This window comes from Symphalangus syndactylus, chromosome 12 (assembly GCF_028878055.3).
Source record: "Symphalangus syndactylus isolate Jambi chromosome 12, NHGRI_mSymSyn1-v2.1_pri, whole genome shotgun sequence".
NCBI classification, from domain to species: Eukaryota; Metazoa; Chordata; class Mammalia; order Primates; family Hylobatidae; genus Symphalangus; species Symphalangus syndactylus.
In genome coordinates this window covers 117117136-117261314 of record NC_072441.2, presented here as the reverse complement: position 1 = coordinate 117261314, position 144179 = coordinate 117117136, and positions in this window count along the sequence as shown.

Sequence of the window (144179 nt, the reverse complement as noted above, 5' to 3'; positions counted from 1 at the left end):
TCTGAAACACTCCTTCTGTAGAAACGGCAATTGGACATGCTAAGCGCTAAGAGGCCTACATTGGAAAAAAGAATATCTTCAAATAAAAACTACACAGATGCATTCTGTGAAACTTATTTCTGATCTGTAAATTCAGTTAACAGAGATAAAACATATTTTTGATTGAGCAGTTATGAAACACTCTTTTTGTAGAAAATGCAAGTGGAGATTCGGAGCGCTAAGAGGGTAATAGTGGAAAAAGTAATGTCTTCAAATATAAACTACACAGAATCATTCGGTGAAACTTCTTTCTGATCTGTGCATTCAGCTAACAGACTTAAACCATACTTTTGATTGAGCAGATCTGAACACTCTTTCTGTAGAAAATGCAACTGGACATTTGGAGTGCTAAGAGCGTAGTAGTGGAAAAAGTAATATATTCAAATATAAACTACACAGAAGCATTCTGTGAAACTTCTTTCTGATCTGAGCATTCAGCTAACAGAGTTAAACCATACTTTTGATTGAGCAGTTTTGAAACACTCTGTCTGTAGAAAATGCAACTGGACATTCGTAGCGCTAAGTGGGTAATAGTGGAAAAAAGAATATGTTCAAATATAAACTACACAGAAGCATTGTATGAAACTTCTTTCTGTTCTGTGCATTCAACTAACAGAGTTGAACCTTACTTTTGATTGAGCCGTTCAGAAACACTCTTTCTGTAGAAACTGCAATTGGACATTCTGAGCGCTAAGAGGCCTATATTGGGAAAAATAATATCTTCAAATAAAAACTACACAGAAGCATTGTGTGAAACTTATTTCTGATATATTCATTAAGCTAACAGAGTTAAACCATACTTGTGATTGCGCAGTTCTGAACACTCTTTCTGTAGAAAATGCAAGTGGACATTCGGAGCGCTAAGAGGGTTATAGTGGAAAAAGGAATATATACAAATATAAACTACACAGTAGCATTCTGTGAAAATTCTTTCTGTTCTGTGCATTGAACTAACAGAGTTGAACCTTACTTTTGATTGAGCCGTTCTGAAACACTCTTTCTGTAGAAACTGCAATTGGACATGCTAAGCGCTAAGAGGCCTACATTGGGGAAAAGAATATCTTCAAATAAAAACTACACAGATGCATTCTGTGAAACTTATTTCTGATCTGTAAATTCAGTTAACAGAGATAAAACATATTTTTGATTGAGCAGTTATGAAACACTCTTTTTGTAGAAAATGCAAGTGGAGATTCGGAGCGCTAAGAGGGTAATAGTGGAAAAAGGAATGTCTTCAAATATAAACTACACAGAATCATTCGGTGAAACTTCTTTCTGATCTGTGCATTCAGCTAACAGAGTTAAACCATACTTTTGATTGAGCAGATCTGAACACTCTTTCTGTAGAAAATGCAACTGGACATTTGGAGCGCTAAGAGCGCAGTAGTGAAAAAGGAATATATTCAAATATAAACTACACAGAAGCATTCTGTGAAACTTCTTTCTGATCTGAGCATTCAGCTAACAGAGTTAAACCATACTTTTGATTGAGCAGTTTTGAAACACTCTGTCTGTAGAAAATGCAACTGGACATTCGTAGCACTAAGTGGGTAATAGTGGAAAAAAGAATATGTTCAAATATAAACTACACAGAAGCATTGTATGAAACTTCTTTCTGTTCTGTGCATTCAACTAACAGAGTTGAACCTTTCTTTTGATTGAGCCGTTCGGAAACACTCTTTCTGTAGAAACTGCAATTGGACATTCTGAGCGCTAGGAGGCCTATATTGGGAAAAAGAATGTCTACAAATAAAAACTACACAGAAGAATTGTGTGAAACTTCTTTCTGTTCTGTTTGTTCAACTGAACTAGTTGAACCTTAGTTTTGATTGAGCCGTTCTGAAACACTCTTTCTGTAGAAAATGCAAGTGGAGATTCGGAGCGCTAATAGGGTAATAGTGGAAAAAGGAATGTCTGCAAATATAAACTACACAGAATCATTCTGTGAAACTTCTTTCTGATCTGTGCATTCAGCTAACAGAGTTAAACCATACTTTTGATTGAGCAGATCTGAAAACTCTTTCTGTAGAAAATGCAACTGGACATTTGGAGTGCTAAGAGAGTAGTAGTGGAAAAAGGAATATATTCAAATATAAACTACACAGAAGCATTCTGTGAAACTTCTTTCTGATCTGAACATTCAGCTAACAGAGTTAAACCATACTTTTGATTGAGCAGTTTTGAAAAACTCTGTCTGTAGAAAATGCAACTGGACATTCGTAGCGCTAAGTGGGTAAAAGTGGAAAAAAGTATATGTTCAAACATAAACTACACAGAAACATTGTATGAAACTTCTTTCTGTTCTGTGCATTCAACTAACAGAGTTGAACCTTACTTTTGATTGAGCCGTTCTGAAACACTCTTTCTGTAGAAACTGCAATTGGATATTCTGAGCGCTAGGAGGCCTATATTGGGAAAAAGAATTTCTACAAATAAAAACTACACAGAAGAATTGTGTGAAACTTCTTTCTGTTCTGTTTGTTCAACTAAAAGAGTTGAACCTTAGTTTTGATTGAGCCGTTCTGAAACACTCTTTCTGTAGAAAATGCAAGTGGAGATTCGGAGAGCTAAGAGGGTAATAGTGGAAAAAGGAATGTCTACAAATATAAACTACACAGAATCATTCTGTGAAACTTCTTTCTGTTCTGTGCATTCAGCTAACAGAGTTAAACCATACTTTTGATTGAGCAGATCTGAACACTCTATCTGTAGAAAATGCAACTGGACATTTGGAGCGCTAAGAGAGTAGTAGTGGAAAAAGGAATATATTCAAATATAAACTACACAGAAGCATTCTGTGAAACTTCTTTCTGATCTGAGCATTCAGCTAACGGAGTTAAACCATACTTTTGATTGAGCAGTTTTGAAACACTCTGTCTGTAGAAAATGCAACTGGACATTCGTAGCGCTAAGTGGGTAATAGTGGAAAAAAGAATATGTTCAAATATAAACTACACAGAAGCATTGAATGTAACTTCTTTCTGTTCTGTGCATTCAACTAACAGAGTTGAACCTTACTTTTGATTGAGCCTTTCTGAAACACTCTTTCTGTAGAAACTGCAATTGGACATTCTGAGCGCTAAGAGGCCTCTGTTGGGAAAAATTATATCTTCAAATAAAAACTACACAGAAGCATTGTGTGAAACTTATTTCTGATATGTTCATTAAGCTAACAGAGTTAAACCATACTTTTGATTGCGCAGTTCTGAACACTCTTTCTGTAGAAAATGCAAGTGGACATTCGGAGCGCTAAGAGGGTAATAGTGGAAAAAGGAATATATTCAAATATAAACTACACAGTAGCATTCTGTGAAAATTCTTTCTGTTCTGTGCATTCAACTAACAGAGTTGAACCTTACTTTTGATTGAGCCGTTCTGAAACACTCCTTCTGTAGAAACTGCAATTGGACATGCTAAGCGCTAAGAGGCCTACATTGGGAAATAGAATATCTTCAAATAAAAACTACACAGATGCATTCTGTGAAACTTATTTCTGATCTGTAAATTCAGTTAACAGAGATAAAACATATTTTTGATTGAGCAGTTATGAAACACTCTTTTTGTAGAAAATGCAAGTGGAGATTCGGAGCGCTAAGATGGTAATAGTGGAAAAAGGAATGTCTTCAAATATAAACTACACAGAATCATTCGGTGAAACTTCTTTCTGTTCTGTGCATTCAGCTAACAGAGTTAAACCATACTTTTGATTGAGCAGATCTGAACACTCTTTCTGTAGAAAATGCAACTGGACATTTGGATTGCTAAGAGCGTAGTAGTGGAAAAAGGAATATATTCAAATATAAACTACACAGAAGCATTCTGTGAAACTTCTTCCTGATCTGAGCATTCAGCTAACAGAGTTAAACCATACTTTTGATTGAGCAGTTTTGAAACACTCTGTCTGTAGAAAATGCAACTGGACATTCGTAGCGCTAAGTGGGTAATAGTGGAAAAAAGAATATGTTCAAATATAAACTACACAGAAGCATTGTATGAAACTTCTTTCTGTTCTGTGCATTCAACTAACAGAGTTGAACCTTACTTTTGATTGAGCCTTTCTGAAACACTCTTTCTGTAGAAACTGCAATTGGACATTCTGAGCGCTAAGAGGCCTCTATTGGGAAAAATAATATCTTCAAATAAAAACTGCACAGAAGCATTCTGTGAAACTTATTCCTGATATGTTCATTAAGCTAACAGAGTTAAACCATACTTTTGATTGCGCAGTTCTGAACACTCTTTCTGTAGAAAATGCAAGTGGACATTCGGAGCGCTAAGAGGGTAATAGTGGAAAAAGGAATATATTCAAATATAAACTACACAGTAGCATTCTGTGAAAATTCTTTCTGTTCTGTGCATTCAACTAACAGAGTTGAACCTTACTTTTGATTGAGCCGTTCTGAAACACTCTTTCTGTAGAAACTGCAATTGGACATGCTAAGCGCTAAAAGGCCTACATTGGGAAAAAGAATATCTTCAAATAAAAACTACACAGATGCATTCTGTGAAACTTATTTCTGATCTGTAAATTCAGTTAACAGAGATAAAACATATTTTTGATTGAGCAGTTATGAAACACTCTTTTTGTAGAAAATGCAAGTGGAGATTCGGAGCGCTAAGAATGTAATAGTGGAAAAAGGAATGTCTTCAAATATAAACTACACAGAATCATTCGGTGAAACTTCTTTCTGATCTGTGCATTCAGCTAACAGAGTTAAACCATACTTTTGATTGAGCAGATCTGAACACTCTTTCTGTAGAAAATGCAACTGGACATTTGGAGCGCTAAGAGCGTATTAGTGGAAAAAGGAATATATTCAAATATAAACTACACAGAAGCATTCTGTGAAACTTCTTTCTGATCTGAACATTCAGCTAACAGAGTTAAACCATACTTTTGATTGAGCAGTTTTGAAAAACTCTGTCTGTAGAAAATGCAACTGGACATTCGTAGCGCTAAGTGGGTAATAGTGGAAAAAAGAATATGTTCAAATATAAACTACACAGAAACATTGTATGAAACTTCTTTCTGTTCTGTGCATTCAACTAACAGAGTTGAACCTTACTTTTGATTGAGCCGTTCTGTAACACTCTTTCTGTAGAAACTGCAATTGGACATTCTGAGCGCTAGGAGGCCTATATTGGGAAAAAGAATTTCTACAAATAAAAACTACACAGAAGAATTGTGTGAAACTTCTTTCTGTTCTGTTTGTTCAACTAAAAGAGTTGAACCTTAGTTTTGATTGAGCCGTTCTGAAACACTCTTTCTGTAGAAAATGCAAGTGGAGATTCGGAGAGCTAAGAGGGTAATAGTGGAAAAAGGAATGTCTCCATATATAAACTACACAGAATCATTCTGTGAAACTTCTTTCTGTTCTGTGCATTCAGCTAACAGAGTTAAACCATACTTTTGATTGAGCAGATCTGAACACTCTTTCTGTAGAAAATGCAACTGGACATTTGGAGCGCTAAGAGAGTAGTAGTGGAAAAAGGAATATATTCAAATATAAACTACACAGAAGCATTCTGTGAAACTTTTTTCTGATCTGAGCATTCAGCTAACAGAGTTAAACCATACTTTTGATTGAGCAGTTTTGAAACACTCTGTCTGTAGAAAATGCAACTGGACATTCGTAGCGCTAAGTGGGTAATAGTGGAAAAAAGAATATGTTCAAATATAAACTACACAGAAGCATTGTATGTAACTTCTTTCTGTTCTGTGCATTCAACTAACAGAGTTGAACCTTACTTTTGATTGAGCCTTTCTGAAACACTCTTTCTGTAGAAACTGCAATTGGACATTCTGAGCGCTAAGAGGCCTCTGTTGGGAAAAATTATATCTTCAAATAAAAACTACACAGAAGCATTGTGTGAAACTTATTTCTGATATGTTCATTAAGCTAACAGAGTTAAACCATACTTTTGATTGCGCAGTTCTGAACACTCTTTCTGTAGAAAATGCAAGTGGACATTCGGAGCGCTAAGAGGTTAATAGTGGAAAAAGGAATATATTCAAATATAAACTACACAGTAGCATTCTGTAAAAATTCTTTCTGTTCTGTGCATTCAACTAACAGAGTTGAACCTTACTTTTGATTGAGCCGTTCTGAAACACTCCTTCTGTAGAAACTGCAATTGGACATGCTAAGCGCTAAGAGGCCTACATTGGAAAAAAGAATATCTTCAAATAAAAACTACACAGATGCATTCTGTGAAACTTATTTCTGATCTGTAAATTCAGTTAACAGAGATAAAACATATTTTTGATTGAGCAGTTATGAAACACTCTTTTTGTAGAAAATGCAAGTGGAGATTCGGAGCGCTAAGAGGGTAATAGTGGAAAAAGTAATGTCTTCAAATATAAACTACACAGAATCATTCGGTGAAACTTCTTACTGATCTGTGCATTCAGCTAACAGACTTAAACCATACTTTTGATTGAGCAGATCTGAACACTCTTTCTGTAGAAAATGCAACTGGACATTTGGAGTGCTAAGAGCGTAGTAGTGGAAAAAGGAATATATTCAAATATAAACTACACAGAAGCATTCTGTGAAACTTCTTTCTGATCTGAGCATTCAGCTAACAGAGTTAAACCATACTTTTCATTGAGCAGTTTTGAAACACTCTGTCTGTAGAAAATGCAACTGGACATTCGTAGCGCTAAGTGGGTAATAGTGGAAAAAAGAATATGTTCCAATATAAACTACACAGAAGCATTGTATGAAACTTCTTTCTGATCTGTGCATTCAACTAACAGAGTTGAACCTTACTTTTGATTGAGCCGTTCAGAAACACTCTTTCTGTAGAAACTGCAATTGGACATTCTGAGCGCTAAGAGGCCTATATTGGGAAAAATAATATCTTCAAATAAAAACTACACAGAAGCATTGTGTGAAACTTATTTCTGATATATTCATTAAGCTAACAGAGTTAAACCATACTTTTGATTGCGCAGTTCTGAACACTCTTTCTGTAGAAAATGCAAGTGGACATTCGGAGCACTAAGAGGGTAATAGTGGAAAAAGGAATGTCTCCAAATATAAACTACACAGAGTCATTCTGTGAAACTTCTTTCTGATCTGTGCATTCAGCTAACAGAGTTAAACCATACTTTTGATTGAGCAGATCTGAACACTCTTTCTGTAGAAAATGCAACTGGACATTTGGAGCGCTAAGAGAGTAGTAGTGGAAAAAGGAATATATTCAAATATAAACTACACAGAAGCATTCTCTGAAACTTCTTTCTGATCTGAGCATTCAGCTAACAGAGTTAAACCATACTTTTGATTGAGCAGTTTTGAAACACTCTGTCTGTAGAAAATGCAACTGGACATTCGTAGCGCTAAGTGGGTAATAGTGGAAAAAAGAATATGTTCAAATATAAACTACACAGAAGCATTGTATGAAACTTCTTTCTGTTCTGTGCATTCAACTAACAGAGTTGAACCTTACTTATGATTGAGCCTTTCTGAAACACTCTTTCTGTAGAAACTGCAATTGGACATTCTGAGCGCTAAGAGGCCTCTATTGGGAAAAATAATATCTTCAAATAAAAACTACACAGAAGCATTGTGTGAAACTTATTTCTGATATGTTCATTAAGCTAACAGAGTTAAACCATACTTTTGATTGCGCAGTTCTGAACACTCTTTATGTAGAAAATGCAAGTGGACATTCGGAGCGCTAAGAGGGTAATAGTGGAAAAAGGAATATATTCAAATATAAACTACACAGTAGCTTTCTGTGAAAATTCTTTCTGTTCTGTGCATTCAACTAACAGAGTTGAACCTTACTTTTGATTGAGCCGTTCTGAAACACTCTTTCTGTAGAAACTGCAATTGGACATGCTAAGCGCTAAGAGGCCTACATTGGGAAAAAAATATCTTCAAATAAAAACTACACAGATGCATTCTGTGAAACTTATTTCTGATCTGTAAATTCAGTTAACAGAGATAAAACATATTTTTGATTGAGCAGTTATGAAACACTCTTTTTGTAGAAAATGCAAGTGGAGATTCGGAGCGCTAAGAGGGTACTAGTGGAAAAAGGAATGTCTTCAAATATAAACTACACAGAATCATTCGGTGAAACTTCTTTCTGATCTGTGCATTCAGCTAAGAGAGTTAAACCACATTTTTGATTGAGCAGATCTGAACACTCTTTCTGTAGAAAATGCAACTAGACATTTGGAGCGCTAAGAGCGTAGTAGTGGAAAAAGGAATATATTCAAATATAAACTACACAGAAGCATTCTGTGAAACTTCTTTCTGATCTGAGCATTCAGCTAACAGAGTTAAACCATACTTTTGATTGAGCAGTTTTGAAACACTCTGTCTGTAGAAAATGCAACTGGACATTCGTAGCGCTAAGTGGGTAATAGTGGAAAAAAGAATATGTTCAAATATAAACTACACAGAAGCATTGTATGAAACTTCTTTCTGTTCTGTGCATTCAACTAACAGAGTTGAACCTTACTTTTGATTGAGCCGTTCTGAAACCCTCTTTCTGTAGAAACTGCAATTGGACATTCTGAGCGCTAGGAGGCCTATATTGGGAAAAAGAATGTCTACAAATAAAAACTACACAGAAGAATTGTGTGAAACTTCTTTCTGTTCTGTTTGTTCAACTAAAAGAGTTGAACCTTAGTTTTGATTGAGCCGTTCTGAAACACTCTTTCTGTAGAAAATGCAAGTGGAGATTCGGAGCGCTAAGAGGGTAATAGTGGAAAAAGGAATGTCTCCAAATATAAACTACACAGAATTATTCTGTGAAACTTCTTTCTGATCTGTGCATTCAGCTAACAGAGTTAAACCATACTTTTGATTGAGCAGATCTGAACACTCTTTCTGTAGAAAATGCAACTGGACATTTGGAGCGGTAAGAGCGTTGTAGTGGAAAAAGGAATATATTCAAATATAAACTACACAGAAGCATTCTGTGAAACTTCTTTCTGATCTGAGCATTCAGCTAACAGAGTTAAACCATACTTTTGATTGAGCAGTTTTGAAACACTCTGTCTGTAGAAAATGCAACTGGACATTCGTAGCGCTAAGTGGGTAATAGTGGAAAAAAGAATATGTTCAAATATAAACTACACAGAAGCATTGTATGATACTTCTTTCTGTTCTGTGCATTCAACTAACAGAGTTGAACCTTACTTTTGATTGAGCCGTTCTGAAACACTCTTTCTGTAGAAACTGCAATTGGACATTCTGAGCGCTAAGAGGCCTATATTGGGAAAAAGAATGTCTACAAATAAAAACTACACAGAAAAATTGTGTGAAACATCTTTCTGTTCTGTTTGTTCAACTAAAAGAGTTGAACCTTAGTTTTGATTGAGCCGTTCTGAAACACTCTTTCTGTAGAAAATGCAAGTGGAGATTCGGAGCGCTAAGAGGGTAATAGTGGAAAAAGGAATGTCTCCAAATATAAACTACACAGAGTCATTCTGTGAAACTTCTTTCTGATCTGTGCATTCAGCTAACAGAGTTAAACCATACTTTTGATTGAGCAGATCTGAACACTCTTTCTGTAGAAAATGCAACTGGACATTTGGAGCGCTAAGAGAGTAGTAGTGGAAAAAGGAATATATTCAAATATAAACTACACAGAAGCATTCTCTGAAACTTCTTTCTGATCTGAGCATTCAGCTAACAGAGTTAAACCATACTTTTGATTGAGCAGTTTTGAAACACTCTGTCTGTAGAAAATGCAACTGGACATTCGTAGCGCTAAGTGGGTAATAGTGGAAAAAAGAATATGTTCAAATATAAACTACACAGAAGCATTGTATGAAACTTCTTTCTGTTCTGTGCATTCAACTAACAGAGTTGAACCTTACTTATGATTGAGCCTTTCTGAAACACTCTTTCTGTAGAAACTGCAATTGGACATTCTGAGCGCTAAGAGGCCTCTATTGGGAAAAATAATATCTTCAAATAAAAACTACACAGAAGCATTGTGTGAAACTTATTTCTGATATGTTCATTAAGCTAACAGAGTTAAACCATACTTTTGATTGCGCAGTTCTGAACACTCTTTCTGTAGAAAATGCAAGTGGACATTCGGAGCGCTAAGAGGGTAATAGTGGAAAAAGGAATATATTCAAATATAAACTACACAGTAGCTTTCTGTGAAAATTCTTTCTGTTCTGTGCATTCAACTAACAGAGTTGAACCTTACTTTTGATTGAGCCGTTCTGAAACACTCTTTCTGTAGAAACTGCAATTGGACATGCTAAGCGCTAAGAGGCCTACATTGGGAAAAAAATATCTTCAAATAAAAACTACACAGATGCATTCTGTGAAACTTATTTCTGATCTGTAAATTCAGTTAACAGAGATAAAACATATTTTTGATTGAGCAGTTATGAAACACTCTTTTTGTAGAAAATGCAAGTGGAGATTCGGAGCGCTAAGAGGGTACTAGTGGAAAAAGGAATGTCTTCAAATATAAACTACACAGAATCATTCGGTGAAACTTCTTTCTGATCTGTGCATTCAGCTAACAGAGTTAAACCACATTTTTGATTGAGCAGATCTGAACACTCTTTCTGTAGAAAATGCAACTAAACATTTGGAGCGCTAAGAGCGTAGTAGTGGAAAAAGGAATATATTCAAATATAAACTACACAGAAGCATTCTGTGAAACTTCTTTCTGATCTGAGCATTCAGCTAACAGAGTTAAACCATACTTTTGATTGAGCAGTTTTGAAACACTCTGTCTGTAGAAAATGCAACTGGACATTCGTAGCGCTAAGTGGGTAATAGTGGAAAAAAGAATATGTTCAAATATAAACTACACAGAAGCATTGTATGAAACTTCTTTCTGTTCTGTGCATTCAACTAACAGAGTTGAACCTTACTTTTGATTGAGCCGTTCTGAAACACTCTTTCTGTAGAAACTGCAATTGGACATTCTGAGCGCTAGGAGGCCTATATTGGGAAAAAGAATGTCTACAAATAAAAACTACACAGAAGAATTGTGTGAAACTTCTTTCTGTTCTGTTTGTTCAACTAAAAGAGTTGAACCTTAGTTTTGATTGAGCCGTTCTGAAACACTCTTTCTGTAGAAAATGCAAGTGGAGATTCGGAGCGCTAAGAGGGTAATAGTGGAAAAAGGAATGTCTCCAAATATAAACTACACAGAATTATTCTGTGAAACTTCTTTCTGATCTGTGCATTCAGCTAACAGAGTTAAACCATACTTTTGATTGAGCAGATCTGAACACTCTTTCTGTAGAAAATGCAACTGGACATTTGGAGCGGTAAGAGCGTTGTAGTGGAAAAAGGAATATATTCAAATATAAACTACACAGAAGCATTCTGTGAAACTTCTTTCTGATCTGAGCATTCAGCTAACAGAGTTAAACCATACTTTTGATTGAGCAGTTTTGAAACACTCTGTCTGTAGAAAATGCAACTGGACATTCGTAGCGCTAAGTGGGTAATAGTGGAAAAAAGAATATGTTCAAATATAAACTACACAGAAGCATTGTATGATACTTCTTTCTGTTCTGTGCATTCAACTAACAGAGTTGAACCTTACTTTTGATTGAGCCGTTCTGAAACACTCTTTCTGTAGAAACTGCAATTGGACATTCTGAGCGCTAAGAGGCCTATATTGGGAAAAAGAATGTCTACAAATAAAAACTACACAGAAGAATTGTGTGAAACATCTTTCTGTTCTGTTTGTTCAACTAAAAGAGTTGAACCTTAGTTTTGATTGAGCCGTTCTGAAACACTCTTTCTGTAGAAAATGCAAGTGGAGATTCGGAGCGCTAAGAGGGTAATAGTGGAAAAAGGAATGTCTCCAAATATAAACTACACAGAGTCATTCTGTGAAACTTCTTTCTGATCTGTGCATTCAGCTAACAGAGTTAAACCATACTTTTGATTGAGCAGATCTGAACACTCTTTCTGTAGAAAATGCAACTGGACATTTGGAGCGCTAAGAGAGTAGTAGTGGAAAAAGGAATATATTCAAATATAAACTACACAGAAGCATTCTCTGAAACTTCTTTCTGATCTGAGCATTCAGCTAACAGAGTTAAACCATACTTTTGATTGAGCAGTTTTGAAACACTCTGTCTGTAGAAAATGCAACTGGACATTCGTAGCGCTAAGTGGGTAATAGTGGAAAAAAGAATATGTTCAAATATAAACTACACAGAAGCATTGTATGAAACTTCTTTCTGTTCTGTGCATTCAACTAACAGAGTTGAACCTTACTTATGATTGAGCCTTTCTGAAACACTCTTTCTGTAGAAACTGCAATTGGACATTCTGAGCGCTAAGAGGCCTCTATTGGGAAAAATAATATCTTCAAATAAAAACTACACAGAAGCATTGTGTGAAACTTATTTCTGATATGTTCATTAAGCTAACAGAGTTAAACCATACTTTTGATTGCGCAGTTCTGAACACTCTTTCTGTAGAAAATGCAAGTGGACATTCGGAGCGCTAAGAGGGTAATAGTGGAAAAAGGAATATATTCAAATATAAACTACACAGTAGCTTTCTGTGAAAATTCTTTCTGTTCTGTGCATTCAACTAACAGAGTTGAACCTTACTTTTGATTGAGCCGTTCTGAAACACTCTTTCTGTAGAAACTGCAATTGGACATGCTAAGCGCTAAGAGGCCTACATTGGGAAAAAAATATCTTCAAATAAAAACTACACAGATGCATTCTGTGAAACTTATTTCTGATCTGTAAATTCAGTTAACAGAGATAAAACATATTTTTGATTGAGCAGTTATGAAACACTCTTTTTGTAGAAAATGCAAGTGGAGATTCGGAGCGCTAAGAGGGTACTAGTGGAAAAAGGAATGTCTTCAAATATAAACTACACAGAATCATTCGGTGAAACTTCTTTCTGATCTGTGCATTCAGCTAACAGAGTTAAACCACATTTTTGATTGAGCAGATCTGAACACTCTTTCTGTAGAAAATGCAACTGGACATTTGGAGCGCTAAGAGCGTAGTAGTGGAAAAAGGAATATATTCAAATATAAACTACACAGAAGCATTCTGTGAAACTTCTTTCTGATCTGAGCATTCAGCTAACAGAGTTAAACCATACTTTTGATTGAGCAGTATTGAAACACTCTGTCTGTAGAAAATGCAACTGGACATTCGTAGTGCTAAGTGGGTAATAGTGGAAAAAGAATATGTTCAAATATAAACTACACAGAAGCATTGTATGAAACTTCTTTCTGTTCTGTGCATTCAACTAACAGAGTTGAACCTTACTTTTGATTGAGCCGTTCTGAAACACTCTTTCTGTAGAAACTGCAATTGGACATTCTGAGCACTAGGAGGCCTATATTGGGAAAAAGAATGTCTACAAATAAAAACTACACAGAAGAATTGTGTGAAACTTCTTTCTGTTCTGTTTGTTCAACTAAAAGAGTTGAACCTTAGTTTTGATTGAGCCGTTCTGAAACACTCTTTCTGTAGAAAATGCAAGTGGAGATTCGGAGCGCTAAGAGGGTAATAGTGGAAAAAGGAATGTCTCCAAATATAAACTACACAGAATCATTCTGTGAAACTTCTTTCTGATCTGTGCATTCAGCTAACAGAGTTAAACCATACTTTTGATTGAGCAGATCTGAACACTCTTTCTGTAGAAAATGCAACTGGACATTTGGAGCGGTAAGAGCGTAGTAGTGGAAAAAGGAATATATTCAAATATAAACTACACAGAAGCATTCTGTGAAACTTCTTTCTGATCTGAGCATTCAGCTAACAGAGTTAAACCATACTTTTGATTGAGCAGTTTTGAAACACTCTGTCTGTAGAAAATGCAACTGGACATTCGTAGCGCTAAGTGGGTAATAGTGGAAAAAAGAATATGTTCAAATATAAACTACACAGAAGCATTGTATGATACTTCTTTCTGTTCTGTGCATTCAACTAACAGAGTTGAACCTTACTTTTGATTGAGCCGTTCTGAAACACTCTTTCTGTAGAAACTGCAATTGGACATTGTGAGCGCTAAGAGGCCTATATTGGAAAAAAGAATGTCTACAAATAAAAACTACACAGAAGAATTGTGTGAAACATCTTTCTGTTCTGTTTGTTCAACTAAAAGAGTTGAACCTTAGTTTTGATTGAGCCGTTCTGAAACACTCTTTCTGTAGAAAATGCAAGTGGAGATTCGGAGCGCTAAGAGGGTAATAGTGGAAAAAGGAATGTCTCCAAATATAAACTACACAGAGTCATTCTGTGAAACTTCTTTCTGATCTGTGCATTCAGCTAACAGAGTTAAACCATACTTTTGATTGAGCAGATCTGAACACTCTTTCTGTAGAAAATGCAACTGGACATTTGGAGCGCTAAGAGAGTAGTAGTGGAAAAAGGAATATATTCAAATATAAACTACACAGAAGCATTCTCTGAAACCTCTTTCTGATCTGAGCATTCAGCTAACAGAGTTAAACCATACTTTTGATTGAGCAGTTTTGAAACACTCTGTCTGTAGAAAATGCAACTGGACATTCGTAGCGCTAAGTGGGTAATAGTGGAAAAAAGAATATGTTCAAATATAAACTACACAGAAGCATTGTATGATACATCTTTCTGTTCTGTGCATTCAACTAACAGAGTTGAACCTTACTTTTGATTGAGCCGTTCTGAAACACTCTTTCTGTAGAAACTGCAATTGGACATTCTGAGCGCTAAGAGGCCTATATTGGGAAAAAGAATGTCTACAAATAAAAACTACACAGAAGAATTGTGTGAAACATCTTTCTGTTTTGTTTGTTCAACTAAAAGAGTTGAACCTTAGTTTTGATTGAGCCGTTCTGAAACACTCTTTCTGTAGAAAATGCAAGTGGAGATTCGGAGCGCTAAGAGGGTAATAGTGGAAAAAGGAATGTCTCCAAATATAAACTACACAGAGTCATTCTGTGAAACATCTTTCTGATCTGTGCATTCAGCTAACAGAGTTAAACCATACTTTTGATTGAGCAGATCTGAACACTCTTTCTGTAGAAAATGCAACTGGACATTTGGAGCGCTAAGAGAGTAGTAGTGGAAAAAGGAATATATTCAAATATAAACTACACAGAAGCATTCTCTGAAACTTCTTTCTGATCTGAGCATTCAGCTAACAGAGTTAAACCATACTTTTGATTGAGCAGATTTGAAACACTCTGTCTGTAGAAAATGCAACTGGACATTCGTAGCGCTAAGTGGGTAATAGTGGAAAAAAGAATATGTTCAAATATAAACTACACAGAAGCATTGTATGAAACTTCTTTCTGTTCTGTGCATTCAACTAACAGAGTTGAACCTTACTTATGATTGAGCCTTTCTGAAACACTCTTTCTGTAGAAACTGCAATTGGACATTCTGAGCGCTAAGAGGCCTCTATTGGGAAAAATAATATCTTCAAATAAAAACTACACAGAAGCATTGTGTGAAACTTATTTCTGATATGTTCATTAAGCTAACAGAGTTAAACCATACTTTTGATTGCGCAGTTCTGAACACTCTTTCTGTAGAAAATGCAAGTGGACATTCGGAGCGCTAAGAGGGTAATAGTGGAAAAAGGAATATATTCAAATATAAACTACACAGTAGCTTTCTGTGAAAATTCTTTCTGTTCTGTGCATTCAACTAACAGAGTTGAACCTTACTTTTGATTGAGCCGTTCTGAAACACTCTTTCTGTAGAAACTGCAATTGGACATGCTAAGCGCTAAGAGGCCTACATGGGGAAAAAAATATCTTCAAATAAAAACTACACAGATGCATTCTGTGAAACTTATTTCTGATCTGTAAATTCAGTTAACAGAGATAAAACATATTTTTGATTGAGCAGTTATGAAACACTCTTTTTGTAGAAAATGCAAGTGGAGATTCGGAGCGCTAAGTGGGTACTAGTGGAAAAAGGAATGTCTTCAAATATAAACTACACAGAATCATTCGGTGAAACTTCTTTCTGATCTGTGCATTCAGCTAACAGAGTTAAACCACATTTTTGATTGAGCAGATCTGAACACTCTTTCTGTAGAAAATGCAACTAGACATTTGGAGCGCTAAGAGCGTAGTAGTGGAAAAAGGAATATATTCAAATATAAACTACACAGAAGCATTCTGTGAAACTTCTTTCTGATCTGAGCATTCAGCTAACAGAGTTAAACCATACTTTTGATTGAGCAGTTTTGAAACACTCTGTCTGTAGAAAATGCAACTGGACATTCGTAGCGCTAAGTGGGTAATAGTGGAAAAAAGAATATGTTCAAATATAAACTACACAGAAGCATTGTATGAAACTTCTTTCTGTTCTGTGCATTCAACTAACAGAGTTGAACCTTACTTTTGATTGAGCCGTTCTGAAACACTCTTTCTGTAGAAACTGCAATTGGACATTCTGAGCGCTAGGAGGCCTATATTGGGAAAAAGAATGTCTACAAATAAAAACTACACAGAAGAATTGTGTGAAATTTCTTTCTGTTCTGTTTGTTCAACTAAAAGAGTTGAACCTTAGTTTTGATTGAGCCGTTCTGAAACACTCTTTCTGTAGAAAATGCAAGTGGAGATTCGGAGCGTTAAGAAGGTAATAGTGGAAAAAGGAATGTCTCCAAATATAAACTACACAGAATCATTCTGTGAAACTTCTTTCTGATCTGTGCATTCAACTAACAGAGTTAAACCATACTTTTGATTGAGCAGATCTGAACACTCTTTCTGTAGAAAATGCAACTGGACATTTGGAGCGCTAAGAGAGTAGTAGTGGAAAAAGGAATATATTCAAATATAAACTACACAGAAGCATTCTGTGAAAATTCTTTCTGATCTGAGCATTCAGCTAACAGAGTTAAACCATACTTTTGATTGAGCAGTTTTGAAACACTCTGTCTGTAGAAAATGCAACTGGACATTCTTAGCGCTAAGAGGGTAATAGTGGAAAAAAGAATATGTTCAAATATAAACTACACAGAAGCATTGTATGAAACTTCTTTCTGTTCTGTGCATTCAACTAACAGAGTTGAACCTTGCTTTTGATTGAGCCGTTCTGAAACACTCTTTCTGTAGAAACTGCAATTGGACATTCTGAGCGCTAAGAGGCCTATATTGGGAAAAAGAATGTCTACAAATATAAACTACACAGAAGAATTGTGTGAAACTTCTTTCTGTTCTGTTTGTTCAACTAAAAGAGTTGAACCTTAGTTTTGATTGAGCCGTTCTGAAACACTCTTTCTGTAGAAACTGCAATTGGACATTCTGAGCGCTAAGAGGCCTATATTGGGAAAAATAATATCTTCAAATAAAAACTACACAGAAGCATTGTGTGAAACTTATTTCTGATATGTTCATTAAGCTAACAGAGTTAAACCATACTTTTGATTGCGCAGTTCTGAACACTCATTCTGTAGAAAATGCAAGTGGACATTCAGAGCGCTAAGAGGGTAATAGTGGAAAAAGGAATATATTCAAATATAAACTACACAGTAGCATTCTGTGAAAATTCTTTCTGTTCTGTGCATTCAACTAACAGAGTTGAACCTTACTTTTGATTGAGCCGTTCTGAAACACTCTTTCTGTAGAAACTGCAATTTTACATGCTAAGCGCTAAGAGGCCTACATTGGGAAAAAGAATATCTTCAAATAAAAACTACACAGATGCATTCTGTGAAACTTATTTCTGATCTGTAAATTCAGTTAGCAGCGATAAAACATATTTTTGATTGAGCAGTTATGAAACACTCTTTTTGTAGAAAATGCAAGTGGAGATTCGGAGCGCTAAGAGGGTACTAGTGGAAAAAGGATTGTCTTCAAATATAAACTACACAGAATCATTCGGTGAATCTTCTTTCTGATCTGTGCATTCAGCTAACAGAGTTAAACCATACTTTTGATTGAGCAGATCTGAACACTCTTTCTGTAGAAAATGCAACTGGACATTTGGAGCGCTAAGAGCGTAGTAGTGGAAAAAGGAATATATTCAAATATAAACTACACAGAAGCATTCTGTGAAACTACTTTCTGATCTGAGCATTCAGCTAACAGAGTTAAACCATACTTTTGATTGAGCAGTTTTGAAACACTCTGTCTGTAGAAAATGCAACTGGACATTCGTAGCGCTACGTGGGTAATAGTGGAAAAAAGAATATGTTCAAATATAAACTACACAGAAGCATTGTATGAAACTTCTTTCTGTTCTGTGAATTCAACTAACAGAGTTGAACCTTACTTTTGATTGAGCCGTTCTGAAACACTCTTTCTGTAGAAACTGCAATTGGACATTCTGAGCGCTAGGAGGCCTATATTGGAAAAAAGAATTTCTACAAATAAAAACTACACAGAAGAATTGTGTGAAACTTCTTTCTGTTCTGTTTGTTCAACTAAAAGAGTTGAACCTTAGTTTTGATTGATCCGTTCTGAAACACTCTTTCTGTAGAAAATGCAAGTGGAGATTCGGAGCGCTAAGAGGGTAATAGTGGAAAAAGGAATGTCTCCAAATATAAACTACACAGAATCATTCTGTGAAACTTCTTTCTGATCTGTGCATTCAGCTAACAGAGTTAAACCATACTTTTGATTGAGAAGATCTGAACACTCTTTCTGTAGAAAATGCAACTGGACATTTGGAGCGCTAAGAGAGTAGTAGTGGAAAAAGGAATATATTCAAATATAAACTACACAGAAGCATTCTGTGAAACTTCTTTCTGATCTGAGCATTCAGCTAACAGAGTTAAACCATACTTTTGATTGAGCAGTTTTGAAACACTCTGTCTGTAGAAAATGCAACTGGACATTCGTAGCGCTAAGTGGGTAATAGTGGAAAAAAGAATATGTTCAAATATAAACTACACAGAAGCATTGTATGTAACTTCTTTCTGTTCTGTGCATTCAACTAACAGAGTTGAAACTTACTTTTGATTGAGCCTTTCTGAAACACTCTTTCTGTAGAAACTGCATTTGGACATTCTGAGCGCTAAGAGGCCTCTATTGGGAAAAATAATATCTTCAAATAAAAACTACACAGAAGCATTGTGTGAAACTTATTTCTGATATGTTCATTAAGCTAACAGAGTTAAACCATACTTTTGATTGCGCAGCTCTGAACACTCTTTCTGTAGAAAATGCAAGTGGACATTCGGAGCGCTAAGAGGGTAATAGTGGAAAAAGGAATATATTCAAATATAAACTACACAGTAGCATTCTGTGAAAATTCTTTCTGTTCTGTGCATTCAACTAACAGAGTTGAACCTTACTTTTGATTGAGCCGTTCTGAAACACTCTTTCTGTAGAAACTGCAATTGGACATGCTAAGCGCTAAGAGGCCTACATTGGGAAAAAGAATATCTTCAAATAAATACTACACAGATGCATTCTGTGAAACTTATTTCTGATCTGTAAATTCAGTTAACAGAGATAAAACATATTTTTGATTTAGCCGTTCTGAAACACTCTTTCTGTAGAAAATGCAAGTGGAGATTCGGAGAGCTAAGAGGGTAATAGTGGAAAAAGGAATGTCTCCATATATAAACTACACAGAATCACTCTGTGAAACTTCTTTCTGTTCTGTGCATTCAGCTAACAGAGTTAAACCATACTTTTGATTGAGCAGATCTGAACACTCTTTCTGTAGAAAATGCAACTGGACATTTGGAGCGCTAAGAGAGTAGTAGTGGAAAAAGGAATATATTCAAATATAAACTACACAGAAGCATTCTGTGAAACTTTTTTCTGATCTGAGCATTCAGCTAACAGAGTTAAACCATACTTTTGATTGAGCAGTTTTGAAACACTCTGTCTGTAGAAAATGCAACTGGACATTCGTAGCGCTAAGTGGGTAATAGTGGAAAAAAGAATATGTTCAAATATAAACTACACAGAAGCATTGTATGTAACTTCTTTCTGTTCTGTGCATTCAACTAACAGAGTTGAACCTTACTTTTGATTGAGCCTTTCTGAAACACTCTTTCTGTAGAAACTGCAATTGGACATTCTGAGCGCTAAGAGGCCTCTGTTGGGAAAAATTATATCTTCAAATAAAAACTACACAGAAGCATTGTGTGAAACTTATTTCTGATATGTTCATTAAGCTAACAGAGTTAAAACATACTTTTGATTGCGCAGTTCTGAACACTCTTTCTGTAGAAAATGCAAGTGGACATTCGGAGCGCTAAGAGGGTAATAGTGGAAAAAGGAATATAATCAAATATAAACTACACAGTAGCATTCTGTGAAAATTCTTTCTGTTCTGTGCATTCAACTAACAGAGTTGAACCTTACTTTTGATTGAGCCGTTCTGAAACACTCCTTCTGTAGAAACTGCAATTGGACATGCTAAGCGCTAAGAGGCCTACATTGGGAAAAAGAATATCTTCAAATAAAAACTACACAGATGCATTCTGTGAAACTTATTTCTGATCTGTAAATTCAGTTAACAGAGATAAAACATATTTTTGATTGAGCAGTTATGAAACACTCTTTTTGTAGAAAATGCAAGTGGAGATTCGGAGCGCTAAGCGGGTAATAGTGGAAAAAGTAATGTCTTCACATATAAACTACACAGAATCATTCGGTGAAACTTCTTTCTGATCTGTGCATTCAGCTAACAGAGTTAAACCATACTTTTGATTGAGCAGATCTGAACACTCTTTCTGTAGAAAATGCAACTGGACATTTGGAGTGCTAAGAGCGTAGTAGTGGAAAAAGTAATATATTCAAATATAAACTACACAGAAGCATTCTGTGAAACTTCTTTCTGATCTGAGCATTCAGCTAACAGAGTTAAACCATACTTTTGATTGAGCAGTTTTGAAACACTCTGTCTGTAGAAAATGCAACTGGACATTCGTAGCGCTAAGTGGGTAATAGTGGAAAAAAGAATATGTTCAAATATAAACTACACAGAAGCATTGTATGAAACTTCTTTCTGTTCTGTGCATTCAACTAACAGAGTTGAACCTAACTTTTGATTGAGCCGTTCAGAAACACTCTTTCTGTAGAAACTGCAATTGGACATTCTGAGCGCTAAGTGGCCTATATTGGGAAAAATAATATCTTCAAATAAAAACTACACAGAAGCATTGTGTGAAACTTATTTCTGATATATTAATTAAGCTAACAGAGTTAAACCATACTTTTGATTGCGCAGTTCTGAACACTCTTTCTGTAGAAAATGCAAGTGGACATTCGGAGAGCTAAGAGGGTAATAGTGGAAAAAGGAATATATTCAAATATAAACTACACAGTAGCATTCTGTGAAAATTCTTTCTGTTCTGTGCATTGAACTAACAGAGTTCAACCTTACTTTTGATTGAGCCGTTCTGAAACACTCTTTCTGTAGAAACTGCAATTGGACATGCTAAGCGCTAAGAGGCCTACATTGGGGAAAAGAATATCTTCAAATAAAAACTACACAGATGCATTCTGTGAAACTTATTTCTGATCTGTAAATTCAGTTAACAGAGATAAAACATATTTTTGATTGAGCAGTTATGAAACACTCTTTTTGTAGAAAATGCAAGTGGAGATTCGGAGCGCTAAGAGGGTAATAGTGGAAAAAGGAATGTCTTCAAATATAAACTACACAGAATCATTCGGTGAAACTTCTTTCTGATCTGTGCATTCAGCTAACAGAGTTAAACCATACTTTTGATTGAGCAGATCTGAACACTCTTTCTGTAGAAAATGCAACTGGACATTTTGAGCGCTAAGAGCGTAGTAGTGGAAAAAGGAATATATTCAAATATAAACTACACAGAAGCATTCTGTGAAACTTCTTTCTGATCTGAGCATTCAGCTAACAGAGTTAAACCATACTTTTGATTGAGCAGTTTTGAAACACTCTGTCTGTAGAAAATGCAACTGGACATTCGTAGCACTAAGTGGGTAATAGTGGAAAAAAGAATATGTTCAAATATAAACTACACAGAAGCATTGTATGAAACTTCTTTCTGTTCTGTGCATTCAACTAACAGAGTTGAACCTTTCTTTTGATTGAGCCGTTCGGAAACACTCTTTCTGTAGAAACTGCAATTGGACATTCTGAGCGCTAGGAGGCCTATATTGGGAAAAAGAATGTCTACAAATAAAAACTACACAGAAGAATTGTGTGAAACTTCTTTCTGTTCTGTTTGTTCAACTAAACTAGTTGAACCTTAGTTTTGATTGAGCCGTTCTGAAACACTCTTTCTGTAGAAAATGCAAGTGGAGATTCGGAGCGCTAAGAGGGTAATAGTGGAAAAAGGAATGTCTCCAAATATAAACTACACAGAATCATTCTGTGAAACTTCTTTCTGATCTGTGCATTCAGCTAACAGAGTTAAACCATACTTTTGATTGAGCAGATCTGAAAACTCTTTCTGTAGAAAATGCAACTGGACATTTGGAGTGCTAAGAGAGTAGTAGTGGAAAAAGGAATATATTCAAATATAAACTACACAGAAGCATTCTGTGAAACTTCTTTCTGATCTGAGCATTCAGCTAACAGAGTTAAACCATACTTTTGATTGAGCAGTTTTGAAACACTCTGTCTGTAGAAAATGCAACTGGACATTCGTAGCGCTAAGTGGGTAATAGTGGAAAAAAGAATATGTTCAAATATAAACTACACAGAAGTATTGTATGAAACTCCTTTCTGTTCTGTGCATTCAACTAACAGAGTTGAACCATACTTTTGATTGAGCCTTTCTGAAACACTCTTTCTGTAGAAACTGCAATTGGACATTCTGAGCGCTAAGAGGCCTCTATTGGGAAAAATAATATCTTCAAATAAAAACTACACAGAAGCATTGTGTGAAACTTATTTCTGATATGTGCGTTAAGCTAACAGAGTTAAACCATACTTTTGATTGCGCAGTTCTGAACACTCTTTCTGTAGAAAATGCAAGTGGACATTCGGAGCGCTAAGAGGGTAATAGTGGAAAAAGGAATATATTCAAATATAAACTACACAGTAGCTTTCTTTGAAAATTCTTTCTGTTCTGTGCATTCAACTAACAGAGTTGAACCTTACTTTTGATTGAGCCGTTCTGAAACACTCTTTCTGTAGAAACTGCAATTGGACATGCTAAGCGCTAAGAGGCCTACATTGGGAAAAAGAATATCTTCAAATAAAAACTACACAGATGCATTCTGTGAAACTTATTTCTGATCTGTAAATTCAGTTAACAGAGATAAAACATATTTTTGATTGAGCAGTTACGAAACACTCTTTTTGTAGAAAATGCAAGTGGAGATTCGGAGCGCTAAGAGGGTACTAGTGGAAAAAGGAATGTCTTCAAATATAAACAACACAGAATCATTCGGTGAAACTTCTTTCTGATCTGTGCATTCAGCTAACAGAGTTAAACCACATTTTTGATTGAGCAGATCTGAACACTCTTTCTGTAGAAAATGCAACTGGACATTTGGAGCGCTAAGAGCGTAGTAGTGGAAAAAGGAATATATTCAAATATAAACTACACAGAAGCATTCTGTGAAACTTCTTTCTGATCTGAGCATTCAGCTAACAGAGTTAAACCATACTTTTGATTGAGCAGTTTTGAAACACTCTGTCTGTGGAAAATGCAACTGGACATTCGTAGCGCTAAGTGGGTAATAGTGGAAAAAAAATAAGTTCAAATATAAACTACACAGAAGCATTGTATGAAACTCCTTTCTGTTCTGTGCATTCAACTAACAGAGTTGAACCTTACTTTTGATTGAGCCGTTCTGAAACACTCTTTCTGTAGAAACTGCAATTGGACATTCTGAGCGCTAGGAGGCCTATATTGGGAAAAAGAATGTCTACAAATAAAAACTACACAGAAGAATTGTGTGAAACTTCTTTCTGTTCTGTTTGTTCAACTAAAAGAGTTGAACCTTAGTTTTGATTGAGCCGTTCTGAAACACTCTTTCTGTAGAAAATGCAAGTGGAGATTCGGAGCGCTAAGAGGGTAATAGTGGAAAAAGGAATGTCTCCAAATATAAACTACACAGAATCATTCTGTGAAACTTCTTTCTGATCTGTGCATTCAGCTAACAGAGTTAAAACATACATATGATTGAGCAGATCTGAATACTCTTTCTGTAGAAAATGCAACTGGACATTTGGAGCGCTAAGAGCGTAGTAGTGGAAAAAGGAATATATACAAATATAAACTACACAGAAGCATTCTGTGAAAATTCTTTCTGATCTGAGCATTCAGCTAACAGAGTTAAACCATACTTTTGATTGAGCAGTTTTCAAACACTCTGTCTGTAGAAAATGCAACTGGACATTCGTAGCGCTAAGTGGGTAATAGTGGAAAAAAGAATATGTTCAAATATAAACTACACAGAAGCATTGTATGAAACTTCTTTCTGTTCTGTGCATTCAACTAACAGAGTTGAACCTTACTTTTGATTGAGCCGTTCTGAAACACTCTTTCTGTAGAAACTGCAATTGGACATTCTGAGCGCTAAGAGGCCTATATTGGGAAAAAGAATGTCTACAAATAAAAACTACACAGAAGAATTGTGTGAAACTTCTTTCTGTTCTGTTTGTTCAACTAAAAGAGTTGAACCTTAGTTTTGATTGAGCCGTTCTGAAACACTCTTTCTGTAGAAAATGCAAGTGGAGATTCGGAGCGCAAAGAGGGTAATAGTGGAAAAAGTAATGTCTCCAAATATAAACTACACAGAATCATTCTGTGAAACTTCTTTCTGATCTGTGCATTCAGCTAACAGAGTTAAACCATACTTTTGATTGAGCAGATCTGAACACTCTTTCTGTAGAAAATGCAACTGGACATTTGGAGGGCTGAGAGAGTAGTAGTGGAAAAAGGAATATATTCAAATATAAACTACACAGAAGCATTCTGTGAAACTTCTTTCTGATCTGAGCATTCAGCTAACAGAATTAAACCATACTTTTGATTGAGCAGTTTTGAAACACTCTGTCTGTAGAAAATGTAACTGGACATTCGTAGCGCTAAGTCGGTAATAGTGGAAAAAAGAATATGTTCAAATATAAACTACACAGAAGCATTGTATTTAACTTCTTTCTGTTCTGTGCATTCAACTAACAGAGTTGAACCTTACTTTTGATTGAGCCTTTCTGAAACACTCTTTCTGTAGAAACTGCAATTGGACATTCTGAGCGCTAAGAGGCCTCTATTGGGAAAAATAATATCTTCAAATAAAAACTACACAGAAGCATTGTGTGAAACTTATTTCTGATATGTGCATTAAGCTAACAGAGTTAAACCATACTTTTGATTGCGCAGTTCTGAACACTCTTTCTGTAGAAAATGCAAGTGGACATTCGGAGCGCTAAGAGGGTAATAGTGGAAAAAGGAATATATTCAAATATAAACTACACAGTATCTTTCTGTGAAAATTCTTTCTGTTCTGTGCATTCAACTAACAGAGTTGAACCTTACTTTTGATTGAGCCGTTCTGAAACACTCTTTCTGTAGAAACTGCAATTGGACATGCTAAGCGCTAAGAGGCCTACATTGGGAAAAAGAATATCTTCAAATAAAAACTACACAGATGCATTCTGTGAAACTTATTTCTGATCTCTAAATTCAGTTAACAGAGATAAAACATATTTTTGATTGAGCAGTTATGAAACACTCTTTTTGTAGAAAATGCAAGTGGAGATTCGGAGCGCTAAGAGGGTACTAGTGGAAAAAGGAATGTCTTCAAACATAAACTACACAGAATCATTCGGTGAAAATTCTTTCTGATCTGTGCATTCAGCTAACAGAATTAAACCACATTTTTGATTGAGCAGATCTGAACACTCTTTCTGTAGAAAATGCAACTGGACATTTTGAGCGCTAAGAGCGTAGTAGTGGAAAAAGGAATATATTCAAATATAAACTACACAGAAGCATTCTGTGAAACTTCTTTCTGATCTGAGCATTCAGCTAACAGAGTTAAACCATACTTTTGATTGAGCAGTTTTGAAACACTCTGTCTGTGGAAAATGCAACTGGACATTCGTAGCGCTAAGTGGGTAATAGTGGAAAAAAGAATATGTTCAAATATAAACTACACAGAAGCATTGTATGAAACTTCTTTCTGTTCTGTGCATTCAACTAACAGAGTTGAACCTTACTTTTGATTGAGCCGTTCTGAAACACTCTTTCTGTAGAAACTGCAATTCGACATTCTGAGAGCTAAGAGGCCTATATTGGGAAAAAGAATGTCTACAAATAAAAACTACACAGAAGAATTGTGTGAAACACCTTTCTGTTCTGTTTGTTCAACTAAAAGAGTTGAACCTTAGTTTTGATTGAGCCTTTCTGAAACACTCTTTCTGTAGAAACTGCAATTGGACATTCTGAGCGCTAAGAGGCCTCTATTGGGAAAAATAATATCTTCAAATAAAAACTACACAGAAGCATTGTGTGAAACTTATTTCTGATATGTTCATTAAGCTAACAGAGTTAAACCATACTTTTGATTGCGCAGTTCTGAACACACTTTCTGTAGAAAATGCAAGTGGACATTCGGAGCGCTAAGAGGGTAATAGTGGAAAAAAGAATATGTTCAAATATAAACTACACAGAAGCATTGTATGATACTTCTTTCTGTTCTGTGCATTCAACTAACAGAGTTGAACCTTACTTTTGATTGAGCCGTTCTGAAACACTCTTTCTGTAGAAACTGCAATTGGACATTCTGAGCGCTAAGAGGCCTATATTGGGAAAAAGAATGTCTACAAATAAAAACTACACAGAAGAATTGTGTGAAACATCTTTCTGTTCTGTTTGTTCAACTAAAAGAGTTGAACCTTAGTTTTGATTGAGCCGTTCTGAAACACTCTTTCTGTAGAAAATGCAAGTGGAGATTCGGAGCGCTAAGAGGGTAATAGTGGAAAATCGAATGTCTCCAAATATAAACTACACAGAGTCATTCTGTGAAACTTCTTTCTGATCTGTGCATTCAGCTAACAGAGTTAAACCATACTTTTGATTGAGCAGATCTGAACACTCTTTCTGTAGAAAATGCAACTGGACATTTGGAGCGCTAAGAGAGTAGTAGTGGAAAAAGGAATATATTCAAATATAAACTACACAGAAGCATTCTCTGAAACTTCTTTCTGATCTGAGCATTCAGCTAACAGAGTTAAACCATACTTTTGATTGAGCAGTTTTGAAACACTCTGTCTTTACAAAATGCAACTGGACATTCGTAGCGCTAAGTGGGTAATAGTGGAAAAAAGAATATGTTCAAATATAAACTACACAGAAGCATTGTATGAAACTTCTTTCTGTTCTGTGCATTCAACTAACAGAGTTGAACCTTACTTTTGATTGAGCCGTTCTGAAACACTCTTTCTGTAGAAACTGCAATTGGACATTCTGAGCGCTAAGAGGCCTATATTGGGAAAAAGAATGTCTACAAATAAAAACTACACAGAAGAATTGTGTGAAACATCTTTCTGTTCTGTTTGTTCAACTAAAAGAGTTGAACCTTAGTTTTGATTGAGCCGTTCTGAAACACTCTTTCTGTTGAAAATGCAAGTGGAGATTCGGAGCGCTAAGAGGGTAATAGTGGAAAAAGGAATGTCTCCAAATATAAACTACACAGAGTCATTCTGTGAAACTTCTTTCTGATCTGTGCATTCAGCTAACAGAGTTAAACCGTACTTTTGATTGAGCAGATCTGAACACTCTTTCTGTAGAAAATGCAACTGGACATTTGGAGCGCTAAGAGAGTAGTAGTGGAAAAAGGAATATATTCAAATATAAACTACACAGAAGCATTCTCTGAAACTTCTTTCTGATCTGAGCATTCAGCTAACAGAGTTAAACCATACTTTTGATTGAGCAGTTTTGAAACACTCTGTCTGTAGAAAATGCAACTGGACATTCGTAGCGCTAAGTGGGTAATAGTGGAAAAAAGAATATGTTCAAATATAAACTACACAGAAGCATTGTATGAAACTTCTTTCTGTTCTGTGCATTCAACTAACAGAGTTGAACCTTACTTATGATTGAGCCTTTCTGAAACACTCTTTCTGTAGAAACTGCAATTGGACATTCTGAGCGCTAAGAGGCCTCTATTGGGAAAAATAATATCTTCAAATAAAAACTACACAGAAGCATTGTGTGAAACTTATTTCTGATATGTTCATTAAGCTAACAGAGTTAAACCATACTTTTGATTGCGCAGTTCTGAACACTCTTTCTGTAGAAAATGCAAGTGGACATTCGGAGCGCTAAGAGGGTAATAGTGGAAAAAGGAACATATTCAAGTATAAACTACACAGTAGCATTCTGTGAAAATTCTTTCTGTTCTGTGCATTCAACTAACAGAGTTGAACCTTACTTTTGATTGAGCCGTTCTGAAACACTCTGTCTGTAGAAACTGCAATTGGACATTCTGAGCGCTAAGAAGCCTATATTGGGAAAAAGAATGTCTACAAATAAAAACTACACAGAAGAATTGTGTGAAACTTCTTTCTGTTCTGTTTGTTCAACTAAAAGAGTTGAACCTTAGTTTCGATTGAGCCGTTCTGAAACACTCTTTCTGTAGAAAATGCAAGTGGAGATTCGGAGCGCTAAGAGGGTAATAGTGGAAAAAGGAATGTCTCCAAATATAAACTACACAGAATCATTCTGTGAAACTTCTTTCTGATCTGTGCATTCAGCTAACAGAGTTAAACCATACTTTTGATTGAGCAGATCTGAACACTCTTTCTGTAGAAAATGCAACTGGACATTTGGAGCGCTAAGAGAGTAGTAGTGGAAAAAGGAATATATTCAAATATAAACTACACAGAAGCATTCTGTGAAACTTCTTTCTGATCTGAGCATTCAGCTAACAGAGTTAAACCATACTTTTGATTGAGCAGTTTTGAAACACTCTGTCTGTAGAAAATGCAACTGGACATTCGTAGCGCTAAGTGGGTAATAGTGGAAAAAAGAATATGTTCAAATATAAACTACACAGAAGCATTGTATGAAACTTCTTTCTGTTCTGTGCATTCAACTAACAGAGTTGAACCTTACTTTTGATTGAGCCGTTCTGAAACACTCTTTCTGTAGAAACTGCAATTGGACATTCTGAGCGCTAAGAGGCCTATATTGGGAAAAAGAATGTCTACAAATAAAAACTACACAGAAGAATTGTGTGAAACATCTTTCTGTTCTGTTTGTTCAACTAAAAGAGTTGAACCTTAGTTTTGATTGAGCCGTTCTGAAACACTCTTTCTGTAGAAAATGCAAGTGGAGATTCGGAGCGCTAAGAGGGTAATAGTGGAAAAAGGAATGTCTCCAAATATAAACTACACAGAGTCATTCTGTGAAACTTCTTTCTGATCTGTGCATTCAGCTAACAGAGTTAAACCGTACTTTTGATTGAGCAGATCTGAACACTCTTTCTGTAGAAAATGCAACTGGACATTTGGAGCGCTAAGAGAGTAGTAGTGGAAAAAGGAATATATTCAAATATAAACTACACAGAAGCATTCTCTGAAACTTCTTTCTGATCTGAGCATTCAGCTAACAGAGTTAAACCATACTTTTGATTGAGCAGTTTTGAAACACTCTGTCTGTAGAAAATGCAACTGGACATTCGTAGCGCTAAGTGGGTAATAGTGGAAAAAAGAATATGTTCAAATATAAACTACACAGAAGCATTGTATGAAACTTCTTTCTGTTCTGTGCATTCAACTAACAGAGTTGAACCTTACTTATGATTGAGCCTTTCTGAAACACTCTTTCTGTAGAAACTGCAATTGGACATTCTGAGCGCTAAGAGGCCTCTATTGGGAAAAATAATATCTTCAAATAAAAACTACACAGAAGCATTGTGTGAAACTTATTTCTGATATGTTCATTAAGCTAACAGAGTTAAACCATACTTTTGATTGCGCAGTTCTGAACACTCTTTCTGTAGAAAATGCAAGTGGACATTCGGAGCGCTAAGAGGGTAATAGTGGAAAAAGGAACATATTCAAGTATAAACTACACAGTAGCATTCTGTGAAAATTCTTTCTGTTCTGTGCATTCAACTAACAGAGTTGAACCTTACTTTTGATTGAGCCGTTCTGAAACACTCTTTCTGTAGAAACTGCAATTGGACATTCTGAGCGCTAAGAAGCCTATATTGGGAAAAAGAATGTCTACAAATAAAAACTACACAGAAGAATTGTGTGAAACTTCTTTCTGTTCTGTTTGTTCAACTAAAAGAGTTGAACCTTAGTTTCGATTGAGCCGTTCTGAAACACTCTTTCTGTAGAAAATGCAAGTGGAGATTCGGAGCGCTAAGAGGGTAATAGTGGAAAAAGGAATGTCTCCAAATATAAACTACACAGAATCATTCTGTGAAACTTCTTTCTGATCTGTGCATTCAGCTAACAGAGTTAAACCATACTTTTGATTGAGCAGATCTGAACACTCTTTCTGTAGAAAATGCAACTGGACATTTGGAGCGCTAAGAGAGTAGTAGTGGAAAAAGGAATATATTCAAATATAAACTACACAGAAGCATTCTGTGAAACTTCTTTCTGATCTGAGCATTCAGCTAACAGAGTTAAACCATACTTTTGATTGAGCAGTTTTGAAACACTCTGTCTGTAGAAAATGCAACTGGACATTCGTAGCGCTAAGTGGGTAATAGTGGAAAAAAGAATATGTTCAAATATAAACTACACAGAAGCATTGTATGATACTTCTTTCTGTTCTGTGCATTCAACTAACAGAGTTGAACCTTACTTTTGATTGAGCCGTTCTGAAACACTCTTTCTGTAGAAACTGCAATTGGACATTCTGAGCGCTAGGAGGCCTATATTGGGAAAAAGAATGTCTACAAATAAAAACTACACAGAAGAATTGTGTGAAACTTCTTTCTGTTCTGTTTGTTCAACTAAAAGAGTTGAACCTTAGTTTTGATTGAGCCGTTCTGAAACACTCTTTCTGTAGAAAATGCAAGTGGAGATTCGGAGCGCTAAGAGGGTAATAGTGGAAAAAGGAATGTCTCCAAATATAAACTACACAGAATCATTCTGTGAAACTTCTTTCTGATCTGTGCATTCAGCTAACAGAGTTAAACCATACTTTTGATTGAGCAGATCTGAACACTCTTTCTGTAGAAAATGCAACTGGACATTTGGAGCGGTAAGAGCGTAGTAGTGGAAAAAGGAATATATTCAAATATAAACTACACAGAAGCATTCTGTGAAACTTCTTTCTGATCTGAGCATTCAGCTAACAGAGTTAAACCATACTTTTGATTGAGCAGTTTTGAAACACTCTGTCTGTAGAAAATGCAACTGGACATTCGTAGCGCTAAGTGGGTAATAGTGGAATAAAGAATATGTTCAAATATAAACTACACAGAAGCATTGTATGATACTTCTTTCTGTTCTGTGCATTCAACTAACAGAGTTGAACCTTACTTTTGATTGAGCCGTTCTGAAACACTCTTTCTGTAGAAACTGCAATTGGACATTCTGAGCGCTAAGAGGCCTATATTGGGAAAAAGAATGTCTACAAATAAAAACTACACAGAAGAATTGTGTGAAACATCTTTCTGTTCTGTTTGTTCAACTAAAAGAGTTGAACCTTAGTTTTGATTGAGCCGTTCTGAAACACTCTTTCTGTAGAAAATGCAAGTGGAGATTCGGAGCGCTAAGAGGGTAATAGTGGAAAAAGGAATGTCTCCAAATATAAACTACACAGAGTCATTCTGTGAAACTTCTTTCTGATCTGTGCATTCAGCTAACAGAGTTAAACCATACTTTTGATTGAGCAGATCTGAACACTCTTTCTGTAGAAAATGCAACTGGACATTTGGAGCGCTAAGAGAGTAGTAGTGGAAAAAGGAATATATTCAAATATAAACTACACAGAAGCATTCTCTGAAACTTCTTTCTGATCTGAGCATTCAGCTAACAGAGTTAAACCATACTTTTGATTGAGCAGTTTTGAAACACTCTGTCTGTAGAAAATGCAACTGGACATTCGTAGCGCTAAGTGGGTAATAGTGGAAAAAAGAATATGTTCAAATATAAACTACACAGAAGCATTGTATGAAACTTCTTTCTGTTCTGTGCATTCAACTAACAGAGTTGAACCTTACTTATGATTGTGCCTTTCTGAAACACTCTTTCTGTAGAAACTGCAATTGGACATTCTGAGCGCTAAGAGGCCTCTATTGGGAAAAATAATATCTTCAAATAAAAACTACACAGAAGCATTGTGTGAAACTTATTTCTGATATGTTCATTAAGCTAACAGAGTTAAACCATACTTTTGATTGCGCAGTTCTGAACACTCTTTCTGTAGAAAATGCAAGTGGACATTCGGAGCGCTAAGAGGGTAATAGTGGAAAAAGGAACATATTCAAGTATAAACTACACAGTAGCATTCTGTGAAAATTCTTTCTGTTCTGTGCATTCAACTAACAGAGTTGAACCTTACTTTTGATTGAGCCGTTCTGAAACACTCTTTCTGTAGAAACTGCAATTGGACATTCTGAGCGCTAAGAAGCCTATATTGGGAAAAAGAATGTCTACAAATAAAAACTACACAGAAGAATTGTGTGAAACTTCTTTCTGTTCTGTTTGTTCAACTAAAAGAGTTGAACCTTAGTTTCGATTGAGCCGTTCTGAAACACTCTTTCTGTAGAAAATGCAAGTGGAGATTCGGAGCGCTAAGAGGGTAATAGTGGAAAAAGGAATGTCTCCAAATATAAACTACACAGAATCATTCTGTGAAACTTCTTTCTGATCTGTGCATTCAGCTAACAGAGTTAAACCATACTTTTGATTGAGCAGATCTGAACACTCTTTCTGTAGAAAATGCAACTGGACATTTGGAGCGCTAAGAGAGTAGTAGTGGAAAAAGGAATATATTCAAATATAAACTACACAGAAGCATTCTGTGAAACTTCTTTCTGATCTGAGCATTCAGCTAACAGAGTTAAACCATACTTTTGATTGAGCAGTTTTGAAACACTCTGTCTGTAGAAAATGCAACTGGACATTCGTAGCGCTAAGTGGGTAATAGTGGAAAAAAGAATATGTTCAAATATAAACTACACAGAAGCATTGTATGATACTTCTTTCTGTTCTGTGCATTCAACTAACAGAGTTGAACCTTACTTTTGATTGAGCCGTTCTGAAACACTCTTTCTGTAGAAACTGCAATTGGACATTCTGAGCGCTAGGAGGCCTATATTGGGAAAAAGAATGTCTACAAATAAAAACTACACAGAAGAATTGTGTGAAACTTCTTTCTGTTCTGTTTGTTCAACTAAAAGAGTTGAACCTTAGTTTTGATTGAGCCGTTCTGAAACACTCTTTCTGTAGAAAATGCAAGTGGAGATTCGGAGCGCTAAGAGGGTAATAGTGGAAAAAGGAATGTCTCCAAATATAAACTACACAGAATCATTCTGTGAAACTTCTTTCTGATCTGTGCATTCAGCTAACAGAGTTAAACCATACTTTTGATTGAGCAGATCTGAACACTCTTTCTGTAGAAAATGCAACTGGACATTTGGAGCGGTAAGAGCGTAGTAGTGGAAAAAGGAATATATTCAAATATAAACTACACAGAAGCATTCTGTGAAACTTCTTTCTGATCTGAGCATTCAGCTAACAGAGTTAAACCATACTTTTGATTGAGCAGTTTTGAAACACTCTGTCTGTAGAAAATGCAACTGGACATTCGTAGCGCTAAGTGGGTAATAGTGGAATAAAGAATATGTTCAAATATAAACTACACAGAAGCATTGTATGATACTTCTTTCTGTTCTGTGCATTCAACTAACAGAGTTGAACCTTACTTTTGATTGAGCCGTTCTGAAACACTCTTTCTGTAGAAACTGCAATTGGACATTCTGAGCGCTAAGAGGCCTATATTGGGAAAAAGAATGTCTACAAATAAAAACTACACAGAAGAATTGTGTGAAACATCTTTCTGTTCTGTTTGTTCAACTAAAAGAGTTGAACCTTAGTTTTGATTGAGCCGTTCTGAAACACTCTTTCTGTAGAAAATGCAAGTGGAGATTCGGAGCGCTAAGAGGGTAATAGTGGAAAAAGGAATGTCTCCAAATATAAACTACACAGAGTCATTCTGTGAAACTTCTTTCTGATCTGTGCATTCAGCTAACAGAGTTAAACCATACTTTTGATTGAGCAGATCTGAACACTCTTTCTGTAGAAAATGCAACTGGACATTTGGAGCGCTAAGAGAGTAGTAGTGGAAAAAGGAATATATTCAAATATAAACTACACAGAAGCATTCTCTGAAACTTCTTTCTGATCTGAGCATTCAGCTAACAGAGTTAAACCATACTTTTGATTGAGCAGTTTTGAAACACTCTGTCTGTAGAAAATGCAACTGGACATTCGTAGCGCTAAGTGGGTAATAGTGGAAAAAAGAATATGTTCAAATATAAACTACACAGAAGCATTGTATGAAACTTCTTTCTGTTCTGTGCATTCAACTAACAGAGTTGAACCTTACTTATGATTGTGCCTTTCTGAAACACTCTTTCTGTAGAAACTGCAATTGGACATTCTGAGCGCTAAGAGGCCTCTATTGGGAAAAATAATATCTTCAAATAAAAACTACACAGAAGCATTGTGTGAAACTTATTTCTGATATGTTCATTAAGCTAACAGAGTTAAACCATACTTTTGATTGCGCAGTTCTGAACACTCTTTCTGTAGAAAATGCAAGTGGACATTCGGAGCGCTAAGAGGGTAATAGTGGAAAAAGGAATATATTCAAATATAAACTACACAGTAGCTTTCTGTGAAAATTCTTTCTGTTCTGTGCATTCAACTAACAGAGTTGAACCTTACTTTTGATTGAGCCGTTCTGAAACTCTCTTTCTGTAGAAACTGCAATTGGACATGCTAAGCGCTAAGAGGCCTACATTGGGAAAAAAATATCTTCAAATAAAAACTACACAGATGCATTCTGTGAAACTTATTTCTGATCTGTAAATTCAGTTAACAGAGATAAAACATATTTTTGATTGAGCAGTTATGAAACACTCTTTTTGTAGAAAATGCAAGTGGAGATTCGGAGCGCTAAGAGGGTACTAGTGGAAAAAGGAATGTCTTCAAATATAAACTACACAGAATCATTCGGTGAAACATTTTTCTGATCTGTGCATTCAGCTAACAGAGTTAAACCACATTTTTGATTGAGCAGATCTGAACACTCTTTCTGTAGAAAATGCAACTAGACATTTGGAGCGCTAAGAGCGTAGTAGTGGAAAAAGGAATATATTCAAATATAAACTACACAGAAGCATTCTGTGAAACTTCTTTCTGATCTGAGCATTCAGCTAACAGAGTTAAACCATACTTTTGATTGAGCAGTTTTGAAACACTCTGTCTGTAGAAAATGCAACTGGACATTCGTAGCGCTAAGTGGGTAATAGTGGAAAAAAGAATATGTTCAAATATAAACTACACAGAAGCATTGTATGAAACTACTTTCTGTTCTGTGCATTCAACTAACAGAGTTGAACCTTACTTTTGATTGAGCCGTTCTGAAACACTCTTTCTGTAGAAACTGCAATTGGACATTCTGAGCGCTAGGAGGCCTATATTGGGAAAAAGAATGTCTACAAATAAAAACTACACAGAAGAATTGTGTGAAACTTCTTTCTGTTCTGTTTGTTCAACTAAAAGAGTTGAACCTTAGTTTTGATTGAGCCGTTCTGAACACTCTTTCTGTAGAAAATGCAAGTGGACATTCGGAGCGCTAAGAGGGTAATAGTGGAAAAAGGAATATATTCAAATATAAACTACACAGTAGCATTCTGTGAAAATTCTTTCTGTTCTGTGCATTCAACTAACAGAGTTGAACCTTACTTTTGATTGAGCCGTTCTGAAACACTCTTTCTGTAGAAACTGCAATTGGACATGCTAAGCGCTAAGAGGCCTACATTGGGAAAAAACTATCTTCAAATAAAAACTACACAGATGCATTCTGTGAAACTTATTTCTGATCTGTAAATTCAATTAACAGAGATAAAACATATTTTTGATTGAGCAGTTATGAAACACTCTTTTTGTAGAAAATGCAAGTGGAGATTCGGAGCGCTAAGAGGGTAATAGTGGAAAAAGGAATGTCTTCAAATATAAACTACACAGAATCATTCGGTGAAACTTCTTTCTGATCTGTGCATTCAGCTAACAGAGTTAAACCATACTTTTGATTGAGCAGATCTGAACACTCTTTCTGTAGAAAATGCAACTGGACATTTGGAGCGCTAAGAGCGTAGTAGTGGAAAAAGGAATATATTCAAACATAAACTACACAGAAGCATTCTGTGAAACTTCTTTCTGATCTGAGCATTCAGCTAACAGAGTTAAACCATACTTTTGATTGAGCAGTTTTGAAACACTCTGTCTGTAGAAAATGCAACTGGACATTCGTAGCACTAAGTGGGTAAAAGTGGAAAAAATAATATGTTCAAATATAAACTACACAGAAGCATTGTATGAAACTTCTTTCTGTTCTGTGCATTCAACTAACAGAGTTGAACCTTACTTTTGATTGAGCCGTTCTGAATCACTCTTTCTGTAGAAACTGCAATTGGACATTCTGAGCGCTAAGAGGCCTATATTGGGAAAAAGTATGTCTACAAATAAAAACTACACAGAAGAATTGTGTGAAACTTCTTTCTGTTCTGTTTGTTCAACTAAAAGAGTTGAACCTTAGTTTTGATTGAGCCGTTCTGAAACACTCTTTCTGTAGAAAATGCAAGTGGAGATTCGGAGCGCTAAGAGGGTAATAGTGGAAAAAGGAATGTCTCCAAATATAAACTACACAGAATCATTCTGTGAAACTTCTTTCTGATCTGTGCATTCAGCTAACAGAGTTAAACCATACTTTTGATTGAGCAGATCTGAACACTCTTTCTGTAGAAAATGCAACTGGACATTTGGAGCGCTAAGAGCGTAGTAGTGGAAAAAGGAATATATTCAAATATAAACTACACAGAAGCATTCTGTGAAACTTCTTTCTGATCTGAGCATTCAGCTAACAGAGTTAAACCATACTTTTGATTGAGCAGTTTTGAAACACTCTGTCTGTAGAAAATGCAACTGGACATTCGTAGCGCTAAGTGGGTAATAGTGGAAAAAAGAATATGTTCAAATATAAACTACACAGAAGCATTGTATGAAACTTCTTTCTGTTCTGTGCATTCAACTAACAGAGTTGAACCTTACTTTTGATTGAGCCGTTCTGAAACACTCTTTCTGTAGAAACTGCAATTGGACATTCTGAGCGCTAAGAGGCCTATATTGGGAAAAATAATATCTTCAAATAAATACTACACAGAAGCATTGTGTGAAACTTATTTCTGATATGTTCATTAAGCTAACAGAGTTAAACCATACTTTTGATTGCGCAGTTCTGAACACTCTTTCTGTAGAAAATGCAAGTGGACATTCGGAGCGCTAAGAGGGTAATAGTGGAAAAAGGAACATATTCAAATATAAACTACACAGTAGCATTCTGTGAAAATTCTTTCTGTTCTGTGCATTCAACTAACAGAGTTGAACCTTACTTTTGATTGAGCCGTTCTGAAACACTCTTTCTGTAGAAACTGCAATTGGACATTCTGAGCGCTAAGAAGCCTATATTGGGAAAAAGAATGTCTACAAATAAAAACTACACAGAAGAATGGTGTGAAACTTCTTTCTGTTCTGTTTGTTCAACTAAAAGAGTTGAACCTTAGTTTCGATTGAGCCGTTCTGAAACACACTTTCTGTAGAAAATGCAAGTGGAGATTCGGAGCGCTAAGAGAGTAATAGTGGAAAAAGGAATGTCTCCAAATATAAACTACACAGAATCATTCTGTGAAACTTCTTTCTGATCTGTGCATTCAGCTAACAGAGTTAAACCATACTTTTGATTGAGCAGATCTGAACACTCTTTCTGTAGAAAATGCAACTGGACATTTGGAGCGCTAAGAGAGTAGTAGTGGAAAAAGGAATATATTCAAATATAAACTACACAGAAGCATTCTGTGAAACTTCTTTCTGATCTGAGCATTCAGCTAACAGAGTTAAACCATACTTTTGATTGAGCAGTTTTGAAACACTCTGTCTGTAGAAAATGCAACTGGACATTCGTAGCGCTAAGTGGGTAATAGTGGAAAAAAGAATATGTTCAAATATAAACTACACAGAAGCATTGTATGAAACTTCTTTCTGTTCTGTGCATTCAACTAACAGAGTTGAACCTTACTTATTATTGAGCCTTTCTGAAACACTCTTTCTGTAGAAACTGCAATTGGACATTCTGAGCGCTAAGAGGCCTCTATTGGGAAAAATAATATCTTCAAATAAAAACTACACAGAAGCATTGTGTGAAACTTATTTCTGATATGTTCATTAAGCTAACAGAGTTAAACCATACTTTTGATTGCGCAGTTCTGAACACTCTTTCTGTAGAAAATGCAAGTGGACATTCGGAGCGCTAAGAGGGTAATAGTGGAAAAAGGAATATATTCAAATATAAACTACACAGTAGCTTTCTGTGAAAATTCTTTCTGTTCTGTGCATTCAACTAACAGAGTTGAACCTTACCTTTGATTGAGCCGTTCTGAAACTCTCTTTCTGTAGAAACTGCAATTGGACATGCTAAGCGCTAAGAGGCCTACATTGGGAAAAAAATATCTTCAAATAAAAACTACACAGATGCATTCTGTGAAACTTATTTCTGATCTGTAAATTCAGTTAACAGAGATAAAACATATTTTTGATTGAGCAGTTATGAAACACTCTTTTTGTAGAAAATGCAAGTGGAGATTCGGAGCGCTAAGAGGGTACTAGTGGAAAAAGGAATGTCTTCAAATATAAACTACACAGAATCATTCGGTGAAACATTTTTCTGATCTGTGCATTCAGCTAACAGAGTTAAACCACATTTTTGATTGAGCAGATCTGAACACTCTTTCTGTAGAAAATGCAACTAGACATTTGGAGCGCTAAGAGCGTAGTAGTGGAAAAAGGAATATATTCAAATATAAACTACACAGAAGCATTCTGTGAAACTTCTTTCTGATCTGAGCATTCAGCTAACAGAGTTAAACCATACTTTTGATTGAGCAGTTTTGAAACACTCTGTCTGTAGAAAATGCAACTGGACATTCGTAGCGCTAAGTGGGTAATAGTGGAAAAAAGAATATGTTCAAATATAAACTACACAGAAGCATTGTATGAAACTACTTTCTGTTCTGTGCATTCAACTAACAGAGTTGAACCTTACTTTTGATTGAGCCGTTCTGAAACACTCTTTCTGTAGAAACTGCAATTGGACATTCTGAGCGCTAGGAGGCCTATATTGGGAAAAAGAATGTCTACAAATAAAAACTACACAGAAGAATTGTGTGAAACTTCTTTCTGTTCTGTTTGTTCAACTAAAAGAGTTGAACCTTAGTTTTGATTGAGCCGTTCTGAACACTCTTTCTGTAGAAAATGCAAGTGGACATTCGGAGCGCTAAGAGGGTAATAGTGGAAAAAGGAATATATTCAAATATAAACTACACAGTAGCATTCTGTGAAAATTCTTTCTGTTCTGTGCATTCAACTAACAGAGTTGAACCTTACTTTTGATTGAGCCGTTCTGAAACACTCTTTCTGTAGAAACTGCAATTGGACATGCTAAGCGCTAAGAGGCCTACATTGGGAAAAAAGTATCTTCAAATAAAAACTACACAGATGCATTCTGTGAAACTTATTTCTGATCTGTAAATTCAGTTAACAGAGATAAAACATATTTTTGATTGAGCAGTTATGAAACACTCTTTTTGTAGAAAATGCAAGTGGAGATTCGGAGCGCTAAGAGGGTAATAGTGGAAAAAGTAATGTCTTCAAATATAAACTACACAGAATCATTCGGTGAAACTTCTTTCTGATCTGTGCATTCAGCTAACAGAGTTAAACCATACTTTTGATTGAGCAGATCTGAACACTCTTTCTGTAGAAAATGCAACTGGACATTTGGAGCGCTAAGAGCGTAGTAGTGGAAAAAGGAATATATTCAAATATAAACTACACAGAAGCATTCTGTGAAACTTCTTTCTGATCTGAGCATTCAGCTAACAGAGTTAAACCATACTTTTGATTGAGCAGTTTTGAAACACTCTGTCTGTAGAAAATGCAACTGGACATTCGTAGCACTAAGTGGGTAAAAGTGGAAAAAATAATATGTTCAAATATAAACTACACAGAAGCATTGTATGAAACTTCTTTCTGTTCTGTGCATTCAACTAACAGAGTTGAACCTTACTTTTGATTGAGCCGTTCTGAATCACTCTTTCTGTAGAAACTGCAATTGGACATTCTGAGCGCTAAGAGGCCTATATTGGGAAAAAGTATGTCTACAAATAAAAACTACACAGAAGAATTGTGTGAAACTTCTTTCTGTTCTGTTTGTTCAACTAAAAGAGTTGAACCTTAGTTTTGATTGAGCCGTTCTGAAACACTCTTTCTGTAGAAAATGCAAGTGGAGATTCGGAGCGCTAAGAGGGTAATAGTGGAAAAAGGAATGTCTCCAAATATAAACTACACAGAATCATTCTGTGAAACTTCTTTCTGATCTGTGCATTCAGCTAACAGAGTTAAACCATACTTTTGATTGAGCAGATCTGAACACTCTTTCTGTAGAAAATGCAACTGGACATTTGGAGCGCTAAGAGCGTAGTAGTGGAAAAAGGAATATATTCAAATATAAACTACACAGAAGCATTCTGTGAAACTTCTTTCTGATCTGAGCATTCAGCTAACAGAGTTAAACCATACTTTTGATTGAGCAGTTTTGAAACACTCTGTCTGTAGAAAATGCAACTGGACATTCGTAGCGCTAAGTGGGTAATAGTGGAAAAAAGAATATGTTCAAATATAAACTACACAGAAGCATTGTATGAAACTTCTTTCTGTTCTGTGCATTCAACTAACAGAGTTGAACCTTACTTTTGATTGAGCCGTTCTGAAACACTCTTTCTGTAGAAACTGCAATTGGACATTCTGAGCGCTAAGAGGCCTATATTGGGAAAAATAATATCTTCAAATAAATACTACACAGAAGCATTGTGTGAGACTTATTTCTGATATGTTCATTAAGCTAACAGAGTTAAACCATACTTTTGATTGCGCAGTTCTGAACACTCTTTCTGTAGAAAATGCAAGTGGACATTCGGAGCGCTAAGAGGGTAATAGTGGAAAAAGGAACATATTCAAATATAAACTACACAGTAGCATTCTGTGAAAATTCTTTCTGTTCTGTGCATTCAACTAACAGAGTTGAACCTTACTTTTGATTGAGCCGTTCTGAAACACTCTTTCTGTAGAAACTGCAATTGGACATTCTGAGCGCTAAGAAGCCTATATTGGGAAAAAGAATGTCTACAAATAAAAACTACACAGAAGAATTGTGTGAAACTTCTTTCTGTTCTGTTTGTTCAACTAAAAGAGTTGAACCTTAGTTTCGATTGAGCCGTTCTGAAACACACTTTCTGTAGAAAATGCAAGTGGAGATTCGGAGCGCTAAGAGGGTAATAGTGGAAAAAGGAATGTCTCCAAATATAAACTACACAGAATCATTCTGTGAAACTTCTTTCTGATCTGTGCATTCAGCTAACAGAGTTAAACCATACTTTTGATTGAGCAGATCTGAACACTCTTTCTGTAGAAAATGCAACTGGACATTTGGAGCGCTAAGAGAGTAGTAGTGGAAAAAGGAATATATTCAAATATAAACTACACAGAAGCATTCTGTGAAACTTCTTTCTGATCTGAGCATTCAGCTAACAGAGTTAAACCATACTTTTGATTGAGCAGTTTTGAAACACTCTGTCTGTAGAAAATGCAACTGGACATTCGTAGCGCTAAGTGGGTAATAGTGGAAAAAAGAATATGTTCAAATATAAACTACACAGAAGCATTGTATGATACTTCTTTCTGTTCTGTGCATTCAACTAACAGAGTTGAACCTTACTTTTGATTGAGCCGTTCTGAAACACTCTTTCTGTAGAAACTGCAATTGGACATTCTGAGCGCTAAGAGGCCTATATTGGGAAAAAGAATGTCTACAAATAAAAACTACACAGAAGAATTGTGTGAAACATCTTTCTGTTCTGTTTGTTCAACTAAAAGAGTTGAACCTTAGTTTTGATTGAGCCGTTCTGAAACACTCTTTCTGTAGAAAATGCAAGTGGAGATTCGGAGCGCTAAGAGGGTAATAGTGGAAAAAGGAATGTCTCCAAATATAAACTACACAGAGTCATTCTGTGAAACTTCTTTCTGATCTGTGCATTCAGCTAACAGAGTTAAACCATACTTTTCATTGAGCAGATCTGAACACTCTTTCTGTAGAAAATGCAACTGGACATTTGGAGCGCTAAGAGAGTAGTAGTGGAAAAAGGAATATATTCAAATATAAACTACACAGAAGCATTCTCTGAAACCTCTTTCTGATCTGAGCATTCAGCTAACAGAGTTAAACCATACTTTTGATTGAGCAGTTTTGAAACACTCTGTCTGTAGAAAATGCAACTGGACATTCGTAGCGCTAAGTGGGTAATAGTGGAAAAAAGAATATGTTCAAATATAAACTACACAGAAGCATTGTATGATACTTCTTTCTGTTCTGTGCATTCAACTAACAGAGTTGAACCTTACTTTTGACTGAGCCGTTCTGAAACACTCTTTCTGTAGAAACTGCAATTGGACATTCTGAGCGCTAAGAGGCCTATATTGGGAAAAAGAATGTCTACAAATAAAAACTACACAGAAGAATTGTGTGAAACATCTTTCTGTTCTGTTTGTTCAACTAAAAGAGTTGAACCTTAGTTTTGATTGAGCCGTTCTGAAACACTCTTTCTGTAGAAAATGCAAGTGGAGATTCGGAGCGCTAAGAGGGTAATAGTGGAAAAAGGAATGTCTCCAAATATAAACTACACAGAGTCATTCTGTGAAACTTCTTTCTGATCTGTGCATTCAGCTAACAGAGTTAAACCATACTTTTGATTGAGCAGATCTGAACACTCTTTCTGTAGAAAATGCAACTGGACATTTGGAGCGCTAAGAGAGTAGTAGTGGAAAAAGGAATATATTCAAATATAAACTACACAGAAGCATTCTCTGAAACTTCTTTCTGATCTGAGCATTCAGCTAACAGAGTTAAACCATACTTTTGATTGAGCAGTTTTGAAACACTCTGTCTGTAGAAAATGCAACTGGACATTCGTAGCGCTAAGTGGGTAATAGTGGAAAAAAGAATATGTTCAAATATAAACTACACAGAAGCATTGTATGAAACTTCTTTCTGTTCTGTGCATTCAACTAACAGAGTTGAACCTTACTTTTGATTGAGCCGTTCTGAAACACTCTTTCTGTAGAAACTGCAATTGGACATTCTGAGCGCTAAGAGGCCTATATTGGGAAAAATAATATCTTCAAATAAATACTACACAGAAGCATTGTGTGAAACTTATTTCTGATATGTTCATTAAGCTAACAGAGTTAAACCATACTTTTGATTGCGCAGTTCTGAACACTCTTTCTGTAGAAAATGCAAGTGGACATTCGGAGCGCTAAGAGGGTAATAGTGGAAAAAGGAACATATTCAAGTATAAACTACACAGTAGCATTCTGTGAAAATACTTTCTGTTCTGTGCATTCAACTAACAGAGTTGAACCTTACTTTTGATTGAGCCGTTCTGAAACACTCTTTCTGTAGAAACTGCAATTGGACATTCTGAGCGCTAAGAAGCCTATATTGGGAAAAAGAATGTCTACAAATAAAAACTACACAGAAGAATTGTGTGAAACTTCTTTCTGTTCTGTTTGTTCAACTAAAAGAGTTGAACCTTAGTTTCGATTGAGCCGTTCTGAAACACTCTTTCTGTAGAAAATGCAAGTGGAGATTCGGAGCGCTAAGAGGGTAATAGTGGAAAAAGGAATGTCTCCAAATATAAACTACACAGAATCATTCTGTGAAACTTCTTTCTGATCTGTGCATTCAGCTAACAGAGTTAAACCATACTTTTGATTGAGCAGATCTGAACACTCTTTCTGTAGAAAATGCAACTGGACATTTGGAGCGCTAAGAGAGTAGTAGTGGAAAAAGGAATATATTCAAATATAAACTACACAGAAGCATTCTGTGAAACTTCTTTCTGATCTGAGCATTCAGCTAACAGAGTTAAACCATACTTTTGATTGAGCAGTTTTGAAACACTCTGTCTGTAGAAAATGCAACTGGACATTCGTAGCGCTAAGTGGGTAATAGTGGAAAAAAGAATATGTTCAAATATAAACTACACAGAAGCATTGTATGATACTTCTTTCTGTTCTGTGCATTCAACTAACAGAGTTGAACCTTACTTTTGATTGAGCCGTTCTGAAACACTCTTTCTGTAGAAACTGCAATTGGACATTCTGAGCGCTAAGAGGCCTATATTGGGAAAAAGAATGTCTACAAATAAAAACTACACAGAAGAATTGTGTGAAACATCTTTCTGTTCTGTTTGTTCAACTAAAAGAGTTGAACCTTAGTTTTGATTGAGCCGTTCTGAAACACTCTTTCTGTAGAAAATGCAAGTGGAGATTCGGAGCGCTAAGAGGGTAATAGTGGAAAAAGTAATGTCTCCAAATATAAACTACACAGGGTCATTCTGTGAAACTTCTTTCTGATCTGTGCATTCAGCTAACAGAGTTAAACCATACTTTTGATTGAGCAGATCTGAACACTCTTTCTGTAGAAAATGCAACTGGACATTTGGAGCGCTAAGAGAGTAGTAGTGGAAAAAGGAATATATTCAAATATAAACTACACAGAAGCATTCTCTGAAACTTCTTTCTGATCTGAGCATTCAGCTAACAGAGTTAAACCATACTTTTGATTGAGCAGTTTTGAAACACTCTGTCTGTAGAAAATGCAACTGGACATTCGTAGCGCTAAGTGGGTAATAGTGGAAAAAAGAATATGTTCAAATATAAACTACACAGAAGCATTGTATGAAACTACTTTCTGTTCTGTGCATTCAACTAACAGAGTTGAACCTTACTTATTATTGAGCCTTTCTGAAACACTCTTTCTGTAGAAACTGCAATTGGACATTCTGAGCGCTAAGAGGCCTCTATTGGGAAAAATAATATCTTCAAATAAAAACTACACAGAAGCATTGTGTGAAACTTATTTCTGATATGTTCATTAAGCTAACAGAGTTAAACCATACTTTTGATTGCGCAGTTCTGAACACTCTTTCTGTAGAAAATGCAAGTGGACATTCGGAGCGCTAAGAGGGTAATAGTGGAAAAAGGAATATATTCAAATATAAACTACACAGTAGCTTTCTGTGAAAATTCTTTCTGTTCTGTGCATTCAACTAACAGAGTTGAACCTTACTTTTGATTGAGCCGTTCTGAAACACTCTTTCTGTAGAAACTGCAATTGGACATGCTAAGCGCTAAGAGGCCTACATTGGGAAAAAAATATCTTCAAATAAAAACTACACAGATGCATTCTGTGAAACTTATTTCTGATCTGTAAATTCAGTTAACAGAGATAAAACATATTTTTTATTGAGCAGTTATGAAACACTCTTTTTGAAGAAAATGCAAGTGGAGATTCGGAGCGCTAAGAGGATACTAGTGGAAAAAGGAATGTCTTCAAATATAAACTACACAGAATCATTCGGTGAAACTTCTTTCTGATCTGTGCATTCAGCTAACAGAGTTAAACCACATTTTTGATTGAGCAGATCTGAACACTCTTTCTGTAGAAAATGCAACTGGACATTTGGAGCGCTAAGAGCGTAGTAGTGGAAAAAGGAATATATTCAAATATAAACTACACAGAAGCATTCTGTGAAACTTCTTTCTGATCTGAGCATTCAGCTAACAGAGTTAAACCATACTTTTGATTGAGCAGTTTTGAAACATTCTGTCTGTAGAAAATGCAACTGGACATTCGTAGCGCTAAGTGGGTAATAGTAGAAAAAAGTATATATTCAAATATAAACTACACAGAAGCATTGTATTAAACTTCTTTCTGTTCTGTGCATTCAACTAACAGAGTTGAACCTTACTTTTGATTGAGCCGTTCTGAAACACTCTTTCTGTAGAAACTGCAATTGGACATTCTGAGCGCTAGGAGGCCTATATTGGGAAAAAGAATGTCTACAAATAAAAACTACACAGAAGAATTGTGTGAAACTTCTTTCTGTTCTGTTTGTTCAACTAAAAGAGTTGAACCTTAGTTTTGATTGAGCCGTTCTGAAACACTCTTTCTGTAGAAAATGCAAGTGGAGATTCGGAGCGCTAAGAGGGTAATAGTGGAAAAAGGAATGTCTCCAAATATAAACTACACAGAATCATTCTGTGAAACTTCTTTCTGATCTGTGCATTCAGCTAACAGAGTTAAACCATACTTTTGATTGAGCAGATCTGAACACTCTTTCTGTAGAAAATGCAACTGGACATTTGGAGCGGTAAGAGCGTAGTAGTGGAAAAAGGAATATATTCAAATATAAACTACACAGAAGCATTCTGTGAAACTTCTTTCTGATCTGAGCATTCAGCTAACAGAGTTAAACCATACTTTTGATTGAGCAGTTTTGAAACACTCTGTCTGTAGAAAATGCAACTGGACATTCGTAGCGCTAAGTGGGTAATAGTGGAAAAAAGAATATGTTCAAATATAAACTACACAGAAGCATTGTATGATACTTCTTTCTGTTCTGTGCATTCAACTAACAGAGTTGAACCTTACTTTTGATTGAGCCGTTCTGAAACACTCTTTCTGTAGAAACTGCAATTGGACATTCTGAGCGCTAAGAGGCCTATATTGGGAAAAAGAATGTCTACAAATAAAAACTACACAGAAGAATTGTGTGAAACATCTTTCTGTTCTGTTTGTTCAACTAAAAGAGTTGAACCTTAGTTTTGATTGAGCCGTTCTGAAACACTCTTTCTGTAGAAAATGCAAGTGGAGATTCGGAGCGCTAAGAGGGTAATAGTGGAAAAAGGAATGTCTCCAAATATAAACTACACAGAGTCATTCTGTGAAACTTCTTTCTGATCTGTGCATTCAGCTAACAGAGTTAAACCATACTTTTGATTGAGCAGATCTGAACACTCTTTCTGTAGAAAATGCAACTGGACATTTGGAGCGCTAAGAGAGTAGTAGTGGAAAAAGGAATATATTCAAATATAAACTACACAGAAGCATTCTCTGAAACTTCTTTCTGATCTGAGCATTCAACTAACAGAGTTAAACCATACTTTTGATTGAGCAGTTTTGAAACACTCTGTCTGTAGAAAATGCAACTGGACATTCGTAGCGCTAAGTGGGTAATAGTGGAAAAAAGAATATGTTCAAATATAAACTACACAGAAGCATTGTATGAAACTTCTTTCTGTTCTGTGCATTCAACTAACAGAGTTGAACCTTACTTATGATTGTGCCTTTCTGAAACACTCTTTCTGTAGAAACTGCAATTGGACATTCTGAGCGCTAAGAGGCCTCTATTGGGAAAAATAATATCTTCAAATAAAAACTACACAGAAGCATTGTGTGAAACTTATTTCTGATATGTTCATTAAGCTAACAGAGTTAAACCATACTTTTGATTGCGCAGTTCTGAACACTCTTTCTGTAGAAAATGCAAGTGGACATTCGGAGCGCTAAGAGGGTAATAGTGGAAAAAGGAATATATTCAAATATAAACTACACAGTAGCTTTCTGTGAAAATTCTTTCTGTTCTGTGCATTCAACTAACAGAGTTGAACCTTACTTTTGATTGAGCCGTTCTGAAACACTCTTTCTGTAGAAACTGCAATTGGACATGCTAAGCGCTAAGAGGCCTACATTGGGAAAAAAATATCTTCAAATAAAAACTACACAGATGCATTCTGTGAAACTTATTTCTGATCTGTAAATTCAGTTAACAGAGATAAAACATATTTTTGATTGAGCAGTTATGAAACACTCTTTTTGTAGAAAATGCAAGTGGAGATTCGGAGCGCTAAGAGGGTACTAGTGGAAAAAGGAATGTCTTCAAATATAAACTACACAGAATCATTCGGTGAAACATTTTTCTGATCTGTGCATTCAGCTAACAGAGTTAAACCACATTTTTGATTGAGCAGATCTGAACACTCTTTCTGTAGAAAATGCAACTAGACATTTGGAGCGCTAAGAGCGTAGTAGTGGAAAAAGGAATATATTCAAATATAAACTACACAGAAGCATTCTGTGAAACTTCTTTCTGATCTGAGCATTCAGCTAACAGAGTTAAACCATACTTTTGATTGAGCAGTTTTGAAACACTCTGTCTGTAGAAAATGCAACTGGACATTCGTAGCGCTAAGTGGGTAATAGTGGAAAAAAGAATATGTTCAAATATAAACTACACAGAAGCATTGTATGAAACTACTTTCTGTTCTGTGCATTCAACTAACAGAGTTGAACCTTACTTTTGATTGAGCCGTTCTGAAACACTCTTTCTGTAGAAACTGCAATTGGACATTCTGAGCGCTAGGAGGCCTATATTGTGAAAAAGAATGTCTACAAATAAAAACTACACAGAAGAATTGTGTGAAACTTCTTTCTGTTCTGTTTGTTCAACTAAAAGAGTTGAACCTTAGTTTTGATTGAGCCGTTCTGAAACACTCTTTCTGTAGAAAATGCAAGTGGAGATTCGGAGCGCTAAGAGGGTAATAGTGGAAAAAGGAATGTCTCCAAATATAAACTACACAGAATCATTCTGTGAAACTTCTTTCTGATCTGTGCATTCAGCTAACAGAGTTAAACCATACTTTTGATTGAGCAGATCTGAACACTCTTTCTGTAGAAAATGCAACTGGACATTTGGAGCGGTAAGAGCGTAGTAGTGGAAAAAGGAATATATTCAAATATAAACTACACAGAAGCATTCTGTGAAACTTCTTTCTGATCTGAGCATTCAGCTAACAGAGTTAAACCATACTTTTGATTGAGCAGTTTTGAAACACTCTGTCTGTAGAAAATGCAACTGGACATTCGTAGCGCTAAGTGGGTAATAGTGGAAAAAAGAATATGTTCAAATATAATCTACACAGAAGCATTGTATGATACTTCTTTCTGTTCTGTGCATTCAAATAACAGAGTTGAACCTTACTTTTGATTGAGCCGTTCTGAAACACTCTTTCTGTAGAAACTGCAATTAGACATTCTGAGCGCTAAGAGGCCTATATTGGGAAAAAGAATGTCTACAAATAAAAACTACACAGAAGAATTGTGTGAAACATCTTTCTGTTCTGTTTGTTCAACTAAAAGATTTGAACCTTAGTTTTGATTGAGCCGTTCTGAAACACTCTTTCTGTAGAAAATGCAAGTGGAGATTCGGAGCGCTAAGAGGGTAATAGTGGAAAAAGGAATGTCTCCAAATATAAACTACACAGAGTCATTCTGTGAAACTTCTTTCTGATCTGTGCATTCAGCTAACAGAGTTAAACCATACTTTTGATTGAGCAGATCTGAACACTCTTTCTGTAGAAAATGCAACTGGACATTTGGAGCGCTAAGAGAGTAGTAGTGGAAAAAGGAATATATTCAAATATAAACTACACAGAAGCATTCTCTGAAACTTCTTTCTGATCTGAGCATTCAGCTAACAGAGTTAAACCATACTTTTGATTGAGCAGTTTTGAAACTCTCTGTCTGTAGAAAATGCAACTTGACATTCGTAGCGCTAAGTGGGTAATAGTGGAAAAAAGAATATGTTCAAATATAAACTACACAGAAGCATTGTATGAAACTTCTTTCTGTTCTGTGCATTCAACTAACAGAGTTGAACCTTACTTATGATTGAGCCTTTCTGAAACACTCTTTCTGTAGAAACTGCAATTGGACATTCTGAGCGCTAAGAGGCTTCTATTGGGAAAAATAATATCTTCAAATAAAAACTACACAGAAGCATTGTGTGAAACTTATTTCTGATATGTTCATTAAGCTAACAGAGTTAAACCATACTTTTGATTGCGCAGTTCTGAACACTCTTTCTGTAGAAAATGCAAGTGGACATTCGGAGCGCTAAGAGGGTAATAGTGGAAAAAGGAACATATTCAAATATAAACTACACAGTAGCATTCTGTGAAAATTCTTTCTGTTCTGTGCATTCAACTAACAGAGTTGAACCTTACTTTTGATTGAGCCGTTCTGAAACACTCTTTCTGTAGAAACTGCAATTGGACATTCTGAGCGCTAAGAAGCCTATATTGGGAAAAAGAATGTCTACAAATAAAAACTACACAGAAGAATTGTGTGAAACTTCTTTCTGTTCTGTTTGTTCAACTAAAAGAGTTGAACCTTAGTTTCGATTGAGCCGTTCTGAAACACTCTTTCTGTAGAAAATGCAAGTGGAGATTCGGAGCGCTAAGAGGGTAATAGTGGAAAAAGGAATGTCTCCAAATATAAACTACACAGAATCATTCTGTGAAACTTCTTTCTGATCTGTGCATTCAGCTAACAGAGTTAAACCATACTTTTGATTGAGCAGATCTGAACACTCTTTCTGTAGAAAATGCAACTGGACATTTGGAGCGCTAAGAGAGTAGTAGTGGAAAAAGGAATATATTCAAATATAAACTACACAGAAGCATTCTGTGAAACTTCTTTCTGATCTGAGCATTCAGCTAACAGAGTTAAACCATACTTTTGATTGAGCAGTTTTGAAACACTCTGTCTGTAGAAAATGCAACTGGACATTCGTAGCGCTAAGTGGGTAATAGTGGAAAAAAGAATATGTTCAAATATAAACTACACAGAAGCATTGTATGATACTTCTTTCTGTTCTGTGCATTCAACTAACAGAGTTGAACCTTACTTTTGATTGAGCCGTTCTGAAACACTCTTTCTGTAGAAACTGCAATTGGACATTCTGAGCGCTAAGAGGCCTATATTGGGAAAAAGAATGTCTACAAATAAAAACTACACAGAAGAATTGTGTGAAACATCTTTCTGTTCTGTTTGTTCAACTAAAAGAGTTGAACCTTAGTTTTGATTGAGCCGTTCTGAAACACTCTTTCTGTAGAAAATGCAAGTGGAGATTCGGAGCGCTAAGAGGGTAATAGTGGAAAAAGGAATGTCTCCAAATATAAACTACACAGAGTCATTCTGTGAAACTTCTTTCTGATCTGTGCATTCAGCTAACAGAGTTAAACCATACTTTTGATTGAGCAGATCTGAACACTCTTTCTGTAGAAAATGCAACTGGACATTTGGAGCGCTAAGAGAGTAGTAGTGGAAAAAGGAATATATTCAAATATAAACTACACAGAAGCATTCTCTGAAACCTCTTTCTGATCTGAGCATTCAGCTAACAGAGTTAAACCATACTTTTGATTGAGCAGTTTTGAAACACTCTGTCTGTAGAAAATGCAACTGGACATTCGTAGCGCTAAGTGGGTAATAGTGGAAAAAAGAATATGTTCAAATATAAACTACACAGAAGCATTGTATGATACTTCTTTCTGTTCTGTGCATTCAACTAACAGAGTTGAACCTTACTTTTGATTGAGCCGTTCTGAAACACTCTTTCTGTAGAAACTGCAATTGGACATTCTGAGCGCTAAGAGGCCTATATTGGGAAAAAGAATGTCTACAAATAAAAACTACACAGAAGAATTGTGTGAAACATCTTTCTGTTCTGTTTGTTCAACTAAAAGAGTTGAACCTTAGTTTTGATTGAGCCGTTCTGAAACACTCTTTCTGTAGAAAATGCAAGTGGAGATTCGGAGCGCTAAGAGGGTAATAGTGGAAAAAGGAATGTCTCCAAATATAAACTACACAGAGTCATTCTGTGAAACTTCTTTCTGATCTGTGCATTCAGCTAACAGAGTTAAACCATACTTTTGATTGAGCAGATCTGAACACTCTTTCTGTAGAAAATGCAACTGGACATTTGGAGCGCTAAGAGAGTAGTAGTGGAAAAAGGAATATATTCAAATATAAACTACACAGAAGCATTCTCTGAAACTTCTTTCTGATCTGAGCATTCAGCTAACAGAGTTAAACCATACTTTTGATTGAGCAGTTTTGAAACACTCTGTCTGTAGAAAATGCAACTGGACATTCGTAGCGCTAAGTGGGTAATAGTGGAAAAAAGAATATGTTCAAATATAAACTACACAGAAGCATTGTATGAAACTTCTTTCTGTTCTGTGCATTCAACTAACAGAGTTGAACCTTACTTTTGATTGAGCCGTTCTGAAACACTCTTTCTGTAGAAACTGCAATTGGACATTCTGAGCGCTAAGAGGCCTATATTGGGAAAAATAATATCTTCAAATAAATACTACACAGAAGCATTGTGTGAAACTTATTTCTGATATGTTCATTAAGCTAACAGAGTTAAACCATACTTTTGATTGCGCAGTTCTGAACACTCTTTCTGTAGAAAATGCAAGTGGACATTCGGAGCGCTAAGAGGGTAATAGTGGAAAAAGGAACATATTCAAGTATAAACTACACAGTAGCATTCTGTGAAAATTCTTTCTGTTCTGTGCATTCAACTAACAGAGTTGAACCTTACTTTTGATTGAGCCGTTCTGAAACACTCTTTCTGTAGAAACTGCAATTGGACATTCTGAGCGCTAAGAAGCCTATATTGGGAAAAAGAATGTCTACAAATAAAAACTACACAGAAGAATTGTGTGAAACTTCTTTCTGTTCTGTTTGTTCAACTAAAAGAGTTGAACCTTAGTTTCGATTGAGCCGTTCTGAAACACTCTTTCTGTAGAAAATGCAAGTGGAGATTCGGAGCGCTAAGAGGGTAATAGTGGAAAAAGGAATGTCTCCAAATATAAACTACACAGAATCATTCTGTGAAACTTTTTTCTGATCTGTGCATTCAGCTAACAGAGTTAAACCATACTTTTGATTGAGCAGATCTGAACACTCTTTCTGTAGAAAATGCAACTGGACATTTGGAGCGCTAAGAGAGTAGTAGTGGAAAAAGGAATATATTCAAATATAAACTACACAGAAGCATTCTGTGAAACTTCTTTCTGATCTGAGCATTCAGCTAACAGAGTTAAACCATACTTTTGATTGAGCAGTTTTGAAACACTCTGTCTGTAGAAAATGCAACTGGACATTCGTAGCGCTAAGTGGGTAATAGTGGAAAAAAGAATATGTTCAAATATAAACTACACAGAAGCATTGTATGATACTTCTTTCTGTTCTGTGCATTCAACTAACAGAGTTGAACCTTACTTTTGATTGAGCCGTTCTGAAACACTCTTTCTGTAGAAACTGCAATTGGACATTCTGAGCGCTAAGAGGCCTATATTGGGAAAAAGAATGTCTACAAATAAAAACTACACAGAAGAATTGTGTGAAACATCTTTCTGTTCTGTTTGTTCAACTAAAAGAGTTGAACCTTAGTTTTGATTGAGCCGTTCTGAAACACTCTTTCTGTAGAAAATGCAAGTGGAGATTCGGAGCGCTAAGAGGGAATAGTGGAAAAAGTAATGTCTCCAAATATAAACTACACAGAGTCATTCTGTGAAACTTCTTTCTGATCTGTGCATTCAGCTAACAGAGTTAAACCATACTTTTCATTGAGCAGATCTGAACACTCTTTCTGTAGAAAATGCAACTGGACATTTGGAGCGCTAAGAGAGTAGTAGTGGAAAAAGGAATATATTCAAATATAAACTACACAGAAGCATTCTCTGAAACATCTTTCTGATATGAGCATTCAGCTAACAGAGTTAAACCATACTTTTGATTGAGCAGTTTTGAAACACTCTGTCTGTAGAAAATGCAACTGGACATTCGTAGCGCTAAGTGGGTAATAGTGGAAAAAAGAATATGTTCAAATATAAACTACACAGAAGCATTGTATGATACTTCTTTCTGTTCTGTGCATTCAACTAACAGAGTTGAACCTTACTTTTGATTGAGCCGTTCTGAAACACTCTTTCTGTAGAAACTGCAATTGGACATTCTGAGCGCTAAGAGGCCTATATTGGGAAAAAGAATGTCTACAAATAAAAACTACACAGAAGAATTGTGTGAAACATCTTTCTGTTCTGTTTGTTCAACTAAAAGAGTTGAACCTTAGTTTTGATTGAGCCGTTCTGAAACACTCTTTCTGTAGAAAATGCAAGTGGAGATTCGGAGCGCTAAGAGGGTAATAGTGGAAAAAGGAATGTCTCCAAATATAAACTACACAGAGTCATTCTGTGAAACTTCTTTCTGATCTGTGCATTCAGCTAACAGAGTTAAACCATACTTTTGATTGAGCAGATCTGAACACTCTTTCTGTAGAAAATGCAACTGGACATTTGGAGCGCTAAGAGAGTAGTAGTGGAAAAAGGAATATATTCAAATATAAACTACACAGAAGCATTCTCTGAAACTTCTTTCTGATCTGAGCATTCAGCTAACAGAGTTAAACCATACTTTTGATTGAGCAGTTTTGAAACACTCTGTCTGTAGAAAATGCAACTGGACATTCGTAGCGCTAAGTGGGTAATAGTGGAAAAAAGAATATGTTCAAATATAAACTACACAGAAGCATTGTATGAAACTTCTTTCTGTTCTGTGCATTCAACTAACAGAATTGAACCTTACTTATGATTGAGCCTTTCTGAAACACTCTTTCTGTAGAAACTGCAATTGGACATTCTGAGCGCTAAGAGGCCTCTATTGGGAAAAATAATATCTTCAAATAAAAACTACACAGAAGCATTGTGTGAAACTTATTTCTGATATGTTCATTAAGCTAACAGAGTTAAACCATACTTTTGATTGCGCAGTTCTGAACACTCTTTCTGTAGAAAATGCAAGTGGACATTCGGAGCGTTAAGAGGGTAATAGTGGAAAAAGGAATATATTCAAATATAAACTACACAGTAGCTTTCTGTGAAAATTCTTTCTGTTCTGTGCATTCAACTAACAGAGTTGAACCTTACTTTTGATTGAGCCGTTCTGAAACACTCTTTCTGTAGAAACTGCAATTGGACATGCTAAGCGCTAAGAGGCCTACATTGGGAAAAAAATATCTTCAAATAAAAACTACACAGATGCATTCTGTGAAACTTATTTCTGATCTGTAAATTCAGTTAACAGAGATAAAACATATTTTTGATTGAGCAGTTATGAAACACTCTTTTTGTAGAAAATGCAAGTGGAGATTCGGAGCGCTAAGAGGGTACTAGTGGAAAAAGGAATGTCTTCAAATATAAACTACACAGAATCATTCGGTGAAACTTCTTTCTGATCTGTGCATTCAGCTAACAGAGTTAAACCACATTTTTGATTGAGCGGATCTGAACACTCTTTCTGTAGAAAATGCAACTAGACATTTGGAGCGCTAAGAGCGTAGTAGTGGAAAAAGGAATATATTCAAATATAAACTACACAGAAGCATTCTGTGAAACTTCTTTCTGATCTGAGCATTCAGCTAACAGAGTTAAACCATACTTTTGATTGAGCAGTTTTGAAACACTCTGTCTGTAGAAAATGCAACTGGATATTCGTAGCGCTAAGTGGGTAATAGTGGAAAAAAGAATATGTTCAAATATAAACTACACAGAAGCATTGTATGAAACTTCTTTCTGTTCTGTGCATTCAACTAACAGAGTTGAACCTTACTTTTGATTGAGCCGTTCTGAAACACTCTTTCTGTAGAAACTGCAATTGGACATTCTGAGAGCTAGGAGGCCTATATTGGGAAAAAGAATGTCTACAAATAAAAACTACACAGAAGAATTGTGTGAAACTTCTTTCTGTTCTGTTTGTTCAACTAAAAGAGTTGAACCTTAGTTTTGATTGAGCCGTTCTGAAACACTCTTTCTGTAGAAAATGCAAGTGGAGATTCGGAGCGCTAAGAGGGTAATAGTGGAAAAAGGAATGTCTCCAAATATAAACTACACAGAATCATTCTGTGAAACTTCTTTCTGATCTGTGCATTCAGCTAACAGAGTTAAACCATACTTTTGATTGAGCAGATCTGAACACTCTTTCTGTAGAAAATGCAACTGGACATTTGGAGCGGTAAGAGCGTAGTAGTGGAAAAAGGAATATATTCAAATATAAACTACACAGAAGCATTCTGTGAAACTTCTTTCTGATCTGAGCATTCAGCTAACAGAGTTAAACCATACTTTTGATTGAGCAGTTTTGAAACACTCTGTCTGTAGAAAATGCAACTGGACATTCGTAGCGCTAAGTGGGTAATAGTGGAAAAAAGAATATGTTCAAATATAAACTACACAGAAGCATTGTATGATACTTCTTTCTGTTCTGTGCATTCAACTAACAGAGTTGAACCTTACTTTTGATTGAGCCGTTCTGAAACACTCTTTCTGTAGAAACTGCAATTGGACATTCTGAGCGCTAAGAGGCCTATATTGGGAAAAAGAATGTCTACAAATAAAAACTAAACAGAAGAATTGTGTGAAACATCTTTCTGTTCTGTTTGTTCAACTAAAAGAGTTGAACCTTAGTTTTGATTGAGCCGTTCTGAAACACTCTTTCTGTAGAAAATGCAAGTGGAGATTCGGAGCGCTAAGAGGGTAATAGTGGAAAAAGGAATGTCTCCAAATATAAACTACACAGAGTCATTCTGTGAAACTTTTTTCTGATCTGTGCATTCAGCTAACAGAGTTAAACCATACTTTTGATTGAGCAGATCTGAACACTCTTTCTGTAGAAAATGCAACTGGACATTTGGAGCGCTAAGAGAGTAGTAGTGGAAAAAGGAATATATTCAAATATAAACTACACAGAAGCATTCTCTGAAACTTCTTTCTGATCTGAGCATTCAGCTAACAGAGTTAAACCATACTTTTGATTGAGCAGTTTTGAAACACTCTGTCTGTAGAAAATGCAACTGGACATTCGTAGCGCTAAGTGGGTAATAGTGGAAAAAAGAATATGTTCAAATATAAACTACACAGAAGCATTGTATGAAACTTCTTTCTGTTCTGTGCATTCAACTAACAGAGTTGAACCTTACTTATGATTGAGCCTTTCTGAAACACTCTTCTGCAGAAACTGCAATTGGACATTCTGAGCGCTAAGAGGCCTCTATTGGGAAAAATAATATCTTCAAATAAAAACTACACAGAAGCATTGTGTGAAACTTATTTCTGATATGTTCATTAAGCTAACAGAGTTAAACCATACTTTTGATTGCGCAGTTCTGAACACTCTTTCTGTACAAAATGCAAGTGGACATTCGGAGCGCTAAGACGGTAATAGTGGAAAAAGGAATATATTCAAATATAAACTACACAGTAGCTTTCTGTGAAAATTCTTTCTGTTCTGTGCATTCAACTAACAGAGTTGAACCTTACTTTTGATTGAGCCGTTCTGAAACTCTCTTTCTGTAGAAACTGCAATTGGACATGCTAAGCGCTAAGAGGCCTACATTGGGAAAAAAATATCTTCAAATAAAAACTACACAGATGCATTCTGTGAAACTTATTTCTGATCTGTAAATTCAGTTAACAGAGATAAAACATATTTTTGATTGAGCAGTTATGAAACACTCTTTTTGTAGAAAATGCAAGTGGAGATTCGGAGCGCTAAGAGGGTACTAGTGGAAAAAGGAATGTCTTCAAATATAAACTACACAGAATCATTCGGTGAAACTTCTTTCTGATCTGTGCATTCAGCTAACAGAGTTAAACCACATTTTTGATTGAGCAGATCTAAACACTCTTCCTGTAGAAAATGCAACTAGACATTTGGAGCGCTAAGAGGGTACTAGTGGAAAAAGGAATATATTCAAATATAAACTACACAGAAGCATTCTGTGAAACTTCTTTCTGATCTGAGCATTCAGCTAACAGAGTTAAACCATACTTTTGATTGAGCAGTTTTGAAACACTCTGTCTGTAGAAAATGCAACTGGACATTCGTAGCGCTAAGTGGGTAATAGTGGAAAAAAGAATATGTTCAAATATAAACTACACAGAAGCATTGTATGAAACTTCTTTCTGTTCTGTGCATTCAACTAACAGAGTTGAACCTTACTTATGATTGAGCCTTTCTGAAACACTCTTTCTGTAGAAACTGCAATTGGACATTCTGAGCGCTAAGAGGCCTCTATTGGGAAAAATAATATCTTCAAATAAAAACTACACAGAAGCATTGTGTGAAACTTACTTCTGATATGTTCATTAAGCTAACAGAGTTAAACCATACTTTTGATTGCGCAGTTCTGAACACTCTTTCTGTAGAAAATGCAAGTGGACATTCGGAGCGCTAAGAGGGTAATAGTGGAAAAAGGAATATATTCAAATATAAACTACACAGTAGCTTTCTGTGAAAATTCTTTCTGTTCTGTGCATTCAACTAACAGAGTTGAACCTTACTTTTGATTGAGCCGTTCTGAAACTCTCTTTCTGTAGAAACTGCAATTGGACATGCTAAGCGCTAAGAGGCCTACATTGGGAAAAAAATATCTTCAAATAAAAACTACACAGATGCATTCTGTGAAACTTATTTCTGATCTGTAATTCAGTTAACAGAGATAAAACATATTTTTGATTGAGCAGTTATGAAACACTCTTTTTGTAGAAAATGCAAGTGGAGATTCGGAGCGCTAAGAGGGTACTAGTGGAAAAAGGAATGTCTTCAAATATAAACTACACAGAATCATTCGGTGAAACTTCTTTCTGATCTGTGCATTCAGCTAACAGAGTTAAACCACATTTTTGATTGAGCAGATCTGAACACTCTTTCTGTAGATAATGCAACTGGACATTTGGAGCGCTAAGAGCGTAGTAGTGGAAAAAGGAATATATTCAAATATAAACTACACAGAAGCATTCTGTGAAACTTCTTTCTGATCTGAGCATTCAGCTAACAGAGTTAAACCATACTTTTGATTGAGCAGTTTTGAAACACTCTGTCTGTAGAAAATGCAACTGGACATTCGTAGAGCTAAGTGGGTAATAGTGGAAAAAAGAATATGTTCAAATATAAACTACACAGAAGCATTGTATGAAACTTCTTTCTGTTCTGTGCATTCAACTAACAGAGTTGAACCTTACTTTTGATTGAGCCGTTCTGAAACACTCTTTCTGTAGAAACTGCAATTGGACATTCTGAGCGCTAGGAGGCCTATATTGGGAAAAAGAATGTCTACAAAAAAAACTACACAGAAGAATTGTGTGAAACTTCTTTCTGTTCTGTTTGTTCAACTAAAAGAGTTGAACCTTAGTTTTGATTGAGCCGTTCTGAAACACTCTTTCTGTAGAAAATGCAAGTGGAGATTCGGAGCGCTAAGAGGGTAATAGTGGAAAAAGGAATGTCTCCAAATATAAACTACACAGAGTCATTCTGTGAAACTTCTTTCTGATCTGTGCATTCAGCTAACAGAGTTAAACCATACTTTTGATTGAGCAGATCTGAACACTCTTTCTGTAGAAAATGCAACTGGACATTTGGAGCGCTAAGAGAGTAGTAGTGGAAAAAGGAATATATTCAAATATAAACTACACAGAAGCATTCTCTGAAACTTCTTTCTGATCTGAGCATTCAGCTAACAGAGTTAAACCATACTTTTGATTGAGCAGTTTTGAAACACTCTGTCTGTAGAAAATGCAACTGGACATTCGTAGCGCTAAGTGGGTAATAGTGGAAAAAAGAATATGTTCAAATATAAACTACACAGAAGCATTGTATGATACTTCTTTCTGTTCTGTGCATTCAACTAACAGAGTTGAACCTTACTTTTGATTGAGCCGTTCTGAAACACTCTTTCTGTAGAAACTGCAATTGGACATTCTGAGCGCTAAGAGGCCTATATTGGGAAAATGAATGTCTACAAATAAAAACTACACAGAAGAATTGTGTGACACATCTTTCTGTTCTGTTTGTTCAACTAAAAGAGTTGAACCTTAGTTTTGATTGAGCCGTTCTGAAACACTCTTTCTGTAGAAAATGCAAGTGGAGATTCGGAGCGCTAAGAGGGTAATAGTGGAAAAAGGAATGTCTCCAAATATAAACTACACAGAGTCATTCTGTGAAACTTCTTTCTGATCTGTGCATTCAGCTAACAGAGTTAAACCATACTTTTGATTGAGCAGATCTGAACACTCTTTCTGTAGAAAATGCAACTGGACATTTGGAGCGCTAAGAGAGTAGTAGTGGAAAAAGGAATATATTCAAATATAAACTACACAGAAGCATTCTCTGAAACATCTTTCTGATATGAGCATTCAGCTAACAGAGTTAAACCATACTTTTGATTGAGCAGTTTTGAAACACTCTGTCTGTAGAAAATGCAACTGGACATTCGTAGCGCTAAGTGGGTAATAGTGGAAAAAAGAATATGTTCAAATATAAACTACACAGAAGCATTGTATGAAACTTCTTTCTGTTCTGTGCATTCAACTAACAGAGTTGAACCTTACTTATGATTGAGCCTTTTTGAAACACTCTTTCTGTAGAAACTGCAATTGGACATTCTGAGCGCTAAGAGGCCTCTATTGGGAAAAATAATATCTTCAAATAAAAACTACACAGAAGCATTGTGTGAAACTTATTTCTGATATGTTCATTAAGCTAACAGAGTTAAACCATACTTTTGATTGCGCAGTTCTGAACACTCTTTCTGTAGAAAATGCAAGTGGACATTCGGAGCGCTAAGAGGGTAATAGTGGAAAAAGGAATATATTCAAATATAAACTACACAGTAGCTTTCTGTGAAAATTCTTTCTGTTCTGTGCATTCAACTAACAGAGTTAAACCTTACTTTTGATTGAGCCGTTCTGAAACTCTCTTTCTGTAGAAACTGCAATTGGACATGCTAAGCGCTAAGAGGCCTACATTGGGAAAAAAATATCTTCAAATAAAAACTACACAGATGCATTCTGTGAAACTTATTTCTGATCTGTAATTCAGTTAACAGAGATAAAACATATTTTTGATTGAGCAGTTATGAAACACTCTTTTTGTAGAAAATGCAAGTGGAGATTCGGAGCGCTAAGAGGGTACTAGTGGAAAAAGGAATGTCTTCAAATATAAACTACACAGAATCATTCGGTGAAACTTCTTTCTGATCTGTGCATTCAGCTAACAGAGTTAAACCACATTTTTGATTGAGCAGATCTGAACACTCTTTCTGTAGAAAATGCAACTGGACATTTGGAGCGCTAAGAGCGTAGTAGTGGAAAAAGGAATATATTCAAATATAAACTACACAGAAGCATTCTGTGAAACTTCTTTCTGATCTGAGCATTCAGCTAACAGAGTTAAACCATACTTTTGATTGAGCAGTTTTGAAACACTCTGTCTGTAGAAAATGCAACTGGACATTCGTAGCGCTAAGTGGGTAATAGTGGAAAAAAGAATATGTTCAAATATAAACTACACAGAAGCATTGTATGAAACTTCTTTCTGTTCTGTGCATTCAACTAACAGAGTTGAACCTTACTTTTGATTGAGCCGTTCTGAAACACTCTTTCTGTAGAAACTGCAATTGGACATTCTGAGCGCTAGGAGGCCTATATTGGGAAAAAGAATGTCTACAAATAAAAACTACACAGAAGAATTGTGTGAAACTTCTTTCTGTTCTGTTTGTTCAACTAAAAGAGTTGAACCTTAGTTTTGATTGAGCCGTTCTGAAACACTCTTTCTGTAGAAAATGCAAGTGGAGATTCGGAGCGCTAAGAGGGTAATAGTGGAAAAAGGAATGTCTCCAAATATAAACTACACAGAGTCATTCTGTGAAACTTCTTTCTGATCTGTGCATTCAGCTAACAGAGTTAAACCATACTTTTGATTGAGCAGATCTGAACACTCTTTCTGTAGAAAATGCAACTGGACATTTGGAGCGCTAAGAGAGTAGTAGTGGAAAAAGGAATATATTCAAATATAAACTACACAGAAGCATTCTCTGAAACTTCTTTCTGATCTGAGCATTCAGCTAACAGAGTTAAACCATACTTTTGATTGAGCAGTTTTGAAACACTCTGTCTGTAGAAAATGCAACTGGACATTCGTAGCGCTAAGTGGGTAATAGTGGAAAAAAGAATATGTTCAAATATAAACTACACAGAAGCATTGTATGATACTTCTTTCTGTTCTGTGCATTCAACTAACAGAGTTGAACCTTACTTTTGATTGAGCCGTTCTGAAACACTCTTTCTGTAGAAACTGCAATTGGACATTCTGAGCGCTAAGAGGCCTATATTGGGAAAATGAATGTCTACAAATAAAAACTACACAGAAGAATTGTGTGAAACATCTTTCTGTTCTGTTTGTTCAACTAAAAGAGTTGAACCTTAGTTTTGATTGAGCCGTTCTGAAACACTCTTTCTGTAGAAAATGCAAGTGGAGATTCGGAGCGCTAAGAGGGTAATAGTGGAAAAAGGAATGTCTCCAAATATAAACTACACAGAGTCATTCTGTGAAACTTCTTTCTGATCTGTGCATTCAGCTAACAGAGTTAAAACATACTTTTGATTGAGCAGATCTGAACACTCTTTCTGTAGAAAATGCAACTGGACATTTGGAGCGCTAAGAGAGTAGTAGTGGAAAAAGGAATATATTCAAATATAAACTACACAGAAGCATTCTCTGAAACATCTTTCTGATATGAGCATTCAGCTAACAGAGTTAAACCATACTTTTGATTGAGCAGTTTTGAAACACTCTGTCTGTAGAAAATGCAACTGGACATTCGTAGCGCTAAGTGGGTAATAGTGGAAAAAAGAATATGTTCAAATATAAACTACACAGAAGCATTGTATGAAACTTCTTTCTGTTCTGTGCATTCAACTAACAGAGTTGAACCTTACTTATGATTGAGCCTTTCTGAAACACTCTTTCTGTAGAAACTGCAATTGGACATTCTGAGCGCTAAGAGGCCTCTATTGGGAAAAATAATATCTTCAAATAAAAACTACACAGAAGCATTGTGTGAAACTTATTTCTGATATGTTCATTAAGCTAACAGAGTTAAACCATACTTTTGATTGCGCAGTTCTGAACACTCTTTCTGTAGAAAATGCAAGTGGACATTCGGAGCGCTAAGAGGGTAATAGTGGAAAAAGGAATATATTCAAATATAAACTACACAGTATCTTTCTGTGAAAATTATTTCTGTTCTGTGCATTCAACTAACAGATTTGAACCTTACTTTTGATTGAGCCGTTCTGAAACACTCTTTCTGTAGAAACTGCAATTGGACATGCTAAGCGCTAAGAGGCCTACATTGGGAAAAAAATATCTTCAAATATAAACTACACAGATGCATTCTGTGAAACTTATTTCTGATCTGTAAATTCAGTTAACAGAGATAAAACATATTTTTGATTGAGCAGTTATGAAACACTCTTTTTGTAGAAAATGCAAGTGGAGATTCAGAGCGCTAAGAGGGTACTAGTGGAAAAAGGAATGTCTTCAAATATAAACTACACAGAATCATTCGGTGAAACTTCTTTCTGATCTGTGCATTCAGCTAACAGAGTTAAACCACATTTTTGATTGAGCAGATCTGAACACTCTTTCTGTAGAAAATGCAACTGGACATTTGGAGCGCTAAGAGGGTAGTAGTGGAAAAAGGAATATATTCAAATATAAACTACACAGAAGCATTCTGTGAAACTTCTTTCTGATCTGAGCATTCAGCTAACAGAGTTAAACCATACTTTTGATTGAGCAGTTTTGAAACACTCTGTCTGTAGAAAATGCAACTGGACATTCGTAGCGCTAAGTGGGTAATAGTGGAAAAAAGAATATGTTCAAATATAAACTACACAGAAGCATTGTATGAAACTTCTTTCTGTTCTGTGCATTCAACTAACAGAGTTGAACCTTACTTATGATTGAGCCTTTCTGAAACACTCTTTCTGTAGAAACTGCAATTGGACATTCTGAGCGCTAAGAGGCCTCTATTGGGAAAAATAATATCTTCAAATAAAAACTACACAGAAGCATTGTGTGAAACTTACTTCTGATATGTTCATTAAGCTAACAGAGTTAAACCATACTTTTGATTGCGCAGTTCTGAACACTCTTTCTGTAGAAAATGCAAGTGGACATTCGGAGCGCTAAGAGGGTAATAGTGGAAAAAGGAATATATTCAAATATAAACTACACAGTAGCTTTCTGTGAAAATTCTTTCTGTTCTGTGCATTCAACTAACAGAGTTGAACCTTACTTTTGATTGAGCCGTTCTGAAACTCTCTTTCTGTAGAAACTGCAATTGGACATGCTAAGCGCTAAGAGGCCTACATTGGGAAAAAAATATCTTCAAATAAAAACTACACAGATGCATTCTGTGAAACTTATTTCTGATCTGTAATTCAGTTAACAGAGATAAAACATATTTTTGATTGAGCAGTTATGAAACACTCTTTTTGTAGAAAATGCAAGTGGAGATTCGGAGCGCTAAGAGGGTACTAGTGGAAAAAGGAATGTCTTCAAATATAAACTACACAGAATCATTCGGTGAAACTTCTTTCTGATCTGTGCATTCAGCTAACAGAGTTAAACCACATTTTTGATTGAGCAGATCTGAACACTCTTTCTGTAGATAATGCAACTGGACATTTGGAGCGCTAAGAGCGTAGTAGTGGAAAAAGGAATATATTCAAATATAAACTACACAGAAGCATTCTGTGAAACTTCTTTCTGATCTGAGCATTCAGCTAACAGAGTTAAACCATACTTTTGATTGAGCAGTTTTGAAACACTCTGTCTGTAGAAAATGCAACTGGACATTCGTAGCGCTAAGTGGGTAATAGTGGAAAAAAGAATATGTTCAAATATAAACTACACAGAAGCATTGTATGAAACTTCTTTCTGTTCTGTGCATTCAACTAACAGAGTTGAACCTTACTTTTGATTGAGCCGTTCTGAAACACTCTTTCTGTAGAAACTGCAATTGGACATTCTGAGCGCTAGGAGGCCTATATTGGGAAAAAGAATGTCTACAAATAAAAACTACACAGAAGAATTGTGTGAAACTTCTTTCTGTTCTGTTTGTTCAACTAAAAGAGTTGAACCTTAGTTTTGATTGAGCCGTTCTGAAACACTCTTTCTGTAGAAAATGCAAGTGGAGATTCGGAGCGCTAAGAGGGTAATAGTGGAAAAAGGAATGTCTCCAAATATAAACTACACAGAGTCATTCTGTGAAACTTCTTTCTGATCTGTGCATTCAGCTAACAGAGTTAAACCATACTTTTGATTGAGCAGATCTGAACACTCTTTCTGTAGAAAATGCAACTGGACATTTGGAGCGCTAAGAGAGTAGTAGTGGAAAAAGGAATATATTCAAATATAAACTACACAGAAGCATTCTCTGAAACTTCTTTCTGATCTGAGCATTCAGCTAACAGAGTTAAACCATACTTTTGATTGAGCAGTTTTGAAACACTCTGTCTGTAGAAAATGCAACTGGACATTCGTAGCGCTAAGTGGGTAATAGTGGAAAAAAGAATATGTTCAAATATAAACTACACAGAAGCATTGTATGATACTTCTTTCTGTTCTGTGCATTCAACTAACAGAGTTGAACCTTACTTTTGATTGAGCCGTTCTGAAACACTCTTTCTGTAGAAACTGCAATTGGACATTCTGAGCGCTAAGAGGCCTATATTGGGAAAATGAATGTCTACAAATAAAAACTACACAGAAGAATTGTGTGAAACATCTTTCTGTTCTGTTTGTTCAACTAAAAGAGTTGAACCTTAGTTTTGATTGAGCCGTTCTGAAACACTCTTTCTGTAGAAAATGCAAGTGGAGATTCGGAGCGCTAAGAGGGTAATAGTGGAAAAAGGAATGTCTCCAAATATAAACTACACAGAGTCATTCTGTGAAACTTCTTTCTGATCTGTGCATTCAGCTAACAGAGTTAAACCATACTTTTGATTGAGCAGATCTGAACACTCTTTCTGTAGAAAATGCAACTGGACATTTGGAGCGCTAAGAGAGTAGTAGTGGAAAAAGGAATATATTCAAATATAAACTACACAGAAGCATTCTCTGAAACATCTTTCTGATATGAGCATTCAGCTAACAGAGTTAAACCATACTTTTGATTGAGCAGTTTTGAAACACTCTGTCTGTAGAAAATGCAACTGGACATTCGTAGCGCTAAGTGGGTAATAGTGGAAAAAAGAATATGTTCAAATATAAACTACACAGAAGCATTGTATGAAACTTCTTTCTGTTCTGTGCATTCAACTAACAGAGTTGAACCTTACTTATGATTGAGCCTTTTTGAAACACTCTTTCTGTAGAAACTGCAATTGGACATTCTGAGCGCTAAGAGGCCTCTATTGGGAAAAATAATATCTTCAAATAAAAACTACACAGAAGCATTGTGTGAAACTTATTTCTGATATGTTCATTAAGCTAACAGAGTTAAACCATACTTTTGATTGCGCAGTTCTGAACACTCTTTCTGTAGAAAATGCAAGTGGACATTCGGAGCGCTAAGAGGGTAATAGTGGAAAAAGGAATATATTCAAATATAAACTACACAGTAGCTTTCTGTGAAAATTCTTTCTGTTCTGTGCATTCAACTAACAGAGTTAAACCTTACTTTTGATTGAGCCGTTCTGAAACTCTCTTTCTGTAGAAACTGCAATTGGACATGCTAAGCGCTAAGAGGCCTACATTGGGAAAAAAATATCTTCAAATAAAAACTACACAGATGCATTCTGTGAAACTTATTTCTGATCTGTAATTCAGTTAACAGAGATAAAACATATTTTTGATTGAGCAGTTATGAAACACTCTTTTTGTAGAAAATGCAAGTGGAGATTCGGAGCGCTAAGAGGGTACTAGTGGAAAAAGGAATGTCTTCAAATATAAACTACACAGAATCATTCGGTGAAACTTCTTTCTGATCTGTGCATTCAGCTAACAGAGTTAAACCACATTTTTGATTGAGCAGATCTGAACACTCTTTCTGTAGAAAATGCAACTGGACATTTGGAGCGCTAAGAGCGTAGTAGTGGAAAAAGGAATATATTCAAATATAAACTACACAGAAGCATTCTGTGAAACTTCTTTCTGATCTGAGCATTCAGCTAACAGAGTTAAACCATACTTTTGATTGAGCAGTTTTGAAACACTCTGTCTGTAGAAAATGCAACTGGACATTCGTAGCGCTAAGTGGGTAATAGTGGAAAAAAGAATATGTTCAAATATAAACTACACAGAAGCATTGTATGAAACTTCTTTCTGTTCTGTGCATTCAACTAACAGAGTTGAACCTTACTTTTGATTGAGCCGTTCTGAAACACTCTTTCTGTAGAAACTGCAATTGGACATTCTGAGCGCTAGGAGGCCTATATTGGGAAAAAGAATGTCTACAAATAAAAACTACACAGAAGAATTGTGTGAAACTTCTTTCTGTTCTGTTTGTTCAACTAAAAGAGTTGAACCTTAGTTTTGATTGAGCCGTTCTGAAACACTCTTTCTGTAGAAAATGCAAGTGGAGATTCGGAGCGCTAAGAGGGTAATAGTGGAAAAAGGAATGTCTCCAAATATAAACTACACAGAGTCATTCTGTGAAACTTCTTTCTGATCTGTGCATTCAGCTAACAGAGTTAAACCATACTTTTGATTGAGCAGATCTGAACACTCTTTCTGTAGAAAATGCAACTGGACATTTGGAGCGCTAAGAGAGTAGTAGTGGAAAAAGGAATATATTCAAATATAAACTACACAGAAGCATTCTCTGAAACTTCTTTCTGATCTGAGCATTCAGCTAACAGAGTTAAACCATACTTTTGATTGAGCAGTTTTGAAACACTCTGTCTGTAGAAAATGCAACTGGACATTCGTAGCGCTAAGTGGGTAATAGTGGAAAAAAGAATATGTTCAAATATAAACTACACAGAAGCATTGTATGATACTTCTTTCTGTTCTGTGCATTCAACTAACAGAGTTGAACCTTACTTTTGATTGAGCCGTTCTGAAACACTCTTTCTGTAGAAACTGCAATTGGACATTCTGAGCGCTAAGAGGCCTATATTGGGAAAATGAATGTCTACAAATAAAAACTACACAGAAGAATTGTGTGAAACATCTTTCTGTTCTGTTTGTTCAACTAAAAGAGTTGAACCTTAGTTTTGATTGAGCCGTTCTGAAACACTCTTTCTGTAGAAAATGCAAGTGGAGATTCGGAGCGCTAAGAGGGTAATAGTGGAAAAAGGAATGTCTCCAAATATAAACTACACAGAGTCATTCTGTGAAACTTCTTTCTGATCTGTGCATTCAGCTAACAGAGTTAAAACATACTTTTGATTGAGCAGATCTGAACACTCTTTCTGTAGAAAATGCAACTGGACATTTGGAGCGCTAAGAGAGTAGTAGTGGAAAAAGGAATATATTCAAATATAAACTACACAGAAGCATTCTCTGAAACATCTTTCTGATATGAGCATTCAGCTAACAGAGTTAAACCATACTTTTGATTGAGCAGTTTTGAAACACTCTGTCTGTAGAAAATGCAACTGGACATTCGTAGCGCTAAGTGGGTAATAGTGGAAAAAAGAATATGTTCAAATATAAACTACACAGAAGCATTGTATGAAACTTCTTTCTGTTCTGTGCATTCAAATAACAGAGTTGAACCTTACTTATGATTGAGCCTTTCTGAAACACTCTTTCTGTAGAAACTGCAATTGGACATTCTGAGCGCTAAGAGGCCTCTATTGGGAAAAATAATATCTTCAAATAAAAACTACACAGAAGCATTGTGTGAAACTTATTTCTGATATGTTCATTAAGCTAACAGAGTTAAACCATACTTTTGATTGCGCAGTTCTGAACACTCTTTCTGTAGAAAATGCAAGTGGACATTCGGAGCGCTAAGAGGGTAATAGTGGAAAAAGGAATATATTCAAATATAAACTACACAGTATCTTTCTGTGAAAATTCTTTCTGTTCTGTGCATTCAACTAACAGATTTGAACCTTACTTTTGATTGAGCCGTTCTGAAACACTCTTTCTGTAGAAACTGCAATTGGACATGCTAAGCGCTAAGAGGCCTACATTGGGAAAAAAATATCTTCAAATAAAAACTACACAGATGCATTCTGTGAAACTTATTTCTGATCTGTAAATTCAGTTAACAGAGATAAAACATATTTTTGATTGAGCAGTTATGAAACACTCTTTTTGTAGAAAATGCAAGTGGAGATTCGGAGCGCTAAGAGGGTACTAGTGGAAAAAGGAATGTCTTCAAATATAAACTACACAGAATCATTCGGTGAAACTTCTTTCTGATCTGTGCATTCAGCTAACAGAGTTAAACCACATTTTTGATTGAGCAGATCTGAACACTCTTTCTGTAGAAAATGCAAATAGACATTTGGAGCGCTAAGAGCGTAGTAGTGGAAAAAGGAATATATTCAAATATAAACTACACAGAAGCATTCTGTGAAACTTCTTTCTGATCTGAGCATTCAGCTAACAGAGTTAAACCATACTTTTGATTGAGCAGTTTTGAAACACTCTGTCTGTAGAAAATGCAACTGGACATTCGTAGCGCTAAGTGGGTAATAGTGGAAAAAAGAATATGTTCAAATATAAACTACACAGAAGCATTGTATGAAACTTCTTTCTGTTCTGTGCATTCAACTAACAGAGTTGAACCTTACTTTTGATTGAGCCGTTCTGAAACACTCTTTCTGTAGAAACTGCAATTGGACATTCTGAGCGCTAGGAGGCCTATATTGGGAAAAAGAATGTCTACAAATAAAAACTACACAGAAGAATTGTGTGAAACTTCTTTCTGTTCTGTTTGTTCAACTAAAAGAGTTGAAACTTAGTTTTGATTGAGCCGTTCTGAAACACTCTTTCTGTAGAAAATGCAAGTGGAGATTCGGAGCGCTAAGAGGGTAATAGTGGAAAAAGGAATGTCTCCAAATATAAACTACACAGAATCATTCTGTGAAACTTCTTTCTGATCTGTGCATTCAGCTAACAGAGTTAAACCATACTTTTGATTGAGCAGATCTGAACACTCTTTCTGTAGAAAATGCAACTGGACATTTGGAGCGGTAAGAGCGTAGTAGAGGAAAAAGGAATATATTCAAATATAAACTACACAGAAGCATTCTGTGAAACTTCTTTCTGATCTGAGCATTCAGCTAACAGAGTTAAACCATACTTTTGATTGAGCGGTTTTGAAACACTCTGTCTGTAGAAAATGCAACTGGACATTCGTAGCGCTAAGTGGGTAATAGTGGAAAAAAGAATATGTTCAAATATAAACTACACAGAAGCATTGTATGATACTTCTTTCTGTTCTGTGCATTCAACTAACAGAGTTGAACCTTACTTTTGATTGAGCCGTTCTGAAACACTCTTTCTGTAGAAACTGCAATTAGACATTCTGAGCGCTAAGAGGCCCATATTGGGAAAAAGAATGTCTACAAATAAAAACTACACAGAAGAATTGTGTGAAACATCTTTCTGTTCTGTTTGTTCAACTAAAAGAGTTGAACCTTAGTTTTGATTGAGCCGTTCTGAAACACTCTTTCTGTAGAAAATGCAAGTGGAGATTCGGAGCGCTAAGAGGGTAATAGTGGAAAAAGGAATGTCTCCAAATATAAACTACACAGAGTCATTCTGTGAAACTTCTTTCTGATCTGTGCATTCAGCTAACAGAGTTAAACCATACTTTTGATTGAGCAGATCTGAACACTCTTTCTGTAGAAAATGCAACTGGACATTTGGAGCGCTAAGAGAGTAGTAGTGGAAAAAGGAATATATTCAAATATAAACTACACAGAAGCATTCTCTGAAACTTCTTTCTGATCTGAGCATTCAGCTAACAGAGTTAAACCATACTTTTGATTGAGCAGTTTTGAAACACTCTGTCTGTAGAAAATGCAACTGGACATTCGTAGCGCTAAGTGGGTAATAGTGGAAAAAAGAATATGTTCAAATATAAACTACACAGAAGCATTGTATGAAACTTCTTTCTGTTCTGTGCATTCAACTAACAGAGTTGAACCTTACTTATGATTGAGCCTTTCTGAAACACTCTTTCTGTAGAAACTGCAATTGGACATTCTGAGCGCTAAGAGGCCTCTATTGGGAAAAATAATATCTTCAAATAAAAACTACACAGAAGCATTGTGTGAAACTTATTTCTGATATGTTCATTAAGCTAACAGAGTTAAACCATACTTTTGATTGCGCAGTTCTGAACACTCTTTCTGTAGAAAATGCAAGTGGACATTCGGAGCGCTAAGAGGGTAATAGTGGAAAAAGGAATATATTCAAATATAAACTACACAGTAGCTTTCTGTGAAAATTCTTTCTGTTCTGTGCATTCAACTAACAGAGTTGAACCTTACTTTTGATTGAGCCGTTCTGAAACACTCTTTCTGTAGAAACTGCAATTGGACATGCTAAGCGCTAAGAGGCCTACATTGGGAAAAAAATATCTTCAAATAAAAACTACACAGATGCATTCTGTGAAACTTTTTTCTGATCTGTAAATTCAGTTAACAGAGATAAAACATATTTTTGATTGAGCAGTTATGAAACACTCTTTTTTTAGAAAATGCAAGTGGAGATTCGGAGCGCTAAGAGGGTACTAGTGGAAAAAGGAGTGTCTTCAAATATAAACTACACAGAATCATTCGGTGAAACTTCTTTCTGATCTGTGCATTCAGCTAACAGAGTTAAACCACATTTTTGATTGAGCAGATCTGAACACTCTTTCTGTAGAAAATGCAACTGGACATTTGGAGCGCTAAGTGCGTAGTAGTGGAAAAAGGAATATATTCAAATATAAACTACACAGAAGCATTCTGTGAAACTTCTTTCTGATCTGAGCATTCAGCTAACAGAGTTAAACCATACTTTTGATTGAGCAGTTTTGAAACACTCTGTCTGTAGAAAATGCAACTGGACATTCGTAGCGCTAAGTGGGTAATAGTGGAAAAAAGAATATGTTCAAATATAAACTACACAGAAGCATTGTATGAAACTTCTTTCTGTTCTGTGCATTCAACTAACAGAGTTGAACCTTACTTTTGATTGAGCCGTTCTGAAACACTCTTTCTGTAGAAACTGCAATTGGACATTCTGAGCGCTAGGAGGCCTATATTGGGAAAAAGAATGTCTACAAATAAAAACTACACAGAAGAATTGTGTGAAACTTCTTTCTGTTCTGTGTGTTCAACTAAAAGAGTTGAACCTTAGTTTTGATTGAGCCGTTCTGAAACACTCTTTCTGTAGAAAATGCAAGTGGAGATTCGGAGCGCTAAGAGGGTAATAGTGGAAAAAGGAATGTCTCCAAATATAAACTACACAGAGTCATTCTGTGAAACTTCTTTCTGATCTGTGCATTCAGCTAACAGAGTTAAACCATACTTTTGATTGAGCAGATCTGAACACTCTTTCTGTGGAAAATGCAACTGGACATTTGGAGCGCTAAGAGAGTAGTAGTGGAAAAAGGAATATATTCAAATATAAACTACACAGAAGCATTCTCTGAAACTTCTTTCTGATCTGAGCATTCAGCTAACAGAGTTAAACCATACTTTTGATTGAGCAGTTTTGAAACACTCTGTCTGTAGAAAATGCAACTGGACATTCGTAGTGCTAAGTGGGTAATAGTGGAAAAAAGAATATGTTCAAATATAAACTACACAGAAGCATTGTATGATACTTCTTTCTGTTCTGTGCATTCAACTAACATAGTTGAACCTTACTTTTGATTGAGCCGTTCTGAAACACTCTTTCTGTAGAAACTGCAATTGGACATTCTGAGCGCTAAGAGGCCTATATTGGGAAAAAGAATGTCTACAAATAAAAACTACACAGAAGAATTGTGTGAAACATCTTTCTGTTCTGTTTGTTCAACTAAAAGAGTTGAACCTTAGTTTTGATTGAGCCGTTCTGAAACACTCTTTCTGTAGAAAATGCAAGTGGAGATTCGGTGCGCTAAGAGGGTAATAGTGGAAAAAGGAATGTCTCCAAATATAAACTACACAGAGTCATTCTGTGAAACTTCTTTCTGATCTGTGCATTCAGCTAACAGAGTTAAACCATACTTTTGATTGAGCAGATCTGAACACTCTTTCTGTAGAAAATGCAACTGGACAATTGGAGCGCTAAGAGAGTAGTAGTGGAAAAAGGAATATATTCAAATATAAACTACACAGAAGCATGCTCTGAAACTTCTTTCTGATCTGAGCATTCAGCTAACAGAGTTAAACCATATTTTTGATTGAGCAGTTTTGAAACACTCTGTCTGTAGAAAATGCAACTGGACATTCGTAGCGCTAAGTGGGTAATAGTGGAAAAAAGAATATGTTCAAATATAAACTACACAGAAGCATTGTATGAAACTTCTTTCTGTTCTGTGCATTCAACTAACAGAGTTGAACCTTACTTATGATTGAGCCTTTCTGAAACACTCTTTCTGTAGAAACTGCAATTGGACATTCTGAGCGCTAAGAGGCCTATATTGGGAAAATGAATGTCTACAAATAAAAACTACACAGAAGAATTGTGTGAAACAACTTTCTGTTCTGTTTGTTCAACTAAAAGAGTTGAACCTTAGTTTTGATTGAGTCGTTCTGAAACACTCTTTCTGTAGAAAATGCAAGTGGAGATTCGGAGCGCTAAGAGGGTAATAGTGGAAAAAGGAATGTCTCCAAATATAAACTACACAGAATCATTCTGTGAAACTTCTTTCTGATCTGTGCATTCAGCTAACAGTGTTAAACCATACTTTTGATTGAGCAGATCTGAACACTCTTTCTGTAGAAAATGCAACTGGACATTTGTAGCGCTAAGAGAGTAGTAGTGGAAAAAGGGATATATTCAAATATAAACTACACAGAAGCATTCTGTGAAACTTCTTTCTGATCTGAGCATTCAGCTAACAGAGTTAAACCATACTTTTGATTGAGCAGTTTTGAAACACTCTGTCTGTAGAAAATGCAACTGGACATTCGTAGCGCTAAGTGGGTAATAGTGGAAAAAAGAATATGTTCAAATATAAACTACACAGAAGCATTGTATGAAACTTCTTTCTGTTCTGTGCATTCAACTAACAGAGTTGAACCTTACTTTTGATTGAGCCTTTCTGAAACACTCTTTCTGTAGAAACTGCAATTGGACATTCTGAGCGCTAAGAGGCATCTATTGGGAAAAATAATATCTTCAAGTAAAAACTACACAGAAGTATTGTGTGAAACTTATTTCTGATATGTTCATTAAGCTAACAGAGTTAAACCATACTTTTGATTGCGCAGTTCTGAACACTCTTTCTGTAGAAAATGCAAGTGGACATTCGGAGCGCTAAGAGGGTAATAGTGGAAAAAGGAATATATTCAAATATAAACTACACAGTAGCATTCTGTGAAAATTCTTTCTGTTCTGTGCATTCAACTAACACAGTTGAACCTTACTTTTGATTGAGCCGTTCTGAAACACTCTTTCTGTAGAAACTGCAATTGGACATGCTAAGCGCTAAGAGGCCTACATTGGGAAAAAGAATATCTTCAAATAAAAACTACACAGATGCATTCTGTGAAACTTATTTCTGATCTGTAAATTCACTTAACAGAGATAAAACATATTTTTGAGTGAGCAGTTATGAAACACTCTTTTTGCAGAAAATGCAAGTGGAGATTCGGAGCGCTAAGGGGGTAATAGTGGAAAAAGGAATGTCTTCAAATATAAACTACACAGAATCATTCGGTGAAACTTCTTTCTGATCTGTGCATTCAGCTAACAGAGTTAAACCATACTTTTGATTGAGCAGATCTGAACACTCTTTCTGTAGAAAATGCAACTGGACATTTGGAGCGCTAAGAGCGTAGTAGTGGAAAAAGGAATATATTCAAATATAAACTACACAGAAGCATTCTGTGAAACTTCTTTCTGATCTGAGCATTCAGCTAACAGAGTTAAACCATACTTTTGATTGAGCAGTTTTGAAACACTCTGTCTGTAGAAAATGCAACTGGACATTCGTAGCGCTCAGTGGGTAATAGTGGACAAAAGAATATGTTCAAATATAAACTACACAGAAGCATGGTATGAAACTTCTTTCTGTTCTGTGCATTCAACTAACAGAGTTGAACCTTACTTTTGATTGAGCCGTTCTGAAACACTCTTTCTGTAGAAACTGCAATTGGACATTCTGAGCGCTAAGAGGCCTATATTGGGAAAAAGAATGTCTACAAATAAAAACTACACAGAAGAATTGTGTGAAACTTCTTTCTGTTCCGTTTGTTCAACTAAAAGAGTTGAACCTTAGTTTTGATTGAGCCGTTCTGAAACACTCTTTCTGTAGAAAATGCAAGTGGAGATTTGGAGCGCTAAGAGGGTAATAGTGGAAAAAGGAATGTCTCCAAATATAAACTACACAGAATCATTCTGTGAAACTTCATTCTGATCTGTGCATTCAGCTAACAGAGTTAAACCATACTTTTGATTGAGCAGATCTGAACACTCTTTCTGTAGAAAATGCAACTGGACATTTGGAGCGCTAAGAGAGTAGTAGTGGAAAAAGGAATATATTCAAATATAAACTACACAGAAGCATTCTGTGAAACTTCTTTCTGATCTGAGCATTCAGCTAACAGAGTTAAACCATACTTTTGATTGAGCAGTTTTGAAACACTCTGTCTGTAGAAAATGCAACTGGACATTCGTAGCGCTACGTGGGTAATATTGGAAAAAAGAATATGTTCAAATATAAACTACAGAGAATCATTGTATGAAACTTCTTTCTGTTCTGTGCATTCAACTAACAGAGTTGAACCTTACTTTTGATTGAGCCTTTCTGAAACACTCTTTCTGTAGAAACTGCAATTGGACATTCTGAGCGCTAAGAGGCCTATATTGGGAAAAATAATATCTTCAAATAAAAACTACACAGAAGCATTGTGTGAAACTTATTTCTGATATGTTCATTAAGCTAACAGAGTTAAACCATACTTTTGATTGCGCAGTTCTGAACACTCTTTCTGTAGAAAATGCAAGTGGACATTCGGAGCGCTAAGAGGGTAATAGTGGAAAAAGGAATATATACAAATATAAACTACACAGTAGCATTCTGTGAAAATTCTTTCTGTTCTGTGCATTCAACTAACAGAGTTGAACCTTACTTTTGATTGAGCCGTTCTGAAACACTCTTTCTGTAGAAACTGCAATTGGACATGCTAAGTGCTAAGAGGCCTACATTGGGAAAAAGAATATCTTCAAATAAAAACTACACAGATGCATTCTGTGAAACTTATTTCTGATCTGTAAATTCAGTTAACAGAGATAAAACATATTTTTGATTGAGCAGTTATGAAACACTCTTTTTGTAGAAAATGCAAGTGGAGATTCGGAGCGCTAAGAGGGTAATAGTGGAAAAAGTAATGTCTTCAAATATAAACTACACAGAATCATTCGGTGAAACTTCTTTCTGATCTGTGCATTCAGCTAACAGGGTTAAACCATACTTTTGATTGAGCAGATCTGAACACTCTTTCTGTAGAACATGCAACTGGACATTTGGAGCGCTAAGAGCGTAGTAGTGGAAAAAGGAATATATTCAAATATAAACTACACAGAAGCATTCTGTGAAACTTCATTCTGATCTGAGCATTCAGCTAACAGAGTTAAACCATACTTTTGATTGAGCAGTTTTGAAACACTCTTTCTGTAGAAACTGCAATTGGACATTCTGAGCGCTAAGAGGCCTATATTGGGAAAAAGAATGTCTACAAATAAAAACTACACAGAAGAATTGTGTGAAACTTCTTTCTGTACTGTTTGTTCAACTAAAAGAATTGAACCTTAGTTTTGATTGAGCCGTTCTGAAACACTATTTCTGTAGAAAATGCAAGTGGAGATTCGGAGCGCTAAGAGGGTAATAGTGGAAAAGGAATGTCTCCAAATAAAAACTACACAGAATCATTCTGTGAAACATCTTTCTGATCTGTGCATTCAGCTAACAGAGTTAAACCATACTTTTGATTGAGCAGATCTGAACACTCTTTCTGTAGAAAATGCAACTGGACATTTGGAGGGCTAAGAGCGTAGTAGTGGAAAAAGGAATATATTCAAATATAAACTACACAGAAGCATTCTGTGAAACTTCTTTCTGATCTGAGCATTCAGCTAACAGAGTTAAACCATACATTTGATTGAGCAGTTTTGAAACACTCTGTCTGTAGAAAATGCAACTGGACATTCGTAGCGCTAAGTGTGTAATACGGGAAAAAAGAATATGTTCAAATATAAACTACACAGAAGCATTGTATGAAACTTCTTTCTGTTCTGTGCATTCAACTAACAGAGTTGAACCTTACTTTTGATTGAGCCTTTCTGAAACACTCTTTCTGTAGAAACTGCAATTGGACATTCTGAGCGCTAAGAGGCCTCTATTGGGAAAAATAATATCTTCAAATAAAAACTACATAGAAGCATTGTGTGAAACTTATTTCTGATATGTTCATTAAGCTAACAGAGTTAAACCATACTTTTGATTGCGCAGTTCTGAACACTCTTTCTGTAGAAAATTCAAGTGGACATTCGGAGCGCTAAGAGGGTAATAGTGGAAAAAGGAATATATTCAAATATAAACTACACAGTAGCATTCTGTGAAAATTCTTTCTGTTCTGTGCATTCAACTAACAGATTTGAACCTTACTTTTGATTGAGCCGTTCTGAAACACTCTTTCTGTTGAAACTGCAATTGGACATGCTAAGCGCTAAGAGGCCTACATTGGGAAAAAGAATATCTTCAAATAAAAACTACACAGATGCATTCTGTGGAACATATTTCTGATCTGTAAATTCAGTTAACAGAGATAAAACATATTTTTGATTGAGCAGTTATGAAACACACTTTTTGTAGAAAATGCAAGTGGAGTTTCGGAGCGCTAAGAGGGTAATAGTGGAAAAAGGAATGTCTTCAAATATAAACTACACAGAATCATTCGGTGAAACTTCTTTCTGATCTGTGCATTCAGCTAACAGAGTTAAACCATACTTTTGATTGAGCAGATCTGAACACTCTTTCTGTAGAAAATGCAACTGGACATTTGGAGCGCTAAGAGCGTAGTAGTGGAAAAAGGAATATATTCAAATATAAACTACACAGAAGCATTCTGTGAAACTTCTTTCTGATCTCAGCATTCAGCTAACAGAGTTAAACCATACTTTTGATTGAGCAGTTTTGAAACACTCTGTCTGTAGAAAATGCAACTGGACATTCGTAGCGCTAAGTGGGTAATAGTGGAAAAAAGAATATGTTCAAATATAAACTACACAGAAGCATTGTATGAAACTTCTTTCTGTTCTGTGCATTCAACTAACAGAGTTGAACCTGACTTTTGATTGAGCCTTTCTGAAACACTCTTTCTGTAGAAACTGCAATTGGACATTCTGAGCGCTAAGAGGCCTCTATTGGGAAAAATAATATCTTCAAATAAAAACTACACAGAAGCATTGTGTGAAACTTATTTCTGATATGTTCATTAAGCTAACAGAGTTAAACCATACTTTTGATTGCGCAGTTCTGAACACTGTTTCTGTAGAAAATGCAAGTGGACATTCGGAGCGCTAAGAGGGTAATAGTGGAAAAAGGAATATATTCAAATATAAACTACACAGTAGCATTCTGTGAAAATACTTTCTGTTCTGTGCATTCAACTAACAGAGTTGAACCTTACTTTTGATTGAGCCGTTCTGAAACACTCTTTCTGTAGAAACTGCAATTGGACATGCTAAGCGCTAAGAGGCCTACATTGGGAAAAAGAATATCTTCAAATAAAAACTACACAGATGCATTCTGTGAAACTTATTTCTGATCTGTAAATTCAGTTAACAGAGATAAAACATATTTTTGATTGAGCAGTTATGAAACACTCTTTTTGTAGAAAATGCAAGTGGAGATTCGGAGCGCTAAGAGGGTAATAGTGGAAACAGGAATGTCTTCAAATATAAACTACACAGAATCATTCGGTGAAACTTCTTTCTGATCTGTGCATTCAGCTAACAGAGTTAAACCATACTTTTGATTGAGCAGATCTGAACACTCTTTCTGTAGAAAATGCAACTGGACATTTGGAGCGCTAAGAGCGTAGTAGTGGAAAAAGGAATATATTCAAATATAAACTACACAGAAGCATTGTATGAAACTTCTTTCTGTTCTGTGCATTCAACTAACAGAGTTGAACCTTACTTTTGATTGAGCCGTTCTGAAACACTCTTTCTGTAGAAACTGCAATTGGACATTCTGAGCGCTAAGAGGCCTATATTGGGAAAAAGAATGTCTACAAATAAAAACTACACAGAAGAATTGTGTGAAACTACTTTCTGTTCTGTTTGTTCAACTAAAAGAGTTGAACCTTAGTTTTGATTGAGCCGTTCTGAAACACTCTTTCTGTAGAAAATGCAAGTGGAGATTCGGAGCGCTAAGAGGGTAATAGTGGAAAAAGGAATGTCTCCAAATATAAACTACACAGAATCATTCTGTGAAACTTCTTTCTGATCTGTGCATTCAGCTAACAGAGTTAAACCATACTTTTGATTGAGCAGATCTGAACACTCTTTCTGTAGAAAATGCAACTGGACATTTGGAGCGCTAAGAGAGTAGTAGTGGAAAAAGGAATATATTCAAATATAAACTACACAGAAGCATTCTGTGAAACTTCTTTCTGATCTGAGCATTCAGCTAACAGAGTTAAACCATACTTTTGATTGAGCAGTTTTGAAACACTCTGTCTGTAGAAAATGCAACTGGACATTCGTAGCGCTAAGTGGGTAATAGTGGAAAAAAGAATATGTTCAAATATAAACTACACAGAAGCATTGTATGAAACTTCTTTCTGTTCTGTGCATTCAACTAAGAGAGTTGAACCTTACTTTTGATTGAGCCTTTCTGAAACACTCTTTCTGTAGAAACTGCAATTGGACATTCTGAGCGCTAAGAGGCCTATATTGGGAAAAATAATATCTTCAAATAAAAACTTCACAGAAGCATTGTGGAAACTTTTTACTGATATGTTCATTAAGCTAACAGAGTTAAACCATACTTTTGATTGCGCAGTTCTGAACACTCTTTCTGTAGAAAATGCAAGTGCACATTCGGAGCGCTAAGAGGGTAATAGTGGAAAAAGGAATATATTCAAATATAAACTACACAGTAGCATTCTGTGAAAATTCTTTCTGTTCTGTGCATTCAACTAACAGAGTTGAACCTTACTTTTGATTGAGCCGTTCTGAAACACTCTTTCTGTAGAAACTGCAATTTTACATGCTAAGCGCTAAGAGGCCTATATTGGGAAAAAGAATATCTTCAAATAAAAACTACACAGATGCATTCTGTGAAACTTATTTCTGATCTGTAAATTCAGTTAACAGAGATAAAACATATTTTTGATTGAGCAGTTATGAAACACTCTTTTTGTAGAAAATGCAAGTGGAGATTCGGAGCGCTAAGAGGGTAATAGTGGAAAAAGGAATGTCTTCAAATATAAACTACACAGAATCATTCGGTGAAATTTCTTTCTGATCTGTGCATTCAGCTAACAGAGTTAAACCATACTTTTGATTGAGCAGATCTGAACACTCTTTCTGTAGAAAATGCAACTGGACATTTGGAGCGCTAAGAACGTAGTAGTGGAAAAAGGAATATATTCAAATATAAACTACACAGAAGCATTCTGTGAAACTTCTTTCTGATCTGAGCATTCAGCTAACAGAGTTAAACCATACTTTTGATTGAGCAGTTTTGAAACACTCTGTCTGTAGAAAATGCAACTGGACATTCGTAGCACTAAGTGGGTAATAGTGGAAAAAAGAATATGTTCAAATATAAACTACACAGAAGCATTGTATGAAACTTCTTTCTGTTCTGTGCATTCAACTAACAGAGTTGAACCTTACTTTTGATTGAGCCGTTCTGAAACACTCTTTCTGTAGAAACTGCAATTGGACATGCTAAGCGCTAAGAGGCCTACATTGGGAAAAAGAATATCTTCAAATAAAAACTACACAGATGCATTCTGTGAAACTTATTTCTGATCTGTAAATTCAGTTAACAGAGATAAAACATATTTTTGATTGAGCAGTTATGAAACACTCTTTTTGTAGAAAATGCAAGTGGAGATTCGGAGCGCTAAGTGGGTAATACTGGAAAAACGAATATGTTCAAATATAAACTACACAGAAGCATTGTATGAAACTTCTTTCTGTTCTGTGAATTCAACTAACAGAGTTGAACCTTACTTTTGATTGAGCCGTTCTGAAACACTCTTTCTGTAGAAACTGCAATTGGACATTCTGAGCGCTAAGAGGCCTATATTGGGAAAAAGAATGTCTACAAATAAAAACTACACAGAAGAATTGTGTGAAACTTCTTTCTGTTCTGTTTGTTCAACTAAAAGAGTTGAACCTTAGTTTTGATTGAGCCGTTCTGAAACACTCTTTCTGTAGAAAATGCAAGTGGAGATTCGGAGCGCTAAGAGGGTAATAGTGGAAAAAAGAATGTCTCCAAATATAAACTACACAGAATCATTCTGTGAAACTTCTTTCTGATCTGTGCATTCAGCTAACAGAGTAAAACCATACTTTTGATTGAGCAGATCTGAACACTCTTTCTGTAGAAAATGCAACTGGACATTTGGAGCGCTAAGAGAGTAGTAGTGGAAAAAGGAATATATTCAAATATAAACTACACAGAAGCATTCTGTGAAACTTCTTTCTGATCTGAGCATTCAGCTAACAGAGTTAAACCATACCTTTGATTGAGCAGTTTTGAAACACTCTGTCTGTAGAAAATGCAACTGGACATTCGTAGCGCTAAGTGGGTAATATTGGAAAAAAGAATATGTTCAAATATAAACTACAGAGAATCATTGTATGAAACTACTTTCTGTTCTGTGCATTCAACTAACAGTGTTGAACCTTACTTTTGATTGAGCCTTTCTGAAACACTCTTTCTGTAGAAACTGCAATTGGACATTCTGAGCGCTAAGAGGCCTATATTGGGAAAAATAATATCTTCAAATAAAAACTACACAGAAGCATTGTGTGAAACTTATTTCTGATATGTTCATTAAGCTAACAGAGTTAAACCATACTTTTGATTGCGCAGTTCTGAACACTCTTTCTGTAGAAAATGCAAGTGGACATTCGGAGCGCTAAGAGGGTAATAGTGGAAAAAGGAATATATTCAAATATAAACTACACAGTAGCATTCTGTGAAAATACTTTCTGTTCTGTGCATTCAACTAACAGAGTTGAACCTTACTTTTGATTGAGCCGTTCTGAAACACTCTTTCTGTAGAAACTGCAATTGGACATGCTAAGCGCTAAGAGGCCTACATTGGGAAAAAGAATATCTTCAAATAAAAACTACACAGATGCATTCTGTGGAACTTATTTCTGATCTGTAAATTCAGTTAACAGAGATAAAACATATTTTTGATTGAGCAGTTATGAAACACTCTTTTTGTAGAAAATGCAAGTGGAGATTCGGAGCGCTAAGAGGGTAATAGTGGAAAAAGGAATGTCTTCAAATATAAACTACACAGAATCATTCGGTGAAACTTCTTTCTGATCTGTGCATTCAGCTAACATAGTTAAACCATACTTTTGATTGAGCAGATCTGAACACTCTTTCTGTAGAAAATGCAACTGTACATTTGGAGCGCTAAGAGCGTAGTAGTGGAAAAAGTAATATATTCAAATATAAACTACACAGAAGCATTCTGTGAAACTTCTTTCTGATCTGAGCATTCAGCTAACAGAGTTAAACCATACTTTTGATTGAGCAGTTTTGAAACACTCTGTCTGTAGAAAATGCAACTGGACATTCGTAGCGCTAAGTGGGTAATAGTGGAAAAAAGAATATGTTCAAATATAAACTACACAGAAACATTGTATGAAACTTCTTTCTGTTCTGTGCATTCAACTAACAGAGTTGAACCTTACTTTTGATTGAGCCTTTCTGAAACACTCTTTCTGTAGAAACTGCAATTGGACATTCTGAGCGCTAAGAGGCCTGTATTGGGAAAAATAATATCTTCAAATAAAAACTACACAGAAGCATTTTGTGAAACTTATTTCTGATATGTTCATTAAGCTAACAGATTTAAACCATACTTTTGATTGCGCAGTTCTGAACACTCTTTCTGTAGAAAATTCAAGTGGACATTCGGAGCGCTAAGAGGGTAATAGTGGAAAAAGGAATATATTCAAATATAAACTACACAGTAGCATTCTGTGAAAATTCTTTCTGTTCTGTGCATTCAACTAACAGAGTTGAACCTTACTTTTGATTGAGCCGTTCTGAAACACTCTTTCTGTAGAAACTTCAATTGGACATGCTAAGCGCTAAGAGGCCTACATTGGGAAAAAGAATATCTTCAAATAAAAACTACACAGATGCATTCTGTGGAACTTATTTCTGATCTGTAAATTCAGTTAACAGAGATAAAACATATTTTTGATTGAGCAGTTATGAAACACTCTTTTTGTAGAAAATGCAAGTGGAGATTCGGAGCGCTAAGAGGGTAATAGTGGAAAAAGGAATGTCTTCAAATATAAACTACACAGAATCATTCGGTGAAACTTCTTTCTGATCTGTGCATTCAGCTAACAGAGTTAAACCATACTTTTGATTGAGCAGATCTGAACACTCTTTCTGTAGAAAATGCAACTGGACATTTGGAGCGCTAAGAGCGTAGTAGTGGAAAAAGGAATATATTCAAATATAAACTACACAGAAGCATTCTGTGAAACTTCTTTCTGATCTGAGCATTCAGCTAACAGAGTTAAACCATACTTTTGATTGAGCAGTTTTGAAACACTCTGTCTGTAGAAAATGCAACTGGACATTCGTAGCGTTAAGTGGGTAATAGTGGAAAAAAGAATATGTTCAAATATAAACTACACAGAAACATTGTATGAAACTTCTTTCTGTTCTGTGCATTCAACTAACAGAGTTGAACCTTACTTTTGATTGAGCCGTTCTGAAACACTGTTTCTGTAGAAACTGCAATTGGACATTCTGAGCGCTAAGAGGCCTATATTGGGAAAAAGAATGTCTACAAATAAAAACTACACAGAAGAATTGTGTGAAACTTCTTTCTGTTCTGTTTGTTCAACTAAAAGAGTTGAACCTTAGTTTTGATTGAGCCGTTCTGAAACACTCTTTCTGTAGAAAATGCAAGTGGAGATTCGGAGCGCTAAGAGGGTAATAGTGGAAAAAGGAATTTCTCCAAATATAAACTACACAGAATCATTCTGTGAAACTTCTTTCTGATCTGTGCATTCAGCTAACAGAGTTAAACCATACTTTTGATTGAGCAGATCTGAACACTCTTTCTGTAGAAAATGCAACTGGACATTTGGAGCGCTAAGAGAGTAGTAGTGGAAAAAGGAATATATTCAAATATAAACTACACAGAAGCATTCGGTGAAACTTCTTTCTGATCTGAGCATTCAGCTAACAGAGTTAAACCATACTTTTGATTGAGCAGTTTTGAAACACTCTGTCTGTAGAAAATGCAACTGGACGTTCGTAGCGCTAAGTGGGTAATAGTGGAAAAAAGAATATGTTCAAATATAAACTACACAGAAGCATTGTATGAAACTTCTTTCTGTTCTGTGCATTCAAATAACAGAGTTGAACCTGACTTTTGATTGAGCCTTTCTGAAACACTCTTTCTGTAGAAACTGCAATTGGACATTCTGAGCGCTAAGAGGCCTCTATTGGGAAAAATAATATCTTCAAATAAAAACTACACAGACGCATTGTGTGAAACTTATTTCTGAAATGTTCATTAAGCTAACAGAGGTAAACCATACTTTTGATTGCGCAGTTCTGAACACTCTTTCTGTAGAAAATGCAAGTGGACATTCGGAGCGCTAAGAGGGTAATAGTGGAAAAAGGAATATATTCAAATATAAACTACACAGTAGCATTCTCTGAAAATTCTTTCTCTTCTGTGCATTCAACTAACAGAGTTGAACCTTACTTTTGATTGAGCCGTTCTGAAACACTCTTTCTGTAGAAACTGCAATTGGACATGCTAAGCGCTAAGAGGCCTACATTGGGAAAAAGAATATCTTCAAATAAAAACTACACAGATGCATTCTGTGAAACTTATTTCAGATCTGTAAATTCAGTTAACAGAGATAAACCATATTTTTGATTGAGCAGTTATGAAACACTCTTTTTGTAGAAAATGCAAGTGGAGATTCGGAGCGCTAAGAGGGTAATAGTGGAAAAAGGAATGTCTTCAAATATAAACTACACAGAATCATTCGGTGAAACTTCTTTCTGATCTGTGCATTCAGCTAACAGAGTTAAACCATACTTTTGATTGAGCAGATCTGAACACTCTTTCTGTAGAAAATGCAACTGGACATTTGGAGCGCTAATAGCGTAGTAGTGGAAAAAGGAATATATTCAAATATAAACTACACAGAAGCATTCTGTGAAACTTCTTTCTGATCTGAGCATTCAGCTAACAGAGTTAAACCATACTTTTGATTGAGCAGTTTTGAAACACTCTGTCTGTAGAAAATGCAACTGGACATTCCTAGCGCTAAGTGGGTAATAGTGGAAAAAAGAATATGTTCAAATATAAACTACACAGAAGCATTGTATGAAACTTCTTTCTGTTCTGTGCATTCAACTAACAGAGTTGAACCTTACTTTTGATTGAGCCTTTCTGAAACACTCTTTCTGTAGAAACTGCAATTGGACATTCTGAGCGCTAAGAGGCCTCTATTGGGAAAAATAATATCTTCAAATAAAAACTACACAGAAGCATTGTGTGAAACTTATTTCTGATATGTTCATTAAGCTAACAGAGTTAAACCATACTTTTGATTGCGCAGTTCTGAACACTCTTTCTGTAGAAAATGCAAGTGGACATTCGGAGCGCTAAGAGGGTAATAGTGGAAAAAGGAATATATTCAAATATAAACTACACAGTAGCATTCTGTGAAAATTCTTTCTGTTCTGTGCATTCAACTAACAGAGTTGAACCTTACTTTTGATTGAGCCGTTCTGAAACACTCTTTCTGTAGAAACTGCAATTGGACATGCTAAGCGCTAAGAGGCCTACATTGGGAAAAAGAATATCTTCAAATAAAAACTACACAGATGCATTCTGTGAAACTTATTTCTGATCTGTAAATTCAGTTAACAGAGATAAACCATATTTTTGATTGAGCAGTTATGAAACACTCTTTTTGTAGAAAATGCAAGTGGAGATTCGGAGCGCTAAGAGGGTAATAGTGGAAAAAGGAATTTCTTCAAATATAAACTACACAGAATCATTCGGTGAAACTTCTTTCTGATCTGTGCATTCAGCTAACAGAGTTAAACCATACTTTTGATTGAGCAGATCTGAACACTCTTTCTGTAGAAAATGCAACTGGACATTTGGAGCGCTAAGAGAGTAGTAGTGGAAAAAGGAATATATTCAAATATAAACTACACAGAAGCATTCTGTGAAACTTCTTTCTGATCTGAGCATTCAGCTAACAGAGTTAAACCATACTTTTGATTGAGCAGTTTTGAAACACTCTGTCTGTAGAAAATGCAACTGGACATTCGTAGCGCTAAGTCGGTAATAGTGGAAAATAGAATATGTTCAAATATAAACTACACAGAAGCATTGTATGAAACTTCTTTCTGTTCTGTGCATTCAACTAACAGACTTGAACCTTACTTTTGATTGAGCCGTTCTGAAACACTCTTTCTGTAGAAACTGCAATTGGACATTCTGAGCGCTAAGAGGCCTATAATGGGAAAAAGAATGTCTACAAATAAAAACTACAAAGAAGAATTGTGTGAAACTTCTTTCTGTTCTGTTTGTTCAACTAAAAGAGTTGAACCTTAGATTTGATTGAGCCGTTCTGAAACACTCTTTCTGTAGAAAATGCAAGTGGAGATTCGGAGCGCTAAGAGGGTAATATTGGAAAAAGGATTGTCTCCAAATATAAACTACACAGAATCATTCTGTGAAACTTCTTTCTGATCTGTGCATTCAGCTAACAGAGTTAAACCATACTTTTGATTGAGCAGATCTGAACACTCTTTCTGTAGAAAATGCAACTGGACATTTGGAGCGCTAAGAGAGTAGTAGTGGAAAAAGGAATATATTCAAATATAAACTACACAGAAGCATTCTGTGAAACTTCTTTCTGATCTGAGCATTCAGCTAACAGAGTTAAACCATACTTTTGATTGAGCGGTTTTGAAACACTCTGTCTGTAGAAAATGCAACTGGACATTCGTAGCGCTAAGTGGGTAATAGTGGAAAAAAGAATATGTTCAAATATAAACTACACAGAAGCATTGTATGAAACTTCTTTCTGTTCTGTGCATTCAACTAACAGAGTTGAACCTGACTTTTGATTGAGCCTTTCTGAAACACTCTTTCTGTAGAAACTGCAATTGGACATTCTGAGCGCTAAGAGGCCTATATTGGGAAAAATAATATCTTCAAATAAAAACTACACAGAAGCATTGTGTGAAACTTATTACTGATATGTTCATTAAGCTAACAGAGTTAAACCATACTTTTGATTGCGCAGTTCTGAACACTCTTTCTGTAGAAAATGCAAGTGGACATTCGGAGCGCTAAGAGGGTAATAGTGGAAAAAGGAATATATTCAAATATAAACTACACAGTAGCTTTCTGTGAAAATTCTTTCTGTTCTGTGCATTCAACTAACAGAGTTGAACCTTACTTTTGATTTAGCCGTTCTGAAACACTCTTTCTGTAGAAACTGCAATTGGACATTCTGAGCGCTAAGAGGCCTATATTGGGAAAAAGAATGTCTAAAAATAAAAACTACACAGAAGAATTGTGTGAAACTTCTTTCTGTTCTGTTTGTTCAACTAAAAGAGTTGAACCTTAGTTTTGATTGAGCCGTTCTGAAACACTCTTTCTGTAGAAAATGCAAGTGGAGATTCGGAGCGCTAAGAGGGTAATAGTGGAAAAAGGTATTTCTCCAAATATAAACTACACAGAATCATTCTGTGAAACTTATTTCTGATCTGTGCATTCAGCTAACAGAGTTAAACCATACTATTGATTGAGCAGATCTGAACAGTCTTTCTGTAGAAAATGCAACTGGACATTTATAGCGCTAAGAGAGTAGTAGTGGAAAAAGGAATATATTCAAATATAAACTACACAGAAGCATTCTGTGAAACTTCTTTCTGATCTGAGCATTCAGCTAACAGAGTTAAACCATACTTTTGATTGAGCAGTTTTGAAACACTCTGTCTGTAGAAAATGCAACTGGACATTCGTAGCGCTAAGTGGGTAATAGTGGAAAAAAGAATATGTTCAAATATAAACTACACAGAAGCATTGTATGAAACTTCTTTCTGTTCTGTGCATTCAACTAACAGAGTTGAACCTGTCTTTTGATTGAGCCTTTCTGAAACACTCTTTCTGTAGAAACTGCAATTGGACATTCTGAGCGCTAAGAGGCCTCTATTGGGAAAAATAATATCTTCAAATAAAAACTACACAGAAGCATTGTGTGAAACTTATTCCTGATATGTTCATTAAGCTAACAGAGTTAAACCATACTTTTGATTGCGCAGTTCTGAACACTCTTTCTGTAGAAAATGCAAGTGGACATTCGGAGCGCTAAGAGGTTAATAGTGGAAAAAGGAATATATTCAAATATAAACTACACAGTAGCATTCTGTGAAAATTCTTTCTGTTCTGTGCATTCAACTAACAGAGTTGAACCTTACTTTTGATTGAGCCGTTCTGAAACACTCTTTCTGTAGAAACTGCAATTGGACATGCTAAGCGCTAAGAGGCCTACATTGGGAAAAAGAATATCTTCAAATAAAAACTACACAGATGCATTCTGTGAAACTGATTTCTGATCTGTAAATTCAGTTAACAGAGATAAAACATATTTTTGATTGAGCAGTTATGAAACACTCTTTTTGTAGAAAATGCAAGTGGAGATTCGGAGCGCTAAGAGGGTAATAGTGGAAAAAGGAATGTCTTCAAATATAAACTACACAGAATCATTCGGTGAAACTTCTTTCTGATCTGTGCATTCAGCTAACAGAGTTAAACCATACTTTTGATTGAGCAGATCTGAACACTCTTTCTGTAGAAAATGCAACTGGACATTTGGAGCGCTAAGAGCGTAGTAGTGGAAAAAGGAATATATTCAAATATAAACTACACAGAAGCATTCTGTGAAACTTCTTTCTGATCTGAGCATTCAGCTAACAGTCTTAAACCATACTTTTGATTGAGCAGTTTTGAAACACTCTGTCTGTAGAAAATGCAACTGGACATTCGTGGCGCTAAGTGGGTAATAGTGGAAAAAAGAATATGTTCAAATATAAACTACACAGAAGCATTGTATGAAACTTCTTTCTGTTCTGTGCATTCAACTAACAGAGTTGAACATTACTTTTGATTGAGCCGTTCTGAAACACTCTTTCTGTAGAAACTGCAATTGGACATTCTGAGAGCTAAGAGGCCTATATTGGGAAAAAGAATGTCTAAAAATTAAAACTACACAGAAGAATTGTGTGAAACTTCTTTCTGTTCTGTTTGTTCAACTAAAAGAGTTGAACCTTAGTTTTGATTGAGCCGTTCTGAAACACTCTTTCTGTAGAAAATGCAAGTGGAGATTCGGAGCGCTAAGAGGGTAATAGTGGAAAAAGGAATTTCTCCAAATATAAACTACACAGAATCATTCTGTGAAACTTCTTTCTGATCTGTGCATTCAGCTAACAGAGTTAAACCATACTATTGATTGAGCAGATCTGAACACTCTTTCTGTAGAAAATGCAACTGGACATTTATAGCGCTAAGAGAGTAGTAGTGGAAAAAGGAATATATTCAAATATAAACTACACAGAAGCATTCTGTGAAACTTCTTTCTGATCTGAGCATTCAGCTAACAGAGTTAAACCATACTTTTGATTGAGCAGTTTTGAAACACTCTGTCTGTAGAAAATGCAACTGGACATTCGTAGCGCTAAGTGGGTAATAGTGGAAAAAAGAATATGTTCAAATATAAACTACACAGAAGCATTGTATGAAACTTCTTTCTGTTCTGTGCATTCAACTAACAGAGTTGAACCTTACTTTTGATTGAGCCGTTCTGAAACACTCTTTCTGTAGAAACTGCAATTGGACATTCTGAGCGCTAAGAGGCCTATATTGGGAAAAAGAATGTCTACAAACAAAAACTACACAGAAGAATTGTGTGAAACTTCTTTCTGTTCTGTTTGTTCAACTAAAAGATTTGAACCTTAGTTTTGATTGAGCCGTTCTGAAACACCCTTTCTGTAGAAAATGCAAGTGGAGATTCGGAGCGCTAAGAGGGTAATAGTGGAAAAAGGAATGTCTCCAAATATAAACTACACAGAATCATTCTGTGAAACTTGTTTCTGATCTGTGCATTCAGCTAACAGAGTTAAACCATACTTTTGATTGAGCAGATCTGAACACTCTTTCTGTAGAAAATGCAACTGGACATTTGGAGCGCTAAGAGAGTAGTAGTGGAAAAAGGAATATATTCAAATATAAACTACACAGAAGCATTCTGTGAAACTTCTTTCTGATCTGAGCATTCAGCTAACAGAGTTAAACCATACTTTTGATTGAGCAGTTTTGAAACACTCTGTCTGTAGAAAATGCAACTGGACATTCGTAGCGCTAAGTGGGTAATAGTGGAAAAAAGAATATGTTCAAATATAAACTACACAGAAGCATTGTATGAAACTTCTTTCTGTTCTGTGCATTCAACTAACAGAGTTGAACCTTACTTTTGATTGAGCCTTTCTGAAACACTCTTTCTGTAGAAACTGCAATTGGACATTCTGAGCTCTAAGAGGCCTCTATTGGGAAAAATAATATCTTCAAATAAAAACTACACAGAAGCATTGAGTGAAACTTATTCCTGATATGTTCATTAAGCTAACAGAGTTAAACCATACTTTTGATTGCGCAGTTCTGAACACACTTTCTGTAGAAAATGCAAATGGACATTCGGAGCGCTAAGAGGGTAATAGTGGAAAAAGGAATATATTCAAATATAAACTACACAGTAGCATTCTGTGAAAATTCTTTCTGTTCTGTGCATTCAACTAACAGAGTTGAACCTTACTTTTGATTGAGCCGTTCTGAAACACTCTTTCTGTAGAAACTGCAATTGGACATGCTAAGCGCTAAGAGGCCTTCATTGGGAAAAAGGATATCTTCAAATAAAAACTACACAGATGCATTCTGTGAAACATATTTCTGATCTGTAAATTCAGTTAACAGAGATAAAACATATTTTTGATTGAGCAGTTATGAAACACTCTTTTTGTAGAAATTGCAAGTGGAGATTCGGAGCGTTAAGTGGGTAATAGTGGAAAAAGTAATGTCTTCAAATATAAACTACACAGAATCATTCGGTGAAACTTCTTTCTGATCTGTGCATTCAGCTAACAGAGTTAAACCATACTTTTGATTGAGCAGATCTGAACACTCTTTCTGTAGAAAATGCAACTGGACATTTTGAGCGCTAAGAGCATAGTAGTGGAAAAAGGAATATATTCAAATATAAACTACACAGAAGCATTCCGTGAAACTTCTTTCTGATCTGAGCATTCAGCTAACAGAGTTAAACCATACTTTTGATTGAGCAGTTTTGAAACACTCTGTCTGTAGAAAATGCAACTGGACATTCGTAGCGCTAAGTGGGTAATAGTGGAAAAAAGAATATGTTCAAATATAAACTACACAGAAGCATTGTATGAAACTTCTTTCTGTTCTGTGCATTCAACTAACAGAGTTGAACCTTACTTTTGATTGAGCCGTTCTGAAACACTCTTTCTGTAGAAACTGCAATTGGACATTCTGAGCGCTAGGAGGCCTATACTGGGAAAAAGAATGTCTACAAATAAAAACTACACAGAAGAATTGTGTGAAACTTCTTTCTGTTCTGTTTGTTCAACTAAAAGAGTTGAACCTTAGTTTTGATTGAGCCGTTCTGAAACACTCTTTCTGTAGAAAATGCAAGTGGAGATTCGGAGCGCTAAGAGGGTAATAGTGGAAAAAGGAATGTCTCCAAATATAAACTACACAGAATCATTCTGTGAAACTTCTTTCTGATCTGTGCATTCAGCTAACAGAGTTAAACCATACTTTTGATTGAGCAGATCTGAACACTCTTTCTGTAGAAAATGCAACTGGACATTTGGAGCGCTAAGAGAGTAGTAGTGGAAAAAGGAATATATTCAAATATAAACTACACAGAAGCATTCTGTGAAACTTCTTTCTGATCTGAGCATTCAGCTAACAGAGTTAAACCATACTTTTGATTGAGCAGTTTTGAAACACTCTGTCTGTAGAAAATGCAACTGCACATTCGTAGCGCTAAGTGGGTAATAGTGGAAAAAGGATATGTTCAAATATAAACTACACAGAAGCATTGTATGAAACTTCTTTCTGTTCTGTGCATTCAACTAACAGAGTTGAACCTTACTTTTGATTGAGCCTTTCTGAAACACTCTTTCTGTAGAAACTGCAATTGGACATTCTGAGCGCTAAGAGGCCGCTATTGGGAAAAATAATGTCTTCAAATAAAAACTACACAGAAGCATTGTGTGAAACTTATTCCTGATATGTTCATTAAGCTAACAGAGTTAAACCATACTTTTGATTGCGCAGTTCTGAACACTCTTTCTGTAGAAAATGCAAGTGGACATTCGGAGCGCTAAGAGGGTAATAGTGGAAAAAGGAATATATACAAATATAAACTACACAGTAACATTCTGTGAAAATTCTTTCTGTTCTGTGCATTCAACTAACAGAGTTGAACCTTACTTTTGATTGAGCCGTTCTGAAACACTCTTTCTGTAGAAACTGCAATTGGACATGCTAAGCGCTAAGAGGCCTACATTGGGAAAAAGAATATCTTCATATAAAAACTACACAGATGCATTCTGTGAAACTTATTTCTGATCTGTAAATTCAGTTAACAGAGATAAAACATATTTTTGATTGAGCAGTTATGAAACACTCTTTTTGTAGAAAATGCAAGTGGAGATTCGGAGCGCTAAGAGGGTAATAGTGGAAAAAGGAATGTCTTCAAATATAAACTACACAGAATCATTCGATGAAACTTCTTTCTGATCTGTGCATTCAGCTAACAGAGTTAAACCATACTTTTGATTGAGCAGATCTGAACACTCTTTCTGTAGAAAATGCAACTGGACATTTGGAGCGCTAAGAGCGTAGTAGTGGAAAAAGGAATATATTCAAATATAAACTACACAGAAGCATTCCGTGAAACTTCTTTCTGATCTGAGCATTCAGCTAACAGAGTTAAACCATACTTTTGATTGAGCAGTTTTGAAACACTCTGTCTGTAGAAAATGCAACTGGACATTCGTAGCGCTAAGTGGGTAATAGTGGAAAAAAGAATATGTTCAAATATAAACTACACAGAAGCATTGTATGAAACTTCTTTCTGTTCTGTGCATTCAACTAACAGAGTTGAACCTTACTTTTGATTGAGCCGTTCTGAAACACTCTTTCTGTAGAAACTGCAATTGGACATTCTGAGCGCTAGGAGGCCTATATTGGGAAAAAGAATGTCTACAAATAAAAACTACACAGAAGAATTGTGTGAAACTTCTTTCTGTTCTGTTTGTTCAACTAAAAGAGTTGAACCTTAGTTTTGATTGAGCCGTTCTGAAACACTCTTTCTGTAGAAAATGCAAGTGGAGATTCGGAGCGCTAAGAGGGTAATAGTGGAAAAAGGAATGTCTCCAAATATAAACTACACAGAATCATTCTGTGAAACTTCTTTCTGATCTGTGCATTCAGCTAACAGAGTTAAACCATACTTTTGATTGAGCAGATCTGAACACTCTTTCTGTAGAAAATGCAACTGGACATTTGGAGCGCTAAGAGAGTAGTAGTGAAAAAAGGAATATATTCAAATATAAACTACACAGAAGCATTCTGTGAAACTTCTTTCTGATCTGAGCATTCAGCTAACAGAGTTAAACCATACTTTTGATTGAGCAGTTTTGAAACACTCTGTCTGTAGAAAATGCAACTGGACATTCGTAGCGCTAAGTGGGTAATAGTGGAAAAAAGAATATGTTCAAATATAAACTACACAGAAGCATTGTATGAAACTTCTTTCTGTTCTGTGCATTCAACTAACAGAGTTGAACCTTACTTTTGATTGAGCCTTTCTGAAACACTCTTTCTGTAGAAACTGCAATTGGACATTCTGAGCGCTAAGAGGCCTCTATTGGGAAAAATAATATCTTCAAATAAAAACTACACAGAAGCATTGTGTGAAACTTATTCCTGATATGTTCATTAAGCTAACAGAGTTAAACCATACTTTTGATTGCGCAGTTCTGAACACTCTGTAGAAAATGCAAGTGGACATTCGGAGCGCTAAGAGGGTAATAGTGGAAAAAGGAATATATTCAAATATAAACTACACAGTAGCATTCTGTGAAAATTCTTTCTGTTCTGTGCATTCAACTAACAGAGTTGAACCTTACTTTTGATTGAGCCGTTCTGAAACACACTTTCTGTAGAAACTGCAATTGGACATGCTAAGCGCTAAGAGGCCTACATTGGGAAAAAGTATATCTTCAAATAAAAACTACACAGATGCATTCTGTGAAACTTATTTCTTATCTGTAAATTCAGTTAACAGAGATAAAACATATTTTTGATTGAGCAGTTATGAAACACTCTTTTTGTAGAAAATGCAAGTGGAGATTCGGAGTGCTAAGAGGGTAATAGTGGAAAAAGGAATGTCTTCAAATATAAACTACACAGAATCATTCGGTGAAACTTCTTTCTGATCTGTGCATTGAGCTAACAGAGTTAAACCATACTTTTGATTGAGCAGATCTGAACACTCTTTCTGTAGAAAATGCAACTGGACATTTGGAGCGCTAAGAGCGTAGTAGTGGAAAAAGGAATATGTTCAAATATAAACTACACAGAAGCATTCCGTGAAAATTCTTTCTGATCTGAGCTTTCAGCTAACAGAGTTAAAGCATAGTTTTGATTGAGCAGTTTTGAAACACTCTGTCTGTAGAAAATGCAACTGGACATTCGTAGCGCTAAGTGGGTAATAGTGGAAAAAAGAATATGTTCAAATATAAACTACACAGAAGCATTGTATGAAACTTCTTTCTGTTCTGTGCATTCAACTAACAGAGTTGAACCTTACTTTTGATTGAGCCGTTCTGAAACACTCTTTCTGTAGAAACTACAATTGGACATTCTGAGCGCTAGGAGGCCTATATTGGGAAAAAGAATGTCTACAAATAAAAACTACACAGAAGAATTGTGTGAAACTTCTTTCTGTTCTGTTTGTTCAACTAAAAGAGTTGAACCTTAGTATGATTGAGCCGTTCTGAAACACTCTTTCTGTAGAAAATGCAAGTGGAGATTCGGAGCGCTAAGAGGGTAATAGTGGAAAAAGGAATGTCTCCAAATATAAACTACACAGAATCATTCTGTGAAACTTCTTTCTGATCTGTGCATTCAGCTAACAGAGTTAAACCATACTTTTGATTGAGCAGATCTGAACACTCTTTCTGTAGAAAATGCAACTGGACATTTGGAGCGCTAAGAGCGTAGTAGTGGAAAAAGGAATATATTCAAATATAAACTACACAGAAGCATTCTGTGAAACTTCTTTCTGATCTGAGCATTCAGCTAACAGAGTTAAACCATACTTTTGATTGAGCAGTTTTGAAACACTCTGTCTGTAGAAAATGCAACTGGACATTCGTAGCGCTAAGTGGGTAATAGTGGAAAAAAGAATATGTTCAAATATAAACTACACAGAAGCATTGTGTGAAACTTCTTTCTGTTCTGTGCATTCAACTAACAGAGTTGAACCTTACATTTGATTGATCCTTTCTGAAACACTCTTTCTTTAGAAACTGCAATTGGACATTCTGAGCGCTAAGAGGCCTCTATTGGGAAAAATAATATCTTCAAATAAAAACTACACAGAAGCATTGTGTGAAACTTATTCCTGATATGTTCATTAAGCTAACAGAGTTAAACCAAACTTTTGATTGCGCAGTTCTGAACACTCTTTCTGTAGAAAATGCAAGTGGACATTCGGAGCGCTAAGAGGGTAATAGTGGAAAAAGGAATATATTCAAATATAAACTACACAGTAGCATTCTGTGAAAATTCTTTCTGTTCTGTGCATTCAACTAACAGAGTTGAACCTTACTTTTGATTGAGCCGTTCTGAAACACTCTTTCTGTAGAAACTGCAATTGGACATGCTAAGCGCTAAGAGGCCTACATTGGGAAAATGAATATCTTCAAATAAAAACTACACAGATGCATTCTGTGAAACTTATTTCTGATCTGTAAATTCAGTTAACAGAGATAAAACATATTTTTGATTGAGCAGTTATGAAACACTCTTTTTGTAGAAAATGCAAGTGGAGATTCGGAGCGCTAAGAGGGTAATCGTGGAAAAAGGAATGTCTTCAAATATAATCTACAAAGAATCATTCAGTGAAACTTCTTTCTGATCTGTGCATTGAGCTAACAGAGTTAAACCATACTTTTGATTGAGCAGATCTGAACTCTCTTTCTGTAGAAAATGCAACTGGACATTTGGAGCGCTAAGAGCGTAGTAGTGGAAAAAGGAATATATTCAAATATAAACTACACAGAAGCATTCTGTGAAACTTGTTTCTGATCTGAGCATTCAGCTAACAGAGTTAAACCATACTTTTGATTGAGCAGTTTTGAAACACTCTGTCTGTAGAAAATGCAACTGGACATTCGTAGCGCTAAGTGGGTAATAGTGGAAAAAAGAATATGTTCAAATATAAACTACATAGAAGCATTGTATGAAACTTCTTTGTGTTCTGTGCATTCAACTAACAGAGTTGAACCTTACTTTTGATTGAGCCGTTCTGAAACACTCTTTCTGTAGAAACTGCAATTGGACATTTTGAGCGCTAGGAGGCCTATATTGGGAAAAAGAATATCTACAAATAAAAACTACACAGAAGAATTGTGTGAAACTTCTTTCTGTTCTGTTTGTTCAACTAAAAGAGTTGAACCTTAGTTTTGATTGAGCCGTTCTGAAACACTCTTTCTGTAGAAAATGCAAGTGGAGATTCGGAGCGCTAAGAAGGTAATAGTGGAAAAAGGAATGTCTCCAAATATAAACTACACAGAATCATTCTGTGAAACTTTTTTCTGATCTGTGCATTCACCTAACAGAGTTAAACCATACTTTTGATTGAGCAGATCTGAACACTCTTTCTGTAGAAAATGCAACTGGACATTTGGAGCGCTAAGAGAGTAGTAGTGGAAAAAGGAATATATTCAAATATAAACTACACAGAAGCATTCTGTGAAACTTCTTTCTGATCTGAGCATTCAGCTAACAGAGTTAAACCATACTTTTGATTGAGCAGTTTTGAAACACTCTGTCTGTAGAAAATGCAACTGGACATTCGTAGCGCTAAGTGGGTAATAGTGGAAAAAAGAATATGTTCAAATATAAACTACACAGAAGCATTGTATGAAATTTCTTTCTGTTCTGTGCATTCAACTAACAGAGTTGAACCTTACTTTTGATTGAGCCTTTCTGAAACACTCTTTCTGTAGAAACTGCAATTGGACATTCTGAGCGCTAAGAGGCCTATATTGGGAAAAATAATATCTTCAAATAAAAACTACACAGAAGCATTGTGTGAAACATATTTCTGATATGTTCATTAAGCTAACAGAGTTAAACCATACTTTTGATTGCGCAATTCTGAACACTCTTTCTGTAGAAAATGCAAGTGGACTTTCGGAGCGCTAAGAGGGTAATAGTGGAAAAAGGAATATATTCAAATATAAACTACACAGTAGCATTCTGTGAAAATTCTTTCTGTTCTGTGAATTCAACTAACAGAGTTGAACCTTACTTTTGATTGAGCCGTTCTGAAACACTCTTTCTGTAGAAACTGCAATTGGACATGCTAAGCGCTAAGAGGCCTACATTGGGAAAAAGAATATCTTCAAATAAAAACTACACAGATGCATTCTGTGAAACTTATTTCTGACCTGTAAATTCAGTTAACAGAGATAAAACATATTTTTGATTGAGCAATTATGAAACACTCTTTTTGTAGAAAATGCAAGTGGAGATTCGGAGCGCTAAGAGGGTAATAGTGGAAAAAGGAATGTCTCCAAATATAAACTACACAGAATCATTCTGTGAAACTTCTTTCTGATCTGTGCATTCAGCTAACAGAGTTAAACCATACTTTTGATTGAGCAGATCTGAACACTCTTTCTGTAGAAAATGCAACTGGACATTTGGAGCGCTAAGAGAGTAGTAGTGGAAAAAGGAATATATTCAAATATAAACTACACAGAAGCATTCTGTGAAACTTCTTTCTGATCTGAGCATTCAGCTAACAGAGTTAAACCATACTTTTGATTGAGCAGTTTTGAAACACTCTGTCTGTAGAAAATGCAACTGGACATTCATAGCGCTTAGTGGGTAATAGTGGAAAAAAGAATATGTTCAAATATAAACTACACAGAAGCATTGTATGAAACTTCTTTCTGTTCTGTGCATTCAACTAACAGAGTTGAACCTGACTTTTGATTGAGCCTTTCTGAAACACGCTTTCTGTAGAAACTGCAATTGGACATTCTGAGCGCTAAGAGGCCTCTATTGGGAAAAATAATATCTTCAAATAAAAACTACACAGAAGCATTGTGTGAAACTTATTTCTGATATGTTCATTAAGCTAACAGAGTTAAACCATACTTTTGATTCCGCAGTTCTGAACACTCTTTCTGTAGAAAATGCAAGTGGACATTCGGAGCGCTAAGAGGGTAATAGTGGAAAAAGGAATATATTCAAATATAAACTACACAGTAGCATTCTGTGAAAATTCTTTCTGTTCTGTGCATTCAACCAACAGAGTTGAACCTTAATTTTGATTGAGCCGTTCTGAAACACACTTTCTGTAGAAACTGCAATTGGACATGCTAAGCGCTAAGAGGCCTACATTGGGAAAAAGAATATCTTCAAATAAAAACTACACAGATGCATTCTGTGAAACTTATTTCTGATCTGTAAATTCAGTTAACAGAGATAAAACATATTTTTGATTGAGCAGTTATGAAACACTCTTTTTGTAGAAAATGCAAGTGGAGATTCGGAGCGCTAAGAGGGTAATAGTGGAAAAAGGAATGTCTTCAAATATAAACTACACAGAATCATTCGGTGAAACTTCTTTCTGATCTGTGCATTCAGCTAACAGAGTTAAACCATACTTTTGATTGAGCAGATCTGAACACTCTTTCTGTAGAAAATGCAACTGGACATTTGGAGCGCTAAGAGCGTAGTAGTGGAAAAAGGAATATATTCAAATATAAACTACACAGAAGCATTCTGTGAAACTTCTTTCTGATCTGAGCATTCAGCTAACAGAGTTAAACCATACTTTTGATTGAGCAGTTTTGAAACACACTGTCTGTAGAAAATGCAACTGGACATTCGTAGCGCTAAGTGGGTAATAGTGGAAAACAGAATATGTTCAAATATAAACTACACAGAAGCATTGTATGAAACTTCTTTCTGTTCTGTGCATTCAACTAACAGAGTTGAACCTTACTTTTGATTGAGCCGTTCTGAAACACTCCTTCTGTAGAAACTGCAATTGGACATTCTGAGCGCTAGGAGGCCTATATTGGGAAAAAGAATGTCTACAAATAAAAACTACACAGAAGAATTGTGTGAAACTTCTTTCTGTTCTGTTTGTTCAACTAAAAGAGTTGAACCTTAGTTTTGATTGAGCCGTTCTGAAACACTCTTTCTGTAGAAAATGCAAGTGGAGATTCAGAGCCCTAAGAGGGTAATAGTGGAAAAAGGAATGTCTCCAAATATAAACTACACAGAATCATTCTGTGAAACTTCTTTCTGATCTGTGCATTCAGCTAACAGAGTTAAACCATACTTTTGATTGAGCAGATCTGAACACTCTTTCTGTAGAAAATGCAACTGGACATTTGGAGCACTAAGAGAGTAGTAGTGGAAAAAGGAATATATTCAAATATAAACTACACAGAAGCATTCTGTGAAACTTCTTTCTGATCTGAGCATTCAGCTAACAGAGTTAAACCATACTTTTGATTGAGCAGTTTTGAAACACTCTGTCTGTAGAAAATGCAACTGGACATTCGTAGCGCTAAGTGGGTAATAGTGGAAAAAAGAATATGTTCAAATATAAACTACACAGAAGCATTGTATGAAATTTCTTTCTGTTCTGTGCATTCAACTAACAGAGTTGAACCTTACTTTTGATTGAGCCTTTCTGAAACACTCTTTCTGTAGAAACTGCAATTGGACATTCTGAGCGCTAAGAGGCCTATATTGGGAAAAATAATATCTTCAAATAAAAACTACACAGAAGCATTGTGTGAAACTTATTTCTGATATGTTCATTAAGCTAACAGAGTTAAACCATACTTTTGATTGCGCAGTTCTGAACACTCTTTCTGTAGAAAATGCAAGTGGACTTTCGGAGCGCTAAGAGGGTAATAGTGGAAAAAGGAATATATTCAAATATAAACTACACAGTAGCATTCTGTGAAAATCCTTTCTGTTCTGTGCATTCAACCAACAGAGTTGAACCTTAATTTTGATTGAGCCGTTCTGAAACACTCTTTCTGTAGAAACTGCAATTGGACATGCTAAGCGCTAAGAGGCCTACATTGGGAAAAAGAATATCTTTAAATAAAAACTACACAGATGCATTCTGTGAAACTTATTTCTGATCTGTAAATTCAGTTAACAGAGATAAAACATATTTTTGATTGAGCAGTTATGAAACACTCTTTTTGTAGAAAATGCAAGTGGAGATTCGGAGCGCTAAGAGGGTAATAGTGGAAAAAGGAATGTCTTCAAATATAAACTACACAGAATCATTCGGTGAAACTTCTTTCTGATCTGTGCATTCAGCTAACAGAGTTAAACCATACTTTTGATTGAGCAGATCTGAACACTCTTTCTGTAGAAAATGCAACTGGACATTTGGAGCGCTAAGAGCGTAGTAGTGGAAAAAGGAATATATTCAAATATAAACTACACAGAAGCATTCTGTGAAACTTCTTTCTGATCTGAGCATTCAGCTAACAGAGTTAAACCATACTTTTGATTGAGCAGTTTTGAAACACTCTGTCTGTAGAAAATGCAACTGGACATTCGTAGCACTAAGTGGGTAATAGTGGAAAAAAGAATATGTTCAAATATAAACTACACAGAAGCATTGTATGAAACTTTATTCTGTTCTGTGCATTCAACTAACAGAGTTGAACCTTACTTTTGATTGAGCCGTTCTGAAACACTCTTTCTGTAGAAACTGCAATTGGACATTCGGAGCGCTAAGAGGCCTATATAGGGAAAAATAATGTCTACAAATAAAAACTACACAGAAGAATTGTGTGAAACTTCTTTCTGTTCTGTTTGTTCACCTAAAAGAGTTGAACCTTAGTTTTGATTGAGCCGTTCTGAAACACTCTTTCTGTAGAAAATGCAAGTGGAGATTCGGAGCGCTAAGAGGGTAATAGAGGAAAAAGGAATTTCTCCAAATAAAAACTACACAGAATCATTCTGTGAAACTTCTTTCTGATCTGTGCATTCAGCTAACAGAGTTAAACCATACTTTTGATTGAGCAGATCTGAACACTCTTTCTGTAGAAAATGCAACTGGACATTTGGAGCGCTAAGAGAGTAGTAGTGGAAAAAGGAATATATTCAAATATAAACTACACAGAAGCATTCTGTGAAACTTCTTTCTGATCAGAGCATTCAGTTAACAGAGTTAAACCATACTTTTGATTGAGCAGTTTTGAAACACTCTGTCTGTAGAAAATGCAACTGGACATTCGTAGCGCTAAGTGGGTAATAGTGGAAAAAAGAATATGTTCAAATATAAACTACACAGGAGCATTGTATGAAACTTCTTTCTGTTCTGTGCATTCAACTAACAGAGTTGAACCTTACTTTTGATTGAGCCTTTCTGAAACACTCTTTCTGTAGAAACTGCAATTGGACATTCTGAGCGCTAAGAGGCCTCTATTGGGAAAAATAATATCTTCAAATAAAAAGTACACGGAAGCATTGTGTGAAACTTATTTCTGATATGTTCATTAAGCTAACAGAGTTAAACCATACTTTTGATTGCGCAGTTCTGAACACACTTTCTGTAGAAAATGCAAGTGGACATTCGGAGCGCTAAGAGGGTAAGAGTGGAAAAAGGAATATATTCAAATATAAACTACACAGTAGCATTCTGTGAAAATTCTTTCTGTTCTGTGCATTCAACTAACAGAGTTGAACCTTACTTTTGATTGAGCCGTTCTGAAACACTCTTTCTGTAGAAACTGCAATTGGACATTCTGAGCGCTAAGAGGCCTATATTGGGAAAAAGAATGTCTACAAATAAAAACTACACAGAAGAATTGTGTGAAACTTCTTTCTGTTCTGTTTGTTCAACTAAAAGAGTTGAACCTTAGTTTTGATTGAGCCGTTCTGAAACACTCTTTCTGTAGAAAATGCAAGTGGAGATTCGGAGCGCTAAGAGGGTAATAGTGGAAAAAGGAATGTCTCCAAATATAAACTACACAGAATCATTCTGTGAATCTTCTTTCTGATCTGTGCATTCAGCTAACCGAGTTAAACCATACTTTTGATTGAGCAGATCTGAACACTCTTTCTGTAGAAAATGCAACTGGACATTTGGAGCGCTAAGAGCGTAGTAGTGGAAAAAGGAATATATTCAAATATAAACTACACAGAAGCATTCCGTGAAACTTCTTTCTGATCTGAGCATTCAGCTAACAGAGTTAAACCATACTTTTGATTGAGCAGTTTTGAAACACTCTGTCTGTAGAAAATGCAACTGGACATTCGTAGCGCTAAGTGGGTAATAGTGGAAAAAAGAATATGTTCAAATATAAACTACACAGAAGCATTGTATGAAACTTCTTTCTGTTCTGTGCATTCAACTAACAGAGTTGAACCTTACTTTTGATTGAGCCGTTCTGAAACACTCTTTCTGTAGAAACTGCAATTGGACATTCTGAGCGCTAGGAGGCCTATATTGGGAAAAAGAATGTCTACAAATAAAAACTACACAGAAGAATTGTGTGAAACTTCTTTCTGTTCTGTTTGTTCAACTAAAAGAGTTGAACCTTAGTTTTGATTGAGACGTTCTGAAACACTCTTTCTGTAGAAAATGCAAGTGGAGATTCGGAGCGCTAAGAAGGTAATAGTGGAAAAAGGAATGTCTTCAAATATAAACTACACAGAATCATTCGGTGAAACTTCTTTCTGATCTGTGCATTCAGCTAACAGAGTTAAACCATACTTTTGATTGAGCAGGTCTGAACACTCTTTCTGTAGAAAATGCAACTGGACATTTGGAGCGCTAAGAGAGTAGTAGTGGAAAAAGGAATATATACAAATATAAACTACACAGAAGCATTCTGTGAAACTTCTTTCTGATCTGAGCATTCAGCTAACAGAGTTAAACCATACTTTTGATTGAGCAGTTTTGAAACACTCTGTCTGTAGAAAATGCAACTGGACATTCGTAGCGCTAAGTGGGTAATAGTGGAAAAAAGAATATGTTCAAATATAAACTACACAGAAGCATTGTATGAAACTTCTTTCTGTTCTGTGCATTCAACTAACAGAGTTGAACCTTACTTTTGATTGAGCCGTTCTGAAACACTCTTTCTGTAGAAACTGCAATTGGACATTCTGAGCGCTAGGAGGCCTATATTGGGAAAAAGAATGTCTACAAATAAAAACTACACAGAAGAATTGTGTGAAACTTCTTTCTGTTCTGTTTGTTCAACTAAAATAGTTGAACCGTAGTTTTGATTGAGCCGTTCTGAAACACTCTTTCTGTAGAAAATGCAAGTGGAGATTCGGAGCGCTAAGAGGGTAATAGTGGAAAAAGGAATGTCTCCAAATATAAACTACACAGAATCATTCTGTGAAACTTCTTTCTGATCTGTGCATTCAGCTAACAGATTTAAAACATACTTTTGATTGAGCGGATCTGAACACTCTTTCTGTAGAAAATGCAACTGGACTTTTGGAGCGCTAAGAGAGTAGTAGTGGAAAAAGGAATATATTCAAATATAAACTACACAGAAGCATTCTGTGAAACTTCTTTCTGATCTGAGCATTCAGCTAACAGAGTTAAACCATACTTTTTATTGAGCAGTTTTGCAACACTCTGTCTGTAGAAAATGCAACTGGACATTCGTAGCGCTAAGTGGGTAATAGTGGAAAAAAGAATATGTTCAAATATAAACTACACAGAAGCATTGTATGAAACTTCTTTCTGTTCTGTGCATTCAACTAACAGAGTTGAACCTTACTTTTGATTGAGCCTTTCTGAAACACTCTTTCTGTAGAAACTGCAATTGGACATTCTGAGCTCTAAGAGGCCTCTATTGGGAAAAATAATATCTTCAAATAAAAACTACACAGAAGCATTGTGTGAAACTTATTCCTGATATGTTCATTATGCTAACAGAGTTAAACCATACTTTTGATTGCGCAGTTCTGAACACTCTTTCTGTAGAAAATGCAACTGGACATTCGGAGCACTAAGAGGGTAATAGTGGAAAAAGGAATATATTCAAATATAAACTACATAGTAGCATTCTGTGAAAATTCTTTCTGTTCTGTGCATTCAACTAACAGAGTTGAACCTTACTTTTGATTGAGCCGTTCTGAAACACTCTTTCTGTAGAAACTGCAATTGGACATGCTAAGCGCTAAGAGGCCTACATTGGGAAAAAGAATATCTTCAAATAAAAACTACACAGATGCATTCTGTGAAACTTATTTCTGACCTGTAAATTCAGTTAACAGAGATAAAACATATTTTTGATTGAGCAATTATGAAACACTCTTTTTGTAGAAAATGCAAGTGGAGATTCGGAGCGCTAAGAGGGTAATAGTGGAAAAAGGAATGTCTCCAAATATAAACTACACAGAATCATTCTGTGAAACTTCTTTCTGATCTGTGCATTCAGCTAACAGAGTTAAGCCATACTTTTGATTGAGCAGATCTGAACACTCTTTCTGTAGAAAATGCAACTGGACATTTGGAGCGCTAAGAGCGTAGTAGCGGAAAAAGGAATATATTCAAATATAAACTACACAGAAGCATTCTGTGAAACTTCTTTCTGATCTGAGCATTAAGCTAACAGAGTTAAACCATACTTTTGATTGAGCAGTTTTGAAACACTCTGTCTGTAGAAAATGCAACTGGACATTCATAGCGCTAAGTGGGTAATAGTGGAAAAAAGAATATGTTCAAATATAAACTACACAGAAGCATTGTATGAAACTTCTTTCTGTTCTGTGCATTCAACTAACAGAGTTGAACCTGACTTTTGATTGAGCCTTTCTGAAACACGCTTTCTGTAGAAACTGCAATTGGACATTCTGAGCGCTAAGAGGCCTCTATTGGGAAAAATAATATCTTCAAATAAAAACTACACAGAAGCATTGTGTGAAACTTATTTCTGATATGTTCATTAAGCTAACAGAGTTAAACCATACTTTTGATTGCGCAGTTCTGAACACTCTTTCTGTAGAAAATGCAAGTGGACATTCGGAGCGCTAAGAGGGTAATAGTGGAAAAAGGAATATATTCAAATATAAACTACACAGTAGCATTCTGTGAAAATTCTTTCTGTTCTGTGCATTCAACCAACAGAGTTGAACCTTAATTTTGATTGAGCCGTTCTGAAACACTCTTTCTGTAGAAACTGCAATTGGACATGCTAAGCGCTAAGAGGCCTACATTGGGAAAAAGAATATCTTCAAATAAAAACTACACAGATGCATTCTGTGAAACTTATTTCTGATCTGTAAATTCAGTTAACAGAGATAAAACATATTTTTGATTGAGCAGTTATGAAACACTCTTTTTGTAGAAAATGCAAGTGGAGATTCGGAGCGCTAAGAGGGTAATAGTGGAAAAAGGAATGTCTTCAAATATAAACTACACAGAATCATTCGGTGAAACTTCTTTCTGATCTGTGCATTCAGCTAACAGAGTTAAACCATACTTTTGATTGAGCAGATCTGAACACTCTTTCTGTAGAAAATGCAACTGGACATTTGGAGCGCTAAGAGCGTAGTAGTGGAAAAAGGAATATATTCAAATATAAACTACACAGAAGCATTCTGTGAAACTTCTTTCTGATCTGAGCATTCAGCTAACAGAGTTAAACCATACTTTTGATTGAGCAGTTTTGAAACACACTGTCTGTAGGAAATGCAACTGGACATTCGTAGCGCTAAGTGGGTAATAGTGGAAAACAGAATATGTTCAAATATAAACTACACAGAAGCATTGTATGAAACTTCTTTCTGTTCTGTGCATTCAACTAACAGAGTTGAACCTTACTTTTGATTGAGCCGTTCTGAAACACTCCTTCTGTAGAAACTGCAATTGGACATTCTGAGCGCTAGGAGGCCTATATTGGGAAAAAGAATGTCTACAAATAAAAACTACACAGAAGAATTGTGTGAAACTTCTTTCTGTTCTGTTTGTTCAACTAAAAGAGTTGAACCTTAGTTTTGATTGAGCCGTTCTGAAACACTATTTCTGTAGAAAATGCAAGTGGAGATTCAGAGCCCTAAGAGGGTAATAGTGGAAAAAGGAATGTCTCCAAATATAAACTACACAGAATCATTCTGTGAAACTTCTTTCTGATCTGTGCATTCAGCTAACAGAGTTAAACCATACTTTTGATTGAGCAGATCTGAACACTCTTTCTGTAGAAAATGCAACTGGACATTTGGAGCGCTAAGAGAGTAGTAGTGGAAAAAGGAATATATTCAAATATAAACTACACAGAAGCATTCTGTGAAACTTTTTCTGATCTGAGCATTCAGCTAACAGAGTTAAACCATACTTTTGATTGAGCAGTTTTGAAACACTCTGTCTGTAGAAAATGCAACTGAACATTCGTAGCGCTAAGTGGGTAATAGTGGAAAAAAGAATATGTTCAAATATAAACTACACAGAAGCATTGTATGAAATTTCTTTCTGTTCTGTGCATTCAACTAACAGAGTTGAACCTTACTTTTGATTGAGCCTTTCTGAAACACTCTTTCTGTAGAAACTGCAATTGGACATTCTGAGCGCTAAGAGGCCTATATTGGGAAAAATAATATCTTCAAATAAAAACTACACAGAAGCATTGTGTGAAACTTATTTCTGATATGTTCATTAAGCTAACAGAGTTAAACCATACTTTTGATTGCGCAGTTCTGAACACTCTTTCTGTAGAAAATGCAAGTGGAGATTCGGAGCGCTAAGAGGGTAATAGTGGAAAAAGGAATATATTCAAATATAAACTACACAGTAGCATTCTGTGAAAATTCTTTCTGTTCTTTGCGTTCAACTAACAGAGTTGAACCTTACTTTTGATTGAGCCGTTCTGAAACACTCTTTCTGTAGAAACTGCAATTGGACATGCTAAGCGCTAAGAGGCCTACATTGGGAAAAAGAATATCTTCAAAGAAAAACTACACAGATGCATTCTGTGAAACATATTTCTGATCTGTAAATTCAGTTAACAGAGATAAAACATATTTTTTATTGAGCAGTTATGAAACACTCTTTTTGTAGAAAATGCAAGTGGAGATTCGGAGCGCTAAGAGGGTAATAGTGGAAAAAGGAATGTCTCCAAATATGAACTACACAGAATCATTCTGTGAAACTTCTTTCTGATCTGTGCATTCAGCTAACAGAGTTAAACCATACTTTTGATTGAGCAGATCTGAACACTCTTTCTGTAGAAAATGCAACTGGACATTTGGAGCGCTAAGAGCGTAGTAGTGGAAAAAGGAATATATTCAAATATAAACTACACGGAAGCATTCTGTGAAACTTCTTTCTGATCTGAGCATTCAGCTAACAGAGTTAAACCATACTTTTGATTGAGCAGTTTTGAAACACTCTGTCTGTAGAATATGCAACTGGACATTCGTAGCGCTAAGTGGGTAATAGAGGAAAAACGAATATGTTCAAATATAAACTACACAGAAGCATTGTATGAAACTTCTTTCTGTTCTGTGCATTCAACTAACAGAGTTGAACCTTACTTTTGATTGAGCCGTTCTGAAACACTCTTTCTGTAGAAACTGCAATTGGACATTCTGAGCGCTAAGAGGCCTATATTGGGAAAAAGAATGTCTACAAATAAAAACTACACAGAAGAATTGTGTGAAACTTCTTTCTGTTCTGTTTGTTCAACTAAAAGAGTTGAACCTTAGTTTTGATTGAGCCGTTCTGAAACACTCTTTCTGTAGAAAATGCAAGTGGAGATTCGGAGCGCTAAGAGGGTAACAGTGGAAAAAGGAATGTCTCCAAATATAAACTACACAGAATCATTCTGTGAAACTTCTTTCTGATCTGTGCATTCAGCTAACAGAGTTAAACCATACTTTGAGCAGATCTGAACACTCTTTCTGTAGAAAATGCAACTGGACATTTGGAGCGCTAAGAGAGTAGTAGTGGAAAAAGGAATATATTCAAATATAAACTACACAGAAGCATTCTGTGAAACTTTTTCTGATCTGAGCATTCAGCTAACAGAGTTAAACCATACTTTTGATTGAGCAGTTTTGAAACACTCTGTCTGTAGAAAATGCAACTGAACATTCGTAGCGCTAAGTGGGTAATAGTGGAAAAAAGAATATGTTCAAATATAAACTACACAGAAGCATTGTATGAAATTTCTTTCTGTTCTGTGCATTCAACTAACAGAGTTGAACCTTACTTTTGATTGAGCCTTTCTGAAACACTCTTTCTGTAGAAACTGCAATTGGACATTCTGAGCGCTAAGAGGCCTATATTGGGAAAAATAATATCTTCAAATAAAAACTACACAGAAGCATTGTGTGAAACTTATTTCTGATATGTTCATTAAGCTAACAGAGTTAAACCATACTTTTGATTGCGCAGTTCTGAACACTCTTTCTGTAGAAAATGCAAGTGGAGATTCGGAGCGCTAAGAGGGTAATAGTGGAAAAAGGAATATATTCAAATATAAACTACACAGTAGCATTCTGTGAAAATTCTTTCTGTTCTGTGCGTTCAACTAACAGAGTTGAACCTTACTTTTGATTGAGCCGTTCTGAAACACTCTTTCTGTAGAAACTGCAATTGGACATGCTAAGCGCTAAGAGGCCTACATTGGGAAAAAGAATATCTTCAAAGAAAAACTACACAGATGCATTCTGTGAAACATATTTCTGATCTGTAAATTCAGTTAACAGAGATAAAACATATTTTTTATTGAGCAGTTATGAAACACTCTTTTTGTAGAAAATGCAAGTGGAGATTCGGAGCGCTAAGAGGGTAATAGTGGAAAAAGGAATGTCTCCAAATATGAACTACACAGAATCATTCTGTGAAACTTCTTTCTGATCTGTGCATTCAGCTAACAGAGTTAAACCATACTTTTGATTGAGCAGATCTGAACACTCTTTCTGTAGAAAATGCAACTGGACATTTGGAGCGCTAAGAGCGTAGTAGTGGAAAAAGGAATATATTCAAATATAAACTACACGGAAGCATTCTGTGAAACTTCTTTCTGATCTGAGCATTCAGCTAACAGAGTTAAACCATACTTTTGATTGAGCAGTTTTGAAACACTCTGTCTGTAGAATATGCAACTGGACATTCGTAGCGCTAAGTGGGTAATAGAGGAAAAACGAATATGTTCAAATATAAACTACACAGAAGCATTGTATGAAACTTCTTTCTGTTCTGTGCATTCAACTAACAGAGTTGAACCTTACTTTTGATTGAGCCGTTCTGAAACACTCTTTCTGTAGAAACTGCAATTGGACATTCTGAGCGCTAAGAGGCCTATATTGGGAAAAAGAATGTCTACAAATAAAAACTACACAGAAGAATTGTGTGAAACTTCTTTCTGTTCTGTTTGTTCAACTAAAAGAGTTGAACCTTAGTTTTGATTGAGCCGTTCTGAAACACTCTTTCTGTAGAAAATGCAAGTGGAGATTCGGAGCGCTAAGAGGGTAACAGTGGAAAAAGGAATGTCTCCAAATATAAACTACACAGAATCATTCTGTGAAACTTCTTTCTGATCTGTGCATTCAGCTAACAGAGTTAAACCATACTTTTGATTGAGCAGATCTGAACACTCTTTCTGTAGAAAATGCAAATGGACATTTGGAGCGCTAAGAGAGTAGTAGTGGAAAAAGGAATATATTCAAATATAAACTACACAGAAGCATTCTGTGAAACTTCTTTCTGATCTGAGCATTCAGCTAACAGAGTTAAACCATACTTTTTATTGAGCAGTTTTGAAACACTCTGTCTGTAGAAAATGCAACTGGACATTCGTAGCGCTAAGTGGGTAATAGTGGAAAAAAGAATATGTTCAAATATAAACTACACAGAAGCATTGTATGAAATTTCTTTCTGTTCTGTGCATTCAACTAACAGAGTTGAACCTTACTTTTGATTGAGCCTTTCTGAAACACTCTTTCTGTAGAAACTGCAATTGGACATTCTGAGCGCTAAGAGGCCTCTATTGGGAAAAAATAATATCTTCAAATAAAAACTACACAGAAGCATTGTGTGAAACTTATTTCTGATATGTTCATTAAGCTAACAGAGTTAAACCATACTATTGATTGCGCAGTTCTGAACACTCTATCTGTAGAAAATGCAAGTGGACATTCGGAGCGCTAAGAGGGTAATAGTGGAAAAAAAGAATATATTCAAATATAAACTACACAGTAGCATTCTGTGAAAATCCTTTCTGTTCTGTGCATTCAACTAACAGAGTTGAACCTTACTTTTGATTGAGCCGTTCTGAAACACTCTTTCTGAAGAAACTGCAATTGGACATGCTAAGCGCTAAGAGGCCTATATTGGGAAAAATAATATCTTCAAATAAAAACTACACAGATGCATTCTGTGAAACTTATTTCTGATCTGTAAATTCAGTTAACAGAGATAAAACATATTTTTGATTGAGCAGTTATGAAACACTCTTTTTGTAGAAAATGCAAGTGGAGATTCGGAGCGCTAAGAGGATAATAGTGGAAAAAGGAATGTCTTCAAATATAAACTACACAGAAGCATTCTGTGAAACTTCTTTCTGATCTGTGCATTCAGCTAACAGAGTTAAACCATACTTTTGATTGAGCAGATCTGAACACTCTTTCTGTAGAAAATGCAACTGGACATTTGGAGCGCTAAGAGCGTAGTAGTGGAAAAAGTAATATATTCAAATATAAACTACACAGAAGCATTCTGTGAAACTTCTTTCTGACCTGAGCATTCAGCTAACAGAGTTAAACCATACTTTTGATTGAGCAGTTTTGAAACACTCTGTCTGTAGAAAATGCAACTGGACATTCGTAGCACTAAGTGGGTAATAGTGGAAAAAAGAATATGTTCAAATATAAACTACACAGAAGCATTGTATGAAACTTCTTTCTGTTTTGTGCATTCAACTAAGAGAGTTGAACCTTACTTTTAATTGAGCAGTTCTGAAACACTCTTTCTGTAGAAACTGCAATTGGACATTCTGAGCGCTAAGAGGCCTATATTGGGAAAAAGAATGTTTACAAATAAAAACTACACAGAAGAATTGTGTGAAACTTCTTTCTGTTCTGTTTGTTCAACTAAAAGAGTTGAACCTTAGTTTTGATTGAGCCGTTCTGAAACACTCTTTCTGTAGAAAATGCAAGTGGAGATTTGGAGCGCTAAGAGGGTAATAGTGGAAAAAGGAATGTCTCCAAATATAAACTACACAGAATAATTCTGTGAAACTTCTTTCTGATCTGTGCATTCAGCTAACAGAGTTAAACCATACTTTGAGCAGATCTGAACACTCTTTCTGTAGAAAATGCAACTGGACATTTGGAGCCCTAAGAGAGTAGTAGTGGAAAAAGGAATATATTCAAATATAAACTACACAGAAGCATTCTGTGAAACTTCTTTCTGATCTGAGCATTCAGCTAACAGAGTTAAACCATACTTTTGATTGAGCAGTTTTGAAACACTCTGTCTGTAGAAAATGCAACTGGACATTCGTAGCGCTAAGTGGGTAATAGTGGAAAAAAGTATATGTTCAAATATAAACTACACAGAAGCATTGTATGAAACTTCTTTCTCTTCTGTGCATTCAACTAACAGAGTTGAACCTGACTTTTGATTGAGCCTTTCTGAAACACTCTTTCTGTAGAAACTGCAATTGGACATTCTGAGCGCTAAGAGGCCTATATTGGGAAAAATAATATCTTCAATAAAAACTACACAGAAGAATTGTGTGAAACTTATTTCTGATATGTTCATTAAGCTAACAGAGTTAAACCATACTTTTGATTGCGCAGTTCTGAAGACTCTTTCTGTAGAAAATGCAAGTGGACATTCGGAGCGCTAAGAGGGTAATAGTGGAAAAAGCAATATATTCAAGTATAAACTACACAGTAGCATTCAGTGAAAATACTTTCTGTTCTGTGCATTCAACTAACAGAGTTGAACCTTACTTTTGATTGAGCCGTTCTGAAACACTCTTTCTGTAGAAACTGCAATTGGACATGCTAAGCGCTAAGAGGCCTAAATTGGGAAAAAGAATATCTTCAAGGAAAACTACACAGATGCATTCTGTGAAACTTATTTCTGATCTGTAAATTCAGTTAACAGAGATAAAACATATTTTTGATTGAGCAGTTATGAAACACTCTTTTTGTAGAAAATGCAAGTGGAGATTCGGAGCGCTAAGAGGGTAATAGTGGAAAAAGGAATGTCTCCAAATATAAACTGCACAGAATCATTCGGTGAAACTTCTTTCTGATCTGTGCATTCAGCTAACAGAGTTAAACCATACTTTTGATTGAGCAGATCTGAACACTCTTTCAGTAGAAAATGCAACTGGACATTTGGAGCGCTAAGAGAGTAGTAGTGGAAAAAGGAATATATTCAAATATAAACTACACAGAAGCATTCTGTGAAACTTCTTTCTGATCTGAGCATTCAGCTAACAGAGTTAAACCATACTTTTGATTGAGCAGTTTTGAAACACTCTGTCTGTAGAAAATGCAACTGGACATTCGTAGCGCTAAGTGGGTAATAGTGGAAAAAAGAATATGTTCAAATATAAACTACACAGAAGCATTGTATGAAACTTCTTTCTGTTCTGTGCATTCAACTAACAGAGTTGAACCTTACTTTTGATTGAGCCGTTCTGAAACACTCTTTCTGTAGAAAATGCAAGTGGACATTCGGAGCGCTAAGAGGCCTCTATTGGGAAAAATAATATCTTCAAATAAAAACTACACAGAAGCATTGTGTGAAACTTATTTCTGATATGTTCATTAAGCTAACAGAGTTAAACCATACTTTTGATTACGCAGTTCTGAACACTCTTTCTGTAGAAAATGCAAGTGGACATTCGGAGCGCTAAGAGGGTAATAGTGGAAAAAGGAATATATTCAAATATAAACTACACAGTAGCATTCTGTGAAAATACTTTCTGTTCTGTGCATTCAACTAACAGAGTTGAACCTTACTTTTGATTGAGCCGTTCTGAAACACTCTTTCTGTAGAAACTGCAATTGGACATGCTAAGTGCTAAGAGGCCTATATTGGGAAAAAGAATATCTTCAAATAAAAACAACACAGATGCATTCTGTGAAACTTATTTCTGATCTGTAAATTCAGTTAACAGAGATAAAACATATTTTTGATTGAGCAGTTATGAAACACTCTTTTTGTAGAAAATGCAAGTGGAGATTCGGAGCGCTAAGAGGGTAATAGTGGAAAAAGGAATATCTTCAAATATAAACTACACAGAATCATTCGGTGAAACTTCTTTCTGATCTGTGCATTCAGCTAACAGAGTTAAACCATACTTTTGATTGAGCAGATCTGAACACTCTTTCTGTAGAAAATGCAACTGGACATTTGGAGCGCTAAGAGCGTAGTAGTGGAAAAGGGAATATATTCAAATATAAACTACACAGAAGCATTCTGTGAAACTTCTTTCTGATCTGAGCATTCAGCTAACAGAGTTAAACCATACTTTTGATTGAGCAGTTTTGAAACACTCTGTCTGTAGAAAATGCAACTGGACATTCGTAGCACTAAGTGGGTAATAGCGGAAAAAAGAATATGTTCAAATATAAACTACACAGAAGCATTGTATGAAACTTCTTTCTGTTCTGTGCATTCAACAAACAGAGTTGAACCTTACTTTTGATTGAGCCGTTCTGAAACACTCTTTCTGTAGAAACTGCAATTGGACATTCTGAGCACTAAGAGGCCTATATTGGGAAAAAGATTGTCTACAAATAAAAACTACACAGAAGAATTGTGTGAAACTACTTTCTGTTCTGTTTGTTCAACTAAAAGAGTTGAACCTTAGTTTTGATTGAGCCGTTCTGAAACACTCTTTCTGTAGAAAATTCAAGTGGAGATTCGGCGCGCTAAGAGGGTAATAGTGGAAAAAGGAATGTCTCCAAATATAAACTACACAGAATTATTCTGTGAAACTTCTTTCTGATCTCTGCATTCAGCTAACAGAGTTAAACCATACTTTTGATTGAGCAGATCTGAACACTCTTTCTGTAGAAAATGCAACTGGACATTTGGAGCGCTAAGAGCGTAGTAGTGGAAAAAGGAATATATTCAAATATAAACTACACAGAAGCATTCTGTGAAACTTCTTTCTGATCTGAGCATTCAGCTAACAGAGTTAAACCATACTTTTGATTGAGCAGTTTTGAAACACACTGTCTGTAGGAAATGCAACTGGACATTCGTAGCGCTAAGTGGGTAATAGTGGAAAACAGAATATGTTCAAATATAAACTACACAGAAGCATTGTATGAAACTTCTTTCTGTTCTGTGCATTCAACTAACAGAGTTGAACCTGACTTTTGATTGAGCCTTTCTGAAACACGCTTTCTGTAGAAACTGCAATTGGACATTCTGAGCGCTAAGAGGCCTCTATTGGGAAAAATAATATCTTCAAATAAAAACTACACAGAAGCATTGTGTGAAACTTATTTCTGATATGTTCATTAAGCTAACAGAGTTAAACCATACTTTTGATTGCGCAGTTCTGAACACTCTTTCTGTAGAAAATGCAAGTGGACATTCGGAGCGCTAAGAGGGTAATAGTGGAAAAAGGAATATATTCAAATATAAACTACACAGTAGCATTCTGTGAAAATTCTTTCTGTTCTGTGCATTCAACCAACAGAGTTGAACCTTAATTTTGATTGAGCCGTTCTGAAACACTCTTTCTGTAGAAACTGCAATTGGACATGCTAAGCGCTAAGAGGCCTACATTGGGAAAAAGAATATCTTCAAATAAAAACTACACAGATGCATTCTGTGAAACTTATTTCTGATCTGTAAATTCAGTTAACAGAGATAAAACATATTTTTGATTGAGCAGTTATGAAACACTCTTTTTGTAGAAAATGCAAGTGGAGATTCGGAGCGCTAAGAGGGTAATAGTGGAAAAAGGAATGTCTTCAAATATAAACTACACAGAATCATTCGGTGAAACTTCTTTCTGATCTGTGCATTCAGCTAACAGAGTTAAACCATACTTTTGATTGAGCAGATCTGAACACTCTTTCTGTAGAAAATGCAACTGGACATTTGGAGCGCTAAGAGCGTAGTAGTGGAAAAAGGAATATATTCAAATATAAACTACACAGAAGCATTCTGTGAAACTTCTTTCTGATCTGAGCATTCAGCTAACAGAGTTAAACCATACTTTTGATTGAGCAGTTTTGAAACACACTGTCTGTAGGAAATGCAACTGGACATTCGTAGCGCTAAGTGGGTAATAGTGGAAAACAGAATATGTTCAAATATAAACTACACAGAAGCATTGTATGAAACTTCTTTCTGTTCTGTGCATTCAACTAACAGAGTTGAACCTTACTTTTGATTGAGCCGTTCTGAAACACTCCTTCTGTAGAAACTGCAATTGGACATTCTGAGCGCTAGGAGGCCTATATTGGGAAAAAGAATGTCTACAAATAAAAACTACACAGAAGAATTGTGTGAAACTTCTTTCTGTTCTGTTTGTTCAACTAAAAGAGTTGAACCTTAGTTTTGATTGAGCCGTTCTGAAACACTCTTTCTGTAGAAAATGCAAGTGGAGATTCAGAGCCCTAAGAGGGTAATAGTGGAAAAAGGAATGTCTCCAAATATAAACTACACAGAATCATTCTGTGAAACTTCTTTCTGATCTGTGCATTCAGCTAACAGAGTTAAACCATACTTTTGATTGAGCAGATCTGAACACTCTTTCTGTAGAAAATGCAACTGGACATTTGGAGCGCTAAGAGAGTAGTAGTGGAAAAAGGAATATATTCAAATATAAACTACACAGAAGCATTCTGTGAAACTTCTTTCTGATCTGAGCATTCAGCTAACAGAGTTAAACCATACTTTTGATTGAGCAGTTTTGAAACACTCTGTCTGTAGAAAATGCAACTGAACATTCGTAGCGCTAAGTGGGTAATAGTGGAAAAAAGAATATGTTCAAATATAAACTACACAGAAGCATTGTATGAAATTTCTTTCTGTTCTGTGCATTCAACTAACAGAGTTGAACCTTACTTTTGATTGAGCCTTTCTGAAACACTCTTTCTGTAGAAACTGCAATTGGACATTCTGAGCGCTAAGAGGCCTATATTGGGAAAAATAATATCTTCAAATAAAAACTACACAGAAGCATTGTGAGAAACTTATTTCTGATATGTTCATTAAGCTAACAGAGTTAAACCATACTTTTGATTGCGCAGTTCTGAACACTCTTTCTGTAGAAAATGCAAGTGGACATTCGGAGCGCTAAGAGGGTAATAGTGGAAAAAGGAATATATTCAAATATAAACTACACAGTAGCATTCTGTGAAAATTCTTTCTGTTCTGTGCATTCAACTAACAGAGTTGAACCTTACTTTTGATTGAGCCGTTCTGAAACACTCTTTCTGTAGAAACTGCAATTGGACATGCTAAGCGCTAAGAGGCCTACATTGGGAAAAAGAATATCTTCAAAGAAAAACTACACAGATGCATTCTGTGAAACATATTTCTGATCTGTAAATTCAGTTAACAGAGATAAAACATATTTTTTATTGAGCAGTTATGAAACACTCTTTTTGTAGAAAATGCAAGTGGAGATTCGGAGCGCTAAGAGGGTAATAGTGGAAAAAGGAATGTCTCCAAATATTAACTACACAGAATCATTCTGTGAAACTTCTTTCTGATCTGTGCATTCAGCTAACAGAGTTAAACCATACTTTTGATTGAGCAGATCTGAACACTCTTTCTGTAGAAAATGCAACTGGACATTTGGAGCGCTAAGAGCGTAGTAGTGGAAAAAGGAATATATTCAAATATAAACTACACAGAAGCATTCTGTGAAAGTTCTTTCTGATCTGAGCATTCAGCTAACAGAGTTAAACCATACTTTTGATTGAGCAGTTTTGAAACACTCTGTCTGTAGAATATGCAACTGGACATTCGTAGCGCTAAGTGGGTAATAGAGGAAAAAAGAATATGTTCAAATATAAACTACACAGAAGCATTGTATGAAACTTCTTTCTGTTTTGTGCATTCAACTAAGAGAGTTGAACCTTACTTTTAATTGAGCAGTTCTGAAACACTCTTTCTGTAGAAACTGCAATTGGACATTCTGAGCGCTAAGAGGCCTATATTGGGAAAAAGAATGTTTACAAATAAAAACTACACAGAAGAATTGTGTGAAACTTCTTTCTGTTCTGTTTGTTCAACTAAAAGAGTTGAACCTTAGTTTTGATTGAGCCGTTCTGAAACACTCTTTCTGTAGAAAATGCAAGTGGAGATTTGGAGCGCTAAGAGGGTAATAGTGGAAAAAGGAATGTCTCCAAATATAAACTACACAGAATAATTCTGTGAAACTTCTTTCTGATCTGTGCATTCAGCTAACAGAGTTAAACCATACTTTGAGCAGATCTGAACACTCTTTCTGTAGAAAATGCAACTGGACATTTGGAGCCCTAAGAGAGTAGTAGTGGAAAAAGGAATATATTCAAATATAAACTATACAGAAGCATTCTGTGAAACTTCTTTCTGATCTGAGCATTCAGCTAACAGAGTTAAACCATACTTTTGATTGAGCAGTTTTGAAACACTCTGTCTGTAGAAAATGCAACTGGACATTCGTAGCGCTAAGTGGGTAATAGTGGAAAAAAGTATATGTTCAAATATAAACTACACAGAAGCATTGTATGAAACTTCTTTCTCTTCTGTGCATTCAACTAACAGAGTTGAACCTGACTTTTGATTGAGCCTTTCTGAAACACTCTTTCTGTAGAAACTGCAATTGGACATTCTGAGCGCTAAGAGGCCTATATTGGGAAAAATAATATCTTCAATAAAAACTACACAGAAGAATTGTGTGAAACTTATTTCTGATATGTTCATTAAGCTAACAGAGTTAAACCATACTTTTGATTGCGCAGTTCTGAAGACTCTTTCTGTAGAAAATGCAAGTGGACATTCGGAGCGCTAAGAGGTTAATAGTGGAAAAAGCAATATATTCAAGTATAAACTACACAGTAGCATTCAGTGAAAATTCTTTCTGTTCTGTGCATTCAACTAACAGAGTTGAACCTTACTTTTGATTGAGCCGTTCTGAAACACTCTTTCTGTAGAAACTGCAATTGGACATGCTAAGCGCTAAGAGGCCTAAATTGGGAAAAAGAATATCTTCAAAGAAAAACTACACAGATGCATTCTGTGAAACTTATTTCTGATCTGTAAATTCAGTTAACAGAGATAAAACATATTTTTGATTGAGCAGTTATGAAACACTCTTTTTGTAGAAAATGCAAGTGGAGATTCGGAGCGCTAAGAGGGTAATAGTGGAAAAAGGAATGTCTCCAAATATAAACTGCACAGAATCATTCGGTGAAACTTCTTTCTGATCTGTGCATTCAGCTAACAGAGTTAAACCATACTTTTGATTGAGCAGATCTGAACACTCTTTCTGTAGAAAATGCAACTGGACATTTGGAGCGCTAAGAGAGTAGTAGTGGAAAAAGGAATATATTCAAATATAAACTACACAGAAGCATTCTGTGAAACTTCTTTCTGATCTGAGCATTCAGCTAACAGAGTTAAACCATACTTTTGATTGAGCAGTTTTGAAACACTCTGTCTGTAGAAAATGCAACTGGACATTCGTAGCGCTAAGTGGGTAATAGTGGAAAAAAGAATATGTTCAAATATAAACTACACAGAAGCATTGTATGAAACTTCTTTCTGTTCTGTGCATTCAACTAACAGAGTTGAACCTTACTTTTGATTGAGCCGTTCTGAAACACTCTTTCTGTAGAAACTGCAATTGGACATTCTGAGCGCTAAGAGGCCTATATTGGGAAAAAGAATGTCTACAAATAAAAACTACACAGAAGAATTGTGTGAAACTTCTTTCTGTTCTGTTTGTTCAACTAAAAGAGTTGAACCTTAGTTTTGATTGAGCCGTTCTGAAACACTCTTTCTGTAGAAAATGCAAGTGGACATTCGGAGCGCTAAGAGGCCTCTATTGGGAAAAATAATATCTTCAAATAAAAACTACACAGAAGCATTGTGTGAAACTTATTTCTGATATGTTCATTAAGCTAACAGAGTTAAACCATACTTTTGATTACGCAGTTCTGAACACTCTTTCTGTAGAAAATGCAAGTGGACATTCGGAGCGCTAAGAGGGTAATAGTGGAAAAAGGAATATATTCAAATATAAACTACACAGTAGCATTCTGTGAAAATACTTTCTGTTCTGTGCATTCAACTAACAGAGTTGAACCTTACTTTTGATTGAGCCGTTCTGAAACACTCTTTCTGTAGAAACTGCAATTGGACATGCTAAGTGCTAAGAGGCCTATATTGGGAAAAAGAATATCTTCAAATAAAAACAACACAGATGCATTCTGTGAAACTTATTTCTGATCTGTAAATTCAGTTAACAGAGATAAAACATATTTTTGATTGAGCAGTTATGAAACACTCTTTTTGTAGAAAATGCAAGTGGAGATTCGGAGCGCTAAGAGGGTAATAGTGGAAAAAGGAATATCTTCAAATATAAACTACACAGAATCATTCGGTGAAACTTCTTTCTGATCTGTGCATTCAGCTAACAGAGTTAAACCATACTTTTGATTGAGCAGATCTGAACACTCTTTCTGTAGAAAATGCAACTGGACATTTGGAGCGCTAAGAGCGTAGTAGTGGAAAAGGGAATATATTCAAATATAAACTACACAGAAGCATTCTGTGAAACTTCTTTCTGATCTGAGCATTCAGCTAACAGAGTTAAACCATACTTTTGATTGAGCAGTTTTGAAACACTCTGTCTGTAGAAAATGCAACTGGACATTCGTAGCACTAAGTGGGTAATAGTGGAAAAAAGAATATGTTCAAATATAAACTACACAGAAGCATTGTATGAAACTTCTTTCTGTTCTGTGCATTCAACAAACAGAGTTGAACCTTACTTTTGATTGAGCCGTTCTGAAACACTCTTTCTGTAGAAACTGCAATTGGACATTCTGAGCACTAAGAGGCCTATATTGGGAAAAAGATTGTCTACAAATAAAAACTACACAGAAGAATTGTGTGAAACTTCTTTCTGTTCTGTTTGTTCAACTAAAAGAGTTGAACCTTAGTTTTGATTGAGCCGTTCTGAAACACTCTTTCTGTAGAAAATTCAAGTGGAGATTCGGCGCGCTAAGAGGGTAATAGTGGAAAAAGGAATGTCTCCAAATATAAACTACACAGAATTATTCTGTGAAACTTCTTTCTGATCTGTGCATTCAGCTAACAGAGTTAAACCATACTTTTGATTGAGCAGATCTGAACACTCTTTCTGTAGAAAATGCAACTGGACATTTGGAGCGCTAAGAGCGTAGTAGTGGAAAAAGGAATATATTCAAATATAAACTACACAGAAGCATTCTGTGAAACTTCTTTCTGATCTGAGCATTCAGCTAACAGAGTTAAACCATACTTTTGATTGAGCAGTTTTGAAACACACTGTCTGTAGGAAATGCAACTGGACATTCGTAGCGCTAAGTGGGTAATAGTGGAAAACAGAATATGTTCAAATATAAACTACACAGAAGCATTGTATGAAACTTCTTTCTGTTCTGTGCATTCAACTAACAGAGTTGAACCTTACTTTTGATTGAGCCGTTCTGAAACACTCCTTCTGTAGAAACTGCAATTGGACATTCTGAGCGCTAGGAGGCCTATATTGGGAAAAAGAATGTCTACAAATAAAAACTACACAGAAGAATTGTGTGAAACTTCTTTCTGTTCTGTTTGTTCAACTAAAAGAGTTGAACCTTAGTTTTGATTGAGCCGTTCTGAAACACTCTTTCTGTAGAAAATGCAAGTGGAGATTCAGAGCCCTAAGAGGGTAATAGTGGAAAAAGGAATGTCTCCAAATATAAACTACACAGAATCATTCTGTGAAACTTCTTTCTGATCTGTGCATTCAGCTAACAGAGTTAAACCATACTTTTGATTGAGCAGATCTGAACACTCTTTCTGTAGAAAATGCAACTGGACATTTGGAGCGCTAAGAGAGTAGTAGTGGAAAAAGGAATATATTCAAATATAAACTACACAGAAGCATTCTGTGAAACTTCTTTCTGATCTGAGCATTCAGCTAACAGAGTTAAACCATACTTTTGATTGAGCAGTTTTGAAACACTCTGTCTGTAGAAAATGCAACTGAACATTCGTAGCGCTAAGTGGGTAATAGTGGAAAAAAGAATATGTTCAAATATAAACTACACAGAAGCATTGTATGAAATTTCTTTCTGTTCTGTGCATTCAACTAACAGAGTTGAACCTTACTTTTGATTGAGCCTTTCTGAAACACTCTTTCTGTAGAAACTGCAATTGGACATTCTGAGCGCTAAGAGGCCTATATTGGGAAAAATAATATCTTCAAATAAAAACTACACAGAAGCATTGTGTGAAACTTATTTCTGATATGTTCATTAAGCTAACAGAGTTAAACCATACTTTTGATTGCGCAGTTCTGAACACTCTTTCTGTAGAAAATGCAAGTGGACATTCGGAGCGCTAAGAGGGTAATAGTGGAAAAAGGAATATATTCAAATATAAACTACACAGTAGCATTCTGTGAAAATTCTTTCTGTTCTGTGCATTCAACTAACAGAGTTGAACCTTACTTTTGATTGAGCCGTTCTGAAACACTCTTTCTGTAGAAACTGCAATTGGACATGCTAAGCGCTAAGAGGCCTACATTGGGAAAAAGAATATCTTCAAAGAAAAACTACACAGATGCATTCTGTGAAACATATTTCTGATCTGTAAATTCAGTTAACAGAGATAAAACATATTTTTTATTGAGCAGTTATGAAACACTCTTTTTGTAGAAAATGCAAGTGGAGATTCGGAGCGCTAAGAGGGTAATAGTGGAAAAAGGAATGTCTCCAAATATTAACTACACAGAATCATTCTGTGAAACTTCTTTCTGATCTGTGCATTCAGCTAACAGAGTTAAACCATACTTTTGATTGAGCAGATCTGAACACTCTTTCTGTAGAAAATGCAACTGGACATTTGGAGCGCTAAGAGCGTAGTAGTGGAAAAAGGAATATATTCAAATATAAACTACACAGAAGCATTCTGTGAAACTTCTTTCTGATCTGAGCATTCAGCTAACAGAGTTAAACCATACTTTTGATTGAGCAGTTTTGAAACACTCTGTCTGTAGAATATGCAACTGGACATTCGTAGCGCTAAGTGGGTAATAGAGGAAAAAAGAATATGTTCAAATATAAACTACACAGAAGCATTGTATGAAACTTCTTTCTGTTCTGTGCATTCAACTAACAGAGTTGAACCTTACTTTTGATTGAGCCGTTCTGAAACACTCTTTCTGTAGAAACTGCAATTGGACATTCTGAGCGCTAAGAGGCCTATATTGGGAAAAAGAATGTCTACAAATAAAAACTACACAGAAGAATTGTGTGAAACTTCTTTCTGTTCTGTTTGTTCAACTAAAAGAGTTGAACCTTAGTTTTGATTGAGCCGTTCTGAAACACTCTTTCTGTAGAAAATGCAAGTGGAGATTCGGAGCGCTAAGAGGGTAACAGTGGAAAAAGGAATGTCTCCAAATATAAACTACACAGAATCATTCTGTGAAACTTCTTTCTGATCTGTGCATTCAGCTAACAGAGTTAAACCATACTTTTGATTGAGCAGATCTGAACACTCTTTCTGTAGAAAATGCAAATGGACATTTGGAGCGCTAAGAGAGTAGTAGTGGAAAAAGGAATATATTCAAATATAAACTACACAGAAGCATTCTGTGAAAGTTCTTTCTGATCTGAGCATTCAGCTAACAGAGTTAAACCATACTTTTTATTGAGCAGTTTTGAAACACTCTGTCTGTAGAAAATGCAACTGGACATTCGTAGCGCTAAGTGGGTAATAGTGGAAAAAAGAATATGTTCAAATATAAACTACACAGAAGCATTGTATGAAATTTCTTTCTGTTCTGTGCATTCAACTAACAGAGTTGAACCTTACTTTTGATTGAGCCTTTCTGAAACACTCTTTCTGTAGAAACTGCAATTGGACATTCTGAGCGCTAAGAGGCCTCTATTGGGAAAAAATAATATCTTCAAATAAAAACTACACAGAAGCATTGTGTGAAACTTATTTCTGATATGTTCATTAAGCTAACAGAGTTAAACCATACTATTGATTGCGCAGTTCTGAACACTCTATCTGTAGAAAATGCAAGTGGACATTCGGAGCGCTAAGAGGGTAATAGTGGAAAAAAAGAATGTATTCAAATATAAACTACACAGTAGCATTCTGTGAAAATCCTTTCTGTTCTGTGCATTCAACTAACAGAGTTGAACCTTACTTTTGATTGAGCCGTTCTGAAACACTCTTTCTGAAGAAACTGCAATTGGACATGCTAAGCGCTAAGAGGCCTATATTGGGAAAAATAATATCTTCAAATAAAAACTACACAGATGCATTCTGTGAAACTTATTTCTGATCTGTAAATTCAGTTAACAGAGATAAAACATATTTTTGATTGAGCAGTTATGAAACACTCTTTTTGTAGAAAATGCAAGTGGAGATTCGGAGCGCTAAGAGGGTAATAGTGGAAAAAGGAATGTCTCCAAATATAAACTGCACAGAATCATTCGGTGAAACTTCTTTCTGATCTGTGCATTCAGCTAACAGAGTTAAACCATACTTTTGATTGAGCAGATCTGAACACTCTTTCTGTAGAAAATGCAACTGGACATTTGGAGCGCTAAGAGAGTAGTAGTGGAAAAAGGAATATATTCAAATATAAACTACACAGAAGCATTCTGTGAAACTTCTTTCTGATCTGAGCATTCAGCTAACAGAGTTAAACCATACTTTTGATTGAGCAGTTTTGAAACACTCTGTCTGTAGAAAATGCAACTGGACATTCGTAGCGCTAAGTGGGTAATAGTGGAAAAAAGAATATGTTCAAATATAAACTACACAGAAGCATTGTATGAAACTTCTTTCTGTTCTGTGCATTCAACTAACAGAGTTGAACCTTACTTTTGATTGAGCCGTTCTGAAACACTCTTTCTGTAGAAACTGCAATTGGACATTCTGAGCGCTAAGAGGCCTATATTGGGAAAAAGAATGTCTACAAATAAAAACTACACAAAAGAATTGTGTGAAACTTCTTTCTGTTCTGTTTGTTCAACTAAAAGAGTTGAACCTTAGTTTTGATTGAGCCGTTCTGAAACACTCTTTCTGTAGAAAATGCAAGTGGACATTCGGAGCGCTAAGAGGCCTCTATTGGGAAAAATAATATCTTCAAATAAAAACTACACAGAAGCATTGTGTGAAACTTATTTCTGATATGTTCATTAAGCTAACAGAGTTAAACCATACTTTTGATTACGCAGTTCTGAACACTCTTTCTGTAGAAAATGCAAGTGGACATTCGGAGCGCTAAGAGGGTAATAGTGGAAAAAGGAATATATTCAAATATAAACTACACAGTAGCATTCTGTGAAAATACTTTCTGTTCTGTGCATTCAACTAACAGAGTTGAACCTTACTTTTGATTGAGCCGTTCTGAAACACTCTTTCTGTAGAAACTGCAATTGGACATGCTAAGTGCTAAGAGGCCTATATTGGGAAAAAGAATATCTTCAAATAAAAACAACACAGATGCATTCTGTGAAACTTATTTCTGATCTGTAAATTCAGTTAACAGAGATAAAACATATTTTTGATTGAGCAGTTATGAAACACTCTTTTTGTAGAAAATGCAAGTGGAGATTCGGAGCGCTAAGAGGGTAATAGTGGAAAAAGGAATATCTTCAAATATAAACTACACAGAATCATTCGGTGAAACTTCTTTCTGATCTGTGCATTCAGCTAACAGAGTTAAACCATACTTTTGATTGAGCAGATCTGAACACTCTTTCTGTAGAAAATGCAACTGGACATTTGGAGCGCTAAGAGCGTAGTAGTGGAAAAGGGAATATATTCAAATATAAACTACACAGAAGCATTCTGTGAAACTTCTTTCTGATCTGAGCATTCAGCTAACAGAGTTAAACCATACTTTTGATTGAGCAGTTTTGAAACACTCTGTCTGTAGAAAATGCAACTGGACATTCGTAGCACTAAGTGGGTAATAGTGGAAAAAAGAATATGTTCAAATATAAACTACACAGAAGCATTGTATGAAACTTCTTTCTGTTCTGTGCATTCAACAAACAGAGTTGAACCTTACTTTTGATTGAGCCGTTCTGAAACACTCTTTCTGTAGAAACTGCAATTGGACATTCTGAGCACTAAGAGGCCTATATTGGGAAAAAGATTGTCTACAAATAAAAACTACACAGAAGAATTGTGTGAAACTTCTTTCTGTTCTGTTTGTTCAACTAAAAGAGTTGAACCTTAGTTTTGATTGAGCCGTTCTGAAACACTCTTTCTGTAGAAAATTCAAGTGGAGATTCGGCGCGCTAAGAGGGTAATAGTGGAAAAAGGAATGTCTCCAAATATAAACTACACAGAATTATTCTGTGAAACTTCTTTCTGATCTGTGCATTCAGCTAACAGAGTTAAACCATACTTTTGATTGAGCAGATCTGAACACTCTTTCTGTAGAAAATGCAACTGGACATTTGGAGCGCTAAGAGAGTAGTAGTGGAAAAAGGAATATATTCAAATATAAACTACACAGAAGCATTCTGTGAAACTTCTTTCTGATCTGAGCATTCAGCTAACAGAGTTAAACCATACTTTTGATTGAGCAGTTTTGAAACACTCTGTCTGTAGAATATGAAACTGGACATTCGTAGCGCTAAGTGGGTAATAGAGGAAAAAAGAATATGTTCAAATATAAACTACACAGAAGCATTGTATGAAACTCCTTTCTGTTCTGTGCATTCAACTAACAGAGTTGAACCTTACTTTTGATTGAGCCATTCTGAAACACTCTTTCTGTAGAAACTGCAATTGGACATTCTGAGCGCTAAGAGGCCTATATTGGGAAAAAGAATGTCTACAAATAAAAACTACACAGAAGAATTGTGTGAAACTTCTTTCTGTTCTGTTTGTTCAACTAAAAGAGTTGAACCTTAGTTTTGATTGAGCCGTTCTGAAACACTCTTTCTGTAGAAAATGCAAGTGGAGATTCGGAGCGCTAAGAGGGTAATAGTGGAAAAAGGACTGTCTCCAAATATAAACTACACAGAATCATTCTGAGAAACTTCTTTCTGATCTGTGCATTCAGCTAACAGAGTTAAACCATACTTTTGATTGAGCAGATGTGAACACTCTTTCTATAGAAAATGCAACTGGACATTTGGAGCGCTAAGAGAGTAGTAGTGGAAAAACGAATATATTCAAATATAAACTACACAGAAGCATTCTGTGAAACTTCTTTCTGATATGAGCATTCAGCTAACAGAGTTAAACCATAATTTTGATTGAGCAGATTTGAAAAACTCTGTCTGTAGAAAATGCAATTGGACATTCGTAGCGCTAAGTGGGTAATAGTGGAAAAAAAATATGTTCAAATATAAACTACACAGAAGCATTGTATGAAATTTCTTTCTGTTCTGTGCATTCAACTAACAGAGTTGAACCTTAATTTGATTGAGCCTTTCTGAAACACTCTTTCTTTAGAAACTGCAATTGGACATTCTGAGCGCTAAGAGGCCTCTATTGGGAAAAATAATACCTTCAAATAAAAACTACACAGAAGCATTGTGTGAAACTTATTTCTGATATGTTCATTAAGCTAACAGAGTTAAACCATACTTTTGATTGCGCAGTTCTGAACACTCTTTCTGTAGAAAATGCAAGTGGACATTCGGAGCGCTAAGAGGGTAATAGTGGAAAAAGGAATATATTCAAATATAAACTACACAGTAGCATTCTGTGAAAATTCTTTCTGTTCTGTGCATTCAACTAACAGAGTTGAACCTTACTTTTGATTGAGCCGTTCTGAAACACTCTTTCTGTAGAAACTGCAATTGGACATGCTAAGCGCTAAGAGGCCTATATTGGGAAAAAGAATATCTTCAAATAAAAACAACACAGATGCATTCTGTGAAACTTATTTCTGATCTGTAAATTCAGTTAACAGAGATAAAACATATTTTTGATTGAGCAGTTATGAAACACTCTTTTTGTAGAAAATGCAAGTGGAGATTCGGAGCGCTAAGAGGGTAATAGTGGAAAAAGTAATGTCTTCAAATATAAACTACACAGAATCATTCGGTGAAACTTCTTTCTGATCTGTGCATTCAGCTAACAGAGTTAAACCATACTTTTGATTGAGCAGATCTGAACACTCTTTCTGTAGAAAATGCAACTGGACATTTGGAGCGCTAAGAGCGTAGTAGTGGAAAAGGGAATATATTCAAATATAAACTACACAGAAGCATTCTGTGAAACTTCTTTCTGATCTGAGCATTCAGCTAACAGAGTTAAACCATACTTTTGATTGAGCAGTTTTGAAACACTCTGTCTGTAGAAAATGCAACTGGACATTCGTAGCACTAAGTGGGTAATAGTGGAAAAAAGAATATGTTCAAATATAAACTACACAGAAGCATTGTATGAAACTTCTTTCTGTTCTGTGCATTCAACAAACAGAGTTGAACCTTACTTTTGATTGAGCCGTTCTGAAACACTCTTTCTGTAGAAACTGCAATTGGACATTCTGAGCGCTAAGAGGCCTATATTGGGAAAAAGATTGTCTACAAATAAAAACTACACAGAAGAATTGTGTGAAACTTCTTTCTGTTCTGTTTGTTCAACAAAAAGAGTTGAACCTTTGTTTTGATTGAGCCGTTCTGAAACACTCTTTCTGTAGAAAATTCAAGTGGAGATTCGGAGCGCTAAGAGGGTAATAGTGGAAAAAGGAATGTCTCCAAATATAAACTACACAGAATTATTCTGGAAACTTCTTTCTGATCTGTGCATTCAGCTAACAGAGTTAAACCATACTTTTGATTGAGCAGATCTGAACACTCTTTCTGTAGAAAATGCAACTGGACATTTGGAGCGCTAAGAGAGTAGTAGTGGAAAAAGGAATATATTCAAAAATAAACTACACAGAAGCATTCTGTGAAACTTCTTTCTGATCTGAGCATTCAGCTAACAGAGTTAAACCATACTTTTGATTGAGCAGTTTTGAAACACTCTGTCTGTAGAAAATGCAACTGGACATTCGTAGCGCTAAGTGGGTAATAGTGGAAAAAAGAATATGTTCAAATATAAACTACACAGAAGCATTGTATGAAACATCTTTCTGTTCTGTGCATTCAACTAACAGAGTTGAACCTGACTTTTGATTGAGCCTTTCTGAAACACTCTTTCTGTAGAAACTGCAATTGGACTTTCTGAGCGCTAAGAGGCCTATATTGGGAAAAATAATATCTTCAAATAAAAACTACACAGAAGCATTGTGTGAAACTTATTTCTGATATGTTCATTAAGCTAACAGAGTTAAACCATACTTTTGATTGCGCAGTTCTGAACACTCTTTCTGTAGAAAATGCAAGTGGACATTCGGAGCGCTAAGAGGGTAATATTGGAAAATGTATATATTCAAATATAAACTACACAGTAGCATTCTGTGAAAATTCTTTCTGTTCTGGGCATTCAACTAACAGAGTTGAACCTTACTTTTGATTGAGCCGTTCTGAAACACTCTTTCTGTAGAAACTGCAATTGGACATTCTGAGCGCTAAGAGGCCTATATTGGGAAAAAGAATGTCTACAAATAAAAACTACACAGAAGAATTGTGTGAAACTTCTTTCTGTTCTGTTTGTTCAACTAAAAGAGTTGAACCTTAGTTTTGATTGAGCCGTTCTGAAACACTCTTTCTGTAGAAAATGCAAGTGGAGATTCGGAGCGCTAAGAGGGTAATAGTGGAAAAAGGAATGTCTCCAAATATAAACTACACAGAATCATTCTGTGAAACTTCTTTCTGATCTGTGCATTCAGCTAACAGAGTTAAACCATACTTTTGATTGAGCAGATCTGAACACTCTTTCTATAGAAAATGCAACTGGACATTTGGAGCTCTAAGAGAGTAGTAGTGGAAAAACGAATATATTCAAATATAAACTACACAGAAGCATTCTGTGAAACTTCTTTCTGATATGAGCATTCAGCTAACAGAGTTAAACCATAATTTTGATTGAGCAGATTTGAAAAACTCTGTCTGTAGAAAATGCAACTGGACATTCGTAGCGCTAAGTGGGTAATAGTGGAAAAAAAATATGTTCAAATATAAACTACACAGAAGCATTGTATGAAATTTCTTTCTGTTCTGTGCATTCAACTAACAGAGTTGAACCTTAATTTGATTGAGCCTTTCTGAAACACTCTTTCTTTAGAAACTGCAATTGGACATTCTGAGCGCTAAGAGGCCTCTATTGGGAAAAATAATATCTTCAAATAAAAACTACACAGAAGCATTGTGTGAAACTTATTTCTGATATGTTCATTAAGCTAACAGAGTTAAACCATACTTTTGATTGCGCAGTTCTGAACACTCTTTCTGTAGAAAATGCAAGTGGACATTCGGAGCGCTAAGAGGGTAATAGTGGAAAAAGGAATATATTCAAATATAAACTACACAGTAGCATTCTGTGAAAATTCTTTCTGTTCTGTGCATTCAACTAACAGATTTGAACCTTACTTTTGATTGAGCCGTTCTGAAACACTCTTTCTGTAGAAACTGCAATTGGACATGCTAAGCGCTAAGAGGCCTATATTGGGAAAAAGAATATCTTCAAATAAAAACAACACAGATGCATTCTGTGAAACTTATTTCTGATCTGTAAATTCAGTTAACAGAGATAAAACATATTTTTGATTGAGCAGTTATGAAACACTCTTTTTGTAGAAAATGCAAGTGGAGATTCGGAGCGCTAAGAGGGTAATAGTGGAAAAAGGAATGTCTTCAAATATAAACTACACAGAATCATTCGGTGAAACTTCTTTCTGATCTGTGCATTCAGCTAACAGAGTTAAACCATACTTTTGATTGAGCAGATCTGAACACTCTTTCTGTAGAAAATGCAACAGGACATTTGGAGCGCTAAGAGCGTAGTAGTGGAAAAGGGAATATATTCAAATATAAACTACACAGAAGCATTCTGTGAAACTTCTTTCTGATCTGAGCATTCAGCTAACAGAGTTAAACCATACTTTTGATTGAGCAGTTTTGAAACACTCTGTCTGTAGAAAATGCAACTGGACATTCGTAGCACTAAGTGGGTAATAGTGGAAAAAAGAATATGTTCAAATATAAACTACACAGAAGCATTGTATGAAACTTCTTTCTGTTCTGTGCATTCAACAAACAGAGTTGAACCTTACTTTTGATTGAGCCGTTCTGAAACACTCTTTCTGTAGAAACTGCAATTGGACATTCTGACCGCTAAGAGGCCTATATTGGGAAAAAGATTGTCTACAAATAAAAACTACACAGAAGAATTGTGTGAAACTTCTTTCTGTTCTGTTTGTTCAACAAAAAGAGTTGAACCTTTGTTTTGATTGAGCCGTTCTGAAACACTCTTTCTGTAGAAAATTCAAGTGGAGATTCGGAGCGCTAAGAGGGTAATAGTGGAAAAAGGAATGTCTCCAAATATAAACTACACAGAATCATTCTGTGAAACTTCTTTCTGATCTGTGCATTCAGCTAACAGAGTTAAACCATACTTTTGATTGAGCAGATCTGAACACTCTTTCTGTAGAAAATGCAACTGGACATTTGGAGCGCTAAGAGAGTAGTAGTGGAAAAAGGAATATATTCAAATATAAACTACACAGAAGCATTCTGTGAAACTTCTTTCTGATCTGAGCATTCAGCTAACAGAGTTAAACCATACGTTTGATTGAGCAGTTTTGAAACACTCTGTCTGTAGAAAATGCAACTGGACATTCGTAGCGCTAAGTGGGTAATAGTGGAAAAAAGAATATGTTCAAATATAAACTACACAGAAGCATTGTATGAAACATCTTTCTGTTCTGTGCATTCAACTAACAGATTTGAACCTGACTTTTGATTGAGCCTTTCTGAAACACTCTTTCTGTAGAAACTGCAATTGGACATTCTGAGCGCTAAGAGGCCTATATTGGGAAAAATAATATCTTCAAATAAAAACTACACAGAAGCATTGTGTGAAACTTATTTCTGATATGTTCATTAAGCTAACAGAGTTAAACCATACTTTTGATTGCGCAGTTCTGAACACTCTTTCTGTAGAAAATGCAAGTGGACATTCGGAGCGCTAAGAGGGTAATAGTGGAAAAAGGAATATATTCAAATATAAACTACACAGTAGCATTCTGTGAAAATTCTTTCTGTTCTGTGCATTCAACTAACAGAGTTGAACCTTACTTTTGATTGAGCCGTTCTGAAACACTCTTTCTGTAGAAACTGCAATTGAACATTCTAAGCGCTAAGAGGCCTACATTGGGAAAAAGAATATCTTCAAAGAAAAACTACACAGATGCATTCTGTGAAACTTATTTCTGATCTGTAAATTCAGTTAACAGAGATAAAACATATTTTTGATTGAGCAGTTATGAAACACTCTTTTTGTAGAAAATGCAAGTGGAGATTCGGAGCGCTAAGAGGGTAATAGTGGAAAAAGGAATGTCTTCAAATATAAACTACACAGAATCATTCGGTGAAACTTCTTTCTGATCTGTGCATTCAGCTAACAGAGTTAAACCATACTTTTGATTGAGCAGATCTGAACACTCTTTCTGTAGAAAATGCAACTGGACATTTGGAGCGCTAAGAGCGTAGTAGTGGAAAAGGGAATATATTCAAATATAAACTACACAGAAGCATTCTGTGAAACTTCTTTCTGATCTGAGCATTCAGCTAACAGAGTTAAACCATACTTTTGATTGAGCAGTTTTGAAACACTCTGTCTGTAGAAAATGCAACTGGACATTCGTAGCACTAAGTGGGTAATAGTGGAAAAAAGAATATGTTCAAATATAAACTACACAGAAGCACTGTATGAAACTTCTTTCTGTTCTGTGCATTCAACAAACAGAGTTGAACCTTACTTTTGATTGAGCCGTTCTGAAACACTCTTTCTGTAGAAACTGCAATTGGACATTCTGAGCGCTAAGAGGCCTATATTGGGAAAAAGATTGTCTACAAATAAAAACTACACAGAAGAATTTTGTGAAACTTCTTTCTGTTCTGTTTGTTCAACAAAAAGAGTTGAACCTTTGTTTTGATTGAGCCGTTCTGAAACACTCTTTCTGTAGAAAATTCAAGTGGAGATTCGGAGCGCTAAGAGGGTAATAGTGGAAAAAGGAATGTCTCCAAATATAAACTACACAGAATCATTCTGTGAAACTTCTTTCTGATCTGTGCATTCAGCTAACAGAGTTAAACCATACTTTTGATTGAGCAGATCTGAACACTCTTTCTGTAGAAAATGCAACTGGACATTTGGAGCGCTAAGAGAGTAGTAGTGGAAAAAGGAATATATTCAAATATAAACTACACAGAAGCATTCTGTGAAACTTCTTTCTGATCTGAGCATTCAGCTAACAGAGTTAAACCATACTTTTGATTGAGCAGTTTTGAAACACTCTGTCTGTAGAAAATGCAACTGGACATTCGTAGCGCTAAGTGGGTAATAGTGGAAAAAAGAATATGTTCAAATATAAACTACACAGAAGCATTGTATGAAACATCTTTCTGTTCTGTGCATTCAACTAACAGAGTTGAACCTGACTTTTGATTGAGCCTTTCTGAAACACTCTTTCTGTAGAAACTGCAATTGGACTTTCTGAGCGCTAAGAGGCCTATATTGGGAAAAATAATATCTTCAAATAAAAACTACACAGAAGCATTGTGTGAAACTTATTTCTGATATGCTCATTAAGCTAACAGAGTTAAACCATACTTTTGATTGCGCAGTTCTGAACACTCTTTCTGTAGAAAATGCAAGTGGACATTCGGAGCGCTAAGAGGGTAATAGTGGAAAATGTATATATTCAAATATAAACTACACAGTAGCATTCTGTGAAAATTCTTTCTGTTCTGTGCATTCAACTAACAGAGTTGAACCTTACTTTTGATTGAGCCGTTCTGAAACACTCTTTCTGTAGAAACTGCAATTGGACATTCTGAGCGCTAAGAGGCCTATATTGGGAAAAAGAATGTCTACAAATAAAAACTACACAGAAGAATTGTGTGAAACTTCTTTCTGTTCTGTTTGTTCAACTAAAAGAGTTGAACCTTAGTTTTGATTGAGCCGTTCTGAAACACTCTTTCTGTAGAAAATGCAAGTGGAGATTCGGAGCGCTAAGAGGGTAATAGTGGAAAAAGGAATGTCTCCAAATATAAACTACACAGAATCATTCTGTGAAACTTCTTTCTGATCTGTGCATTCAGCTAACAGAGTTAAACCATACTTTTGATTGAGCAGATCTGAACACTCTTTCTATAGAAAATGAAACTGGACATTTGGAGCTCTAAGAGAGTAGTAGTGGAAAAACCAATATATTCAAATATAAACTACACAGAAGCATTCTGTGAAACTTCTTTCTGATATGAGCATTCAGCTAACAGAGTTAAACCATAATTTTGATTGAGCAGATTTGAAAAACTCTGTCTGTAGAAAATGCAACTGGACATTCGTAGCGCTAAGTGGGTAATAGTGGAAAAAAAATATGTTCAAATATAAACTACACAGAAGCATTGTATGAAATTTCTTTCTGTTCTGTGCATTCAACTAACAGAGTTGAACCTTAATTTGATTGAGCCTTTCTGAAACACTCTTTCTTTAGAAACTGCAATTGGACATTCTGAGCGCTAAGAGGCCTCTATTGGGAAAAATAATATCTTCAAATAAAAACTACACAGAAGCATTGTGTGAAACTTATTTCTGATATGTTCATTAAGCTAACAGAGTTAAACCATACTTTTGATTGCGCAGTTCTGAACACTCTTTCTGTAGAAAATGCAAGTGGACATTCGGAGCGCTAAGAGTGTAATAGTGGAAAAAGGAATATATTCAAATATAAACTACACAGTAGCATTCTGTGAAAATTCTTTCTGTTCTGTGCATTCAACTAACAGAGTTGAACCTTACTTTTGATTGAGCCGTTCTGAAACACTCTTTCTGTAGAAACTGCAATTGGACATGCTAAGCGCTAAGAGGCCTATATTGGGAAAAAGAATATCTTCAAATAAAAACAACACAGATGCATTCTGTGAAACTTATTTCTGATCTGTAAATTCAGTTAACAGAGATAAAACATATTTTTGATTGAGCAGTTATGAAACACTCTTTTTGTAGAAAATGCAAGTGGAGATTCGGAGCGCTAAGAGGGTAATAGTGGAAAAAGGAATGTCTTCAAATATAAACTACACAGAATCATTCGGTGAAACTTCTTTCTGATCTGTGCATTCAGCTAACAGAGTTAAACCATACTTTTGATTGAGCAGATCTGAACACTCTTTCTGTAGAAAATGCAACTGGACATTTGGAGCGCTAAGAGCGTAGTAGTGGAAAAGGGAATATATTCAAATATAAACTACACAGAAGCATTCTGTGAAACTTCTTTCTGATCTGAGCATTCAGCTAACAGAGTTAAACCATACTTTTGATTGAGCAGTTTTGAAACACTCTGTCTGTAGAAAATGCAACTGGACATTCGTAGCACTAAGTGGGTAATAGTGGAAAAAAGAATATGTTCAAATATAAACTACACAGAAGCATTGTATGAAACTTCTTTCTGTTCTGTGCATTCAACTAACAGAGTTGAACCTTACTTTTGATTGAGCCGTTCTGAAACACTCTTTCTGTAGAAACTGCAATTGGACATTCTGAGCGCTAAGAGGCCTATATTGGGAAAAAGATTGTCTACAAATAAAAACTACACAGAAGAATTTTGTGAAACTTCTTTCTGTTCTGTTTGTTCAACAAAAAGAGTTGAACCTTTGTTTTGATTGAGCCGTTCTGAAACACTCTTTCTGTAGAAAATTCAAGTGGAGATTCGGAGCGCTAAGAGGGTAATAGTGGAAAAAGGAATGTCTCCAAATATAAACTACACAGAATTATTCTGTGAAACTTCTTTCTGATCTGTGCATTCAGCTAACAGAGTTAAACCATACTTTTGATTGAGCAGATCTGAACACTCTTTCTGTAGAAAATGCAACTGGACATTTGGAGCGCTAAGAGAGTAGTAGTGGAAAAAGGAATATATTCAAATATAAACTACACAGAAGCATTCTGTGAAACTTCTTTCTGATCTGAGCATTCAGCTAACAGAGTTAAACCATACTTTTGATTGAGCAGTTTTGAAACACTCTGTCTGTAGAAAATGCAACTGGACATTCGTAGCGCTAAGTGGGTAATAGTGGAAAAAAGAATATGTTCAAATATAAACTACACAGAAGCATTGTATGAAACATCTTTCTGTTCTGTGCATTCAACTAACAGAGTTGAACCTGACTTTTGATTGAGCCTTTCTGAAACACTCTTTCTGTAGAAACTGCAATTGGACTTTCTGAGCGCTAAGAGGCCTATATTGGGAAAAATAATATCTTCAAATAAAAACTACACAGAAGCATTGTGTGAAACTTATTTCTGATATGCTCATTAAGCTAACAGAGTTAAACCATACTTTTGATTGCGCAGTTCTGAACACTCTTTCTGTAGAAAATGCAAGTGGACATTCGGAGCGCTAAGAGGGTAATAGTGGAAAATGTATATATTCAAATATAAACTACACAGTAGCATTCTGTGAAAATTCTTTCTGTTCTGTGCATTCAACTAACAGAGTTGAACCTTACTTTTGATTGAGCCGTTCTGAAACACTCTTTCTGTAGAAACTGCAATTGGACATTCTGAGCGCTAAGAGGCCTATATTGGGAAAAAGAATGTCTACAAATAAAAACTACACAGAAGAATTGTGTGAAACTTCTTTCTGTTCTGTTTGTTCAACTAAAAGAGTTGAACCTTAGTTTTGATTGAGCCGTTCTGAAACACTCTTTCTGTAGAAAATGCAAGTGGAGATTCGGAGCGCTAAGAGGGTAATAGTGGAAAAAGGAATGTCTCCAAATATAAACTACACAGAATCATTCTGTGAAACTTCTTTCTGATCTGTGCATTCAGCTAACAGAGTTAAACCATACTTTTGATTGAGCAGATCTGAACACTCTTTCTATAGAAAATGAAACTGGACATTTGGAGCTCTAAGAGAGTAGTAGTGGAAAAACCAATATATTCAAATATAAACTACACAGAAGCATTCTGTGAAACTTCTTTCTGATATGAGCATTCAGCTAACAGAGTTAAACCATAATTTTGATTGAGCAGATTTGAAAAACTCTGTCTGTAGAAAATGCAACTGGACATTCGTAGCGCTAAGTGGGTAATAGTGGAAAAAAAATATGTTCAAATATAAACTACACAGAAGCATTGTATGAAATTTCTTTCTGTTCTGTGCATTCAACTAACAGAGTTGAACCTTAATTTGATTGAGCCTTTCTGAAACACTCTTTCTTTAGAAACTGCAATTGGACATTCTGAGTGCTAAGAGGCCTCTATTGGGAAAAATAATATCTTCAAATAAAAACTACACAGAAGCATTGTGTGAAACTTATTTCTGATATGTTCATTAAGCTAACAGAGTTAAACCATACTTTTGATTGCGCAGTTCTGAACACTCTTTCTGTAGAAAATGCAAGTGGACATTCGGAGCGCTAAGAGTGTAATAGTGGAAAAAGGAATATATTCAAATATAAACTACACAGTAGCATTCTGTGAAAATTCTTTCTGTTCTGTGCATTCAACTAACAGAGTTGAACCTTACTTTTGATTGAGCCGTTCTGAAACACTCTTTCTGTAGAAACTGCAATTGGACATGCTAAGCGCTAAGAGGCCTATATTGGGAAAAAGAATATCTTCAAATAAAAACAACACAGATGCATTCTGTGAAACTTATTTCTGATCTGTAAATTCAGTTAACAGAGATAAAACATATTTTTGATTGAGCAGTTATGAAACACTCTTTTTGTAGAAAATGCAAGTGGAGATTCGGAGCGCTAAGAGGGTAATAGTGGAAAAAGGAATGTCTTCAAATATAAACTACACAGAATCATTCGGTGAAACTTCTTTCTGATCTGTGCATTCAGCTATCAGAGTTAAACCATACTTTTGATTGAGCAGATCTGAACACTCTTTTTTTTTTTTTTTTTTTTTTTTTTTTTTTCTTTTTTTTTATTATACTTTAGGGTTTTAGGGTACATGTGCACAATGTGCAGTTTTGTTACATATGTATCCATGTGCCATGTTGATTTCCTGCACCCATTAACTCGTCATTTAGCATTAGGTGTATCTCCTAATGCTGTCCCTCCCCCCTCCCCCCACCCCACAACAGTCCCCGGAGTGTGATGTTCCCCTTCCTGTGTCCATGAGTTCTCATTGTTCAATTCCCACCTATGAGTGAGAACATGCGGTGTTTGGTTTTTTGTCCTTGCGATAGTTTACTGAGAATGATGTTTTCCAGTTTCATCCATGTCCCTACAAAGGACACGAACTCATCATTTTTTATGGCTGCATAGTATTCCATGGTGTATATGTGCCACATTTTCTTAATCCAGTCTATCGTTGTTGGACATTTGGGTTGGTTCCAACTCTTTGCTATTGTGAATAGTGCCGCAATAAACATACGTGTGCATGTGTCTTTATAGCAGCATGATTTATAGTCCTTTGGGTATATACCCAGTAATGGGATGGCTGGGTCAAATGGTATTTCTAGTTCGAGATCCCTGAGGAATCGCCACACTGACTTCCACAATGGTTGAACTAGTTTACAGTCCCACCAACAGTGTAAAAGTGTTCCTATTTCTCCACATCCTCTCCAGCACCTGTTGTTTCCTGATTTTTTAATGATGGCCATTCTAACTGGTGTGAGATGGTATCTCACTGTGGTTTTGATTTGCATTTCTCTGATGGCCAGTGATGAGGAGCATTTCTTCATGTGTTTTTTGGCTGCATAAATGTCTTCTTTTGAGAAGTGTCTGTTCATGTCCAATGGCCATACTGCCCAAGGTAATTTATAGATTCAATGCCATCCCCATCAAGCTACCAATGACTTTCTTCACAGAATTGGAAAAAACTACTTTAAAGTTCATATGGAACCAAAAAAGAGCCCGCATCGCCAAGTCAATCCTAAGCCAAAAGAACAAAGCTGGAGGCATCACGCTACCTGACTTTAAACTATACTACAAGGCTACAGTAACCAAAACAGCATGGTACTGGTACCACAACAGAGACATAGATCAATGGAACAGAACAGAGCCCTCAGAAATGATGCCGCATAGCTACAACTATCTGATCTTTGACAAACCTGACAAAAACAAGAAATGGGGAAAGGATTCCCTATTTAATAAATGGTGCTGGGAAAACTGGCTAGCCATATGTAGAAAGCTGCAACTGGATCCCTTCCTTACACCTTATACAAAAATTAATTCAAGATGGATTAAAGACTTATATGTTAGACCTAAAACCATTAAAATCCTACAAGAAAACCTAGGCAATACCATTCAGGACATAGGCGTGGGCAAGGACTTCATGTCTAAAACACCAAAAGCAATGGCAACAAAAGCCAAAATCGACAAATGGGATCTCATTAAACTAAAGAGCTTCTGCACAGCAAAAGAAACTATCATCAGAGTGAACAGGCAACCTACACAATGGGAGAAAATTTTTGCAACCTACTCATCTGACAAAGGGCTAATATCCAGAATCTACAATGAACTCAAACAAATTTACAAGAAAAAATCAAACAACCCCATCAAAAAGTGGGCAGAGGACATGAACACTCTTTCTGTAGAAAATGCAACAGGACATTTGGAGCGCTAAGAGCGTAGTAGTGGAAAAGGGAATATATTCAAATATAAACTACACAGAAGCATTCTGTGAAACTTCTTTCTGATCTGAGCATTCAGCTAACAGAGTTAAACCATACTTTTGATTGAGCAGTTTTGAAACACTCTGTCTATAGAAAATGCAACTGGACATTCGTAGCACTAAGTGGGTAATAGTGGAAAAAAGAATATGTTCAAATATAAACTACACAGAAGCATTGTATGAAACTTCTTTCTGTTCTGTGCATTCAACAAACAGAGTTGAACCTTACTTTTGATTGAGCCGTTCTGAAACACTCTTTCTGTAGAAACTGCAATTGGACATTCTGAGCGCTAAGAGGCCTATATTGGGAAAAAGATTGTCTACAAATAAAAACTACACAGAAGAATTGTGTGAAACTTCTTTCTGTTCTGTTTGTTCAACAAAAAGAGTTGAACCTTAGTTTTGATTGAGCCGTTCTGAAACACTCTTTCTGTAGAAAATTCAAGTGGAGATTCGGAGCGCTAAGAGGGTAATAGTGGAAAAAGGAATGTCTCCAAATATAAACTACACAGAATTATTCTGTGAAACTTCTTTCTGATCTGTGCATTCAGCTAACAGAGTTAAACCATACTTTTGATTGAGCAGATCTGAACACTCTTTCTGTAGAAAATGCAACTGGACATTTGGAGCGCTAAGAGAGTAGTAGTGGAAAAAGGAATATATTCAAATATAAACTACACAGAAGCATTCTGTGAAACTTCTTTCTGATCTGAGCATTCAGCTAACAGAGTTAAACCATACTTTTGATTGAGCAGTTTTGAAACACTCTGTCTGTAGAAAATGCAACTGGACATTCGTAGCGCTAAGTGGGTAATAGTGGAAAAAAGAATATGTTCAAATATAAACTACACAGAAGCATTGTATGAAACATCTTTCTGTTCTGTGCATTCAACTAACAGAGTTGAACCTGACTTTTGATTGAGCCTTTCTGAAACACTCTTTCTGTAGAAACTGCAATTGGACATTCTGAGCGCTAAGAGGCCTATATTGGGAAATATAATATCTTCAAATAAAAACTACACAGAAGCATTGTGTGAAACTTATTTCTGATATGTTCATTAAGCTAACAGAGTTAAACCATACTTTTGATTGCGCAGTTCTGAACACTCTTTCTGTAGAAAATGCAAGTGGACATTCGGAGCGCTAAGAGGGTAATAGTGGAAAAAGGAATATATTCAAATATAAACTACACAGTAGCATTCTGTGAAAATTCTTTCTGTTCTGTGCATTCAACTAACAGAGTTGAACCTTACTTTTGATTGAGCCGTTCTGAAACACTCTTTCTGTAGAAACTGCAATTGAACATTCTAAGCGCTAAGAGGCCTACATTGGGAAAAAGAATATCTTCAAATAAAAACTACACAGATGCATTCTGTGAAACTTATTTCTGATCTGTAAATTCAGTTAACAGAGATAAAACATATTTTGTATTGAGCAGTTATGAAACACTCTTTTTGTAGAAAATGCAAGTGGAGATTCGGAGCGCTAAGAGGTAATAGTGGAAAAAGGAATGTCTCCAAATATAAACTACACAGAATTATTCTGTGAAACTTCTTTCTGATCTGTGCATTCAGCTAACAGAGTTAAACCATACTTTTGATTGAGCAGATCTGAACACTCTTTCTGTAGAAAATGCAACTGGACATTTGGAGCGCTAAGAGAGTAGTAGTGGAAAAAGGAATATATTCAAATATAAACTACACAGAAGCATTCTGTAAAACTTCTTTCTGATCTGAGCATTCAGCTAACAGAGTTAAACCATACTTTTGATTGAGCAGTTTTGAAACACTCTGTCTGTAGAATATGCAACTGGACATTCGTAGCGATAAGTGGTTAATAGAGGAAAAAAGAATATGTTCAAATATAAACTACACAGAAGCATTGTATGAAACTTCTTTCTGTTCTGTGCATTCAACTAACAGAGTTGAACCTTACTTTTGATTGAGCCGTTCTGAAACACTCTTTCTGTAGAAACTGCAATTGGACATTCTGAGCGCTAAGAGGCCTATATTGGGAAAAAGAATGTCTACAAATAAAAACTACACAGAAGAATTGTGTGAAACTTCTTTCTGTTCTGTCTGTTCAACTAAAAGAGTTGAACCTTAGTTTTGATTGAGCCGTTCTGAAACACTCTTTCTGTAGAAAATGCAAGTGGAGATTCGGAGCGCTAAGAGGGTAATAGTGGAAAAAGGAATGTCTCCAAATATAAACTACACAGAATCATTCTGTGAAACTTCTTTCTGATCTGTGCATTCAGCTAACAGAGTTAAACCATACTTTTGATTGAGCAGATGTGAACACTCTTTCTATAGAAAATGCAACTGGACATTTGGAGCGCTAAGAGAGTAGTAGTGGAAAAACGAATATATTCAAATATAAACTACACAGAAGCATTCTGTGAAACTTCTTTCTGATATGAGCATTCAGCTAACAGAGTTAAACCATAATTTTGATTGGGCAGATTTGAAAAACTCTGTCTGTAGAAAATGCAACTGGACATTCGTAGCGCTAAGTGGGTAATAGTGGAAAAAAAATATGTTCAAATATAAACTACACAGAAGCATTGTATGAAATTTCTTTCTGTTCTGTGCATTCAACTAACAGAGTTGAACCTTAATTTGATTGAGCCTTTCTGAAACACTCTTTCTTTAGAAACTGCAATTGGACATTCTGAGCGCTAAGAGGCCTCTATTGGGAAAAATAATATCTTCAAATAAAAACTACACAGAAGCATTGTGTGAAACTTATTTCTGATATGTTCATTAAGCTAACAGAGTTAAACCATACTTTTGATTGCGCAGTTCTGAACACTCTTTCTGTAGAAAATGCAAGTGGACATTCGGAGCGCTAAGAGGGTAATAGTGGAAAAAGGAATATATTCAAATATAAACTACACAGTAGCATTCTGTGAAAATTCTTTCTGTTCTGTGCATTCAACTAACAGAGTTGAACCTTACTTTTGATTGAGCCGTTCTGAAACACTCTTTCTGTAGAAACTGCAATTGGACATGCTAAGCGCTAAGAGGCCTATATTGGGAAAAAGAATATCTTCAAATAAAAACAACACAGATGCATTCTGTGAAACTTATTTCTGATCTGTAAATTCAGTTAACAGAGATAAAACATATTTTTGATTGAGCAGTTATGAAACACTCTTTTTGTAGAAAATGCAAGTGGAGATTCGGAGCGCTAAGAGGGTAATAGTGGAAAAAGTAATGTCTTCAAATATAAACTACACAGAATCATTCGGTGAAACTTCTTTCTGATCTGTGCATTCAGCTAACAGAGTTAAACCATACTTTTGATTGAGCAGATCTGAACACTCTTTCTGTAGAAAATGCAACTGGACATTTGGAGCGCTAAGAGCGTAGTAGTGGAAAAGGGAATATATTCAAATATAAACTACACAGAAGCATTCTGTGAAACTTCTTTCTGATCTGAGCATTCAGCTAACAGAGTTAAACCATACTTTTGATTGAGCAGTTTTGAAACACTCTGTCTGTAGAAAATGCAACTGGACATTCGTAGCACTAAGTGGGTAATAGTGGAAAAAAGAATATGTTCAAATATAAACTACACAGAAGCATTGTATGAAACTTCTTTCTGTTCTGTGCATTCAACAAACAGAGTTGAACCTTACTTTTGATTGAGCCGTTCTGAAACACTCTTTCTGTAGAAACTGCAATTGGACATTCTGAGCGCTAAGAGGCCTATATTGGGAAAAAGATTGTCTACAAATAAAAACTACACAGAAGAATTGTGTGAAACTTCTTTCTGTTCTGTTTGTTCAACAAAAAGAGTTGAACCTTTGTTTTGATTGAGCCGTTCTGAAACACTCTTTCTGTAGAAAATTCAAGTGGAGATTCGGAGCGCTAAGAGGGTAATAGTGGAAAAAGGAATGTCTCCAAATATAAACTACACAGAATTATTCTGTGAAACTTCTTTCTGATCTGTGCATTCAGCTAACAGAGTTAAACCATACTTTTGATTGAGCAGATCTGAACACTCTTTCTGTAGAAAATGCAACTGGACATTTGGAGCGCTAAGAGAGTAGTAGTGGAAAAAGGAATATATTCAAAAATAAACTACACAGAAGCATTCTGTGAAACTTCTTTCTGATCTGAGCATTCAGCTATCAGAGTTAAACCATACTTTTGATTGAGCAGTTTTGAAACACTCTGTCTGTAGAAAATGCAACTGGACATTCGTAGCGCTAAGTGGGTAATAGTGGAAAAAAGAATATGTTCAAATATAAACTACACAGAAGCATTGTATGAAACATCTTTCTGTTCTGTGCATTCAACTAACAGAGTTGAACCTGACTTTTGATTGAGCCTTTCTGAAACACTCTATCTGTAGAAACTGCAATTGGACTTTCTGAGCGCTAAGAGGCCTATATTGGGAAAAATAATATCTTCAAATAAAAACTACACAGAAGCATTGTGTGAAACTTATTTCTGATATGTTCATTAAGCTAACAGAGTTAAACCATACTTTTGATTGCGCAGTTCTGAACACTCTTTCTGTAGAAAATGCAAGTGGACATTCGGAGCGCTAAGAGGGTAATATTGG